General features: G+C 41.5%; 1 protein-coding gene, 1 non-coding gene and 1 pseudogene across 2 annotated transcripts; 2 read left to right on the top strand and 1 right to left on the bottom strand.

Annotated features, from left to right (window-relative positions):
* The first annotated feature begins 49,882 nt into the window (after positions 1-49,882).
* On the top strand, positions 49,883-72,294 carry DAPL1 (death associated protein like 1). Its single transcript, XM_047085382.1, has 4 exons — positions 49,883-49,979; positions 59,960-60,047; positions 63,007-63,067; positions 72,016-72,294. Exons 1-4 carry the CDS (start codon positions 49,922-49,924, stop codon positions 72,130-72,132), a joined length of 324 nt encoding a protein of 107 aa, XP_046941338.1. The 5' UTR covers positions 49,883-49,921; the 3' UTR covers positions 72,133-72,294.
* A 3,067-nt stretch (positions 72,295-75,361) lies between these two features.
* On the top strand, positions 75,362-141,418 carry LOC124514204 (tetraspanin-17-like; annotated as a pseudogene).
* Positions 135,697-135,889, bottom strand: LOC124516884 (U2 spliceosomal RNA). The gene has a single exon (XR_006963262.1). It is a non-coding gene; the product is annotated as a U2 spliceosomal RNA (small nuclear RNA).
* Positions 141,419-144,179: the final 2,761 nt, after the last annotated feature.

Raw genomic sequence — 144,179 nt, 5'->3', positions numbered from 1 at the left:
TGATAATTTGCCTATTCTAGGTAATGGAACCATATAATTTTTGTCCTTTTGTGTCTAGCTTAGCCAAATATTTTTAGTTGTGGCTGGTTTACTTGGGCTATAGACGCCTGGCTTTCTCTTCTGTTTTCCCTGGAGTAGAGATCTGAATGAAGTCAGCAAAATGAACTTCAACCTTGCCCTTGAGCCACTGCCAGCCCTAGCTGTGCTCTCTGGCTGGGTGTGCCTCTGAACCTTGCTGGGGTGTTGAGGAAAGGGGGAGCCACGGCTCCAATCTCTCAAAACAAACAAGGAAGCATCCATTGTTTGGGGGCTTAGAGGAATCAGGCCTTGGCTGGCATTTCCTGGTCTGGTTTGAAAGGGATCCTGAGCAGGCTGTCACTGTGAAATCTGATGGGAGGGGCTACCACTGCTGAGCTCTCTGTGGGGAACCAGAGATCTGACCCTGGAGGTCTGGGCCAGACAAGGCAAGAGGCAGCCCCGAGCGTCTGGACATGTTTGTGGGGTGCTTTACGGGTTTATGTGTATGGGGATAACCTGAGGATTCAAGGGGATGCTCTCTACGCTTCTTCCTTCCCCCATTCTACAGAGAACTGATGGTGTACTACTTCACGGTCATTTTATTGCATGAACAGAGTGGACCCTTTTATAGAAATGGCTATTGCTATATGTGTAGGTTTCGGTTATTTTTATATTATGAAACAGTAATTCTGAAAATGTCACTTCCCAGGGAGAGGGGGATCGCAGCACCGGAGTGAGTCATCGTAATAGTAACAACTAACATTTATATAGCATTTAATGGTTTTAAAGCACTGTTCACAGACATGATCTCATTTCTCATCTCAAGAACATAAGAAGGTAGGGAGAGTTTATAAGTGGGATGCCTCATGTCTTGGTTTTAAGGCAATGATGATCATCTCGGATCTGAAAATGGGTTTCAAACCAAAGATATCTCTTTGGCTGAAAACTGAGACTGAACAGGAGATCCTCTCAGGAATGAGAGCTGGACATAAGAAAAATGCACGTTTGACTAGGAATTTTAGCAGATTTGGGATGTGCAGGACACAGGCTCCTGAAGCTAACATCTAAGCCAAGGTTTTTAGTCAGTAAGTGGCAAATGTGGAGTTAGAGAGCATTAATTTCATTCTTTGCAGGACTTTCAGAGCCTTTGGTTCTGTGCATTGTGAACTCCTAAGGGAGGGCTAGAGTATATAATGTTTCTCACACATATTTGGTAATGGAATGGCTATCACAGTTTGAGACTAATGTTCCTGAAGACAAACCTTAGAAATACAGACTGGGGCACCTGAGTAGCTCAGTCAGTTAAGCGTCCAACTCTTGATGTCGGCTCAGGTCATGATCTCACGGTTTGTGAGATGGAGCCCTGAGTCAGGCTCTGTACTGACAGTGTGGAGCCTGCTTGGGAATCTCTCTCTTCCTCTCTCTCTGCCCCTCCCCTGCTTGTGTGTGCTCTCTCTCTCAAATAGAGAGAGAGAGAGAGAGAGAGAGAGAGAGAGAGAGAGAGAGAAAGAAAAGAAAGAAAAGAAAGAAAGAAAGAAAGAAAGAAAGAAGAAATAGTGACTAAAGAGAGTGGATCCCTGGGCCCTAGGTGAGACTAAGACCAGCAAAAGTAGAAGCAAAATGCTTTCCAGAGGGGTAAAGGAGGCTGAAGGTCTAAGTAAAATGGTTTGAAGCCCAGAGAAGGAGCAAAGAACAGGAGGGAACTTACTCTTGGGGTGAGCGCAGATCAAGACTGGAGGCACAATGTCCTCTAGAACCTCCATGGCAATCTGGTCCATTGGAGGGTGGTCAGTGCAGCACCCACCTATCTATCCCCACCAGGATGACAGCAATGGGATGAGGGAAAGCCCACATCCCTCAAGTTCATGGGGAGTCCCTCACGCTGGTCAAACACGTTCCTATGGGAATTCAAGGGCACTGCACAACACTTACTCCTATGGGACTGCACTCAAAAGGAGCCATCAACACAGGCTTGGAAACCCCTCAGTCATGCTTTCTGGATGACACATTTATTTGCATTGAGTTTAATTTTGATCATGTGTAAATGCAGAGGTAGTTGAGATTTTGCTTCCCCGGTTCTCTTAAGTCAGAGTCCTAGTAACAGCTGCCACTTGAGGTGTTTTCAGGGAGCCAAGTGCTGCAGTGAGCGTTCCATGCCCAAGCTCTTACCTGACTCTCACAAAAATCCTCTGGGAGAGGTTTCGTTACTTTCTTCATTTTACAGATGAGGAAACTACATCTTAGAAATGTTGGGTGACTTGTTGGTCATACAGACAATAGGTGATAGAGCCCAGATGTTAACCCAGGTAATCTAGAGGCTCCACGCTTCACTATAAAGTTTCACTGCCTCCAATTATGTAGAAGATTATTCATTGCCCCACCTTCCTATTTATTCTCCTTGTCTACCTTCCCAGAAGAAACTGTTTTATTCCAGAAGGCCAAGACTATATTCCCCAGCCTCCCTTTTAGCTCCCATCTCATGAGTATGTTAATGCCTCCCATCTCATTAGTATGTTAATGAGATGTAAGCAGAGGTTGTAGGCTGTAGCTTCTGGGGAGGCTACTTAGAAGACTATACTGTTTAAAAAAAAAAAAGAAGAAGAAGACTATACTGTTGCCAGACACACCCTGTTCTGCTTTTTCTCCTTCCTCTTGCCTAAAAACTTGGAGGTGATAGGTGTGGGTTACAGCAGCCGTCCTGGACCATAGGGTTCCAAAGGATGGACATCACTTGTTTTTTTTGTTTTTTTTTTAACTTTTTTAATTTAATTTTTTATTTTTTAAAATTTATATCCAAATTAGTTAGCATATAGTGCAACAGTGATTTCAGGAGTAGATTCCTTAGTTCCCCTTACCCATTTAGCCCATCCCCCCCTCCCACAACCCCTCCTGTAACCCTCAGTTTGTTCTCCATATTTATGAGTCTCTTCTGTTTTGTCCTCCTTCCTGTTTATATATTATTTTTGTTTCCTTTCCCTTATGTTCATCTGTTTTGTCTCTTAAAGTCCTCATATGAGTGAAGTCATATGATTGTTGTCTTTCTCTGCCTAATTTCACTTAGCATAATACCCTCCAGTTCCATCCACGTAGTTGCAAATGGCAAGATTTCATTCTTTTTGATTGCCGAGTATATACCACATTTTCTTTATCCATTCATCCATCAATGGACATTTGGGCTCTTTCCATACTTTGGCTATTGTTGATAGTGCTGCTATAAACATGGGGGTGCATGTGTCCCTTCGAAACAGCACACCTCTATCCTGTGGATAAATGCCTAGTAGTGCAATTGCTGGGTCGTAGGGTAGTTCTATTTTTAGTTTTTTGAGGAACCTCCATACTGTTTTCCAGAGTGGCTGCACCAGCTTGCATTCCCAGAACGTGACTTGTTAAGGATGATAAAGCAGGAAGGCAAAAATTCCTGCCCATCATGGAACCGACACACCCAGTATGGGCTGCATAAATAAATTAGCCTCTATTGTATTGAAACCACTCTTATTTGGGTTTTCTGTTCTTTAAAGATGAAGCTAGTCCTAACAGATACAACAAGAAGTATTTCAAATTGCGTCCTGGTCTTAATTTCTAACTGCCTGCCCCATCAATGAACAATTTCCTCCATTTAAACCATGTTTCCCTTCCACACCTCATTCCCTAGGGAAGTGTGTTTCCTCCCTGTCTGACTCTAGTCTTAAGTCCCAGTGACCTTTCCCATATCCCTGCAGCCTCTCCCTTTCTAAATCTAGCAATTAATACTGTAATCACACATTTAGGCCTTGTATTTTTTTCAGCACCACTGAAAAAATTGTATTAGGAATGTTTTATACTAACAACTGTTTGGGGAGACACATGGTTTGGTGTAAAAAGCACTGACCTGGCAGAAGGATAAGGGGGTGACTCTGCCCTTCACAAGCTGCAAGGCTGTAAGGGAGAACCAGTAGGTGATCTCTTCCTCGACATGAGCTGAGACCCCCTGACTCAGCCAGTAATGACTTTTCCACTTTATGGGAAGCAGATGGGATTTTAATGAACTGTGACGGTTGTCTATTTTCTTTAAGCAACATACACAGAGATCTATGCGCCCCTTCCAGGAGATAGCATGCATAGTCACAAAAAGGAAGGTAACATTTGCAAATTCCTACTTAAACCTTTTCCTTTAGAAATCACGCTTCTGTGTTTTTTATTTCCTCCAAATAAAAAAGGAGACCCAGCCCATGTGTTTTCTAGAAGTAAGAGTCAGGATTGACTAGCACCACAATGCCACTTTTTTTTTCCCCTGAAGGAAACAAAACCAATGGATGATTGGAAGAAAACAAAAAAAGCCAAAAAAAAAAAAAATCATTTCTTGATACAGCAAAAATGAGGATACTCTTAGCAGGGCAGAGGGGGAGGGAATAGAGTTTGGACAGAGCAGTGGAGGTCTCCTTGGATGGCTGGCAACATTCCACCTTTTAGCAAACTCACTTGTGAGTTTTCACCATATAGTAATTTATGAAGCTACACATTTGTTTTATGCAATTTTCTGGTATTCATATCACATTTGAGAAACGGTTAAAAAGGGGCAGGATGGACAGGTTACACCTTCCCACTGGAACTGTTTCCTAGTCATGTTTACCTGCAGATAGCTACAGAATTGTTTCTGCCCCACACCCCGATCACTTTGGAAGCAGTGCCAGCTTTATAAGAATCCTATTTCTGCAGAGAGATGTAATAGTAATAATTGCTCTCACTTCCTAAGCACCTACTTCAACTAGTTACAGTTGAAAGACTATTGTATATGTATATATATTTTCTCTTCTAGTCCTTAGAGCAACCCCATGAGACCAATGCTTTCATTATCCTCTTCCCACAGATGAGGACACTGAGGCACAGAGGTTGAGGAACTTGTAGTTTTAAGTGTTCAGATCAGAATTTGAATGCAGGCAATCTGAATTTTTCCTACCACCCATTTGACTGGGGGCAGCAGGGAGGAGTGAGGAGCAAAACGATTATGGCTACTCTCTGTCTCTGGGTATCTTGCATTTCCATTTGATTAATAAAATGTGGCCTGGCCAAAGAGGAAAGACAGTCCTAATCTGCCAGGCCCTTGAACAGTTGGCTTCAGCCAATTTGGTTGTGCCAACAAGTAGGCACAAGCTCCTGTCCCCTTCTGAGTGTGACGTGCTCTAGTCACCAACCATCCCTTTCCCAAGACCAAGAGGTTTCCTTTCATACAGGAATTTAGATGCTAAAAACTGGCAAAGTTTCAAGCAAACTGGGAGAGTTGGTCACCCTAAAGGGGTCCCTGTATTTGGAGCCTGCAGGGACAGTCTCCCTCAGAACAAAGCTCAGGTGACAATTGGGTCCTTATGATACATCTGTGAGCCACAAACCCCCCATCAGGGAGCACACCAAGAAGCAGTAAATCTGGTCACTCAGAGCCCGGCTATGCAAGGGGCTGCCTCGGATTGAGTCCGCTTTCTAATGCAGGAAGCAGAATTAATTCTGACACCTAGAGAAAAAAAAAATCAATGATAGCAATGAATGAGAACAAAATTTACATTTCTTTATATTGGGCCATAAATCCCCCTGGGACTTCCCATCAGTCTAGACCACGTTTAATTCTGTCAGTCACTGTGAGGCAGCACTGTGGTCGTAGCAGACAAGGATTTGTGCACACTGCTATAATCCCTTGCCGTGGAACAGGGCTCAGGGCATCCACAAATGTCACGAGCGCCTCTGCAGCTGACTCGGAGCTGTTAATAGTGTTCGGCTTGTTGTCAGAGAGGATGTGATTCAGTAGAGGCCACACGACTTACCACCAGCATCCTTTTCCTCTGGTTGTGTAATGAAAGGAAAGGCAGACGTGGAATTGTAGAGTCTCAGAGGTGGAAGGAACACAGAAGAGATGGGCAGCCAGAGGCCTGCAGGCAGGAGATGGTGCTCAGAGGGTAGTGGGGGCAAGTGGGGGAGCGTGGACATTAAAGATGACCACCATGTGACTTAGTTTCATTCATTTTACTTACTATATTCCCTTCAATATTCCTTCAACAAATACTCATCAGGCATTTGCTTAGTATTTATTCCGGGCATTGAGGATTAGTAGTATCATAGACAAAGCTGTATCCTCATGGAGTTACATTCTGGTGGGGAACTAACCTTCTGGAGTAGCCTACATCCTAACGCCTGGGTCTCACAGTCTTGCTGCCTTTATTGGCTGTTCATTATAGACTTTATACCCAGAATGCCAACATATTACCTTTAAGGATCTGTTGACAAGGAACCATTTTTAAAGAATGTGCTCAAGAGGAGTGCTTCCCCCCCCCCCATCTATGCTTCTTTCTCAATGAATATCTCCAAGCCAATCCTAGGACCACCAAAGACAGATGGACAGGTTGTACATTGCACCATGTTCTAGGAGACTGTACACTTAGATGACAGCAGCTCCCTCTGGACTTGCACGACCTTAGGTCATACTTCTGCCCACCACCATCTACCTAATGCAGATATCCTATCACCCCACCCTGCCAAGAAATGAAGCCTTCGAACTCATCCACAAAAGAGAGTTCACCCTTCTTGATTTCTAGTCTTGAAATCTTGACCTGTTTCATAGTTTTTTTCTAAGATGCAAACTGGGGCAGGGGTGGGGGGAGGTCTGGGTGGCTCAGTTGGTTAAGCGTCTGACTGTGGCTCAGGTCATGATCTTGTAGTCCGTGAGTTCAAGCCCCTCATTAGGCTCTGTGTTGACAGCTCAGAACCTAGAGACTGTTTCAGATTCTGTGTCTCTTCCCTTGGCCCCTACCCCGCTCACGCTCTGTTTCTCTGTCTCTCAAAAATCAATAAAGACTTAAAAAATTTTTTTAATGCAAACTGGTCTTCTTACTCTGTTCCAACTCCTTTAAGGCAGGGACTTTCACACTTTAAAGAAATACATTTTACGTTATGACCCAGCCCAACATACACACATGTGTACATATGTACAGTTAAAACCTTCCCCTCAACTACTTACACTGCCTTCTCTTTTCTATTGAGAAAAGTAGAGTGGTTGAGTGTTTAACTATGGGGCCAGACTCACTTCGGTCTCCATTCCTCACTTACTAGCTGTGTGGCCCTATTTGGTTGCTCTGGCTACTATGACAAAGCACCACCAACTGGGTGGCTTAAGACAACAGAAATGTATTCTATCACCGTTCTGAAGGCTACAAGTCCAAAATCAAGTTGCGGCCAGGTTGGTTCATTCCCAGAGCTGTGAGGGAGAATCTGTCCCATGCCTCTGTCCCAGCCTCCGATGACGGCTAGCGGCCCTTGGTGTTCCTGGGCTTGTGGACATAGCACTCTGATCTCTGCCGCCATCCTCACGTGGTGTTCTTCCTGGGTCTCGGTCTTCACATGGCCATCTTCTTATAAGGATACCAGTCGTGTTGAAGTAAGGAACCACCCTGCTCCAGTATGACCTTCATCTTAACTGATGACATCTGCAACTACCCTGTTTCCAAATAAGGATACACTCTGGGATGGTGAGAGTCCGCGCTTCACTGTGTCTGTTTTGGGGGAGACACAATTCCACCTATAACAGACCTTAGGCAAGTGCTTCATCTGCAAAATGGGGATGACAGCAGTACCCACCTGAGGATCATCGAGTCAATAGAGAACACACAAACTCTCAAAACAACACCTTGAATGTCATAATTACCAGTTAAAGAATTTACCAGTGTTATTTTATCTTTATATGCTCATTTTAAACCACTGTATTGATTTTATACCCACATTTTGAAGGTCATTGCTATAAATGTATCTGATCCATTTCTGTCAGAGCACAATTCCAACTCCCCACCCCCCCCAAGCTTCCAAGTCCTTCAGGATCAACCCCTGCTAACCACTCAGCTTCCTCCATCCCAGGCTCCCTTCCCACGGTGAACTTCTTTCAGTTATCTAAGCATATCATCACCGCTTTTGCTCCCAGGGCTTCATGCAAGCTCTCATTCTACTCCTACCCCTAATCATCCAGAAAAATTCTACTTTGTCTCTCAGTTTCCATCAAAGAGCAGCTCCTCTAGGAAGTCTGCCCTGACCACTGATTATGGGTTAGTGCCTCACAGTTCCCCCTGCATAGTACTTACACACTATATTGTTAGTGCCAGTTTACTTGTGTGTAACCTCCCCTAACGAGCTCCCTAGGAATGGCATCTTATTAACTACTATATGCTCAACATCAGCTACAGCGCCAGGAAAACACTCCTGGTGGCCTACCAATAGTCATTTCTTCCTTTTTTTTTTTTTTTTTTTTTTTTTGTTTAACCTAACTGAACCTTAGTTTGTTCTGATATCAACAACCCCACAAGACTAAGTGAACTCTTAGGGATGAATCATGACCGATCTGTCCCAGTGATGGAAACCCATTCACCTTGCCAGGAAATGATTTAGGGATGGGCAAAGTGACCCACTTCTGGTCCATGAGACATGAGGGAAGGTCTGCTGGGATGACTTCTGGGAAACACTCCCAGGAAAATTCCAAGGAGTTGTGTGAAGGAGCCCATTGCTTGTCTGTCTCTAGGTGACTGGTGTGGCAGTTGTCCCGCAGCCATTACAAGAGACACAACAGGACAGATGTGAACCTGCTGAGGATGATAGAACCACACTGTGGGAGGAATCTTTTGGAGTTCTGGGTGGTTTCATTAAGACTTCACATTAGCCATTCTATCTCTGGACTTCTTGAAATGAGATAATACATTTTCCTTATTGTTGACTGCCCCTTAGGTAAGGTGGTCTGTCACTTGTTGCTGAAAACAACCTGGCTGACACAGGTACTCAGTAAATATGTAAATATTCTTAAAGGCATAAATGATTATGAGCTAAACATGTTAAAGAGGGAGAAGAGAGAAGAGAACTAGAAAGTTGACCATCTTCCAAGGGCGGGCAGGAGAGGACTCTCCTACGTACGTTATGTTAATCCTCAGCAAATTTGTACCCATAGTACTTCTATTCATGTTAGAGGCAAGAAACTGAAGCTGAGAAAAAATTTGTGTCCTACCCAAGGTCACAGAGTCAGTAAGTGCTGAAGCTGGGAATTATTTAATCATTGTTTTATGAGGACTTAGTTCAGCATCTTTAAAAAAAATGTTTATTTATTTTGAGAGAGACAGAGTACAAGTGGGGAAGGACAGAAGGGGGGGAGAGAGAGAGAGAGAGAGAGAGACAGAGAGAGAGAGTCCCAAGCAGGCTCCATACTCCACAGAGCCCGACACAGGGCTGAATCTCATGACCTACCATGAGATCATGACCTGAGCTGAAATCAAGAGTTGGACACTCAACCAACTGAGCCACCCAGGTGCCCCCTTAGTTCAGCATCTTAGTGTAGACTTTTCTTTTTGTCTTTTTTTAGGTTGTTTATTTATTTTGAGAAAGAGCAAGCACACACACAGGAGGAGGGACAGAGAGAATGGGAGAGAGAGAATCCCAAGCAGGTTCTGTGCTGTCACCACAGAGCCCAATGCGGGGCTTGATCTCACAAACCATGAGAGCATGGCCTGAGCCAAAACCCAGAGTCCAACGCTTAACCAAGCAAGCTAGCCAGGTGCCCCAAGAGACTTTCATTTATAATACAGGATTTTTTTAATTCCCCCCTTTTTTTTTTTTTCATTTCCACTTACCATTGAATTTTTGCCTGCTAATTTAGAAGTTAAGTATTCTAATTTTGATTTATACTGGTCACTCCTAACTTTTGGCTCAAATTCATGATGTTATTCACCCCTACTAACTTCTCAATCCCATTCCTGTCTCTGTCTTCCCCCCAGCTAGTAGGGTGCTTCACCCCTCCTGTGAGAGACAGGCCCAAGGGGCTTTCCAAGCAACACTCCCATGTCACTTGATCTCCTCAACTCCTCTCCTGCCTCCCAGCAAGTTAGTACTGGAGTTTCTCCAGGGTTGCCACAACCCACTCTAGTTTGCCATTTGGCGGGAAGCCCTGCTGTGGGAAATGAATCCCATATATGTTGAATTCCAAAATGCATTCCGCTCATTATCCCGCGTATCACTAGGCCTGCGTAGACACATGCAGCCTACAAGTATGTTCTCCTAGTGATCTTAGAAACAGCAAAACTCATGCGTTCAGCTATCTGCAGCCCTCTTCTCCTCCCCTTGATGAGAATGAGTGACAGCAACAGAGAATGCATTCTTTCCGCCACCCGCCAGAATGTGTGCTTCTTGCAGCCAGCATTTCACAGATGAATGCCGTAGAAAATGCCTTAGCTGCATCCAGGGAATTTCAAGTGCTTTCCTCCTGTTTCTGAAAGAAAACAAACATACAAACAAACAAACAAAAACTGTCCTTTCCGCAGCAAAGCCGCAGGCATTGGCCGCGGCGAGGGTCTTGTGAGCTGGAAATCATGTGCCCTCTAGTGGTCATTCGTAGGAAGTCCCCGCCAGATGGTCATTTCCCCAGAAAAGCAGCAGGGAGTGTGGGAGACAAAAAGACAGAGGGCCTCGGAACACTTAAATAATAAACTTTAATGGTGGGGAGCCACTTGCTTTAGAATCTTACTTGAAATACCAAATACAGGTCTTGGGTGTTACAATGGACATCCAAGCTGTGCACAGATCCTTGGCAGGTTTTATTGAAGCTGCCCTGACATTGGACTCCTAGCCCTGAGCCCCCCCATGGGCTTGGATGGCTTCCCAAAGCGAGGGTGCTGAGCTGGAAGAAATCCACTCACCAGAATTCCTCCTGGGAAGGGAGAGCTGTTTCCAGTGGGAAATATTTGTGAAGAAGCTGAAACCTGTGTGGACAAAGTGGTTCTGAGGGTTTGCATTTTCTTGCAGCCTGAGGGAAGGAAGGTGAGAAGGACAAATGGAAGAGTGAGAAAGCCCCATGAGGGAAGGCTGCTCACCCCTCAGTGTGTGAGTGCTCCCAGGGCTCCAGCATCAAGCCTTCTGATGGGTCTCTGCTGCCCACTAGTGTGTGAGGGGGTCTTTCCGGGGAATCTCGAAGGGCTGCTGAGCTCTGCACCAGAGACAGTGTAGAAATAAAAGCAGTGAGCACAGGAGGTGGGCAGGGTTGGGGAGGAGGCCAGAGAATCACAAGGAAGTAAGCCCCAGGAATTCACAGGTATCAGGGGAAGGGACTGGACCATAATTATCTAAATTTAACCAGATCTCTGAGCAGGTTACTATCTAGTAAAGTTGGACAGGCATGAATGTGGTCAAAGTAGATGTTTAGGCTTGGGTTTTCAGCGACAAGTATCAGACGTAGCTGCAACTCCAATCCTAATGCCAAAACGTACGTGATAATGACAACGATAAGGCACCTTAATCATGGTCCTTGCCAACTCAGAAATGAAGAATGTGACATTTGGGTTCAGGAACAAAGCCTGTGGTCTTAAAACAATGTGGTGAGCTGCTGAAATTTCTTCAGATTTAGTTGTTGTGCTTTTTTTTAATTTGCCAAGGTGGCTGAGGGATGACAAAGACAAACCTAGATGAGCGACCCGAGATCCAGAGACTTGTCTCTTGGAACATGACAAATGAGTAACAGATCTAGGACTCAAATCTAGGTCTTTAATTGCAAATCCCACATTCTTCTCATAGCCTGTGTTGCCTCTTCCACACAGAAAGCCCCTTTTTTAAAAAATTTTTAATCTTTATTTATTTTTGAGAGAGAGAGAGAGAGAGAGAGAGAGACAGAGCATGAGAAGGGGAGGAGGAGAGAGAGAGGGAGACACAGAATCTGAAGCAGGTTCCAGGCTCCGAGCTGTCAGCACAGAGTCCAACACGGGACTCGAACTCAAGAACCGTGAGATCATGACCTGAGCCAAAGTCAGATGCTTAACCAACTGAACCACTCAGGTGCCCCCAGAAAGCCCATTTATATTGTTTTTGTTTTTGTTTTTGTTTTTTTTTTATGGTGAAATAGCTCCAGGTGAGAAAAACCCATAGTCAAATCATTCTCTCTGACCTAATCTGCTTTCTTTTCGGACTAGAAAAATCAGTGTTCTAACAGCCCTAGAACTGCTAACACATCTGAGAAATATTTAACCCTTTGTCTGAGGATGGGACCCAACTGACCACATAAAACCAAAATAAAGCATATATATCTTTCTTGTGTGCCAGGAAACACATTTTGGATTCTTTTCCACCGAGATTCCTTTCCTCCAAAATAATCCTGGTATGTGGCTTCTTAACATATATCATCTTACACATGGACACCTTGAGAGCAGGGTGAGATCTTCTTTATCTTTACTTTCCGGGGCCTAACACCTTTTGGGCACCTTTGGTAAATAGGAAGTGGGCAAATGCTTGGACATGGGCAGTGGGAGGAAGAAGTATGCTCCTCCAATTTTTCAGTGGGACACAACAAATGAAAAGAAAGGGCTCAGTCAGGCAGGGGCACACATTCCCCCCCGTCACTAGTCTGGAGCACTGCACATCCAAGTCACAGTTTCCCCAGAGTCTTATGTTAATTGTATAATGATTCATTCAAATGCCTCCAAATGCTATTTCCATCCTCTGAACTGACTTGTGCAGGCAGGATAAAGTGAAGACAATTTGGAGTCATTTGCTTTGTTGCCCCAATAAAAGAAAGACTTGGATTTACACAGCCTCTCTTCTCCAAGAGCTCAGCATGCTTGCCCATCTGGTGTCTCATTTGTCTTCGTTTCATCCTTGTGAAAATCAACAAATGGTGTGAAGCTGGTGTTAGGTGGACCAGGGCAGGTGAGAGCGTATGTAGGCTTATTCCTGCTTACCCCAAGGGGGAGCCCATGAGCTCCCCCATTCACGCTTTGTAGCAGGAGCCGCCTGTTCCTACTGAAGTGGCCAGCCCTGTTCTGCAAGCACCAGAGGATCCCCTCCCCCACGCAATCCCAGCCAAGGCTAACAATGGAGAGAGACAAGCGAAGGCAGAATTGCAATATAGTGTGATAAGGGCAATGCTGTGGGGTTGGATCACATGTGGGTGTGGGGAGTCTGGGATGGGCACAAAAGAGAGGGAGTTACTGAAGGGTTTAAAAAGTAAAGCTTCTACGTGAAATAACTAAAAAGACAGTATTAAACCCTTTTTAATTAGTTAAATTAATTAAATCAATTTCCATTCACCAAAATGACTCCACTTATGTGTTTTCTACGCTTGGTTGACAAGCGTACATTTTCCTTAATAATCACAAAATAAATAGAAAAAATATCCCCCTAACATAAAGTAAAGCTTGAAATGACGAGTGTTACTGAGGATGTGGAGAAGTTGGAACCCTCGTGCAGATCTGGTTTGAAAGTAAAATGGTTCAGCTGTTGTGGAAAACAGTCTGGCAGGTCCTCAAAAAGTTAGCATAGAATTACCGTACGACCCAGCAAATCTCCTCTTAGGTCTATCCAAAAGAACCCTGAAAACAAGTACTCAAATCCTTGTACGCACATGTTCATAGCACTGTTAACAATCGCCAGAAGGTGGAGATGGCCCAAATGTTCATCAGTGGAGGAATGGATAAACAAATTGTGGTATGTCCATACAGTGAACTATTACTCAGCCATAAAAAGGACGGAAGTACTGATATCTAGTACAGCTTAGCTGTGCCTGGAAAACGTGATGCTAAGTGGAAAGCTAGACACAAAAGGGCACATATTGTATCATTCCATTTACATGATATGCAGATCCAGAATATTTCCAGAAAGCAGACTGGTGGTTGTCAAGGGCTGGGGAGAGTGTTGAACGGGGAGTGACTGCTTAATGAGCATGAGGTTTTATTTTGGAATGATAGCAATGTTTTGGAACTAGACAGAGATGGTGGCTGCACAACACCATGCATACACTGGTTGCTACAAAGTTGCTTATAGTGGTTCTTTTTGTCTAAATTTCACCTCCATAAATGTTTTCTTAAAGTAAAGCTTGAGCCACACAGGTGACCGGGAATGGGACAGCGGGATCTTGACAGGTGGCCTGCAGGAGGGCATCTGAGGCACACGGAGTGTGGTGTCTAAGAGGAAAGCAGCACAAAACAGACATGATGGGCAGTGTATCTGGAGCTGCTGGAGGGTCCCTGGTGCCGCATGTTGGCTGGAACAGGGGACGTTAGTCGTGAGGGGGGCTCTACCAGGGAGTAGAGAATTAGACAGCAAATAGTTCACAGGTATATTTTGTTAAGCTCCTGTGGTCTGTTACAGTGTCCTGTTATAATTCCAGATACTTAGACAACTGAGCAAGTGAAGTAACAGTGGGGCCAACCAGGGGGCCACACAGATCTAGACAGAGCAGACCCAGCCTCACCTGAGGCCAGGACCAAGATCTCTCTTGGAAGCCATTGGTTTTAGGTCTGCCTCTAACCACCACTTGAACATGATCAACACCCTCGACTTGCACTCCACACCGCTGTCCTCTGTGCTGGGGTCTCCTCACATAGCTGGCTACACTCTAGGGCACAGGATCTTTTTTTTTTTTTTTTAAAGTTTGTTTATTTTTGAGAGAGAGAGAGAGAGAGAGAGACAGAGCACGAGCAGGGGAGGGGCAGAAAGAGAGGGAGACACAGAATCCAAAGCAGGCTCCACGCTTTGAGTCGTCAGCACTAAACCCCACATGGGGCTGGAACTCACAAACTGTGAGATCCTGACCTGAGCTGACGTTGGAGGCTTAACTGACTGAGCCCCCCGGGCTCCTTGAGGGCACAGGATCTTAACCTTTATTATGCCATGCACCCCTCTGTGCTTCTTCATTAATGGAAATTGAGAACATAATCTTCTCATGGCTCTCTAATAATTACACTGTCCCGATAAGCAGAAATGGTGTTCTGAGATATCTGTAACAAGTATAGCGTGACATAAAAATACCCATGATTTCTTCTGCTGAAGGAGTCACTATGCTAACAGTATGGTGGGTTTTGCTTCTATGCGTGATTGAAGGAAATACTAAATTTCAGTTCGAAGCTAATGAAAATAAAGATGTATTTCATACACCCCGGTTTATGAACCCCTGCATTACAACCCAGAAGGGAGAAGGCAGGAGCTAAAATGCTCATTCCTTGAACTGGCTGGTTGTCACTGGTGTCTAACAAAAAGAATTGAAAACTCATGCATGGCAAAGCTGGCTTAGATCTATTCTCAGCTGGATTGGAGAGAGCAGGCAGAGGGAGATGGGATGAGCTGAAGGAGAGCAGTGCCGGGCTTTGGGAGAGGGGGAGATTTTAAAGGGAACAGTCAGCAAGAAAGAGACATCTAGGTGACACTTTGGTTTCCTACCTGCTTAGATAGCTGGGAAGGTGATGGCATCTGCAATTTTCTCTCTGTAGAACTGGTCAAGCAAGTCCTGCTCAATAAGGTTTGTGCTCCACTAAGCGTTTTAGGAATGACATTTTTCTCAAGCAACTTTGTGTGTGTGTATGCATATGCGTGTGTGTTTAGGGATGAGACATACATAGGAAAAAAAAAAAAAACTCCCCAGAAGTTGTTCTTACCAGACACATCATAGAATAAGGAGAACACCCAACGCAGTGCACTGTGCTTCTTATTCAACCATAATGCAAATCCACTCACTATTTTAAAAAACCTCATTCCCTGTAATGACCATGACGGGTACCTGGAGAATGGCCATTAAACGTGTGTGCACCCCTTGCCCCTGTTTTCCCCTCTAGCCCTCCCACACTCTGTGCCAAAATGCCATCTCTCTTCAACTTGGCCCCCAAGGCCCAACATACACTGGCTCCAGTGACCTCCCCCCCAACAGCCTCTTCATGAGTCATTTCTGCCATCGTCACTGGACACCCAGCAGGACTGAGCCACCCACTTCTCATGTGCCAGGCTTCCTAACCTCCAGACCTTTTTCCACTACTCTGGCCCCTTATGGGTCTGTCTCCATCACCAAGTGAGGATGGGGACCGTGTCTTGTTTCCCTAGCACCAGCAGAGAACTACTGCGCATTTGTTGAGTAAATTAACATTTGAATGACAAATTCCTACTTCTCACACACCATAGAATGTAGCTGTTGAGGTCTTCTATCAGTCTGTTCAGGTTTCCATAACAAAATGTCACAGACTCAGTAGCTTCAACAAACAGAAACATTTTCTTTCCGTTCTGGAGGCTAAAAAAATCCAAGATCAAGGTGGCCGCTGGTTGGTTTCTCCGGAGGCCTCTCTTCTTGGCGTGCAGACGCCAGCTCTCACCGTGTCCTCATGTGGCCCTTTCTCTGTGCATGCCTGCCCCGACATCTCTCTCTCTTCTTATAAGGACACCAGTCCTATTGGATTAGGGCCACACCCAAACAGCCTCATTTTACCTTAATCCCCTTTTAAAGCTCTTTTCTCCAAATACAATCACATTCTGAGGGGAGACACCGTTCAGCCCAAACAAGTATGGAACAATTTGTCGAGCACGATAGGTGGTGCCCTGAGGCAGTGTAATGGGTTTGCACCCCCTCTTCTGCCCCTACTTCCTACGCTTCCGTTTAAATATCATAATGCATATAAAGCCCAGAAATTTGAGACTGAACATACATGGGCACAGGCCCTTTTGCTGGGATAGTAGCTTTATCAGCAAACTTCTACCAGGCAGGCCTGGAGTTAAAGGGGCGCTTAGAAAACATTCCACACTTACACCTTCTCAAAATGGAACAAAGGCTCTTATAAAACTTTCAAACTGGGGTGTCGGGGTGGCTCAGTTGGTTAAGTGTCTGACTTCGGCTCAGGTTGTGATCTCACGGTTGTGAGTTCAAGCCCCACATCGGGCTCTCTGCTGTCTGTGCAGAGCCTGCTTTGGATCCTCTGTCCCCCTTTCTCTCTGCCCCTCCCTCCCCTCTCTCTCAAACATTAAAAAAAAAAAAAAAAAAAAAAAAAACAGGTACATCATAGAATAAGGAGAACACCCAACCCAGTGCAGTATGCACTGAATTTCAAAATAACTGAACAACTACTAATCACCAAATTAGAGACACTTTTGTGTTAATATTCACTGGGGACCTCCTCAGAGAGCAATACCCAAAGGATCTTAGAGAATCAACCGGTGTTTGGTCCTTCCAGATCCCCTGAGCATGGGCTTCTGGGCGCTGAGCTGCCTTGCATCCACCTCTAATGTCTTCGACGCTGCTTGTCAGGCAGGTGCTGCTGATGCTACAGGACACAGATTCAACTCTACATGTTGTTTGGATTGAATCGTGTCTCCCCCCCCCCCCCCCCGCCGCCCCAAATTCATATGTTGAAACCCTAATCTCCATGTGACTATATTTGGAGATAGAGCCTTTAAAGATATAATTAAGGTTAAATGTGGTTATAAGGGTGGGGCTCTAATCCAGTAGGACTGGTATCCTCATTAAAAAAAGAGGTATCAGAGCTCTTGCTTTTTCCACATATGCACAGAGGAGAGGCCATGTGAGGACATGGGGAGAAGGCATCAATCTACAAGCCAGGAAAGAAGTCCTCACCAGAAACCAACCATGGTCCCAAGCTCCAGGACTGTAAGAAAATAAATTTTTATTGATTATGTCACCTAGTCTTCTGTGTTTTACGGCAGCCCAAGCAGACTAATGCAAGCTTGTAAGAAATGCAGAATCCTAGGTCCCACCCCAGACCTACTGAATGAGAACCTGCATTTTAAAAAGTTTCATTCAGGGGGCTCCTGGGTGGCTCAGTCAAACATCTGACGTCAGCTCAGGTCATGATCTTGCGGTTCATGAATTCGAGTCGCACGTCAGGCTCTGTGCTTACAGCTCAGAGCCTGGAGCCTGCTTCAGGTTCTGTGTCTCCCTCTCTCTCTGCACCCCCCCCCCCCCACTTGCACTCTGTTTCTCTCTCTCTCTCTCTCTCAAAAACAAAAAAAAAGGTTGATTTCTGCGGTTTCAGATCTTCACATTTCTGTGGTTTCAGATGCACTGTCTTAGAATATCAACTGTCTTAAAACTCTACTCTGCTTTTGATACAATGGGCCATTCATGAACCTCAGCTATATTGAGCGCTAACAGACAAATCAGATGAAACTTTTTTTTTAATTGACCAAAACACGCAACTGGAGTGGACATCTAATGCTTTTGTCTGTCTGGCACTCCTCTTTCTATTGGAGGACTTGTCTATTCCATGTAGTTCCCACAGGGTGAGTCATTCTCGATGCTCCATCAACCACCTACTGTTCACAGGTGTGAACATGTGGCCCAGGCCCGACCAATCATGGTACCTCCTCTGTTTGTCTGCTGTGGTTCATCAAAGCATATAACCAAGCAGGTCCAAGCAGACTTCCTTGAGATCTGATGTGTGGATGCTGAGAGAGAGAGAGCAGGCATCTTTATTTTGGATCGTAAACTGCAAGGACATAGGTATAAAGCTGCTGGCTTCAGCAGGAAAAATATAAAACCAACCTGAAAAGAAAACCAGAGATGAGAGTTGGTGAGAGAGAGCCCTGACAGCACTGCGTGGGCTCCCCAAACCCAGCTGCACCCTTGGCTTCACCAGTGGTGTAAGTCGATTTACGCTTACATAGAGATTGGTTTCTGTCACATGCAACCAATACATTCAGGTATTAGGACACTTCTCACAAACCCTGTTGCAGTCCGGAGGTTAACCAACCTAGTACCCCCATATTCTAGTATTTTGTGCCAGGTATCAAGCTGAGTGCCAGGGATACCAACATGAAGCAGGTGTAGCCCCTGCCTTCAAGTTGCTGACAGGCTGGGAGCTAGGGCAAGTGGAGCATGAGAGAGGTGAGCAAATCGTGCAGTAAGGATGGTAAGTGCCATCACAGAGCCATCAGCAAAGTCTCGTGGGAAGACAGAGGAGGGAAGGAGAAGCTTGAGAGGATGGGGAAAAAGCGAAGGCTTGACAAAGGAGTTAGCATTTGAGTGGAGTCTCGAAGTGAGAATTTCCCAGGAGTTTGGTCTGGGGAATGGTGTCCCCAGCTGAGGAGTTGGCATGTGCAAAAGCAAGCATCTGTGAAATGAACTGGCCGGGTGGGTGCCCTGGGACATGAGCCCACAGAAGGCGTGGCTGAGGGGGATGGTAAGAGGGGAGGCTATGGCTTTGGTGTTGAAAAAGACCTTGTCCAGCTGAGGAGTGGGTTTTAATTCGTAGGCAGCAAAGAGCTAATGTGGAGTTTTGAGCAGAAAAGAGTTATGAGCAGATGTATAATTTAGAAAGATCCCTCTGGAGGTTAAATAGGATCATTCAACTATGAAGCCCTGGATGGCAGAATTATCATGGTACATGGTAGTATTTAATAATATTTTTTGAATTGTGAGACGGTGGTGGTCTCAGTGAAGGCAGTAGCAGGGGGACTAGGAAAAAGGGAGTAATTTGGACAGACATTGAGCTAGAATCTATAGGACTTCTCAAACAATTAGAAAGAATCAAAAATGATTTAGCAGTTTCTCTCTTGGGTGACCAGATGGGTGGAAATAAGAAATAGGTACAGGTTTTCAGGTAGAGATAATAGCCTCAATTTGAACATATTAGATGTGAGTGGCCTGGGAATCCAGGGTGAACTTTCTGGAAGGAAGTTAGCCTAACAGACCAGGAGCTCAAGAAAGAGGTCAGGGCCAAGGACAGAGGGCCCGGAAGTCATTAGAGAGATGCAGTTCAGAAGAAGAGAGTGTTAGTTGAGAGAATTAACCTCTGAAATGCCAGAAATCATTTAAATTAGGACTCTCCAAAGGAATGTGTCCTACTCAAGTTCTTTCATCATTGTCACACATAACAACAAAACCCCCCTCCCCCTCCCAGATTTCTCCACAGTACAGGTAGGGATAAAACAACCTGGACTCTAGCAATCTGGCTCTGTGGGCATGTCTGGACCACTAGTAATCCGTAAGTTTCTGGAGACCCAGACCGGCAGCTGATGTTGGACCATTCATAAGGAGAAATGGCATCAGCATCCACTGAACCAGACAATGTTTGAAGTACTTCTGCCAACTTCAGGAAAACCGTGAAGCCAGGAGATCTTCCAGTCTTTCCATTTTCCTGCCAAACTGGCCATGTGCTCACTCTCCCTCGCCAGGAGTCCCTGCCCACACTTCGATAAGCACCTAACAAGATGCCAGAGTCCTTGTGGTGGGTATTCAAGAGTAGATGGGGCAGGCAATAGTGGCCAGGGAGCCAATAGCCCAGGGCCTGTCATACTAGTGATTCTCAGCTAAATGCTCTGGTTTAGCTGAGGTTTTGAACCTATCAGAAAGCTGATTATTTGTCTTGTTACATTTTTTCTTTAAAAAAAAAAATTGAATTAACATAGACATTCCTGCTGTAAAAAGTGCATCATATAGCAGTATTAGAGTATGACTTTTTGAGTTTTTTTTAAAGTGCATGCACACACACACACGTGTGTGTGTGTGTGTGTGTGTGTGTGTGTGTGTGTTGGGAATATACCCAAAAGGATCACACCCAACACTGGGAAGCTAGGATGGAGGGGGGGGATGGGAATTTTACTTCTTACCTTTCTGTGCAGTTTGCTTACCAACAAACAGAAAACCCTGTTAATTTTCAAATAAAACTTTTTTTTTTTCAAAAATCAGTGAACATTTTAATCAATCATAGAAGGACAACCAAAAGTTTAATAGGTTTCCAAGACCTGTGTAGGAACATGCATCACTGAACATCATGGTTGCAAGCAGGTGCTCTTAACCAAGTCAGTACAAGTTTCTGATGACTGCCTGAACAAGTAGGTGGCCTCCTGCCTCTAAAATCCCTCTCTCCTCCCTTTCATCCCTCCCAGGTCAAGTAAAAACTTGTCCAGAGAATGTGTGTAGGAAAAGGGAGTTACCACAGTGGTAAATAGGGGAGTCACTGGCTACAAAGACACTGTGAAACAAGACCGGGCACTGGATGACAAGTTCAATGGGAGCTTGAACACTCCTTGCCCAGACCAACCCAAGTTTATCAGACTCCATCTAAGTCAACATGAAATTCATATGAGGTCAATGGTCAAGTCTAAAGCTTGCTTGTCCTTGGGTTGAAGGCAGGTGAAAGCATGTTCTGAGCTTCTTTCCGTCAGCAAGAGCTGGATTCTTGACTGGTTGAGGTTCCCCTCCCTGCCAGCCTAGGGAAAGGCCATCAGGAGCATAAATCATGAGATCCTCCTCGGAATAATTAGAAGAAACCATGAAGAATCAGGAATAACTGGCTCAGAAAACATTTCTTAAAGGCAGAGATAAAGAATCCCCATTTGGGGGATTTAATTAAGAAATTAAATAAAATTAAAGATAAAAATCAATTTGGAAAACAATATACCCTCTATTACATTTCTGACACTCTTTTAATATCAGGAAATTGAAAATGCCAACATCAACGATCAGCAGCCCAAACAGGAAAGGTGGTTCCTTAACATCCTGTGATTTGCCAAGAGCTCCTCTGCAGGCATCCACCTGCCCTGGGCAGAGGGTGGGGGTGTTGGGGGGAGGCTGTTAGGGAGGAAATCTGCGGAGCTTCCTCTGTGCCCACCCACTCCCCTTCCCCTTCCCCCTCTAACACCCCCATCAAAGGACAAATCTCACTATTCCCACCCTGGCCACCACTTCTTTTAAACTATCCTATTTTTGCGTGCATGTTTGCTTAAAATCAGCAAACTTCCAGACCAGGTTTAGGTAGCAGAGGGGCTTCATATGTAGTTTGTGTTGCAAACACAACTGCTGCAAACACAGTCTGAGGCAGAGTGGAAAGTAACATCTTCCTAAAGAGAGCTTAGAAATTCTAATCTGGGGCACCTGGATGGCTCAGTCAGTTGAGTGTCTGACTTTGGCTCAGGTCATGATCTCACAATTTGTGGGTTTGGGCTCTGCATTGGGCTCTGAGCTGACACAGCTTAGAGCTTGGAGCCTGCTTTGGATTCTTTGCCTCCCTTTCTCTGCCCCTCCCCTGCTCATGCTCGGTCTCTCTCTCTCTCTCTCTCAAAATTAAATAAACATTAAAAAAAAAAAAAGAAATCCAGTGAATTGAGATGCTTCTTTCTCTGGGAGCAGGGCTGAGTTATACCTGGCCCAAGGCCACCAGTCACAGGTTATTGCTAAGAGGGGGAGACTACCAAAGACAAGACCAACCAATCCACCCCCATGTTATAGTACAGATATCACAACTCAAATCACCTGCACTAAGATGAACTTACAAAATCTTTGTAAGATATAGGTGTCATCAAAATAAGATCACTGCCATTGGGAAGCCAGAAGCTAGCTATACTATACTAATTCATGTCACATTTAAGATGCATTAAAAAGACTGTTATTGGGGCACCTGTGTGGCTCAGTGGGTTAAGCATCTGACTTAGGCTCAGGTTACGATCTCATGGTTCGTGAGTTTGAGCCCTGCATTGGCCTCTGTGCTGACAGCATGGAGCTTGCCTGGGATTCTCTTTCTCTCCCTCTCTCTCTGCCCTTTCCTCCTTGCACACACTCTTTCTCTCTCAAAATAAATAAATAAATAAAAAGACTGTTATTGATAATACAGGGAAAATGGAACCTTAACACATTGCTGGTGGGAATATAAAATGATGCACCCCCTGTGAAAAATGGTAAGATTATCATCTGATCTAGCAATTACACTTCCACTTTCAGTATATATCCCAAAGAAGTGAAGGTAGGAATTGAGACATTTGTACACCCAAGTTCATAGTGGTATGATTCATACTAGCCAAAAGGTGGACAACCTCAGTGGTCCATCAGTGGCTGAATGAGTAAACAAAATGTGGTATATATACACACAATGGGATATTATGCAGCCTTTAGAAATGAAGAGAATTCTGACCCATGCTACGATAAGGATGAACCCTGAAGACAAGCTAAACATGCTAGTCACAAAAGGACAGATATTGTACGATTCCACTTAGGTACCGAAAGTAGTCAAAGCCATATAGGCAGAAAGCGGAATGGTGGTTACCAGGCCTAGAGGGAGGAGGGAATGGGGAGTTCGTGTTTAGTGGCTATATAGGGTTTTTATTTGAAAACATGAACAAGTTCTGGAGATGGATGGTGGTGACACTTGTATAGTTAGAAAGCACTTAATGCCGTTTAATGTATACTTCAAAATGACTTACATGATAAATTTTATGTTATGTATATTTTACCACAATAATTTTTCAAAGGCTGTCATTAGGCCACAGAGAGCAGCATTAAGTCCAACGTATGTTGATCCATGTTCAAGTAGATCCTTTTCTACTTCTGAAAGTTGGTTAATTTTTCTGGCTACGATATCAAAAGTTGTTAGTATCATCAGCCTGATAGTGTCATCTGCCTCACAGTTTTCCATCCTGAGCCTTACACTCTTCTTCTCTCAGCAGCTGGCACCTCCCTAGTCTCCCCCAGCCACAACCAGCACCCATGGTGACCTCTGCTTAACTAGCCCAGGCACAGCCATCTTTGGCTGACCTTGTCCCTCCACATTTTTTTAAAAAAATTTTTTATCTTTATTTATTTTTGAAAGAGTGTGAGCAGAGGAGAAGCAGAGAAAGCGAGGGAAACACAGAATCCAGAGCAGACTCCAGGCTCTGAGCTGTCAGCGCAGAGCCTGATGCAGGGCTGGAACTCAAGAACCATGAGATCATGACCTGTGCCGAAGTTGAATGCTCCAACCAACTGATCCACTCAGGTGCCCTTCCATGTTTTAACCCTACAGGTCAGTCCTGACTTCTAGTTACACCAACACCCACCATTATCATCATCTAAAGCCCCTTCAGCATGCCAATCTGCTCTATACAGAACAAATAAAAAGGCCCACTACCTGTGTCCTGGCAGATAGCATTCTAAGGATGACAATGAACTTAAAGGGGCAGAATTCATTTCCCAAGTTGTGCTTCTAAAAATTCTTAGTGGAAAGAATCTGGCCCATATAGCCTAGGTATGATAATTTCTTCTCATTGTATCTCTCCTCTCTCTCTTCACTCCATTTCCTCCCTTCCTCTAAACACACATACACAACAAAACAGCAAAACAAAACCAAAACACATTCAACTCCTCTCAGGTGGAGTATTTTCATTCCTTTTTCTGAAACATTGGAGTCTGGAATTTCAACTGTTTCCCCAAAAAAGCTCATCAGAAGGTTCTTTTTGAACAAGTACTCACTCTAAATATATTTTGGCACATATAAGAATTTTGATATAGTTATACATATGTATATATCCGTCCTACATTTTAGTTTTTAGAGTCAACCATGTACTTTTACAAGCGTGATCAGATTTGATCTTGCCAAGAATCTTGGGAGGTAGTCAGGCTCATTAAGCTGTCATGTAATAAATGAGAAAATTGACACCCAGAGTGACTGTGTGTGGCCCAAAATTATAAGTCACCCATCAAGAAAACCATGATTTGTTTCAAAATATCTTTATTTCAAGTCTATTTCTTGCTCTACTACACTGCACAGGTCAAAGCAATTAGCCAAATACCATTGGTAACCACCATTTTTGGCTTTCTACCATGGGCGAGATCTGGAGCTGATCTTACAGTGCCAAAACTTAGCCCCTTCCCCAAACAGATGGTTCATTGAGAAAAGAGGAATTTTTTTCAATAGGAAGTGGCTAATGCCAATCACCAAATATACCGTACAGGCAATGAATGCTGCAGACGTGCCCTACAACTCCTGGCACGTGGACAGACAGGATCTACACAATAACCCAAGACCCTCTAGAAAAAGATGAGCTCCTCTGATTGGTCTGAACTCCTTCCAGGCACTGACTGATTGGTCTCAGTCTGTTGCTTTGTCTTGCACGGCTGTACTTAGGCCTTCCCTGCCCTTTTCGGTGGTAGACCCCAGCAATGACTCACCTCCTTTTCCAAATTTTGTCACAAGGTTAGATGTGCTGACAAACCTCGCCTAGAGCCACAGACATCCTTGCTATGGATTCTGCCCACTAGGCCACACGCCCAGCCTGCCATCCATGATTGCTTCTCTTCCCCTGGAGCTATTACTCACTCTGTCCTAGAGTAATAGTGCCCCACTTGTCCCTGTAATTTCAGAGACTAAAAATCCTTGGACAATTCGAAGACTACGTCATCCAATAAGTATTTACTAAGCAGCTAGTAGGTGCAAAACACTTATGGCCTTGAGTTTGAGCAAGCAGTAACCATCGATCACATTAATAATTAAACAGATATTTATGTCTGTGATTTACCCTATATGTAGGTGGAGTAGGTGGCCAGTGGAAACTGCCAAAGGCTCACCCAAGTTATCTTTCTGTCAGACTGCCCAATTTGGAACTCACAGGCAAATCTGGGAAGCCAGACACACCCAACTGCTACCACTAAAGAGACTCTTGTTGACTGAGTATTTCTGGACCCATTAGCAATATTGTGATATCAGCTGAAGGAAGGTCTCAGAGGAACAGCAGAATGGTACATGGGGCAGAGAAAATGGAAACTCTGAAGCGTGAAGCATTGACCAATGAAAGCTGACCTAAGGAGCAAACAATTTTGAGTGACCTTGGGCAACCAAAGGTTTAATAAGGACTATCAGGGGAGAGGGTATCTAAAAGCAAAAGAGAATGGAAGGAGAGGCACAAGACAGGGAGTGGCTTCTTCCATGGTTTGGCCCCGGGCCAGCCCTGAGCACAGCTAATGGAAGCCTGTGGAAAAGGGACACCACCTCCCGGTGCCTCCCAACCTGGCCTCTGCCTGGGAAAGAACAAACAGGGTGCCCACGCTGAAATGCTAGCATGCTCTCCATTTTGTGTGAACTCCCAAAACTAAAGAGGCCTCTTTGGAGGCTTTCAACCTAATACTTCTCTTAGGCCTTTCCTCTGTGAAGAGGACAAGGCTGTCACTTTTGAGATGTCACAGCGCCTTGAAGTCTTCTGAGTAGAATGGGATCCTGCTCTAGTTTTTCAATACATCCAATTCACTGGCAAAATTATCTTGTACATAACATTAAGTCTGTGACCAGCCTTCCTTTGGTGGTCTGCCATATTGTTAATGTGCCAGAAAACAGTGGAGATTAAAACTTAATGGAGCTGAGGGAAATAATCTGTAATGAGCATTAATAAGCACTAAGTGTGAAACCATTAGTGGGATTGTTATTGGGATAAATCGCCGTTTTAAATGGTGTGAGATACGTTGTGGTCCACAGAGTACAGCCCTCTGTTCTTGATACTCTGTCAAACCCAGGAAAGCATTCAGTGTTTCACCTCTCCTGGACCTTTCCCCCCTGTAACTACTGGAAATCAAAACCATAACTATGATGGGAATTTTAAGGGCAAAATTTTATAGCTGTTGCACACTTATAAAATGTAAATATTGTGTGATATTTTGTGACTGTTTAACTTGCAATGATTTTGTCATTTTTATACTTGTAAATATAAGAAACTGGTGGGCTGAGACTCGTTAGCATGTCTCTTGAAATGTACAAACTATGATTTCCCACTTTTTTGGCTATTTTATAATGGGGATGTGTGCTGTGTCAACTGGATTTAGCTAGAACTATGTTCTCCAGAACCCCCTTATGGTTCTGAGAGCTAGAGGTGGCCAAAAGAGGAATTTGTGTGAGGTTTGGAAGGCAGGAGTAAAGCAGTATCCATTATTCTCTGAACGTGACAGACACACACAGTGGTGCAGACAAGCTCCAGCTTATCCTCACTCTCTCCTGCTCTGTGTCCAGCTCTTCCTAACTGCCAACACTATTGACCAACTGCTCCCTAGAGCCCCCAGCAGAAGCTTGACTAGAGACCATGAGAGGCAACAGTTGCACCTAGAAGACGTCTTTCACGGTCCTCTGCTGGCAACTGGATGTATCCGGTTTCCCAGATAGATTCCCCTGCAATTTGCTCACAATGCCAACTCTTAAAGAGGGCAGATTGGTAACTCTTCTCTGATCCTCTAGTCCCTCCTTTCAGGATCTTACTTCCCCAGCCTCTCCCACAATTGTGCAATGAATCCCTTCCTCCGTAATTCTGCTTCCCTGATTGAACCCTGATTGAGTCCCTTTGCCTCACTATGTTGGAAGCAGTCAACCAACCAAAGAGATTTCACAGCAGAGTTAAGAGTTGGCTCCCCGCTTCTCATTCCTGCAGAAAGATGTACAGTGCTAAACTCAGTATCTGTTACTAATTCTCAGCAAAAATAAAGCTGAATCATGTAAGACAATACTCCACGTAAACGTTCTTTCTTGAGCTCTGAAATGAGAGCCTGGCTTTGTAAAAGGGCTAAGAAGTTACTAGTTTTTAATTGTCCTTTTCGATTTCAAAGATAGTTAAATAGGATGGGTGTCAGCTTTCTGCAAATGTTGACGCCCCAATTTTACCTGCTAGTTCACAGAAGTGCACAAAGAAAAAGGAAACTGGAAGCCATGGTTATTATGTTCTGTTTAAATAGTAAGAGTCCCATCTTTAGTTGTGAGCTATGCACACCAACAACATAGTCATCATAAATATCTTTCCACCTTCTGAAAGTATATTACACAAGAGATCTCCCAAACACTGAGACTTCCTTTATTATTCACATATTTCACCCTTTTACATACCCCGAGGGTCTCATCTCTGTCTCTACCAGATGCAGCTTCTCCTGATTATCTCGTGAATTCCTCCATGAACTGCAAGTAATTCTTGTCTGCCTCCTTGCTTTCTCTGCACTTTCTTAGGTGCCCAAGAGACAATCCTAAGCCCCAAATCCCTCGTCTGTTGTAACTTGAGAATATTCTGCCATGTGGTATTAAGTGTGGCAAGAGGACTCACACATCACATCACGTTCATTTCCAGAATGTCACACACACAAAGGAAAATGCCAATTTAAGGAAACCTGGTAAGTCACCAGAGAGGCATCTGCCCATGGTACAGATATGTATGTTGTTCAGTGGACAAGATAAAGAGCTAGAATAAAAATGATACCAGACAACAAGCAACAGGAAATCTGGGAGAACTGGGTTTTATGTAGTCCTGACTCTGCAGTCACTTGGTATGTGGCCGCAGACAAATCACACGCATCTGTTGGGGCAAAAAGTACTAATCACCCCAATATACATTTGCAATTGTATATAACTGGCAACAGGCAAAATGTATCTGAGCACATGATAGCCAAGACTAAAGACTGCATTTCCCAGCCTTGTTTGAAACTACATGTAGCCCTGTGACTAAGTTCTAGCCAATGGGATGGAAGAGGCAAGATTACATGGAAGTTTCCAGAAATTTCCTTGCAACAACAGAGACATGTGCCCTTTGCTTTTTCTCCCTCTCCTCCTCCCACCTTACTTCCTGGGATGTGGAAATGTTACATAGAATCCTCTGTTGGCCCATGATGCCAAGCGTCGCACCCTATTGACTGTGAGGTTGAAAGCTAGATGTAGCCTGGTTGCCAGTGACTGAGGAGCCCCCACACCAGACTTTTATGTGATAGAAAGATAAATGTCTATATTGTTTAAGTGTGCCTGCTTTTCAGATATCTGTTACAGTTAGATCCAATCCTGACAAATATGTGTTACTGCTTTTTCAATTGTATTTAGATGCCATTATAATGAATATGATAAATGTCCAATTGAAAGGTTATTACATTAGCAATATTTTGATAATATGTATTTTTTAATCAGTTGAAATAATGGCTATTGCAGCTTTCCAGGAGATTTTTTATTTTAAAAAATCTTTATCCTTAAAATATTGGGATACTCTGGGAATTGGGCAGAATTTGGACATGAATAGGGGAAAGTAGGAAGTAAGTAAAAAAATAAATCACCAGCTTGCCTTTTTCCACTTTGCATATCCACCTGGCTTATCTACTTGACATAATTGGAGAATGAATATAAAATAAGGTGGAGGAAAATGCCCTTTGGCTTCACCAAAGCTCAGCATTCATATTGCCGAGATTTGTCCCCAGGTCTCCCAAGTTGTGTTCTTTGCTGGGCCTCTTAACCACGTTTCTCGGGGACTCATGGTGTGAGCTATTCGAGTCTTCATTGATGCAGAGATATCCATTTGACCTGTCCCTTTCCTCACCACCCTTTGTGACCCCATGTCTGTACTTGAGCTAGAACCTTGACAGCACTCTCTGCCCACATTCTTCCTAGAACACTGACCCTTTTTGTCTTCCCTTCTGTAGTTCCTCATTTCATCAATTTCAGCGCTCCCACCTGTCCTGGCTCTCTGTTAAGATGCAAAATAAGCACATTTCATCAGGAAGACACCCACTGGTCAGTCATCTCTTTAAGGGTATTAGCTTTGTCTTCATCCCATGTCAACTGAGAGGCAGAATGTAGATCCTTCACTCATTATCACAGGAACCCCATTACTCCAAGCACTGAAGCTTTGTGGCTCACACAGAGAGGTCAAATGAAGCAGCACACTAGATCCTTCTCTTCTCCCAGAGGCCCTCTCTGGTCTTGCCCCCAGGAGCATTGTTACCAGAACCGTTTTCTTTTCACAAGGTCTCCATATGGCTCCTAGCCCCTCTGCTTTCTCCCTGCTTCATTCTCCCTCCCTACTTCCTATGCCTTTTTCTGTGCAGAGCCTTCAGCTTTGAGCCCATTTTTGCACAGCCCATCTCTGCAGACTCAAATTCCCCAAGGTGCTCAACCAAAAGCCTAGCCATTGACAGAAACCCTCTTTGGTTTTTTTTTAATTTGATCTTCTAATGTTTATTTAATCTTGAGGGGGGGGGAGAGAGAGGAAGGAGGAGGGGTAGAGAGAAGGGGAGACACAGAATCCAAAACAGGCTCCAGGCTCTGAGCTGTCAGCACAGCTGATCCAACATAGGACTTGAACCTATGAACTGTGAGATCATGGCCTGAGCCAAAGCTGGAAGCTTAACCGACTGAGCCACCCAGGTTTCCCCAGAAACCCTCTTTGGAAGATAGTTTACCCACTCTGTCTTATTGCCTGGCTCTACCCCTTGGGGCCTCACCCTTCCCTCCAAGTTTATTATATGTATTTCTTCCAAACAAATACAATTCCCTTCTCAAGAAGAAATCTACCAGCAGATAAGAGAGTAAAATGTCTCTGTTTGCTTCTGCACCCCCCCCCCCGCCCCCCGTGAATTTCCCTGTAACCACTAACCTTATCTCAAGTGTGTTTTCAATTACCAGTTAATTTCCTGGTTTGTTACTTTCATGAGTTCATTGAAAAGAATACAGCACTTACCCTTTTGCTTTTCATAAAATTAGTGTTTGTGATGAGCATGATCTAGAACTTTCCTGCATACATACTTTAGGACTGGTAGGCATTGTCCCCCTAGAAAAGTACTTCCTCTTGGATTTTAATATTTGCTGGTAAAGAAATTAAATGGACACTTAGCAGAATGGACATTACTGACTTTATCTTGGGAAATTGAAAATAGAATTAAGTGAGTCTGACCCTTAGCCCTGGGCCTTAAATGACACCTACCGTTTCCAGCCAATCCCATTAGCCTCTATAGTATAAGGAAAAAGACATAATTTCTCAGTAGGACATGTAAGTAGGAAGACCGTTTTTTTTGCCCAGGATAGTGCTAGCATAATTATAAATGGAAGGCTTTTCCATTCTCAAAAATGTCCCATTTTGGACAATAATCTATATGGTAGCCTGGGTGAAGCACTTCCAGTCTGGTGCTAGCACAGCGATGAGCCTGCAGGAGAGATGGCGTCCCCGGAGGGCTGAAGGATATGACCTCTCTGGCCCACATGTCCACATACAAATGCTGGCTTCCCCTCCAGAGTGCCCAAATCAGTTAGGGTGCTCAGCTGCAAGTGACAGAAACTGACCCTGGCTGATTTAAGCAGAAAAGGAATTTATGATAAAGGATTGGGGGTGCTCATCCAAAATTTGCCAGGAAGTCTGGAGAGCCACACTCAGAGGTAAGACAAAATCCCACTGCAGAAGTGGCCCTGGTGATGGAAGTGCCTGCTGTGCCCTTGAGTGCTATGGTGCCACCCCCACCCTGCCCCTAGATGGTGACACTGCAGGCCCCAGGATCCAACCCTGCCACAGCCAGCACTGGCCCTCAGAGGGCTCTCCACGGCCCCTACTTCTTTATGCTGCAGGAAAGCTACAAAGTACAGCTCCAGGGTTACCCCTTCACCAGGTCATTTTCTCATATCTCTGAAATTTTCACTCTACTAGGCTTCTCTGGAGCCTCTTCTACCATCCACATTGGAGCCCCTGGGTCCCTGACTTCACCATCCAGGAACACTCTATTACAACATTTGTACGGGCATACACGTTAATGAACACAAAACGGGCTCTTTTGTGAGGCTCTATGCCATCTCTATAGATTAAGAAGAAAAAGGCAGGTTGCCTGGGTGGCTCAGTCCATTGAACATCTAACTCTTGATTTTGGCTCAGGTTCCTGAGTTTGAGCCCTGCATCTGACTCTGTGCTGACAGTGTGGAGCCTGCTTGGGACTTTCTCTCTCTGCCCGCCCCCCAACCTCCATGCCTCATCCCCCTCCCTCACTCACACAAGCCTCTCATGTCCATGCACCTGTGCATGCACACAGTGTCTCTCTCAAAAATAAACTTTTAGAACAGAAGAGGGGCGCCTGGGTGGCTCAGTCGGTTAAGCATCTGACTTCGGATCAGGCCATGATCTCATGGTTGGTGAGTTCGAGCCCCACTTTGGGCTCTGTGCTGACAGCTCAGAGACTGGAGCCTGCTTCTGATTCTGTGTCTCCCTCTCTCTCTACCCCTCTCCTGCTTGTTCTCTGCCTCTCTCTGTCTCTCAAAAATAAACAAACGTTAAAAAATAAATAAAAGGAAGAAACAGGCAATGTAAAAATCCTGTTTAAAAACATTAGAAGGATGTGTTCAGACTTTATTAAAAAAACAGTACATGCTGGCGTGCCTGGGTAGCTCAGTCAGTTGAGCATCCAACTCTTGATTTCAACTCAGGTCATGATCCCAGGGTCTTGGGATCGAGCCCCAAGATGGGCTCCATGCTGTGAGCATGAGACTGCTTAAGATTCTCTCTCTCTCTCTCTCTCTCTCTCTCTCTCTCTCTCTGTCCCTCTCCCTCTCTCCCTCCCTGCCTCCCTCTCTGCCCTTCCCCTCACTCATGCACTCTCTCTTAAAAACACACACACACAAAACACACATCCATACATGCTGACAAAAAAATCATTAATCTACCCCTAAATATATCCCCACAGTGGGCTCTGATATACCTTGGCTTTTTTATGCCTTATATTGAGTAATTTCTTATAGACATTGTCCAGCTTCTCAGAACAACGCACAACCAGGGATTTACACGTGAGCCGCTGACCTTGCTAAATCAGCAGGTCATTCTCTCAGAGCCCTGTGCCATGTGAGCTCTCTGGCAAAGTCATGGGAAGGGAAACACAGTCTCTGGGCCCATTCAGATTTACCCTACTGGCTTGGCAGAGATGCCCAGGCAGATGAAACTATGGCTAGACTGAGCACAGAGTCAGCATTAAATGGAGAGGCAGATGCTATTTAGGCTGGCCTCCCCAAAGCTGCCATTCCCATCCCCAGTGAGCAACCGAGATACTGTTCATGCTTGCCAACCTCCCGAATTAGAAAGCTGAGCCTGGCCTACTGTTGTCCAATGAATTTAATGGGCAATGACAAGATCTGAAGGTGATTCAAATGTGCTCAGCCCTCAATCATGCTCTCGGGAGAGAAGGTTCTACTGTGGTAGATAAAATTTTCTGTGTGAATTATGAACCACCAGTGAACTATATTTGAAATTTTGCAAATAATAAGCAAGTCCAGATCTCAATTTTCATTCCACAATTGGATGTTGTAAAAAAATAGGGGCCATAATTGTTCCTTCCAGCTTTTTCCATGTCGAGCCTGTGAGAGGCTTATGAAACCAGAATGGAAGGGGAGGCAGGACGCCAGGCAAAGTCGGAGATCTGCCTCTTATTTCATCTGGTACATGGTATAGGTTTGTCGTGCTTCCTGCCTTGGAACCTTGAAATTTTACAGAAAACAAATTTTCATTTGTTATAAAAATGATGACAGTGAGGCTATTTCTTCTAAAAGAAAGGTTAAACCCCATTTGAAAAAGCAAAACAGTCCATATAGTTTATACATGAATACTAGTACAAGATGACTGAATCGGGGGAAAAATCTGTTTAGTACAGCTAATACCCATGAATAAATCAGAAGTTGATGTCGTGAGATTTTAGCTGGCTGACAGCCCCTTTTGGGTGGCTGAAACCTTGGGGGAATATGGCTGTGCATTGTGGCAAGGCAGAAAAGCACGAGGCAGGGTGAGGGACCTGCTTGGACTTTAGTGTGCATTGCCCCTGAGCCCGGTGTCTGGGCTCATCCCATGGCCTGCACTAAAAGCAGAACATGGAGATATCAAGGCAATGGGACTGTAATTGAATGGTGTCCCCCCAAAAGATGTAGAAGTCATCCGAGTACCTGTGAATGTGACCTTATTTGAAGAAAGAGTCTTTACCAAAAATCAAGTCAATGTGAGGTCATGACCATCCTTACAAAAAAGCAAAATTTGGACACAGAGACCAACACAACAGAGTAGCCAATGTAAAGACACAGGGAAAAGATACTCATCTACAAGCCAAGAACGTCTGAGGCCACCAGAAGCTAGGAGGGAAGCCTGGAGCAGATCGTTCTCTCCCACCTTCAGAGAAAGCTTGGCCCTGCTGACATTGACTTATGAGATAGTAAATTTCCGTTTTTAAGCTACTAAGTTTATGGTACTTTGTTATGGCATCACTAGCAAACTTGTACAGGGAAAAAACAGTAGGGTTGTACCAGAATGTAAAGTCTGGGAGCATGACCTGGACCAGGAGGTCAGGATTCCACAGAGGCCACAATTCACCCAAACTTCTCTCTCAGTGCTGTGGAAACCACATAGTTGAAGGAAAAAAAAAAAGTGAAAGAAAACAAAAAAAAGAGCCTAGGGAAGGGTTGAAAGCTCTAAACCTACAGGAGAGGGATGGAGACCAGCTCCGGAGGTAGGCGGAAGTTGCATAGAAGCCTGACCAGAGTCCTGGGGTGGCATCTCTAGGCCTGTGGAGAGAGCTGCCAGCAGGTATCTTGCCAATAGCACAAGAGTAAGACAAGAGTGTGGGGCCTTGGGCCTGCAGAATAAAGGGGACAAGGTCTAAAGGGGAGGTTTTGGTGTTAAGGCAAGCACGTTCAGAGCCAAGAGGCTTGACCCTTTCAAAGAAGGAGAAAGGTGTTCCTCACTCAAATCAAAGTAACTGGGCTGAAGGAAAACGGGAAGAAACAATTCTTCAGAAATAAGATTGGGTTCACAATACGTCCGTTTTACCTTCCTAAAAATTAAGTAAAAAACAAAAAAACCAAACATGTATATTAGTATTCATCACTGGTGGGTCCAGTTTCCTTACTATGTACTGATACCAACAAAACATTTGAGGCTGTTGGAGGATTTTCAACTCTGGCCAGAGAGGGGTACCCCATGTCTGTATGATTACATCACATTAAGAATTTAATTGGCTCCTTTAGGCAAGATTTCTGAATGTTTTCTGTTTCCGACAGATAAGCATCAAGCCATAAATCGCATTTTTGATCCAAGGGAAATACCAAGGCAGTTGTCAGTTCAGAAAAGATAAAGTCTGATGGCCAAGGAGTGAATTTACTGAGTCTCGTGTTACATTTGCAAAACAAGCAGAACTGAACTGAGCCTGCAAGTGAAATGGAAATCAGTGTTTCAGAACAAAAATAGAATAATGCATGAACTGTATCCGCTCTTGATCACATCTGAGTAGAGGCGGAGGCACTGGGTTTTCATTTCTGTTTGTCATTCTTGTCTTACCCACACAAAAATGAACTCGCTAACTGAGGTGTAATCATAGTGTCCCCAATGGATCCATCCTCCTAGACAGTTTCAAATCATCTCATAGAACCACATTCAGTTTAAATATGCTTTCCTTGTAACCCATGAAAGGAATGTTACATTCCTCCACCGCACAAAATATGAACATTATCCACGTCTCCAAATGAGCAAAAGACTGCCCAGATGTTTGTTACTGTGAATCCTCTGGGAAAAAAAGAAAGAGAAAAAAACAATCTTTTTTTCTTATAAAGAAAACTGCCTCTGATTCTTACAAGAAGGGACTATATATATATATATATATATATATATATATATATATACACATATATATATATATATTCACAAAAAAATCTATAAAATCTTTGGAAATACAAATAATGATGGAAATGCTATATTTTCAGCTTCACTTACCATAGTGGCTGACATTTACCTTATATGATAGAAGAAAAATGCTTCCATATGATGCCCAGCAAAGAATCTCCGAAGTGTGTTACCTGGAACTTTAATCTTATTAGCTCCTAAAGATCTTTAAGGGAAGAGGTCAAAGTTGATTTGTTAAATACCACTAGAGCACTGTTCTTTGGGTTAAAAAGAACTTTACAAAATGTGCAGTAACTAAATAGGGTCACTGAATCATCCAGTTGGGGGACATTTTAATTAGTAACTAGACTCAACCATGAATTAGTTTGATCTTGGTAGCAAAAATGATCAAAAGCACTTAATTGAGCATTTTTTAATCTGCTATATTCTATTGTGTGAAGACAGAGGAAGATACGTACCCACATCCCAATTAAAGAAATGATTAGGACAATTCTACCTAACAAGAATTATGGTAACAAAGTAGCAACTGTCTATCTGTTGAGGACCTATTATATCCTCGGTGTGGTGCTCAGGCTTTACATGCACCATTTCCTTTATCCTCATAACTCTTTGAGGCAGATGTTTTTATCTCCATTTTACAGTTAAGAAAACTAAGGTTAGGGAAGTACTTGCCAAATATCTCACTGTCAAGAATTGTGAAGGGTCTGAGATTTTACCCTACTTGTAAATTAATGAACTAGCCTGCCAATTTCATGCATGCTGGCAGAAGACACAAAACTCCTGGGTCAGAGACCAAACGAATTACTTTCCTGGCACAGCAGACATTCTGAGCTTTGTGTACACATCAGTTTCCGAGTTAGAGTGACCTTCATCCCAGTTCACCCAGAACTGTTTCAGTTTCAGGATTAAATGTCCCAGGCAAACCAGAATGGTCGATCACTCTAGTGCCACTTGTCCTCCAAATCCTACAAAGGCAATGGGGAGCAGCCCAGGTGCAATGCTCACATAGTAAGCCTGACTCACAACTGAGAAACCCCAAGCTCAGGAACCCCACCCCCCCAATCATAATTGTTAGTAAGGGGTGCCTGGGTAGCTCAGTCAGTTAAGCACCCAACTCTTGGTTTAGGCTCAAGTCATGATCTCATGATTCGTGGGTTCAAGCCCCACATCAGGCTCCATGATGTCAGCATGAATTTTCCTTTTTCCTTCTCTCTCTGCCCCTCTCCTGTGCATGTTCTCTCTCTCTCTCTTTCTCTCTCTCTCAAAATAAATTAACTTTAAAAATAAAAAATAATAAGATAGTTGTTAGTAAATTTGCCCATTTTTTTTTCCCAAAAGAGATGTTAGTTCTATTATCTTGGGTAACAACAAATGTGCCCAGTACCCTAGAGGGAGAGACTTTATCTTCTATGGCTGTTCACTGTACAAATACCCGTGAAAAGATTATCTGATACAAGCACAGAAAAGTGAGAGACTCCGAGCTATCTCCCAAGCTTTCATAGCTGATAAGTGGTGAGAATAGCATTCAAATCCAGATTCTTCAGATGTCAAAATCCATGTGCTATCCTGCCTCTTACATTATTCTTCTCAGATTTACAAAGTTAAGGTCAAAAGAGGGTGAGCTTTTCTTCTAGCTGAAGCTTTGAATTCTTAATCATATTTAAAAAACATACGGTATTTTCCATCCTGAATGAACTTATGGAATAGAAATTTGGAGGTATTGCAGAAATGATACTGTAATCCAAAATAAAGTACAATGAGTCTGTTAAGCTGATTTCTAAGGGCTCTTCCTTCCCTGAGAGTCTGTGATTCTCCATCCACATTATTACCACCTGCTATCTCCTCTCCTCTTGTGATGAATGCCTTGCACAATGTTATATTCTTCTGCCTCATTTTGAATCCAGGCAGAATTTTAGCAGCAAAGCTGGGATGTGTATTTTGATACCAGTGTAATTTAAAACCAAATTACATTATAAAAAGAAAACTAAGATGATAGTGCAGAAACTTACTTTTTTTTTTTTTTAAGTAATCTCCATGCCCAATGTGAACTCAAGAATTCAAGATCAAGAGTTACATACTCTACCAACTGAGTCAGCCAGGCACCCCTCACATTTTTTCTTTTTTGACAAATTTTCATTAATTGTGCAATGGTAACCAGAGCATCAAATAAGTGTGACTTTTTAGGCAAAGCTTAAAGTATATATTCTCTCTAATATTGAGATCAAATTTCCTTTTTGTTTAACCCAAAGCTTTAGCAGGGGAGGATATTACTGTATACTTTAAAAGGTTATTTTGAATTCCGTTCTACATAGAGCTGGTTTTTCTCTCTATTGCTCTCCAAAGATCAAAGAAAGATGAAAAGAAAAACCAAATAAGCAAACAGAGAACAAAGGAGTTTCTGTATTGCCTAAGTGACAATTTGCTATAAGGACACTGTGGCAAAATAGGTGCACAAAAGGTAAGCAAATATGAAAAAGTTGATCAAAAATAATGCATCCTTCAAAGAGGTAGCTGATGATCAGGAGACCCTTAGGACATGATCGCATCACCCCCCAACCACGTGGATTATGTAGAAACAATTATGGTTCCCATTCTGGGATCTCCAGGCTGCTCAGGGGCTCTAAAGATTAGCACTCATGACCCACAGCTATTTTCAGTGCCACAAAATTATCCCCTCTCCCAGCAGGGGCTTCCCACACCATCCATCCAATGCATGGAGCAGCAGAGATACCACAGCGAATGGTGTAAATTTTGGCAGACTAAAGAGCACTCATCCCACCTAAAAATACTCAAATTCAGTTTAAACAAAACTGCTCAAATAGACTCTGAGCTAATCTGGACAGTCAGAGGGCCAAACCGCAACCTTGCCTCCCCGGCTAGCTCACACACATTTTGCTGAGACTTCAGCAGTAGTGAAGAAATGCCCCCACCAAAGCTTTGGTCTATACATCTAATGAAGAAAAGTAGAAATATGACTTTATTATCAAATGCAGTTTGGCTCAAAAATCTTTCAGAACATGGAGTCTGTGGGATAGAAAATAATGAAAGCGGTGTTTAGAATCGAGCTCTTTTTCTCTCCCAATGAACTGGGATCTGGCATGCTAGGGAGAGCACCAGAGTTCATTTGGATTGTGCAAGAAAGTTTAAGAAAAGTTGATTTTCAGTAGGCTTATTTTTAGAGGAAAAAAACTCTTGAGGACTCCATTTTCTACTCCCCGACACAAAGCATAAAGATGCTGCTGGCTGAGGAAGTACAGGCACACAAGCTTTATTGACATTTCTGCTTGTAATTGAATGGGCTTCGGCAAAGGATATTGCTGCTTTTCTGAAGCATTTCCTGCTGGCTTCAAAACACAGAAGGCTGGCATTTAAGTAGGGCCCAGTTATCTAGACCACTTTGCTCTTGAAATCAGCACCCCTCCCCCTCCTGACTCCCACACTCCACCACCCAACTTTCATCTTATACAAGGTATTCTTTGCATCTTCTTTCTTTCTTCTCTCTCTTCTGCCCAATTTTTGACATTTCCATTCTTTGCCTGCTGCCATAGCTATTTTCTGACCTTTTGCATAGTTCACAGGTTTAAGATTCTTTTCTTGTCATTTCTGTTTTCATGGAATACACACTGGTCACAGAGGAGAAATGTTAAAATTACTGTTTATCACAAGTGATTGGCGTTTTGTCTTCCAAGTGCATCAGGAAGATTCTTAGGTGACCTGGATTAGAAAGGCCCACCCTTTCTGAGGTGGCATTCTGGAAGCTGGAGAAGTCAACTTTCCAGGTGACATTCCTGATACCACACAATTAAGATCAAAACGCCTCTCACCACTGTCTTTCCTAATATTCTCAGCACCAATAACATGCATTTATTTTGTGCCAACCACATGCTATGTGATCTGAGTAACAAGCAGATTCCACTTTCCTAATCCCCATCCCCACAAGCTCATGCAAAGATAAAAAGGCAGATGTTACAAATTATCCTGTGTTAAAATCCACCCAGGGGCCAAAGAGACCCAGAATCTAGAGCCAAGGTTCTTGTCCTGACTTTCTACATCTTAAAAATCTGTGACTTTGGGGCGCCTGGGTGGCGCAGTCGGTTAAGCGTCCGACTTCAGCCAGGTCACGATCTCGCGGTCCATGAGTTCGAGCCCCGCGTCAGGCTCTGGGCTGATGGCTCAGAGCCTGGAACCTGTTTCCGATTCTGTGTCTCCCTCTCTCTCTGCCCCTCCCCCGTTCATGCTCTGTCTCTCTCTGTCCCAAAAATAAATAAACGTTGAAAAAAAAATTAAAAAAAAAAAATCTGTGACTTTCCCCACACCTACACAGACACAGGATTTCAAATGGCATATATTAAAATGCTTTTATTTTTTTACTTTTTTAATTTTTTTAATGTTTAATTTTCAGAAGGAGAAAGAGACATAGTGCGAGTGGGGGAGAGGCAGAGAGAGAGGGAGACACAGAATCTGAAGTAGGCTCCAGGCTCTGAGCTGTCAGCACAGAGCCGATGTGGGGCTCGAACTCATGAACTGCGAGATCATGACTAGAGCCAAAGTCAGGTGCTTAACCGACTGAGCCACCCAGGTGCCCCGAAGGGACTATTTTTTTAAATCTATATTTAGTTGTGGTCTTATATGAAAGAAGGAATTGTTTTATCATTATCTACCTTGAAAAGGTTTTTTATTCAGAAATCAGACTATTGGGTCATATAATCCACAAAATTTATTAATGACCTACTATAAAATGTTAACATGTATATGTGTGTCTTATTTTTTTTAATCTCCAACCAATGTTACTAAAGAGCATATTTTTGTAGGACAACAGGCATTTTCTCACTACTTCTCTTCAACCACAGTTGAAATAAAATTCTACAAGGTCTGTCAGTATCTTCGGATTTCCATTAATTTTTCAATTTCTAAAGTGCGTCGTTCACCACGTACACCCACAGCACAATCTCCAAGAGAGAACAGAGCACATATGCCTCCTTTCCAAGCCCGTCTACTCCCAACCCACACCAGCACACATCTTCAACTTGAAGACAAATTATTGCCCTTTCTTTCCTACCCACAGGGAAGAAGGGGCTCAGAGGAGGGGCATCTGTGGAAATCTTCCAAAGAAGAGACTTTGCATTGCAATGTCATCAGTTTATCATTTCATGTTTCATAACAGGATTATCATAAGTTATGTTTAGAAAAGTCATTCTTTATGGTTAAAGTAGGATTAACTAATAGGATTGAGAGAAACTTAAAACCATTCAGAAAATAAGATTGTTCACGGTTGTATTTCTCTGTATTTGAACAATGGAGAATTATCTCTTACCCAAAATGACCATGAAGTTCAGCTCACCTAAATGTATAAGCACTAGAAACATTGCAGATAGTTGTGGAATAGCGTTAGAGAAAGCATTTCCCATGGAGAAACCACGGAGGCCACTTGTCCTTGAAGAAATATAGTTTTTAATGCAGCACAAAGCAAAGAAACGTGATTCCCTTTCAACAAGTACTTCTTGAGGACCCGTGGGTTGGTCCAAATCCGGGATACCCTGAAACTTCATTCATCAACTGTACAAAGCATTATAGCTGGGGCGATGGGGGTATTAGGAACATCTCACATACTGGCATCAGTCAGAGCAGGGTGGAGCAGAGAGAAGAGGAAAGTGAAAGCTTAGAGACCAGAAGACACTTAGGAACTGAGAGCCAGCATGACCACAGCTGAGACATCAGGCACCGGAAGCGCCTGGAAAGACATTTTTTCAAGCTCTTTGACTTTCACTAACATTTCAGAGGCAGTTGGCAGAAGCATTTTTAAAAGTGAGATGTAATAAGCAAGATGAAGAAATCTTTATTCGAAGTCAAATGAAAAGGACAAGAAGGTAGAAAAATGCCTGAAATAAAAATGCATTTGACACAGTGAGTCAGCATATATGTCCCACACATGACTGACCTTAACAGTAAAAGGAACTTGAACCAAAAGAACCTTTTGTGCTGAGCTTTTTACTGTAGTTAAATATGAAAGCCATCTCCCCATGTCCCATATTCTCTCCTCCTAATATGAAGTTGTGGGTTGAGCACTCCTCTGGCAGTTCATTTTCTACAGTGATAAGTTTTGTTTTCTGTATCTAATAACGTTATTCAAAAGCAGAATGTTGGCTAAACTGCCAGATCAAATTCAACAGAATACTCAGACAACCAGGTTTTATGTTCTCTTGACTTAATTCAACAGGAAGTGCACAATAACACCCCTGAAGTATACTTGCCAAAAAAAAAAAAAAAAAGTCAAACCCGAATCAGATCAAACCTCCAGATCTAAACACCAATTTGCAGGAAACACAAGAGAAGGGAAAACATGTTAAATAGCAATATGGCAAATCTAACAAAATCTAGAATGTGGCAACTTCTACAGGACTACAAACCCAGCTTCTTAAACAATTGCAAGGAAGAAAATAAGGGAAGGGAACCTATAGATTTAAAAGACTTACCAGATGCATCGACCAAGTGCAAAGTGCACATTGGTTTGGATTCTGGTGTGAACAAACCATCTATAACAAAAAATTTGTGAGACAATCAGGCAAATTTGAATGCTTACTAAATATTTGGTGACATTGGTGGTTCAGTCAGTTAAGCATCCAAATTTGGCTCAGGTCATGATGTCACAGTTTACAGGTTCGAGCCCCGTGTCGGGTCACCTGTGCTGACAGCTCCGAGCTCCGAAACTGCTTTGGATTCTGTGTCTCTATTTCTCTCTGCCCCTCCCCTGCTCATGTTCTCTCTCTTTCTCACTCTCTCTCTCTCGCTCTCTCAAAAATAAACATTAAAAAATTTTAATATTTGATGATATTAAAGAATGACAGTTAATTTCACTTAGAAACACAAGAGTATTATTTTAAACAATAGCAATTATTACGGCAAAATGATAGAATGCCAGGGATTTTGCATCTAACTAGTCCAAGAGGGAAGTTTCGTGTGAAGGTAGAGGTAGCAAGAGGAGGGTATAGATGAAGTAAGACTGGCCATGTGTGGGTGATTGCCGAAGCTAGGTACTGAGTGCCCATGGAAGTTGGTTATGCTGTTTCCTCTACTTCGGTGTGTGTTTGAAAATATCAATAATAAAAGGTTTTTATGTAGTGAATATATAACAACATTAAAAATAACAAAATTTGTTCTAGGGGAGATTTTTGACATATACATTGATAATTTATACATATTTTCTCATTTACACAAGAAAATTATCAAAGCGTTGCTTGTTACCCTAACAGCTTACAGAGAGTTTCTAACAAGCAATAATCAAAATGACCCAAACACCCACAAATCAATAGAAGAATCAACATAATTTGAATAAACATTTCACAACAAAAAAAGTACAAATGCGTCTTAAACATGAAAAATTTTACAACTTCACTTCATACTAAGAGAAATGCAAATTAAAAATAAAATTAAATACTATTTTTCTCCTATCAGCTTGACAAAGATCAAAAGTTGACATATTGGCAAGACAATGGTGACAAAGGCATTCATATATTTCTGGTAGGAATTGCTCTCCAATATTTATGGAAGGCAATTTGGCAGTATCAGTCTTACAAATGCACCTACTTTTTATTTTTTTTTAAGTAGCCTCCATGCCTAGCATAGAGCCCAATACCAGGCTTGAACTCATGACCCCGAATTCAAGACCTACACCGAGATCAAGAGTTGGATGCTTAACCTACTGAGCCACCCAGGCACTCCAGCACCCACATTTTGATATGCCAATCTACTTCTAGGAATTTAGCTTACAAATAAACTGTCACACACAGGCAAAGTTGCCTTTGTACAAGGTTATTCACTACAACGTTTTTTGAAATAGTAAAGGGTTACAAACAAATCTTTATAGAAAGGCACTGGTAAAATAAATTCTGATCCATGCATAAAATGGAAGGCTATAAAATCACTAAATAACAGCAAAGCTTTTATTTCTGATTAGGAAACTATCTTTAAGATATATGTTAACTGGGAAGCATTAAGTATATAATAATGTACATAAGGTACCTAATATATATGCTATATTATATATATAAACATATATGTTATATAACATATATAAGCATATGTTATATATAAAACATGTTTTATAATATATATAGCATATATATTATACTATATATAAGTATATATTATATAATATATAAACATATATATTAATAATTTCTTAGTATATAATGTACATAAGTATATACAATACAATAAGTATATATATACAATATAGTATATATATACAAAATATATATGGTATATATATACAGTATATATATACAATACAATACAATAAGTATATATAATAATGTACATAAGTATATAATAATGTACATAAGGTACCTAATATATATGCTATATTATATATATAAACATATATGTTATATAACATATATAAGCATATGTTATATATAAAACATGTTTTATAATATATATAGCATATATATTATACTATATATAAGTATATATTGTATAATATATAAACATATATATTAATAATTTCTTAATGTCTAAAATACCTTAGGAAACTGATTACTTTGTTTGCTCCAGAGCAGAGACCTTGAGGTTGCTGGAGAAGTGATCAGAGGAAGAAGGGCATATAGATTCACTATACCTTTTTGTATCTTTTGAGTTTTGAATTACATGAATGTATTATCTATTTAATCAATTAAAATTTTTTTAATCTTCAGAGATGTTAAATTGACTAATTTGTAAGAGACTTAAGACAGGTGTTGTCGATACACAATAAGTGCTTAAATGGGAAGGTTTTCCCAACAGTAGAATGGGACTTCCAGAAGAAAAGGGGCCATCACATGACTACAGGGCTCAGGATCCACGTAAAGAGATTCCCAGGCGGGACGCCTGGGTGGCTCGGTTGGTTGGGTGTCCGACTTCAGCTCAGGTCATGATCTCATGGTTTGTGAGTTTGAACCCTGCATTGGGCTCTGTGCTGGACAGCTCAGAGCCTGGAGTCTGCTTCAGATTCTGTGTCTCCCTCTCTCTCTGCCCCTCCCCTGCTCACACTCTGTCTCTGTCTCTCTCAAAAATAAACGTTTAAAAAAAAAAAACAAAAGAGATTCCCAGGCTCAGAAATCCACTCCCCTACCTCGTGGGGCGCTGAGAGGAAGACCAATACAGGCAAATATTTCTTCGTGCTTTAAAGATCAAGGGATCATTTTCTCTGTAAAGGTTGCCCCACACCCCTCCTGAAGCACATATAATGGGGAAACAGCAGAGAAAATAATGAAATAAAAGGGAAAAACAAAACACTAAAGTAAACTGATGCAGACTAAAGAAAAAATTACAGTAGGGGCGCCGTGATGGCTCAGTCAGTTAAGCATCTGACTTTGGCTCAGGTCATGAGCTCACAGTTTATGAGTTTGAGCCCCACATGGGGCTCTCTGCTGTCAGCACAGAGCCTGTTTCTGATCCTCTGTCTCCCTCTCTCTGCCCCCCTCACTCTCTCTGTCTCAAAAATAAACATTTTTAATTTAAAAAAATTTTTTTTAATGTTTATTTTTTGAGAGAGAGTGCGAGAGGGGGATGGGCAGAGAGAGAGGGACAGAGGGAGACACAGAATCTGAAGCAGGTTCCAGGCTCTGAGCTGTCAGCTCAGAGCCGGATGCAGGGCTAGAAGTCACGGACTATGAGATCATGACCTGAGCTGAAGTCGGGTGCTCAACCAACTGCGCCACCCAGGGCCCCCCAATAAACATTTGTTTTTAATTACAGCAAAAATATCTGCTATGGATTTCCAGCTCTAGTTTTTCCTCTGACAGAAAAGGCAGGGACGGCCTTGGGCGGGAGGAGAAGGAAACCATCAGCAGAGCGGATACAGCCAAACACTGACCCACAAAAGGCTGGTGGCTGGCAACCTTGCAAGGCCATCTCTTTCCCATGGCCAGTCTGGCTACAGTCAGAGCTCCTTTCTCAATCTTTGGTACCAGAACCTTTCTAACACACAGAAAAGGTGCCCATTCCTGTGACGTGTATGACCTATTGGTAGCATCTACTGCTCAGAATGTGCTGCTGTGGGGCTGTTTTCTTAACAGTGCGGTATTCAGATTCCCAGTGTGTGATATACAGAATCAGTGTGCGGTATACAGATTCCCAGTGTGACTTTCCAGATGCTTAATGGGTCAAGCTCCTGGATGATAATAAACATGGGGCCAACAGTGGGTCAATAGCAGCTTCCAATCATTTCTCTACCATTTTACAATGTGTAACAACTCATTTGACTCTCTTTATCTCTTTTTATGGCCTTTTCCCACCTGTAAAGTGAAGTAAATACATTTTTACTTTGTAGGAGTTGGGCAAGGTAGGGATTTGCAGAAATTAGTGTTTTCACTAATCTTCTCAAGTGCACTTCCACAAACAAGTGACTATTACCATCTTCTAATGAAGACTGTTTGTCTCTTCGCTCTAACACCCACCGATAAGCCTCCAAGGCCCAAGGCAAGGGAAAGTATACTCATCACTGTTTGCCTTATTATCAAGATCAACTAACATCAAAGCTATGCTTACATGCCATCCTGCACACAGAATCAAGACTCGTTGCTGGGGTATTCTCCTATCTGCAAACGTGTCTCCCTGCATGATAACTCAGAGGAAACATCCCCACATACACCTCTGAATTACTAATGGATTTTTTGTTTTGGGTCTGGCAAGTAGAGAGAGAACACGGCACAAGTTTTCTGCTACAGAATGCAAGGACTTAAAAATGTCCCTGAAGGAAAGGAATATCCCAGTGCTTTGGAGAAAGAGGGGCGAGAAGGGCATACTACATTTTAAAAACAGACAAAGGAAGCTGGTGAACCCAGGGCAGGCACCAGAGGCTCAGAAGCATCTTGCAAAAACAGGAGACAGGGCCCCTTGAAGGGGGCTTCCTTATCAACCACCTCCCACCCGAGAGTCATCGCCTTCCTGGTTGGCTTTCTTGCGGTGACAGTCTGACATATATCTCTCATACTTTCAGAACTGGGCATTAGATACTGTATATAACTAATGTTAAGAGGAAAAATCTAAAGATGAAATGCAACTGCTAAACTGTGATTGTATGAAGAAGGTAATAAGGGCTCCCCACATACAAATTAAAAGAAGAAAGTACTACGATGAAAGTGTCATAATTTTAAAATATTATTAACGTCTTTAATGTTATATTGTCCTTTCACTTAAAAGACAAAAAAAAAAAGCTATCTGGCAACTTCACTGTTATGAGAAGCCATTTTACAAGGCTTTCAGCATTACTAAGCACCATTTCAAATACTTTGGTCCTAGCAGGAACTACTCTCCCATTGCAGTTAACCAGACCAGTATCCCTCTTAAAATGAGGTTTACAAGCCTATTTAAAGGGTAATAACACGTTGCCTTCTTTGGATGAGACTTTCATCCTGATGGAGGCTCTAGTACATCCTCAGAGTAAAGAATCCAGGTTATACTCATGTCACAGCCTGCAAAACAGGTCTGGGTTTTGAATGACTTACACAAGATAGAGAGAGAGAGGACCCTACCACCCTAAGTGGGCTGCCCCACGGTGGTGCACCTGCCCCAAGGGAATCAGAATTGGGATTCCAGGCCTCCTGTTCCTGTGGAAGCAGAGATAGTGGCAGAGTGGGGAAGACCATGCTGGCAGAGATGGGGAAGGAAAAACACATTGTCCTCATCTTTGCTTTTCCCCTCTTCTTCTCACGTTTCTATATAGTAAAACAGGTTGGTTGTTTCTTCGTGGTTTATGCCACTCCTTTATTTATTCCCACATACGGTCTTGTTAATAACTGGTAGATATTTCTATTTGGGGGGGGTGGGAAGGAAACAAACACCCTATCCATCTGTGAGGCTCATGTTAAATATGTAGGGTTGGGGGGCGCCTGGGTGGCTCAGTCGGTTGGGCGTCCGACTTCAGTTCAGGTCATGATCTCACGGTCCGTGGGTTCGAGCCCCGCATCGGGCTCTGGGCTGACAGCTCAGAGCCTGGAGCCTGTTTCGGATTCTGTGTCTCCCTCTCTCTCTGACCCTCCCCTGCTCATGCTCTGTCTCTCTCTGTCTCAAAAATAAATAAAACGTTAAAAAAAATTTAAATATGTAGGGTTGGGAAGGATGGAATCTAGAGGGGATGCCCCATGGATTCTAATTACTTACACCCTTCACATTTCCTTGGTTTGCCCTCCTTCACCATCACCTCCCGGACGACATCACTGCTGTTAGCTCAGATCATACTGTTGAAGGCCTTGCTTGTAAATGAGGTGAAAAAGAACCTACTTAATATAACTTCATGGTAAAGTAAGCATTTGCTCAAAAGAAGCCTTCCTTGCCTGGACATGCATTATATTCTATCCAATCAGTTGGGCTGCCCTCAGTACAGCCTCTCCTAAGGGATGGCTGCCCTTTGATGCCCTCCTGGCTTTCTGCACCTTGCAGAAAAGGAGGCCAATCAATGAGTTCTGGACAACAAGCAATCACACATCTAGGTTTTATGCTACAGACCCATGCCATCCAATACAGTAGCCACAAGCCACATGTATCTATTTATAGTAATATTTAAATTTTAATTAAAATTATTTAATTTTAACAAATTTAAATTTTGATTTCTCCATTACACCAGCCACATTTCAAGTGCCCAAATCAAATGTGGCTTGTGGCTACCCTATTGGTCTGAGCAGATACAGAACATTTCCATCATCGCAGAAATTTCTATTGTCAGCTACAGAAGGAATCCTCTTAGCCTTCTTCTCATCTCATCTTCTACATCCCCTATGAGACTGTGAGATTCTCTGAAAGTGGGGGTGGGGTTTTGTCACCTCTAAACCCCAGCTTCTTGTCCAGGGCTCTGAGGGAAGGCACTCACAAAATATTTGCTAGATGGTATGGATGATCCCTCCTTTTTGCTCCCACAGCATGTACCTACTTTGGTTAAAACACTTTAACATACTTTTTCCCTGAAAAAAGGTTTTATTGATTTGTATTGATTTTAAAAGTAATACAGAAAAATAGAAGATAAGAAAAATCAACAGGTAATATTCTTACCTATATACAACCACTCTTAACATTTTGAAATATTTTCATTCATTATTTAACAAATAGATATTTTTGTTGTTTACTGAGGTATAATTTGCATACAGCAAAATTCACTTTTATATGATCTACGTATGATATGTGACAAATGGAATTGCCGCCACAATCTCTTGACTATTTCTAACAGCCTTGAAAGTCCCCTCCTGCCTCTTTGTGGCTAAACCACTCTCCCCACCCCCTCCCCTGGCAATCAAATCTGATTTCTGGTCCTATAGTTTTGACTTTTCAAGAATGTCATATAAATGGAGTTATATAGTAACTGGCTTTTTTAGTCTTCTTTCATTTAGTATAATGCTTTTGAGATTCATCCATGTTATTGCATGTAATTATCTGTTAATTTTTTATTATTGTGGGATAGTTTCCTATCGTATGGATGCACCACAATCTGTGTAACTGTCCTACATTTGATGGATTTGGGGGTTGTTTATAACTTTTGTCCATTATGAATAGGAGCTGTTAAAACATTCAGACGTAGATTTTTGTGCATACATGTGTTTTCATTTCTCTTGGGAAAATTCCTAGGAATTGGATTGTTAGTCACACAGTAAGTGTATGACTAATGTTACAAGATATTTTACAGGAAACTGCCATACAGACTTTCAAAGTGGCTTTTCCAACTGGCGTTCCCACCAGCTGTGTATGAGAGTTTCAGTTGCTCTGCATATTCATCAGGATGCTATATTTTCCTTTTCTTTCTTTTTTCTTTTTTTTTTTTTGTTTGAGCCATTCTTATACATGTGTAATGTATTTCCTTGTGGTGTTCATGTGTATTTCCCTATGATTAATGATGTTGAACATCTTTTATGTGTTTATTTGTTGTCAATATCTCTACTTTGTGAAGTTTTTGTTTTAATCTTTTGCTCACTTTGTTAAATTGGGTTGTTCGTTTTCTTATTACTGAGTTGTTTCTTTATGTATTCTCAATGCCAGCACTTACCAGAAATGTGTTCTACACATATTTTATTTGCCCTTCAGTTTGTGGCTGGTCTTCATTTCCTTAACAATGTTTTCTGAAGAGCAGAGGTTTTGGATTTTGTGTGTTTTTGTTTTTGTTTTTGTTTTTGTTTTGAAGTGTAGAAGCCTCTAATTATACTGAAGAACAAAGAAATATTTCTAAGTAACTGCCATATGCTCAACTTTGATCAGCACTGGAGATACAATAAAGCTTAAATTTGGACTTTTTCTTGTTAACAAAATTGGCATCTATTGGCTCCTAGCCTACTTTTTCACTGTCTTATCATGAATAGTTTCACATCATTAAATATTATTTGAAAACATGACATGTAATGTGTACCTAGTATTCTCATGGCTATATCTTAACTATCCCAGTGTATTTGGGAATGTTTATATTGATGCCAATCAATTCTAAAAAATAAAGAAAAAAACACATGATTGCCATCCTTGTGAAGAAGTCTCTGCACATCCCCAATTATCTTCTTAGTATGAATGTTCACAATGACAAAAGCTGGGGCGAAGGCATAGTGCTTTGTTTTCTAAGTGTCTCTTCAGAAAGACTATGGATGTCTCCAAACAAAAATCTTGACCTCCTTGTCGCACCAGAATGCAACCGAGAGCCTGTCACATTGTAGATGCACTGTATATACTTGATGGATGAATAGTTGGTGAGAAAAAGAATTCCACTGAACTTCATCCTCTCCCCTGCCTCTGGCAAAAGAAAATAGGAGTTCCCTTAGCCGTCTACCTTGCCTTCTGAGATAAAGGGAACAAGAAGAAAGCTTTCTTGTAAGAGAAAACTTGCCAAGGAGATGGAGGTTCCCAGAAAGCGAGGTGACAAGCCCTGTTGCTGCTCGGCAATGCCCTGAAGGGGCCCCGCCCCCAGCCCATATAAAGCCAGGGTGCAGTGGGGCAGCAGCTGGCGCTCAGCCTCCAGAGCACCGGACTGGCATTGACACTGGCACACGCTATGACAAATGAAGTGCAAGTCCTGCTCTCCCCGCTGAAAGGGGGGCATCCTCCTGCAGGTAGGCTACCCACCTGCCCTCCATCCTGCAGATGACCTCACTGGCCTCACTGCCGTCGCTGCTCCTCCTTCCACCAACCTTCGGTGGAGGCACCCCAACAGAGTGGAGGTTCTTAACATCCCCCTGTTGCTTTAACTTCATGCAACCTGCTTTCCCCCTATGTCTTTTTCAGCCTTCTGGGCTTGTGTACAAACCACCTGGGGGTTTGTTAAGCCCCCGCTGAATTAAAAGCTAATGATCTAGGAAGGTATAAGGGACTCAGTACTCGTGACAAGGGACCTTCCCTTTCTGGCTGGAGATTAGCAGTGACACATCCACAGGAAGGTGATTGACTGCCATGGCAACCTTCCTCCCAAGAAGTTTCAACCCTAAGACTCAGTCACCCCAAGATGCCTGTACATCATCTGACTTTGTACCCAGGCAAACCAGTTTCCACAAAGAGGACGGCAACTTTATTTTTCTCTCTTTCTCTTCAGGCTTTGGGATTGGGCAGTGCTATCAATAATGTAGTTTACCTTGTTATCAAGCTAAGGAGCACTTTTTAATAAGGACCCAAGCACTGGAGGGGGCTGACTAGAAAAGGTAGCAATCAACGTGTTTTGCAAAGTAGCCACAGTTTTCTCTCACTCTTTTTTTTTAAACTTATGCTCTCTGAAATATGGAAATTAGTTTTATTGTACTTAGCCATATGTTCATATAGATTGGCTGAGGTATGCAGGACTATTTTTAGCCAGCTTTATGTTCTTTCAAATGCCTTCCTTCTTTTTTCCTTAAGAAAGATCTCAAAATCTTGACCACTTTGTTCTTGCTTTTCTCCATTTACAAAATTTATTTATTTATTGGTGTAATTCTTTGGCACCTCTAAGCCAAGGTTATTTCAGCCATCTTTGCTGCAGAGGATGCTGGCAGGTGTAACCTTCAGAAAGCTTCAAAAACTGACACAGAATTCAATGGCTTTCTGGTGGGTGGCCCACCTGAAAAGAGTCCGAATTTTACTACTAAATCTGAGCTTCAAGTTTTGGACACGGTGCCCTGGTTTCCTGTAGCAGATTCCTGACATTTTATATTTGTAATTGGATTTAGCAGTATTTAACATTATCTGTATTTAAAGTTAATGATGCTAACTAATGGTCAGGAACTATGCATGCACATTATTAGAGGAGAAGCTCATTACAGAAAGACAAAAGAAAAAAGAACACATTCTCTTCCCGCCACTTCCACCCCAATCCTTCATAAAACGGATAAGCTAAAACCTGATTTGCTAAATTACATTTATGCACAAAGAACACAGAGATAAACTTAACCAAATGAAAGTTTGAATGAAACCACCAGGAACTTTCTGTCCCTCCACTAATGATTGCTAATTACTCTGTGTACATAGCACACCATGACTCCATCAAGCATGTCACAATGCCTCTGGCATGACAATTAATTATTATGAACTGTGACACTACAGATAAGAGGTTTGGGATAATTGGAATGGAGATGAAGGCAGACTTTGGCCTCCCCGCTGAGAGCAAGGGAACAAAGAAACCTCATCCTTCAGCTCGTCTTGCTACATATTTGAAGCCTGAATCAGTTTGCTATGGCGCAAAATTGTATTCATGGCACAAAAATAATTCATTGCCAAGACTCCACTAAAACAGCACCTGACTTTTATAAACAATATAGAGATCCCTGAGAGCAGGAATCAGATGTGATTTGGTGGGGAGGGGCTGACATGGCCTTTGGAATCAGGCAGTCCCTAGGCTTAAACTCCGTTCCACATCTCTGACCTCAGTTTCCTCATCTTTAAAGCAGGGGCTAATAGGGGTGCCTGGGTGGCTCAGTCAGTTAAGCGCCTGACTCTTGGTTTCGGCTCAGGTCGTAATCCATGATGTGGAATCAAGCCTCACATCTGGCTCTGCTCTGAGCATGGGGCCTGCTTGGGCTTCTCTCTCTCCCTCTCTCTTTGCCCCTCCCCTGCATACACCCTCACACTCTCTCGCTCGCTCACTCTCAAAATAGATAAACTTTTTTAAAAAGTTGAGATAGTATTTAAAAAAAAAAAAATGAAACGTCTGCGAAGTTAGCCAGCTGTAACTCTTTCCCGCCTACATGTGCAGTCTTAGCTGCTTTTCTTTCACGTATATGAATACAATATTTTGCATCTCTGTCAGCCCTGGTTATATATTGGTGCTGTGAAACAAGTCTACATTAAACATGACGTGGCCTAGCCGCTCGTCAGCATAGCTTTGACTTTTCTGCTCTTCTGATTTGCCTCGCTCTCAATTTTAGAAGAACCCCATTACACGAAGAGCCAAAAATATGTGAGTGGAAAGTAAGATGAGGAAGCCAAGTAACTCGAAAGAACAAGAATTCCTGCATTTTTCTGCATCTCTTTCACTTTGTAATTTGGTTTAAGTCAAATGAATCAGAGCCATCAGAGGGGTCACCATGGAACCCCCAGAGAGAATCAGTTTTCTGGCTCATTAAAGAGAGAAGGAGGTCTGGAGACATGCTCAAGTGTGACTCTCATGCAGAAAATGAGGGGGACGCCATGGCTACATAAGGACGGATATCATTTAAAATAAAACAAATACCAAAGGCTTAATTCTCAACTCCAGTCTGCTCAAGTCACCGTATGGGGGTTAGTCTGTGAGGCTCGAGGAGACGCTGTGTGATACCTGCTACCCCACACATTACGGGGCCAGGGGTTGGGATGACCATAGGACCAGCTGGTCTCCTAGACATGCCCACAGCCCTGCAGATCAACGATGCACCCTCATCCTTGTTTCACAGAGGAGCAGACTGAAAGTTAGCTAGGTTGAGGGACTGGTCCAAAGCCACAGCTAATGGGGAGTGGGGCTGAGCTTTGAAAAGAAAGTGGGCCCCATGGCAAAGCTCTCCTGCTCTAAAGCCCTCTCTCATTACTTCACCACCTTCTCCTGACTCTCCTTTTGGGTCTTGATTGGCGTCTTAAAATGGGCTGAAACATGGGGCCCTTGGGTGGCTCAGTCGATGAAGCGTCTGACTTCAGCTCAGGTCATGGTCTTGTGGTCCGTGAGTTCAAGCCCTGTGTCAGGCTCTGTGCTGACAGCTCAGAGACTGGAGCCTGCTTTGGATTCTGTGTCTTCCCCTCTCTCTGCCTCTCTGCCCTCATGCTCTCTCTGTCTCTGAAAAATGAATAAACATTTAAAAAATCTTGAAAAACATGGCCTGAAACATTGACTGTAAATGCAAAGTGAATGTTTTGCGAACATCTAACCTTTAGTTAAAATCTTCAAATATAAGTGCTAAGTCACAGGCAGAGTATGCACAAACCTTTGTGTTATTCAGCTTTCCCCCATTCATTTTCCACTGATTAGTGAAGGAAAAAAGTTTATTTTGCTGGAGAATGTATCTTTCTTTACCTTGACTACCCTCTACCAAAACCTGTTGTCTGGAAAATCTTAACTGAAAAGTTATTATATAGTATTAATACTACTCAGAGATAGGAGAGCAAAGGTTCATTTTCCCCACATAAATTTAGATTTTTCTGATGAAACTATCCAAAAGGGCATCTTTCTCTTTTACATTTTTTAAATCTCTAGTTCATTTTGCTTATTGAAAGGACCTAAAGTCTTATATATTTGTACTGAAAAACCTATTAAAATGTTTAACCAGTTCATATTTACCTTGCCCAATTGCAGTTGGTCCTTCTACAGAAATTCAAAAGGCAATATAGTCTCAAACATGGAATTGTGTAAATTATTACATCTTTAAGTAAACTAATTTAGATACAGTGGAACTTTGAAGCATTCTCATGAGCAGACCTATCTGGTATATTGAAAATGGGCAAGTACCTAATTGTGTTGGATTGTAAATACTTATTTGCAATGGTTTATCAACAGGCTGGGAGACCAGTGTGATCAGTATTCCCAGCAGAACTTTGAAGATGACCCTCCCACAAACTGGTTCCATCTGGTTCAGTCACCCCAAGTAGTGAGAGCCTTAATCGATATCTTAGTGTATCCATCTACAGTATGGGGATATTAACTTCCATGTCTTTCTACTGTACATGGTTGACCAAGTAAATTACCTGCCTACCAGAACAACTTTGGTACAAGAACTGTGCTCTGGAAATCCAAGGTGTCTGTGGTTTACTTATGCTTCCTAAATGACTGAGAGCATACAGCCATCACAGAGAGAATTCAAAGATTCCTGGATGAAAGTAAGAATCTTCTGGGAGGATTTTTAATTTCCCTTCAAATATCTTTGTTTTATTGTTCTTAAGGACATTCTGAAGAATGCATTCTTAAATTTCTTTTGACATTCTGTTAAGTGCCTTATATTCTTTCAAAGGGAGGAAAGTAATTTATTTTGGAGTTAAGACTTTATAATAAGGATCATCTAGTTCAACTTCCAGCAAATTCTCCAAAATCCTCCTAAGATGTTCATGGCAAGTGGACTTTTTTTCTTTCACACACTGAGAGCCAAGGGACTTACTCTTGTCCTAGGCAACCTACTTCACTTGAATGACACAAACTAGCCAGGCTAGTAGCCAGGCTCTGCCTTTCAGGAATGTTCATCCTTTGGTCTTCATTCTCTCCTCTGGAACAACATGAAATAAATATGAGTAATAACAATTGTCAAGTGCCCACCATGAACCAGGTGCTTGTATCATCTCTATTCTCTAGAGCAACCTGAACAAATGGCATTATTGAAGGATGTAGAAACTGAGTCTTAGAGAGGTTTAAGTATCTTGCTCAAGGTTCCAGAGTTCAAGGTTCTAGAGCTATCTGATCCTACATAAAATTTCCTTACCAAGAAGCCATTCCTCTTCCACATGATAGTCCCTCAGATCTTTGAAGATGGCACCTAAGTTCCCTTGAGTCTATCTTCTTCAGAAGTGATCTTTCCAGACTCCCCAGTTCCCCCTCTGGTCTAGACTTCCCTAGATTGTCCAGCTCCTTGCAGATGAGTGGCACAGAACTCAACATTCCAAATGGCTTCTCATTCTTAACTATTGCTTATTTTAACTGTTAACAAGTTGGCTTCTATAGTTGGTGATAATAGTCAGCCTGGTGGAAAAAAATATGTAGAAACAATAGCATCAGGGAAAACACAAAGAATATTAATAAGAAAATAATTACAGCCCTCCATATTTCAAAAGCACTTGTGACTGGGGCACCTGGGTGGCTCAGTCAGTTAAGTATCTGACTTCGGCTCAGGTCATAATCTCACAGCTCGTGGGTCCGAGCCCCACATCAGGCTCTGTGCTGACAGCTCGGAGCCTGGAACCTGCTTTGGATTCTGTGTCTCCCTCTCTCTCTGCCCCTCTCCTGCTCATGCTCTGTCTCTCTGTCTCTCAAAAATAAATGAATGTGAAATTTTTTTTTTAAAAAAGATACCTCACTTGTCACAAGGAGAATGAAAAATACAATGGGAGAGGTACTGAAGGCCCAAACTCTAGACCTCCTGTTTGACTTCTCTCAGTAGGAGAGACAACAGTGCTGTGTATGCCATCACCCCTCACACAGAGGTGCACGCCTTCTTAGTCTTCCCAGAAAAGCCATCCCTTCATTTATTTCACATTTACATTCCCTGGCTGTTCAGAAGATATTTTCACATCATTTGATTTCTGTTGCTGATTACTCTCTATGCCTTTTTCTCACGTAATGTCTGTCTCTGTGTGTGTGTGTGTGTGTGTGTGTGTGTGTGTGTGTGTGTGTGTGTGAATTTAAAGCAGATCATGTGTAAAAATAGCATTTTTTTCTAGACTGCATCTAATATTACAAAATTCTAACAAGAGGGTTTTATAATCAATGAAAAAACAACTTGGTGATTCAAAATGACCAAGTGGAATTTATTCCATGAATGCAAGAATGGTTTGATAGTAAGATATCCATTAATATATCTTTATATATTAATATCTGTTAATATAATTAATCACATTAAGGACAAAAACCATGGGTCATATCCATGAATGCTAAAAAGATATTTGTAATTTTTAAGCCCAATGAAATAGTAAGGGTATTTCCTTAATATGAAAAAATATATAAATATAATATATACATATATATCTGTGTGTATGTGTGCGTGTGTGTGTGTCCACCTAAGTGGAAAAACATGAAAAGCAATCTCTTAAAAATTAGGATAACAAAGATGTCAACTACCATGACTAACATTGTTTGACAGGAAGTAATATTATAATTCTTTGCAAGTTATATAATTTTTTTACCCGAAAAACCTAAGGGAATACACCAAAAAAAAAAACCTATTATAAATAATAAGAATTCAATAAGATCTAGGTATAAAATCAATGATATAAGAACAACAATCTGTCAGAGTTATCATTGAAGAATCAACCCCATTTATAATAGCAACAGCAACAAGAAAGATAAAATGCTTAGGGGTTAAACTTAACAATAAATGTGTGAGATTTATGTGAACCAGTTCCTTTTTTTTTTTTTTTTAATGTTTTTATTTATTTTTGCGACAGGGAGAGAGCATGAGCAAGGGAGGGTCAGAGAGAGAGGGAGACACAGAAACAGAAGCAGGCTTCAGGCTCTGAGCTGTCAGCACAGAGCCCGATGCAGGGCTCAAACCCACAGACTGTGAGATCATGACCTGAGCCAAAGTCGGATGCTCAACCGACTGAGCCACCCAGGCGCCCCTTATGTGAACCAGTTCCTGAGCGACCCAAAAGAATATATAAACAATGGAAAAGCATACCATGTTCCTAAATAGAGAGCCACTAGGAATATAAAGATACAAACTTTCCCTTAAAAAAATCTATAAATTTAAAGTGAGACCATTAAAAAAAAAAATACCAGCAGGACTGTTAAGGAAAGAATTGACAAACTGATTTTAAGGTTCATATGGAGGGGCGCCTGGGTGGCTCAGTCGGTTGAGCATCCAAACTTGGCTCAGGTCATGATCTCACAGTACGTGGGTTTGGGCTCTGCATTGGGCTCTGCGCTGACAGCTCAGAGCCTGGAGCCTGCTTTGGATCCTGTGTCTCCTTCTCTCTCTGCCCGTCGCCACTCTGCTCTGTCTCTCTCTGTCTCTCTCAAAAATGAATAAATGTTAAAAAAATTGTTTTTAATAAAGTTCATATGGAAAACTAAATCAGAATAGCTAGTAAAATTCTGCAGAGGAAACAGCAAAAAAGTATTAACTCTATCAGACATTAAAATGTAATGCTACCATCACTGTGTGTCAACTATTCTTTAATAAATATATATTGCTACCATCATTAAACTAGAGTTGGAACTGCAGTAAAGAGATTAATAGAACAGAGTAGAAGTCAAATAGAAAAAAATGGACAAAAATTTGAGCAGTTCATGAAAAGGAAATACAAATGGCTTGTAACACGCAGAAGCAAGCTCAACCTTTAATAAAATAGAAGAAATGCAAATTAAAATAAGATATCTTTTTCTTTGACTTCTTCGTTGACAAAACCAAACATTTCCAGCTCCCATTGTTGCCGGAGGTAGGGGAAAGGAGCATTGTCATCAGAGCTCCTGAGATTGTAAACAGGTACAACCTCTGGGAAGGGCAATTTGGCAAGATGTAACAAAATCCCAAATGCACATAGAACAAGATCACTTGTAGGAATTTATCCCACGGGTATACTTGCACTTGCGCAAAATTACGCATATAAAGCAATATTTGTTGCAGCATGATTTGTGACATCAATGAATTAGAAACATCCAAAATGTCCAACATTTGGGAGTTGGTTAAGTAAACACAGAATGTTCATATAATGAAATTTTAAAGTAGATGTTAAAAAGAACAACACATGTCTACATAGATAGGGAATTTTCTCCAAAATTTATCATTGAGTGAAAAATATAAACTAACAAGATGCAGAACAATGTGTATCTTATGCTGCCATTTAAAAAATAGTAATATGATGAATGGATAAAGAAATTGTGGTTTATGTACACAATGGAATACTACGTGGCAATGCAAAAGAATGAAATATGGCCTTTTGTAGCAACGTGGATGGAACTAGAGAGTGTGATGCTAAGTGAAATAAGCCATACAGAGAAAGACAGATACCATATGTTTTCACTCTTATGTGGATCCTGAGAAACTTAACAGAAGACCATGGGGGAGGGGAAGGAGAAAAAAAAAAAGGTTAGAAAGGAGGGAGCCAAAACATAAGAGACTCTTAAAAACTGAGAACAAACTGAGGGCTGATGGGGGGTGGGAGGGAGGGGAGGGTGGGTGATGGGTATTGAGGAGGGCACCTGTTGGGATGAGCACTGGGTGTTGTATGGAAACCAATTTGACAATAAATTTCATATTTAAAAAAAAATAGTAATATGATGGGGTGCCTGAGTGGCTCAGTCGGTTAAGTGTCCAACTTCATCTCGGGTCATGATCTTGTGTTTCGAGCCTTGCATCCGGCTCTGTGATGACAGCTCAGAGCCTGGAGCCTGGAGCCTGCTTCCGATTCTTTGTCTCCGTCTCTCTCTGCCCCTCCCTGGCTCACATTCTGTGTCTCTCTCTCCTTCAAAGATAAATAAACATTAAAAAAACTTTTAATTATTTTTTTTTTAAATTAGTAATACAATGGGGCACCTAGGTGGCTCAGCTGGTTGAGTGACTCTCAGATTCAGCTCAGGTTGTGATCTCAAGGTTTGTGGGTCCAGCCCTACGTCAGGCTCTGTGCTGGCAGCATGGGGCCTATTGGGATTTTCTCTCTCTCTCTCTCTCTCTCTCTCTCTCTCTCTGCCCCTTCCCTGCTCTCTCTCCCTCTCTCTCTCACACACACACAAAATAAATAAACATTAAAAGAAAATAATTAAAAATTAAAAACATTAAAAATCGTGATATGTAGAATATCTGCATAAACACATTGGAAACATGTAACATTAGCAGTACCTAGGGAGATGAACTGGGAGCTGGAAATAATGGTAGGAGGGAGACTGCAGACCTCTTCGTGCTTTTTGAATTGTGTGCCTTATGGGTGTTTTACAAAATCAGCAAAATATGTAATAATTTTTAAAGAACAAGGGTAAAGTCAAATTCACAAGTGCATTGAGAAATAGAATGGGTTTCCCTTATTTTTCACTTTATTGGAACTAGTTTTAGAAATTGCCAATTTGGCGTTTCCATAAAGAGAATTAACAAGTTCAAACAAATCAATGTCCATTTAGCCTTTTCTCATTTGAGTTTGTCAGATTTGAGACGTGCACATTTCCTGGGAACAGAAAGAAGTATTTGCTTTGACTTGCAATCTGAAATGGGTTGTTCCTTTTCAAAAGTTGATTTCATCTGACATTGTTAAACACTTGAATTGCTGTTAGGTCATCTGTAGCCTAATTAACACTAATTGATCTCCTGAATGGCAGGATTATTAATGTAGTTTAATTACTCATTAGAACCTCTGAGCTTGGCCAACATCAGAGGTTTGGGGTCCTGGATGGAAGGTGGGTATCCAGTGGGATCAGAGGCATTTCTCTTGAATTAAATGCCTGTTACCACTGCATGCCCTGACTTTTGGCTCATCTCTCAGACTCTGGCTTTTGAACGCTCTAGTTGGGAAAAAAAAAAAAAAAAAAAATGCAAGCCTTGCACAAACTTTAATCTTGTGGGAAAACAAGAGGGTCACATTGTAATTGTCTGTTGCTATCATAAAGAATGTAATTGGTTTGATAACAAGAAAAAATGTTTTTCAGTGAAACACCTAAGGGAGTATGTTATTATTCTCCTCCCCAAACCAAAAGTGTAAACCTCTCTTGTTTTTTTTAGCCTCAGTTCCTGCTCTCCGCACATCAAAAAGCAGACCTCAGCCCTTCTCCCCTTCCCCACCTTGTTTGCATGACACAATATTTTTTCTTCAATTCAGGGTAATGTTTTATTGTGTTATTTTAGATAAAAGCTTAGATCTTCAGAAAGTAAATTCTAAAATTTTTTTTCAAGTCTAAATTCATACCTTGAATAACAAAGCAAGACTACTCTTTCTATTCTAACCACGCCTCTGTGTTGATGCTTATTTTGTATAGTAAAAGCCGGAGGAATGCGAATTTCCAAAAAACAAGAAATTGGCGTCTTGGACAGACACACCAAAAAAACGGGATTAGAGAAAACAAGGTAGGGATTGCCTGATTTCTTCTCTTTCATCACCTCAAGGAGTTTTGAGTGACTCTGTTTCCAGAAGTCAGAGGCCTCCCTGCATTTTAAGACAAACCAACCCTTCCTAGACCTTTGGTGAACAGGGTTAAAGGCAGCCAGCCCAGGAGGGGTGGTGTTAGGGGATAAAGATGAAAGGCACATTCAGGTGAAAGGTGACTACTACCTTCTAGAAGATTCTGGACCCCCTCACCCTCCTCCTTCTCTCTGCAGCCAGCCCAGCTGCCTTGTCCTTATACTTAAAAAGCACAATCCTGACTTCATCTAAACCTGACTCATGTTCCTTTAGCCTATTTTCACATTAGCCTTTAAAATAGTGTCCCTAGGCTGGCCCTAGTTTCATAATATGCTTTCTGCTGTAGCAAATCTTCTGAATTAAAAATAAATGGGGTGGGTTTCTTTTTTCTTTTCTTTTTTTTTTTTTTTTTTTTTTGGTTTTGTTTTAAATCCATCACTCAATTATTTAGAAAATAATGGCCACTATATTTGGCATGGCCAGAAGGCATATAGATACTGAGGTTAGTTTCTCCCTGCTCATTCCCCTGTAACCTTGACAGAAGGCACAATTCCCAGAGCTAAGCAGAGAGCTGTGGGCTGGTCAGGCGCGCAAATGGCCTAACCACTGTGTACTATGGTTAAAGAAAATGTGTTCCAAAAGAAAGAGACCTGCAAAACTGGCTCCTCCAAGTAGGTAATGAGGGCACTTCAGGGACAATTTCAAGATGGTTTCCATAGATGGCTCAATAAGCGATTCAAAAAGAAATCAATTGGAGGGCATTCAAGATGTATCCTAAAGAATTATAATGGTAGTAGTCCCAGAAAGAGAATGCAGAGGGAAATAGACTGTGTAATTTCTGTGGCTGTTTCATGTAAAATTATCTTTAATTCACTCTCTTTTTTTAAGAGAGAATGAGTGGGGGAGGGGCAGAGGAAGAGAGAGACTCTCAGGCAGGCCCCACACCCAGCGCAGAGCCTGACTTGGGGCTCAGTATCACAACCGTGAGATCGTGACCTGAGCCAAAATCAAGAGTTGAATGCTTGACCTACTGAGCCTCCCAGGTGCCCATCTTTAAATCACTTTTGAAGTTTTCTTCCCAATTTCTGGGAAAGAATTTTTTTGAGGATTTGTGCCACTTTAAAATGAAAGGCTCATTTGCCCCATTACCAGTACGTTTTTGTTTCTTCTGCTATCAGAAAATAACTATCACATAATGAAACCCAATGCTATAAATCCTCAACAGTGGGGGTCACATTTTATTCATCTCCGGACCCAACATCTAGGACAGTTCTTAGAATAGAGAAATCACTTGAAATTGAAAGCTGGCTTTATTCTGTAACTAAAACCTGATTCAGGCATAAGCGCTGTTTATTGTGACCTGGTTAACATGCCTGGGCCAGGGGCTCAGGAACAACTAAAAAGTCATGGCTTAGGGGCACCTGGGTGGCTCAGGTGGTTGAGCAACCAATTCGGATTTCAGCTCAGGTTGTGATCTTACTGTCATGAGATCGAGCCCCGTGTCAGGCTCCACACTGGGCATGGGACCTACTTGAGATTCTCCCTCTCCCTTTCCCTCTGCCCCTCCCCTGCTCACACTGTCTCTATCTCTCTCACAAAAAATAAAATAAAATAAAAGTGTTTGCTTAGATATATCATCCAGTTGGCAGCCAGTGGACAAGTCATTTATTTCTCTACACTTCAGAAAATGGGGACTTAATTGTGTCGTCAGCTGAATGATGTAGGAAGAGTTGACTAGAGAGTAATAAAGTGGAGATTGGAACCCTCTTAAAAAACTCAATTGTTGCCTAAGAGTCATTAAAAGATGAGAATGGGACCACTTCAAAACATAAACTGTAAGAAGTAGCTCACTCTCTCTTGCCCTATTCACCAGCAACAGATGTAGGTATGTGAGGCCTGATATGTGTAGGATTTGGGAGCCATTTTAAAGAAAAATAGTAAAACATTATAGCTATGAATGGCTAGGAACCCTCCTGAGGGAGAAGGAGCCTGTTCAGGGGGAGGCCTGAAGCTGAAGCTTCATTAGCTCCACCCTAAATTCACCTCTGCTGTTGTCATCGCTTTGTGAGTGTATGCATGAGATACTAGGGCCTCATTTTCATGGACAGACATCCCTCCTTACATCTTGGAGAATGGCTTTTGCAAAATGTATCATAGAAAATAAATGTCTGAGCATCATCGATCTATGTCCACTTCCTAATAACTTCTAACCAACACAAAACATCCAGAAAAAAAAAAATGCCAAGTACAGTTTCCATCAAGAAATTGTACTGCAGGCTGAGCCCTAACTGATGCTCTCCTACAAAATAAATTGGCCTGAGAAAAAGAAGCCGGACACAAAGGAGTATTTGCTGTGTGATTCATTGTATAAAGTACAGAAACACTCAGAACTAATCTACAGGGCTACAAGTCAGGGAAACAGTTATCCTCAGGGGCAGCTGGTTTAACTAGTTGTGAATATTCACCAGGCTATATACTTCAATGGAAAGATAAAACAAAAATACACTAGTAAAAGGGCACCTGGGTGGTTCAGTCGGTTAAGCAGCCGACTTCAGCTCAGGCCATGATCTCACAGTCCGTGAGTTCGAGCCCCGTGTCAGGCTCTGTGCTGACAGCTCAGAGCCTGGAGCCTGCTTCGGATTCTGGGTCTCCCTCTCTCTCTGCCCCCGCTCTCAAAAATAAATAAACATTAAAAAAAAACTAAATACACTAGTAAGAATAATTTGACCTACAAAGATTTTTGTAGCACATGGGCACACAGAAGCAGAATTTTTTGCCTTCTAGATATTACCAAGCAAGTGTAAAGACTCAAAGGCCAAGTAGATAGCCCCTTGTATAAATCATTTAGCCTCCTTAGTAAGAAAGTTTTCCTATCCTATATGAAATTTTGTCTCATCTTTACAGCGCCATTGCAAATATTGCCAAACTGCAGGCAATGGATACCCTGAACGACGCACTGGAGAAGGTGAGCCATGGGTGAGGCCCCTCACAGGATGCGCCCAGTCAGTATTTATCCAACACACCAGTCTGTGTGGGTGAACGAGCACTGACCACTGAGCCTTTACCTAGCTCAGAGATCTGATGTCCTAGAGAATCTGCTCTCGGTCCAAGGAACACAAAGAGGTGTTGGTGAGAAAAGTTGTTTCTCCCAAATTCCTAATGTCTATTTAATAAACCTTTTCAAAGATAAGATAGAAAATGCGGCAAGCATCATGATACCAAATTGGCACAGTTTTACTCTGCCATGTTTTTTGTAAAAAAGCAGCTTATGTAATAGAAATTCAGAAGTTTTTGATCTTTCTCCCCTCCATAAGGAAATATTTGATTTCAAGTGAAGGTGGGTGGTGGAGGGTTGCATGGCTAAGGGCTGGAGGAAGATTAGGCACTGGGTTTATCCAGTAAAATTTTTTTATGAAGGTGGTTGGCCATTGCCATTTTTGTTTCTATGTTTTGTATTTCTTCTAAGTACCTCCAGAAACTCAGAAAACTCTTACCAGATCGACAGGGGTTTGGTTTGGATTTACTAGTTTGTTTTTACATTTTGTGGGTGAATGAAGTGAGGGTCCTTATTCTACTTCCAGAGGGCAGATACTTGCATTTAAGCCTGTGAATAACCACTCTTTCTGCTGCTTTCACATTAATTGAAGGGACAGGATTGCATAATTTATAGAAGGAAGACTAGCTATTGCCGTCAAAATCAGGGATCTGGAAAAGACTGGAGCATAAACTGAGCAGCTAGGCCTCTAGGGCCCCCATTTGGTAGTGACTTCTCCACTCCCAAGGTCGATTTGACCTTGACCAAATTACTTACCCTGTGCCTTAGAGAAGTCATTTGTAAAATGGAGGCAAGGAAGAGTATATACTTCACAGGGTTGTTGTGTGAAACAGAGGAGTTTCTACATATGAAGTTCTTAGAACAGTGCCTGGCACCTAGTAATCTGTTTGCACTCTGTTCTGGTTAGTAGCACTGGTTTTATGACAGCGAAATAAAAAGGTGTGTATGAAGTCCATGGGGTGTAATAAGGCAGATGGTACATGGCAAGATCTTTTTTTTTTTCTTTTGTAATCTTTATGCCCAACATGCAGCTCAAACTCACGATCAAGAGTCACAGGCTGTACCAACTGAGCCAACCTGGTGCCCCAGGACAAGGCACCATCTTGATTATAGGCTACAGCTACAAAGCCTTCTAAGGTGGGGGGCTTGGTTCTCCTACAAACTGATTTGAGGTGAGGTCATAAGCAACTCTTTGCTTTCCTAGCTTTAGAAGAAGGACAGGGATGGATGGTGCCCTGCCAGGGCAACACAACCTGCCTACTTCTGCGTCTCACATTCTCCTGCACCTGCCCACTATCCGCCTCTTCCTGAGGGGCCAGAGCATGTCCACACTTGTAAGTGGAACTGGATGGAATGGACACATTCCCCTAGAATATATGTTAACCCCAAATAAAATGTTTAAAGAGAGTGGTCAATAGAGGTTGATTATGCTATGCTAGGTTGATGATGCTATACTATATTAGGTAACAGTGCCAGAGTCTATATTGCTTTTTATAGACATATATGCTTATGTCTATTACATACAAGAGTTCTTTTCCTTTCCGTTAAAAATATTACTTCCTTATTTCACAGATTAAAAGAAAAATCAAGGGGTGCCTGGGTGGCTCAGTCAGTTAAGCATCTGACTCTTGGTTTCGGCTCAGGTCATGATCTCATGGTTTTGTGGGTTTGAGCCTGACATCGGGCTCTGCACTGACAGGGCAGAGCCTGCTTGGGATTCTCTCTCTCCCTCCCTCTCTGCCCCTCCCCGACTTGCAAGGTTTCTGTCTCTCTCAAAATAAATAAATAAAAGGTAAACAAAAAAGAAAACAAAAGAAAAATCAACGGGAGTAATAACAAGTTGTATTCGTAAATCATAAGAAAACATTGAGCTGATGTGGTGTTTTAACAGCAACTATACCTATTTAAAAAAAAAAAACACCTTTAATACTTAGTTCAATGTTTACTGTCATAGGACTGTGGCTAAGACTGCACAGGTTACTGGGTAGAACAGGTCTGACACAAGATATCAAATGGGTCTCCTGCTGCCTCTGTCACTCACTAGCTATGTGTCCTTGGGAGATTTCTTCCCTTTTCTGTGCCTCAGTTTCCCCATCTGTAAATGGGAATGTGGTTCATAGTATGCGCTTCCTTGAGATCCTGTGAGAAGAAAATGAAGTTATATGCAAAGTACAGCAGAGCCAGATGCAATTAGCCCTCATAAGTGTTAGCTTCTATCCCTAAGCAGGTATCCTACAGGACATCACTCAGAATCCCAGGCAAAGGATAAGAGGCCAGCAACAAAATCAAGTCCCAAGATCCCTGTGTATGACTATCTTGAATATGGTAGTTAGAGGGACCCATGTGTTTTCTTACCACGAAGAAAAATCCTCCCTGAATCCATAGTTCAGCCTGAAGCATAATAAGATTTTATAAGAAAGGTCAACTTGGAGTGGAAAGACCAATGCCTTTTAGAAAACTAGATCTGCTGAGATCAGTGGTTGTCAGGAGCTGGGGATGAGAGGAGCAGTTGACCACAAAGGGACAGGAGGGAATTTGGGGGGTTGAGGGTTCTGTCTCTTGATTTTGGTCACAGACTATACATACTTATGGAAAGTCATGGAACTGTACACTAAAAGGGTATATTTTACTGTAGATAAGTTATACCTTAATTTTTTAATGAAAAATGCATAAACCCTATAGCCTCATATAAAAATTAGGATATATAAAAGATGTAGTGATGTAAGTACAGGTATCTGCTGATGGATTTTCACATGCATTATGATTCCCCTCATAATATGTATTGTCATGAAGACCCAACAATACACAATTAGCCAGAAGAAATACACTAGGAGAAATGAGGGTCATATCTTCTGCATTTTAGTAACATTCATTCATGCACTCAACTAGAAGTATGTCTAGTTTCAAGAACCCATGTTAATTCTCATACCAATGCAAGAATTTAAAAGTCTAAGACAGAAAGAGGGCAGTCCTATTCATAGGATCTCATCAACCACTGAAACATGTTAAGAAATTTCTATCCATATGTTATTTATCTCTGGATGACCCACTTTAAAATCAACCTAGGGTTTGAGATTTGGGAGATTGAAAAACAATCCCCCAAAGCTTGGAATTGTATGAATCTAAGTGGCAAGCAGCCTAAAATTTTCCTCTTCCACTATTTCCAACTCCTCCCTGCACACAGACCTCTCTCCCACTACTTTTTACCTTCCCTCCCTACCTCTCCAGTCAGCCCTTCCTGCCTCTTCCAGCCCTACATGATGAGAGAATTCATATTGCCTGGTGACAGGTCATACAACATGATATTCCTGCAGAAAAGGGGTTTTGCTTTTTTTTTGTTTTCTTTTGTTTTTTTTGTTTTTTTATTGTTTTTAATATATGAAATTTATTGTCAAATTGGTTTCCATACAACACCCAGTGATCATCCCAAAATATGCCCTCCTCAATGCCCATCACCTACACTTCCCTCCCTCCCACCCCCCCCCCATCAACCCTCAGTTTGTTCTCAGTTTTCAAGAGTCTCTTATGCTTTGGCTCTCTCCCACTATAACCTCTTTTTTTTTTTTCCTTCCCCTCCCCCATGGGTTTCTGTCAAGTTTTTCAGGATCCACATAAGAGTGAAAACATATGGTATCTGTCTTTCTCTGTATGGCTTATTTCACTTAGCATCACACTCTCCAGTTCCATCCACGTTGCTACAAAAGGCCATATTTCATTCTTTCACATTGCCATGTAGTACTCCATTGTGTATATAAACCACAATTTCTTTATCCATTCATCAGTTGATGGACATTTAGGCTCTTTCCATAATTTGGCTATTGTTGAGAGTGCTGCTATAAACATTGGGGTACAAGTGCCCCTATGCATCAGCACTCCTGTATCCCTTGGGTAAATTCCTAGCAGTGCTACTGCTGGGTCATAGGGTAGGTCGATTTTTAATTTTTTGAGGAACCTCCACACTTTTCCAGAGTGGCTGCACCAGTTTGCATTCCCACCAACAGTGCAAGAGGGTTCCCGTTTCTCCACATCCTCTCCAGCATCTATAGTCTCCTGATTTTAGCCACTCTGACTGGCATGAGGTGGTATCTGAGTGTGGTTTTGACTCGTGAAAAGGGGTTTTGTAACCCCAAAAGCTCTCTAAACTAAAAATCTGGGAGAACTGGTCTCAGACCAAGTTCCATCAACTCCTTAAAGGCTGTTTGAACTTTTAGAAGTCATGTAGCTCCTCTGAGATTTATGGTTGCTCATTTAATCTTTTTTTTTTTTTTAAGGCAAGGAATGAGAGAGAATGATACTGCCAAATATAATTCTTTAGACAGTTATGGAAGTTAAATTTGGCAATAGTTGTGAAGCTTCTCTGGACATGAAAGTATCCAGTTAAAGCATGAGTAACAAGGTTGGGTTATGGTGTGGAGGGGGATGGAATGTTGAAACCTAGTTAAAGTTGGAGCCACTTTTCAAGTTGCCAGATGTGTCACCATTGCCAAAGTTAGTGAGATGTATGTGAAATGGGATCCTGGGGGAGTGGAAACTATCAAAGGCATCTGCAAATCTAAAAAGGTTTCTCCTGTTCTGTAGATTAACATCGCTGTAGGAGTATCCTTGAATTTCATTGACTGGAGCTGAATGTTTTGTTTTAAGCATTTTGCTTAACGGGGTGTGGAAATCAAAGTGCCAACATTCAAGTTGGAAGTTAACACCCTGGAAAGATGAATGGAAGAGCTCCAGTCTGCTAACACTACCTAACTTCAGGCTCTAAAACAAAACGTGCCGCTGATTTTCTTGCATCTAGAATTTCTCTCCTAGCTCTAGTCATGAAGATTTTTATCATACTTCTTTTGTGTTTTCTCTGAAACTAAAACTATAGGTTCTGAGGTCACAACTACCCAAGATGAAGGTAAATTCTCAATGGAGTAGTTTCTATTGATCTGCTTTTCAAGTTCAGTGTGTTGTCCCTTCTATGATGGAGTCACAGCAAGGCAGAATCCTTTTACATATACTGGCCTTAAATTCTTTCTCTTTTGGGGCTACCCTGGATTCTCTTATCCTAATAAATCTGGCAAGAAACACCTTTCTCTTTAGAAACCCTATCTTTTTTAAAAAACTAAGATGAAAATTCCAAAGCTTCCCCAAAGTTCAGATGCCAGCCTGAAAGACAGCTGGTTGTAGGTTGTACTCTGGAAAGATATTCCTACTTATTTCTAGTTCCAGTTTGAAAATAAAATCTTCCGGGGCGCCTGGGTGGCGCAGTCGGTTAAGCGTCCGACTTCAGCCAGGTCACGATCTCGCGGTCCGTGAGTTCGAGCCCCGCGTCAGGCTCTGGGCTGATGGCTCAGAGGCTGGAGCCTGTTTCCGATTCTGTGTCTCCCTCTCTCTCTGCCCCTCCCCCGTTCATGCTCTGTCTCTCTCTGTCCCAAAAATAAATAAACGTTGAAAAAAAAAAAATTAAAAAAAAAAAAAAAAGAAAAGAAAATCTTCCTATTGCCCTTGATACAAAATTTACAGGAAAAAATTAGGGTGTTTGGAACTTGACCATTTTACTTACAGTCTGATCAGTTCTGATGGAAGACTCTTTATAGACTCTCCACTGACAACCCCCAAGTCCTTCTACATTAAGGTGTTCCTGTTCTTGATTGAGGGAGTGGGGTGTAGGAGAGAACTTGATTCTCTTGTTGTATATTCAAGAGTTGCTATACAGTCTTGCTACTCCCCCAAACCTGTACATCTGTAATTTAATAATTATGGGCAACTTCCCTAAGCCTATGGTCTTTGCCAGAATCATTTCCACTTCCTTCTCAATCCTGTCAATTTTTTCCCCCTAAACTTTCCCAGATCAGTTCCCAGATGGCCAATAGGCCCCAGGGACAGTCTCCCATTCATTCTGATCTGCAACAAGCCCCTCCTAAAAAGCAATTGAGCGGAACTTTTAGGATCTATCTCCGTTAAATGCCTTAGTTAAAATGTAACCCCTAACCCTTGTGCATTACTGATGGAAACGTTAAATGTTACAGCCACCATAAAAAAAACAATATGGCAGTTCCTCAAAAAAATTAAACATAGAATTATCACATGATCCAGCAATTCCACTTGTGGGATATACCCCAAATAATTAAAAGCAGGGATTTGAATAGATGTTTGTACACCAGTGTTTATAGCAGCGTTATTCATGATAGTTAAAAGGTGGAAGCAACCCAAATGTCTATTATCCTATGGGCCTATCCAAATGAAAAGATAAACAAATTGTGGTACATACACAGTCAGTGGGATATTATTCAGTCTTAAAAAGGAAAGGGATTCCGACACATATCACAACAGGAGTAACCCTTGAAGACATTATGCTAAATTAAATAAGCCAGACACAAAAGGACAAATATACTGCCTGAGTCCACTTCTCTGCAACACCTGAAGTAGTCAGAATTCATAGAGACGGAAGGTAGAATGGTGGTTGCTGGAGGCTGGCAGTGGGGAGGAGGGAGTGAGGAGTTATTGTCTAAAGGATACAGAGCTTCAGTTTGATGTGATGAAGAAGTTCTGAAGATGAATGGTAGGGATGGTTGCACAACCATGCAAATGTATCTGATGCCACTGAAGTGTACACTTAAAAATGGCTGAAATAGGGACGCCTGGGTGGCTCAGTCAGTTAAGCGGCCGACTTCGGCTCAGGTCATGATCTCGCGGTCCGTGAGTTCGAGCCCCACGTCGGGCTCTGTGCTGACGGCTCAGAGCCTGGAGCCTGTTTCGGATTCTGTGTCTCCCCTTCTCTGACCCTCCCCTGTTCATGTTCTGTCTCTCTCTGTCTCAAAAATAAATAAACGTTAAAAAAAAATATTGAGAAAAAAAAATGGCTGAAATAGTAAATTTTGTTCTGCATAGTTTACCACAATTTTTTAAGTGATGAGAAAAAAAAAATGCAACCTCTAAAGTATGGAGATAAGCCTGAAGATGATCAGGTAACAAGTTAGTGCCACCAGTCCCCTCCTGTCCCACCCCCACAGGGGTCACTCTCATGCCTGCAGAGCAACAGTCAACTCTGGGGCTTCATCTCCTCAGTCTCGACTTGCCATCTTGCCCTGTCTCACCTTGGTTACTTGCCCACATTTCTGTTAGGTAAGAATTAACTTGTTTCCTTTCTCACCCCTTCACCTTCTGTTTGACTTTAAGTACCTTTCCAAATTGTTGTCCTACCTGTAATCTCTTGAATGTGGTTGATCTGTTTTAGTCAACACTAAACACACCCAGTACTTCCAGTAGTTATCTGGAAGAAAACTACTAACGTTGGTGGCCTTTTAAGTTTCCTTTTGGTTCTAATGTTGAAAGAAAAACAAAACAAAACACTCTGCCCTGACCACACTATAAAATGCCTGTCATGTGGCCCAATGATAATTGATCTGACAAAAAAAAAAAGTCACTGGCTCTTTTTTTGGATTCTAAAGCAACATTTATGACCAATATCTCAATTATGTGTCTTCCTTCCTGCTGGAATGCCAGCAGAGACCATCCTTGGGTTTAATTATTATATTACTTCTGTCTGCTCATTGTAAAAGGAAAATTTTAGAAAAATACTGATAGGCAAAGTAAAGCAAATGACTGGGAATTGCCCTATAATTCCTCAAAGATAACCATTGTTAACACATCAGTGTATACTTTTCCAGCCTGTTTAATTTTTTAAGACTAAGAATAAAGGACTTTCTGGAGTCAAGTTTCACAAGAAGGGGAACTCTGTGTGCCCAGAGCTCAGGGATATTTGAGAGGAGATATAAGGCACATATGTTTTCCCTGGCTTAGAAGAGCCCAAACAAACTATAAACAATGTGATGCCTGGGGTCGTGCGCAGTTTATCTCCCCCTTTATTTAACTTGAGTGTCAGGGCAAGGGCATCTAAATTCTACAGTGATAAGTTAAATTCCTCATGAGCTGAGGCATCCCTTCCTTGCTGGCTAAGGCAAGTGTCCTTATTAGGTATTTTTCTATTTTATCCATCAGCTTAGACACCAAGAACTGGAATGGACCCAAAAGGTCACTGGGTCAAAATTCTCTTCCTGAGAAAACTATGTCTGAATTGCTCACCGCATTGGGCATCTTTTCCATCTTAAGCTGTCCTTAGTGTAAATTCCCTAAGGTCTCTTGGTTCCATGTGAAATTCCTCTTATTGTCAAAAGTGTCTGTGTCCCCTGAAAGCCACGTAAGCCCTTTTCCTCATAGATGTCTTCCGTGGGATGACTAATGAGAACTTTTGTTACCTGAAGCTGGTAATCACTCTTCAGCTTTCCATTTACCAGGCTGTAGAGATTGGACCATGTGAAATAGCCAATACTGGACCATTTTTACCTACAAATACAGCCATTTCACACGCTTCAACGTACTAACTGACCCTAACTCTTCTTAACTTCTTTTAGAGGCTCCTTATTTCTGCTCTTTTGACAATGGAGGTGTTCCTCCCCTACAGGACCTTCCCCAGTGTCCCCATAGCCTCCTTGGAAAATAGTGATCCATATATACATACTAGTGCCAGAATCCTTGCTAATCTTGTAGGAACAATGAGATGTGATCAACCCTTTCTACCTGTACAGATGTCACTTCAAAACATACATATAAATGCACATGTATCTTCTATATGTTATCTTGTATATACTATTATTTATAATTTTCAAAATCAGGAGCCAGCTAATGAGAGAAAACCCAGGTGAACATATACACATATGAGCCCAGAGCTGGAGGTGGTTTAGGAAAAGAGATACTAAAGAAGTAACCAAAAACTGTGAGGTTCCCCTGACCAAACCGTATTGTTCTCTGCTACTCATACTTCATGACCAAAAAAGGTCCAATACGCTTATTTTTTCTTTCTTTCTCACCTCTAGCTCAGCCATAAATTTCCAGCAGCAGTGCATATGGCACATCAAAAACCCAGACCTGCTCTGGAGAAGGTCACTCCACTGAAAAGGATCCACATTATTCAGCAGCCTCGGAAATGTTAAGCTGGGACGTAAAACACAGCCGTCTGGCCAACTGCCTCAAACATCCGACAGCTTAGCAAAAGGACCAAAACTTTCCATAGGTCTAGTGCACTTGCTTGGTAAATAAAACGCTTTTGTATCTTCTCTTTTTACTTTAGATAATAAAGCATCCAAAGTTATAAATCCAGTGCCTTCCTGGGCCTCCTTTTGATGCAGGTCAGGAGCCCACTGAAGTTTACACATGTAATTCTGTTGAATGAGTGGAGAATCCAGAATACTTGACTATTCCACTCCACCTCTCAGGATAAGTCTTTCTCTCCTTGATGCTGACCCTGAGCTGTTCCACCCACAGGGAGTTCTTCCTAAAGGACAAATTAGTACAAAGGCTGTATAAAGGCCAAACTCTATGCAAACATGAGGAGTGAGTCTTCTCCATATGTTTATCTTGAGATCCTCAAGTTTTCCTTTGAGGTAAAATGTCATTTCCAGTTCCCCGCATAAATACTTAGTTTGTTTTGAAGGCTTGGTGAGGGAAAATGAAAATTTTAGATTTGTTACAAACATACTCTCCTCTGCAAAGCAATCAAGGGTGGAAGGTAGAATTAGAGTTTCCGTTGGAGATTTGCTCAGGGCTTCCCACAAAGTTCATCTGTAGAACCTAGGGGGTCACAACGCTACAGGGCATTGTGGTTGGGGTATAGATGTTGATTTTAATTGGAGGTAGGAGTAGGAGGGAAAGTATTGCCATAGCTAACCCTGCTCTAGCTCTCCTACCCTCCACAGCTCGCTCTCTCTCTCTCTCTCTCCCCCACCCCATTTACTCACATGTGAATAGCCAAGGCTGTCTTCAGGTGATAGTAGGGACAACCAGGTTCTTTTTTCACAAAGGTTATCTGTCACAGTTCTATTCTGCACCTCTAATTAATAATATTATCTGGGACACCTGGGTGGCTCAGTCAGTTAAGCATCGGACTTTGGCTTAGGTCATGATCTCACCGTACATGAATTCGAGCCCTGAGTTGGGCTCTGTGCTGACAGCTCAGACTCTGTGTCTCCCTCTCTCTCTGTTCCTCCCCCACTTATGTTCTGTCTCTCTTAAAAATAAATGAACATTAAAAAAATTTTTTTTAAATAATAATGCTATCCAACAATCAACACTTGTCTTGACCCAAAAAAGTGGTCAGTACTCGAGTCCATCACATTATAGGTTGATAACCCTTGGGGAGTGACCAGGTGCCATGCCTATCTCTGATTCCTGGAACTCCAAAAGCACTTGGCTGAAACCCAGTGGTCATGCTGATGTATCTCGCCCCCTCCACCGCACCGCCCCCACCCCCACCCCCAGCATTGTTTGGCTCTTTTTCAGGAACAAGAAAATTGTCTGAGACAATATTGAGAATTCAGCCAATGCCAGTATGAATCAATAAGACAGTTAGTCCTAACCACCTCACTTTGGCTTAGCTCAGTTCCTGGTCCTCTGAGACCATTGTCAGAAATTCTCCTTGCTGGAATATTTAAGTGTTATGAGGCGCACTTGTTCCTATAAATGTACAGAAGTTCAAGGTCAGCCATGAATCCCCAGAGGGACAGTAGCAAAGTGTAAAGAGGATAGTAGATACCAGCTGGAACACTAGACTAGGAGATTAGGAGACTAGGATTCTACTTCTGACCCTTACTAGTTCTTAAACCTTAAACAAGCCACTTAACCTTTCTGATCCTTGTCAAATGGGTGTAATAACACCTGACCCCCACCCCACCCCCAGTTTAACTTTACCAGTGGCACACACTGGGAAGAAGACAAAATGGGCACTGAGGTTTGTAATAAGCTATTTCAAGAGTAGTGAGAGCAAGGTGGTACCAGGATGACGGTTCTGGAAGCTTCTAGAACTATAGTAGCAGGAGAACTATAAGAAGTGCTATAAAATGAGCCTCAAATAGGAATTAAAGGAAAAGCTGAAGATTTGGGGTGAGATGGAAGTGAGGAGTAAACAGAGAAGGGTGATACAGGAAATGGGAAGCTAAGATGGCAGGACCACTAGACTTGCCTCTCCTGCAGGTGATAGGAGGGCCAACCACCCAAAGGAAGGAAGAAGAGAAGAAGGGTACTAGTCTCTCCTTCTAGATTGGAAGATGTATTGCAAGAGAAGAGACGCTGCTCAAAGGGAGGTTATGCAGTAAGGACCCCAGCAGTAATTTAGGCCCACAATTGCAGTCACTCAAATCACCGAATTATAGAAAGGGGGAAGTTTGATGTGAACTTCAGATCTGAAAGGAATTGAAATTATCTCAGAGAATGTGTAATAGGAAAAGGGCCAGTCCAATCAGATTGCTTTGTAGCGATATGGCTGTACATGCTGAAAGCCAAAGTGGCTGTTCCCTCCCCCTCCTGAGGAGTAAGCCCTGCATGGATGTGCTGTGGTTCCACTCACTGGAAGCCCCTGTGATATGTTCACAGGCCCAGCAAAAACCATGACAATGGTGGAGGACTGTGTCAGGAGGTACAAGGCTGGGGATTTGCTGGCGAACACTCTTCTTTAGCTCATTTCAGTTCAGTTCAGCACGCTGTCTGAGGCACTGGGACACAAAGATGAGTACAAAGTGGCCCCTGCCTACCACAAAACCTTAGACCAAAGGGGAACAGGCATGCCAACAGATCAACATGCAGAGCGAGTTTAGAAATGGTTTGGTGAGAATGGGGGGGGCATGCTGAGGAGGAGGTCTTACACAGTAAAGAAAAAATGTGTTGGCTAGGGAGATCACTAACCCACATGCAGATCTTGAATAAACAGTCTTTAGTTAAGGTTTTTATTATGGAAATTTTCAAACATACACAAGAGTTGTGTGAATATCATACTGAACCCTCAGGTACTCATCACAAAGCTTCAACAATATGGCCAATCTTGTTGAATCTATAGCACCCAGCCCCCCACTTCTCCTTCTTCCTCTCTCCTTCTGGATTATTTTAGAGCAAATCCCAAGCATAATTTCATCTATAAATACTTCAGCATGCTATCTCCAAAAGATAAACACTCGTGTGTTCTCTCTCTCTCTCCCTCTCTCCCTCTAAACAAAATTTTACAAATATTGTGGAGCAAAAGAGAGTGTTATGTAAACAATCCAAGAATCTTTCACTATGAAAGAAGACTGGTATTGCTGTGTGAGCTACAAGAGCCAGAAACAAGTGCAAACACACACACACACACACACACACACACACACACACACAGCTGAGCCAGTCGTGCCCACAGAAATGACAGCTGTGAAATTTGAGGAGGCAGTGAGAGGCAGAACCTCAGAAAGGGAGGTAGAAAATGAAGGTGGTCTTCAGGTTGAAGAAAAGAAACAGGTAAACATAAAGTTAGCGGGAGAAAACAAAAGGTACAGGAAGAAACCACTGGGGTAAGTTAGTTCTTGTTGAGGAAAAGAATATAGAAAACCCTAACAAATAGCTAGTTCTGAGGTTACTCAGAGGACTAATGGGTGATAGGCTTTCTTTAGATGGAACCCAGGTCCAAGGTGGGTATGGCTGGTTTTGGGGTATGTATTATGTTTTCAAGTGCATGTCGGGATGTCAGCTGGAGTCACCGCCTCCTTCAAATACATCAGATGAGCTCAAACCCCAGCCTACCCCTAGTGGATGTTCAAAGCCCTTCCACAATGTCTGTGAATCTCCAGGAATCACCTCTGATTTCCAACGAATTTGGTGTCCCTGAGTCCCACCACCCTGATCTCATTTTGGCCCTTTTCCATGATTTCCCAAAAGCCTACTCCAGAGGGTAATAGACATATCAAAGATTTAGCAGAGTTTACATCACAGCAACCAGACAACCTGCAGCAGAATATGAGCTATCCCAGATTTTATGTGTATGTCCTTCCACTACCCATTCCCCTCAACCCAGGATTTTGTTCACTGCTCATCGTAGCCCTGGCAGGCCCCTATTCCTCCCACCATCTTGCTGATGGCTTCCCCTCTCTCACCCCCATCCTCATTTTTCTGTTCTTCCCCGCCTCCTAATTTCTGTTCAGTTCCACATCAGCAATTAGTATTTCTCATGTTGTCTTGACCCCTGGAAAACACAACCTCAAGGAGTCACCTTACCCCCCAAATAATCTCCCTGTTTCCAATAAGTCTGACATCAACTATCAGGATGTCAACATTTTCATCCAAAAATGTTCTGAGTGATTAATTAATTAATTAATTAATTATAAAGGGTGAAGTGACAGAGAACCTGAGCCAAGAAAAATAAGCCAAAAGAAAAAGCAGAGAACTTCCAAAGGAAATGTTGAAGGACTGAAAGACAAACACATGAAATTAGGGTGAGCAGAGCTCCAAGTAAAAATACATAATACAGATAGAATTTTGAACCTGCTTTTGCACACAGGATTTCATGAAATCTTCACAAAAATCACAAGGTGATAGCTGTCACTACCTCACTTTGCAGATGACAAACATGACCTTAGAGAAGTTAAGAGATTCCCAGGGTGTAATAGTGTAAGTGGAGGAATTTCTCTGGAAATCTCTTAATCCCAAGTCTAGAGCTATCCTCCATGACCCCATGAGATCACAGGCTGGAGCTGAAGCTTAGAGGTCTCCAAACAGAGAGGATCTGGATATAATTCTGACTTTAAAATAGAACTGAATTTGAAGACAGAGATCTATGTGAAAGGACTGGTTTGGGACTAATCAAATCCTTCAATAGGGGAAAAGCCATTCGAGTTCCGATTTTCAGGGTTTTGTTTAAAAGACATAAGTTATTCTTTCTATTCATGTGGTGGCAGAGATTAAAATTAATTTCTTTTTAAATTTTTTTTTTAATCTTTATTTCTGAGAGAGAGAGACAGAGACAGAGTGCGAGCAGGGGAGGGCCAGAGAGAGAGAGAGGGAGACGTCAAATCCGAAGCAGGTTCCAGGCTCTGAGCTGTCAGCACAGAGCCTGACGCAGGGCTCGAATCCACAAACTGTGAGATTATGATCTGAGCTGAAGTCTGCCGCTTAACTGACTGAGCCACACAGGGGCCCCGAAATTAATTTCTTAAAATATAGGGAATTAGGAAAAGGAGTGAAGAGCCAAAGACATTCTCCCCTTCAAAGATTACAGAATAATGGAACTTTTTTTTCAATGACATAAAGAGAGTTTTCCAAAGGAATATAGGCAAAGGCTTCCAAGAATAAAATAGATATTGCCACAGAAGCATTTAAGAGAGAGCACAGACAGATAAAACCAAGGTGAAGACACCGGGGACGAAACAGTGAAATCAAAGAACGGATGTAACAGAATGGGGTTGTTAAGAGCAGAATCAGGTCACGCAAGAACAAAAACACTCCCTTCAAAAATCGAAGGTCTGTGAAAAGAGAGAGGATTGTTGCAAGATTAAAACGGGCAGGATCCGGTACCAAAAGAGAGCCTGGAGAAAATGGAAGGGTTTAACCAGACATATTAAGTGCAAGGAAAGATTGAGCAATGCACTTGGCCGTGGCTGATGGAAGAAACAAGTGATCCGACAGCAGACATCATGGGTCAAGTGGTTCCAAGTGAGCCAGATATGGAAGCAAGAGAGCCATCCTGGCCCTGGCAGACATGGTGTCTAGTTCCACCAGGCTTTTAAGAACTGAGCAAACCACTGTTTTCGATGGCAGACACTAAAGAGGAGGGTGCAGTGAGCTGAACAGTGAAATAAGGCGCTCACGATATTTTACAAAGGAAAGAAGGTAGACGTTGAGAATAAGATGCCACTATCTTTACAAGCGTAGAGTGGGAGACTCTCGTAGGAAAGTTTCCACAACATAACGAATTCTCAACAAAGTGGAAAATAAAGTCTAGACTGGTATGAAATCACAAAACATGCCAGGGGCTTAGCGGGGATAAACGACAATGGGGAAGAAGTGGGAGAGGAGGGATGGCGCCATGGTCACATAAGAAAGTGGCAAACAATGGTCTTTGCCGTTCCTCCACAGACTGGTCACTTCACCTCCCTTCCGTGTAGCCCTGAAGTGCACCAAAGGAAGGAGCTGAGGTAGGACAAGTCAGTCTGTTTTTTCCAAGCAAGGATGAGGGCCCCATACTGACACACCTGATTTCTTTCAAAAACAGCCTGGAATAGTTTTGTGTGAGATCTCCTGGTTTTTATGTATTAGGTCAATTTTTTGTTATTGTACACTGTGCAAACCAAACCGTTCCAGCCTGTGGGTTGGATTTGGCCCGTGGACCATCATTTCACACAAGCTGCATTTTGCTCCTCAGGTTTGCACAGCAATCCTTAGTTCCTGAGGACCTGAGGGGTATAAGAGCAGAGCCTGCAGTGGGGGTGGAGGGAAAGAAGTTAGCAACAAGGAGAATTCAGCTAGAGGTCAGATGTGAAGGTTGAAAGGGAACAGCTGACTTTTGGCCAGAACCCAGCTTTAGTTTCCTCAGACGGTATCAATCTGGAAGTTACTGAAGGCTTATGCCAAGACTGACAAAACAAAATACAAGGTCATAAAAATGAAAAACCAGGGAAATCTGATAATCTTGACAGGATGGACTGATGCAGAGGCTAGGACCAAGAGGGCTTTTACTTCAAGGTTTGGTGGCTGTACAATAGTAACTATCATTTTCTGAGATTTTACTGTGTGCCAAGGGTGTTCTGTTATATCTAACCTCTAATATTTACAACAACCCATTTTACAGATTCCGAATGTATTGTCCAGAGAGGTTAAGCCCCAAACACCCCCAGACCCTTATTCATGCTTTTCTTTTGACATGGTAATTTTTCTCTAGTCTTTTCTGCCAAGATATCCATTACAATATTATTTATTATAGATACCCAAGAAGTAAAAACATGTCCATACAGAAACATGTATACAAACGTTTATAGCAGCATTATTTGTAATAACAAAAAGTTGAAAACCACCCAAATGTCCATCAACTGATGAATGAGTAAACAAGATATAGTATATCCATACAGTGGGATATTATTTGTCAACATGGATGAATCCCGAAAACATTATAAATGAAAGAGACCAGTCACAAAGGACCGCATATTGTATAATTCCATTTATATGAAATGTCCAGATTAGGCAAACCTGTAGACACAGAAAGTAGACTAGGGGTTGCCTAGGGCTGGGGTAAGTGGAGGGATGCAGATATTTGGTGGTGGCAGCTAAAGACTGTGGGGTTTCTTTTTGGAGTGATGAAAATATTCTAAAATTGATTGTATTTATGGTTGCATACCTCTGAAAATACTAAACCCCATTGAGTTGTACACTTAAGTAGGTGAATTGTATGATATACACATTACCTCAGAAAATGTTACCAAAAAAAAATAATAAGCAACAGAAAACTAGATATTGAAACATCAGTCATGTGTCATGACACACATAAAGGAGGTGATAAATGTTGGCACTGTTTTTATATTCTAGCTCCCTCCCAAGGCCCCATCCTAGCTCACTGTCCCCAGTGTTGGGGTCTGGCTTTACCCCCAGCCTCAGAGTAGACAAGGCACCTGAAAAGCTATTCTTGGGGCTTGGACTGGAGCTAGAAGCAGTAACAGGTGTCAGTATCTCATTTATTTCCACAACAGCCCCGTGAGAAGGTATTATTATCATTTCCCTTGGAGGGAAGAGGAAATATTTAGCTAGATTACATCATTTACTGAAGAGCGAAGCCAGTGTATTACATAAGTAGGCTATAAACCCAGACACCCAGCCAATGTTTAACTGCAATCTTCCAGAGACTGGGTGGGTCCCAAGAGTAGGACACCACATTCTCATACACTGTTAGTGGGACTGTAAATTGTTGCATACTTTCTGGAAGACAGGTTGGTAGGAGGTATCAAAGGTCAAAAATAGAGACATACTTCTTTGATCCAACAACCCCACTTTTAGAAATTTATTCTTGTAAAAACCATAGAACAAGTTAACAGATATATATAAACACAAGGTTTTTCATCAAGGTGCTGTGTACATAGGCCAAAAAAAACTTTTTTAAAGAAAAATCCATATTTCCATCCACAAAGGATTGGTTAAATGATAGCGTAAATACATCCCTCTGCTGCAGTGACCCAGGAATGTCAGGTTTTGTGGATAGGAACTGGGGGGTCCAAAGGTAGTAAGGGAATAGGGGGTAGGAGGAAAGAACCCTCCCCAAAACTAAGTCACAAAACCCAGCATAGCCTGGCATGCGTCCCACTCAGGAAGGTCACCTCCTTACCACTATCCACGTCTTCACAAGGATTGTATTAATGAAAGAATCATTCTTCAGTGTTATTTACCTGAAACATGACGTTTGACATTAATGTTTATGGAATGCTTCTGTAATTAAAAAAAAAACAAAAACAAAAAACAAACAAAAAAAACCACCTAGACCTTGGGTTGCAAAGTACTACCTCTAAGCTGTACGAGACTTGAGGTCTTCAACATAGTCCTGGGGGACAAGGCCAGCCTCCCTTCCTTCTGTAGACCTCTCAGGCTTACCTCCACATCCATATTTCTTCTTTCTCTGACAGGACCAAACTCAGCAACAAAGTCAGAGACAAAAAAAGGCAAGTCCAGAACCTGATCACATTTATCACTGTTGCAGACAGATGCAAACAAATGAGTTTGAAACAGGTGATATTTATATATTTTTAAATTACTTTTAAACAATGTGTAATTGAGAAATCTTCTTCTAATCCCATTACTGAACTGTAATGGGAGCACATAGAACTTTTTTATTTAAGACTTGGGGGAAGCTTCAGGCTTTTAGAAATGAATGGCTTGCTATATACCAAAGAGAGGAGGAAATACAAGGTCTGAGACTGACTGATGGACACTGTCTGAAGTGTTTGATGAGCTCCACCGTGATATACTTAATTTCACTCCTCACCTGTGACAGGAGATTGCCCAATGACCTTTTGGTACAACGTAAAAGTTAAGACGAGTCTTAGGTTTAGGAAACATTTGTTTCCCCAAGGAGACTCTCTGGTTCACATGATATCACTGCCAATTCATGAACCTGATAACTGTACTGTGGTTATATCCGATACAAACACATGCTGAAATACTTAGAGGTAGAGGATCATGAGCATAGATGGTTCAAACACTAAATTAGGAGTTCATGGATAGATAGAGGGCACTCATATGGGATAAAATGCTAATAATAGGTTAACCTGGTAAATGGTGCACAGATCTTCTTTGTGCTGTTTTTATTTTTATAGTTTTTTTTAATTTGATATTATTTCTAAATCAAGTGTTGAAAGTAAAAAAGACTCTAGGCCAGAATCTAAGAATACACTACTGCTTCTCAAATGGTAGCATATCACACTGGGAATATTACTGGCTTACATCTGATATTATTTTATTTGTTTACAATTAGTTTTTACAATTATTTTAAATAGATTATGCATTTATATGATTGAAAAATCTGAACACTTGGAAAAGGTAGACACTGAGAAATGTCACTCCTGCTGCATCACCATCCACTTAGCTACCTCTCACACCTGCGGATAATTACATTTCTAAGTTTCTGATTTATCTTTCCAGTGATTTTTAAAAAAATTTTTTAATGTTTCTTTATTTCTGAGGGGGAGAGAGAGAGACAGAGCTTGAACTGGGAAGGGGCAGAGAGAGAGGGAGACACAGAATCCGAAGCAGGCTCTGGGCTCCGAGTTGTCAGCACAGAGCCCGAGGTGGGGCTTGAACTCAAGAGTTGTGAGAGCATGACCTGAACTGAAGTTGGACGCTTAACTAACTGAGCCACACAAGTGCCCCCTTCCAGTGATTATTTATGCAGATATGAGTATATATTATTCCTCCTTTCCTTACAGAAAATGGGCCGTGCTGTACACACCATTCTGCACTTTGCTTTGGTCACCTAGCAGTATATCATGTAGATCTCCCCATTCTATCACTTTAAGATATGATCTTTATAAAGAAATGGATATAATACCTACTTCCTTTATTTACACAGAATGTATGCCCAACCCTAAAATTTGGCTGTGGGTTAAATTATATGTGCTTTGCATTTATATTTCACAGCTGACTAGAAAAGTCAACTTCTGGGATTGTCAAAGATCAAATTCAAAATACCTAGACATTTTCTTAAATATGCTGACAAGTTTTGAACATCAAGGAACAATAAAATTTTAAATATGTTTCTTGAAAGAACACTGAGAAGATGGGTTGACCACAGAGTTTACTTACATGCGCATTATTCTTTTTTTAAACGCCTCTCTCTGGGAATTTTCAGACAGTGTTTGTTTTGTGTTTTTGTTTTTTGCTCTACATGGCTATAGCCCAGAACTGTCAGAGGAGATTAAGCTTATAAAAGAGAAGTTTCCAAATTTTTTAAATATTATAAGCAAATGGAATATTTTTTTTCTGTCTACAGTACAATTTAGTTCAGTTCAACAGACACTTACTAGGTCTTGTACAAACCACTGAGCTTTAAAAAATGGATAAGACATTGGTCCTGGCTGCAAGATGCATACAGATAATGCCTCTTTCATGTGGAAGCTGCTGTGCTGTAATATGCACTCACAAAATGCTACAGGAGAACAAAGGAAGGACACTTAGCCCTGCCTCATTAGAGAAAATTAGCAAAGTTACAAAGACAAGTAAATGCTGACCAGAAAAAGAAGGATGGGGGCAGTAGGGGTGCAGGTCATGAAGTTTCATGAAAACATGAAACTACCTAGTATAGATGGGGAAATGGCAAACAGCTCAGTGTCAGTGGAGTTCAAGGTGTTCACAGATGTGACTAAGGGGGAGGGGAGGGCCCTGTATGGTCTGCCACAGAGCTGGGACTTGACTCTGGGCAGCTGTTAAAGGAAGGAGCTTGGGCAGGTTTGCCTTTTAGAAGGCTCATCTTGGCTTTGACATGAAGAATGGATTTGAGGAGGGGATCAATCCATGGGCAAAAGGCTATAGGAATGGAGAAGAGGAGACATATTTGAAAAAACACTGCAGGGCTTGATGACTAAGACATGGATGAGAGAAGACCAGGAAGACGCTTGGGTTCTGACTTGTGTGACTCAGGGAGTGGTGGATCCATTAAATGAAACAGGGAAACCTAGGTAGAAGAGGGAGGTGATAACTTCTGTTTGGGTCATGTTGAATTTAAGGATAGCAAGCAGACACAGCTATGACTCTGATGATCAGAGGAAAGTTCTAGTATTAGAGATACAGATTTGGGCATTGTATTTATCCTGAGGCTGCTATAACAAATTACCACAAACTTGGTGGCTTAACACAATACAGATTTATTCTCTTACAGTTCTAAGGTCAGAGGTCTAAAATCCATCTCATTGGGCCAAAAGTCAAGGTATCAGTAGGGCTGGTTCCTTCAGGAGGCTCTGGAGGAGAACTTTCCCTACCTTTTCCTGCTTCTAGAAACCAACTACATTCCTTGGCTCACTGCCCTTTGTTCATCTTCAAAGCCAGCATTGTAAAATAATGCTTGCTTCTTCGATAGTCAAGTCTCCCCCTGCCTCCCTTTTATAAGGACACTAGTAATTACATTGGGTCCACCCAGATAATCCAGGATAATGTCCGCATTTTAAGAGCCTTAACTTATTCACATCTGCAAAATCCCTTTTGACAAATAAGGAAACATTCACAGGCTCCAAAGATTAGGACCTGGAGATAATTAGAGGACATCATTCAGCCTACATGTGTGGTTGGCATTACATTAAGTGCGAGTACATACATATAATCAATGAGGTGGACATGTATGGAAAGAAGAACACTGGATCAAGAACAAAGCAGTGGGAACACCAAAGTTAAGGGAGTGAGAATTGGTAGTTGGAACCCAAAGGAGATGGGGAAAAAGTCTGACCAGGAAGGTGAGTACAGGAAAGAGCTGGTGTCATAGAGGCAGAAACTAGTGAGTAACAGGGAGGAGCGAGTGGCCAGTAGATGAAGTTGGGAAACCATCTGGAGGTCCCTAGGTGTCCTTTCCACAGCAACATCAGTGGAGTACAAGGGGTAGGATACAGATGGCAGTGGACAGCACTAATGCACAATAAGGAAGCATGGACCCCCCTTTCAACAGGTTGACTAAGAAGAAAAGAGATGTGATGGCAACTAGAAAAAAAATGCACACTCAAGAGAATTTATTTTGTTTTATTTTGCTTTGTTTCTAGGAAAGTATGAGTCCGGAGCATACTTGTAAGCTGAAAAGAAAGAGCCCATAGATTGAGAGATGCCAAAGATGTATGTAGGAGAGAGAATACCTGATAGAACAGGGTACCAAAATAGTCTGATGGATGTGAATTCCAAGAGCACAGATACATAAAATTTGAAATAAGACTATCCTTTGATCCAGCTTCTAGAAATTTATCTTACAGAAAGAAGTCTTACCAAAAAAACTTATAAAAATCCTCAATAAGAGGAAAAAATATACAAGATTACAAGATTCTTTAAAAGCAAAGAGATATGTACAAGAGTGCTCAACATGGAAAATTTGAAACAAATGACATGTCTATCAGCAAAGGATTAATTAAATTCTGGAGTTGAGAGTTGCTTTAAACATGGAAAAATTTCCCCATATATGATATGATCCAGACATCATAAATAAAAGTGTTACAGAATTGATACAAAGCAAACAGCTTCTATAGACCCCGTAAACAAATAAAGACTAGAAAAAATATTTCTAGTCTACTTATTATATAAAGAATTCCTTCAAATTCATTTTTTAAAGTGACAACCTAATAGAAAAATGAACAAAAGTTATACTGGCATTTCATAGAAGACAAAAATCAAATAGTTAATAAGTACATATTTTTAATGTTTATTATTTATTTTTCAGAGAGAGAGAGAGAGCGCAAACTTGGAGGTGGAAGGAAGGGAGAGAGAGAAAGAAAGACACAGAATCTGAAGCAGGTTCCAGGGTCCTAGCTGTTAGCTGTCAGCTCAGGTCTTGAGCTCAGGGTCATGAATCTAAGCCCCACTTTGGGCTCCTCACACAGCGTGGAGCCTACTTAAAAAAATAATAATGATAAAATAAAAATAAAATAATATCTTTGAGAGAGAGAATAACAGTGAATTACATTACATAGCAAGTACATGATGTAATATTCTGAAGCCATGAAAAAGAATTAGATCTGGATCTGATAAATTATGTGAAGTAGGGTTATACTATTTAAGTAAACAAACAAACAAATACATACATATATATATATATATGTATGTATGTATATAGCTAAATTCTAGGTATAGCAGGATTTCATATTTGGAAACAAAAGCTATTTCTGTTACTAGACAAAATAAGGACTGGTTAACACATCAACATGGATGAATCTCAGATGCATTAGGCTAAGTAAAAGAAGCCACCGTTAAAAGGCTGCACGCAGTGTAATTCCATTTATATGACCCTCTTGAAAAAGCAAAACGGGGCGCCTGGGTGGCTTAGTCGGTTGAGCGAACGACTTCAGCTCAGGTCACGATCTCGTGGTCCGTGAGTTCGAGCCCCACGTCGGGCTCTGTGCTGACAGCTCAGAGCCTGGAGCCTGTTTCAGATTCTGTGTCTCCCTCTCTCTGACCCTCCCCCGTTCATGCTCTGTCTCTCTCTCTCAAAAATAAATAAACGTTAAGGAAAAAAAAAAGAAAAGAAAAAGAAAAACCGTAGGAACAGAAAATGGATCAGTGGTTGCCAGGACTGGAGGTCAGGAAGGAGGTCACTGTAAGGGACACAAGGGAAGTTTTTTGTGACAAAAATGTTCCATAACTTAGTTGTGGTGTTGGTTCCACAACTACATACATTTATACACTGCACAAGGCAAAGTTTACTCTATGAATTATACTTCAACATATCTGACTTTTTAAAAGTTTCTAAAGATTCCCAATAAACTACCAATACTAATTACTCCTGGAAGAATGGGAGAAGAGGATCATGGGGCAGAAAGAATCTTTCACTTGCTACACTTCTGTATAATTTGGCTTATTTTTAGTAAGAATACACTACTAATTTTTGAAGAAGTTTTAATAAGTATGACATGCTCAAACAATGGAACATTAAAAAGCCACTTAAGGTAATTTTTACATGTAACTAACACATAAAGGCATTCACAATCACTGTTAAGTAGAAAAAAACCCAATTGTATGACAATATGCAATCACAGGGTTGGAAAAATATAATAGAACGACGTGTATACATATATATTTAAGTTTATATGTGGTTGTAACTGTGTGCAAATCAGAAGGATACCTGTCATATATTTAACAGTAATTTAACAGCATTTACTTTTGGAGAATAGTATCATTGTGGATTTGTGGAAGGGACTACTTTTATTTTTAACTTTGGTTGAACAGTTATGAGAGTATGTCATTTCTATAATCATAAAAAACATTATGGTTTTTACTTATTTATTTATTTTTGCCTACTTTTTTTTTAATTAGATTTTTTTTAAGTAGGCTCAACTCCCAACACGGGGCTTGAACTCACAACCCCAAGATTAAGAGTTGCATGCATTAACCAACTGAGTCAGCCAGGCACCCCAACATTATGGTTTTCAAATAGCATAACTGAAGAGGTTGCATTGACCAAAAGGAAGACTATCCATCCTGAGAGTGGAGGCAAGACCAACAGGGATGTAGAGAACTTTGTAGGTTGGAGAGCAGCTAGAAGAGTCAGTAATTCTGGCCTCAATTTTCTCAACAAAATAGGTCATCTGGTGAGAGTGCAGGGGAGTGGGCTTGGGGGAGAATAAGGAGTTTAAGGAAGGTACAAAGTTCTGGAATAACTTAAGAGGTACAACAGGAAGGATTGAGGCTGAATATTGCTACTGAGGGCGGAAGTTACAAATGCCCTCTGGGGCTTGGCCAGGAGGGGAATGTGCAAGGGGCGCTGAACAGGAGCTTCAACAAACTGGGGTGGGCAGCTTTGACCTCTGGGACAGGCCAGATCCTGGTGACTGCCACAGCCCAAGGTCACCATGACTCCAAGAGAAGGCAGAAATACAGCTTTTTAGATTAAATCATCCAACTGAAAATATCGCCAACTAGTTGAATGTTTTAAATGCTGGCCAGGCCAAAACAAGATCTAATAGCCCATGGCTGTGGGGGGGCTATGTGTGCATGGTTTTGTGTTTTTTTCCTAATATTACCCAACGTATTTTTTTTATTCCCCTATTTCTTTACAGTCTAATCCTTTTTAACTCAATAAAGCTTGTTTCAGCGGGAGGTGAGATACAGTTCAGAACAACAACAAAAAAATCACTGCTCAGTTGTGATGTTCAGTACCTACCTTTTAAAGGAACCAGCAGAAACAATAGTTTTGAAATTCAAGCTTTCAGAGCCAAGAGCCAAACCCTTTTGAGAGAGAAAAGGGTTTCCGTATTTTAAAAACTTCCTCTCAGATATCTAGAGCAGGAGTCAGGCTTTTACAGAACTGGTGGGAGAAGGAATTCTACAAGATGTAAGAAGAGCTTGCCCTCCAGGAAAGAATTTGATCACTTGGTTGGCAGGAGCACTCAGAGAGGAGAGGAGAGTGACTCCTAAATCCAGATAGGTCTGAAGGGAGGGAGAGGAGGCCAGGGGTCACTCATGTCCCGCTTCCCTCTTGAACCCCTGGGAAGAAGCCTCTTCCAAGCCACCACTGGGCAGCTGTATTAGAGTAGCAACTTGAGTAGGACAAGTCTAAACAGACAGAGGGACAGAGCTAGCCTCTCCTTTGACAAGCTTCCCTAAGAGGCTTGGATGGTACCAGAATTTCCCTTTGGCCTCAGAGAAGATGGAGAAATGAGAAGAGAGGTCTGGCCTGCAAGCCGCAGAGTCACTACGGCGAGGGCAGAACCGACCCTGTAGCTAAGGGCTTTGGAGTGAGCAGTCCACGTCACGGCAGGCCCCTGGGAGGTCCGCACGGCCAGTGGGAGCTGAGGTGGGCCGTGACCCCGTCTTATTTGCAGCAGGCAATGAGAGTGAGCATCGCAGGAGATTCTGAGGCGTGCTAAAATGAGAGCACAATGAACTAGTGAACTGGCTGGGCAGTGGAGGACTAGTGTGCAAAGGGGATAAGAATACTCATAAAATGATTCCAGTTACCCAATTAGTGGACTAAATCATACTTGAAGTACTGGCAATGCGGGGACACCCAGAAATCAAAAAAAGTTTTTTCTAAGAATATTCTTCCCTCACTTCCTCCCTACCCCTTCTCCAAAATAAACAAGCCAACGAACACTAATGTAGTCACCACGAGAAACAAATCAGAAATTGGAGTTCCTTTTTGAATTACATCTAGGACAAGGGCACCATCACTTTTTCATTGCCTTGGGCACTAATGTGGCCCTGATTTTGAGGTGAGTACCTGAGAGATCTTATCTGTATGAGCGAGGCGCGAGAGATACTCACAATGGAAGAACGAAGAGGGGTCAGGGTTAGAGAGGTCTCCCTAGGGTCAAGAGCTGGTGGGTGTCATCAGAGCCCCTGTGGGCAGCCTTGGGCTGTGGCCATGGAGGTGGATAGCTAAGTGGGGGACAGGTTGAGGGGTAGAGAAGGGGACAGGTTGAGGGGTAGAGAAGGGGACAGGTTGCTGACAAGGTCACCAGGATAAGGAGGTTGTAGGATGGAGGAATGAGGTGCCAGTCTTCAGTGAAAGCCGGAGAACCTCCCAACTGTGAACAGATGCCCGATGCCCTCATTTCCATAACTGGACCTTCATCTAATATGGCCCATAGGCGTGTTATATTGAATAATAGGTTTACATGGAATACTAACATAATTACACATTGATTCATAGCATCGATTATTTTTCTCAGGTTTGTCAGACTTTAGCAAAATTAGGATCCATATGTGCAACATTAGCTCTATTGTACTGCTTACTTTTTTTTTTAATTAAACACACATATAAAAGTCTCCTTCTTCTGGAATTTTCGATTGACAAAAGGAAACACAATATCATATGAAAATTTTGTTTTTAGGCAGTTAAAGGTGGACCTGAGCTACTAAGGCCACCTCTTCTGTGCATTTTCATTTGACATTCACAGTGAGATTGCAGAGGCAATTTTTAATTTCCCTTTTTTTTTTTTTAAGTCTCCAGAGAAAATTACTATCCAGGAATGATGGTTTTTTTTTTTACTTGTTTTCATTTTCCCTGTGCCAGACTAAGCATTCCTGAGAGAAAACAGACCTTCTCAGGGAATCCATACTCAGCACATGATCTCCAATTCTGAGTGAATAAACATTTTTCCTACCGAAATGAGTAGAACACAGGCTAGAAGGGAATCTAGGTTGACTCCTCGTTGATCTTTAGTTTTACAGCACATTAGGCTGGTCTCTTCTCCTTAATGATTTAAGTATCTGATGCTAAGCTTTCTTATCAAATAAACTCAAAGCCTGGCTTTATTCGATCTTCAAGTTTGTAGCTAAATATTTAAGTAGGGTCTGAAGAAAGAGGAAAAAGTCAAGTTGGTTGTTGCAAAGGGTGATCTAATTCCTGCCATTTTAAACGCTCTGCTCTGCCAAGTAAAGGAGGTTCTTTTTGTTTTGCAGCAATGCTCACCTAACTTTCTCCAATGTGTATTTCACCTTGCTACTTGAGGCTTCTGTAAGACCTGAGGCAGCACTAGATCCAGTCTAGGAATCAGTAGGGTTAGGGAGGTCCTTGTGAAAATCAAAGTAAGCAGTGTGATGTCCTTGATGCCATGGACTACGTTTTCAACTATCCATGCAGAGAGAAGGAGAAATTTTAGTGAGGAAAACGCAGATAATATGGAAATCCTTTGTATTTACTTTGGACCCTTGTCCCAGTGCACACACATTTCTGTCAAGTGGCCATGCGCCATGATTGCAAATGTACACAAGGTATGGTGGGAGATACTGACTGAGTTGCTTTTGTGTCTCCTTGGAATCTTAAAAATGGTAGGGAAGGCTATGTCATGGGATGGAGACTCTTGAGGAAAAACTCTGAGATCTACTGGTCTCCTGAGTCAGAAGGTTTCTATTATACGTTATGCCAGCTGCATGATTTTCCGACTGCTGCTGTAACAGATTGCCACCAATTCAGTTGCTTTAAAAAACAAACAAAAAGACCCCACATTCGACTATCTTATAGTCCTGGAAATCAGATGTCCCAAACGGCTTTCATGGGCCAAAATCAAGGTGTTGGCAGGGCTTTGTTCCTTTCTGAAGGCTCTAGAGGAGAATCCATTTCTTTGCCTCTTCCAGTTTCTAGAGCCACCACACTCCTCCATCTTCTCCTTCTGTTGTCACATCTCCTTTCTCTGACTTGGATCCACTTGCCTCCCTCTTACAAGAAGCCTGTGAATACACTGTCCCCAAGCAAAACTCCAGGTTCATCTTCGCATCTCAAGATCTAGAATTGTATCAGCAATGTCCTCTTTGCCTTGTAAGGTGACACATTCATAGGTCTCGGGGATTAGGACGTTGTTCAGCCTACCACACCAGGGCGGGCCCCGTTGCCTCAAACCTGGCACTGATCCCAGTCTTCAGTTACCACAGCAGGCTTCATCTGGGCCAGGGCTCTGCAACACCCACAGTCAGTGATCCTTCTGCTGGATCCCTCACCTACTCCATGACCTACTTCTGCTGTAATACATCCAAGCCCCCAGGAGGATTCTTGGATCACTGCACAGAGCCCACAAAATCATTTCAACCCAGATGAAATGGATATGGTGAATAAGCATGAATGATGAATTATGATATAATCAAAATACACTTTTATCTTTGTCTTCCACTGTCTTTTAAAATTTTGCTCAGGAAAGAGATGCTCCTGTCCTTGCCTCTATGAGTATGTCTCAATGCGGACACTGTTAGCATTTCAAGCAGAGCAATTTTCAGGATTTTTAGCATCCCAGGCTCTAACCTTCTAAATGCCAATAGCACTTTCTTCGCTAATTATTGTGATAATCAAAACATGCTCCCACATACTTCCTTTCTTTTTTAGTCTATTTATTTATTTTGAGAAAGAAAGCGAAAGAATGAGCTGGGGAAGGGCAGAGAGAGAGAAAGGGACAGGATCTGAAGCAGACTCTGCACTATTAGCACAGAGCTCCATGCGGGGCTCAAACTTATGAACCATGAGATCATGACCTGAGCCAAAGTCAGATGCTTAACTGACTGAACCACCCAGGCCCCCCACTCCCATGGACTACCTAAGGATCTTCAGGACGTGGAACTGCCCCAAACTCAGGCAGACCCCTGGCTTATCAATTCACTCTCAGGTCCCAGGAACTAATTTTTTATGGCCCCTTTAGGGCACATACTCAGTCTCTATTCGGTAATTACGATGCCTGATTAATGCAAAAAACCAAAACTCTGATAGACTTATTTTTTTAATGTTCATTTATTTTTGAGAGAGGGAGAGAGACAGAGCGTGAGCAGGGGAGAGGCAGAGAGCAAGGGAGACAGAGAATCCGAAGCAGGCTCCAGGCTCTGAGCTGTCAGCGCAGAGCCCGATGCAGGGCTTGAACTCACAAACCATGAGATCGTGACCGGAGCCGAAGTCGGACACTTAACCGACTGAGCCACCCAGGCTCCCCAAAACTCTGATAGACTTAAGGCTGCTGCCAGGGAAAATCTACAATAGGGGAGGGGATTTTGGTCAACTTCTCCCTCACCCCATTCAGGGCCCCAGTTTATTAATGTGACTGGGGAAGTTTCCAAGTTTCTTGTCAAAGGCTTAATCACAACTGACTTTTCCTCTTGGGGAACTTTTGTGGGTTTTTCAAAGTTTGCCATCCAGGAATCATTTGTACAACTCTCAGGAAGTATGGAATTCATTCCATTCTCAAGGCCACACCCCCTCAGTGCCTGCACTGGTGGAGCCCCTAGGGCTCGCCTCTCTCTGGGTAAAGTGTCAGGGGTCCAGCAAACTACTTCATTTTGCTTACGGTGACAAGGCCTCCCTTTGGAGTGTCAAATCTATGGTATCTTAGTATCCAGTTGAAATTTCCATTGTAACATTTTATTGTGATCAAGAAATAAGAGGATAATTTCAAAACAAATAATTCAAAAAAAATTTTTTTAAGCAGGCTTCACACTCAGCCCAGAGCCCAGGGTGGGCCTTGAACTCATGACCCTGAAATCAAGACCTGAGCTGAAATCAAGAGTCAGAAGCTTGTGACGCCTAGGTGCTCAGTTGGTTAAGCATACGACTTTAGCTTAGGTCATGATCTTGTTGTCAGTGGGTTCGAGCCCCACATCAGGCTCCATGCTGACAGCTCAGAGCCTGGAGCCTGCTTCAGATTCTGTGTCTCCCTCTCTCTCTGCCCATTCATGCTCTGTCTTTCCAGCTCTCAAAAAATGAATAAACGTTAAAAAAAAACTTTTTTTTTAAGAGTCAGAAGCTTAACCAGATGAGCCACCCAGGTGCCCCTCAAACAAACAATTTAGAGCCAATCCCTCAACACCTGAGAGCCTCTTGGTCTCTGAGATTCTACAACATTGTAGACTACATACAATTCATTTTCATAATCCAATACGTTTTCCAGCTGAATTTGGAAAATAGTCCTCTAAATGTCCTTTAGTCTAGAGGAATGTTTAGGCATTTCCCCCCTCCTATTAAAATGCTCTTCTTCTCTTTTCTACTAATTCTTAAAGCTCTTAACCCTGATACTTTATATTCCAGCACCTTCAAAGTGGAGGTTTGGGGACCGACAGATAACTTCTCATGCATGTTCTGTTTTGACATTAAGGAATATCTGGAAGACAAAGGAGTGACTGACTCAAATATGATGAAAACACAATGACCTGTTTCACAATAACTACCACATGGAGAACCTCACAACCTACGAAGTGTCTACATGTACATGTTCTCCTTTGATCCTTACGAGGCAAATCCTACTTTATAGATGAAGTAAATGAAGCCCAGACACAAAAGGAAGTAGAACTAACATTTAATAAGTGTTATTATATGCTGGGTGGCTTTTTATATATTTGTCACCTCATTTAATGTCCATAATGAATATATAAGATAGGCATTATTATCATCCCAGGACACTGAGGCTCAGAAAGATGAAGTAATTTACCCAAAATTACACAGCCAGTAAGGACAACTTTTTGCTGTACCGTACATTTAAAAAAAAAATTTAATGTTTATTCATTTTTGAGAGAGAGAGAGAGAGATAGAGTGTGAGCAGGAGAAGGGCAGAGAGGGAGGGAGACACAGATCTGAAGCGGGCTCCAGGCTCTAAGCTGCCAGCACAGAGCCTGATGTGGGGCCTGAACTCACCAATGGTGAGATTATGACCTGAGACGAAGTCTGATGTTTAACCAACTGAGCCAGCCAGGCACCCCTGCTGTCCTGTACATTTAGTCTCCTCTGTTGAACTAGAACTTGTTCAGTTACCCATAAAATGTTTTGACATTCACCCCATACTGGCAAAAAGGGTTGAGGGTGTTTTTGTCTGGTCTGTTTTATTGGATTTTAATGCCAGTGGAAAGTCAGATGACCAAAAATAGTAGCCTTTTACAGTTCCCAATTTGGGCATTTAATAGTGAATGAAAAGGAACGTGAATTTGAGGAAATAGCAGTACAAGGCATTGCACATCTTTGTAAAACGATTATTTTGAGACCAATCAAGCCAAGATAAACACTGAATCATTTCAAGTGAGAGCAACACCATCTTGCTCATTAGGAGCCCAGAACACAAAACTCAGGAAGCTGGTGATGGAAGGTTAAACTCTGGAGCACTCCTGTAAACATTTCCAGGACCTCCTTTACCCTTTGTCAGCTGCACATTAAACAGCGCCACGTGGGGGGCAGGGCAGGGGGGTGGGTGGGGGGCTTTATTGCAGACCTCCCACTGAGGGCAGGACCTCCACCTTTGAGTTTACTCTTCACCTATTATTTTAGGAAAGCCCCGTTTGCTCCCTTTGTTGCAGTGTTCTGTACTGCCCAGAGTACTCAGGCTTCCCCAAGCACTTTGTCCCCTGAAGATTATAGAAGATCATCACTCTTCTACCTAGTGTAGCACTCACGGTGCATGGTATTCCTCGTTGCCATTATGCACATTCAAGTATTCCTATGATCATGACCTTATAAATCATTGAGTTGTGGCAAAGAACTGTGTAATACAAGTTCGGATAATGATGTTTTACTGGACACAGGAGATTCTTAAGATAAAAATGTACATAAATATTTAGCGGTGGCAATGTGGCTATCCATACCATACCACCCAAATTGAGAAAGACTGGCCAGCAAGGTTCAGAGGGCCCTATCTGAGAGGTGGTTATTGTGTGTAAATAATACATGTGAATAATGAGGGAGAATTAAGAAAAGGATAAGGTAAGCCTCAAATCTGAGTGACTCCCCAGAAAGAAACCTCTCTTCTCTAAACTCTATAACCTCACTTCAAAGCAATTTTATGGTGCCAATGATTCTATAGCTGGTCAGTAGGGTCACGATGAATTTCTTGTCTTTAGAGCAACTGGTGATGGCATAAAGCACTCTGGCATCATCCTCAGAGGCTGTTTACCATCTAAGTGGTTAAAGCACCATTGTAAGTTTACAGAAGTAGGTCTGCCCTGTCCAGGGTTGCAGTTCATGGCTGCCTCAATGAGGCTCTTTCAGGTTGTCAGGAAAAAAGGCTCAGATGCACAGCCTTCAATGATGGGGCTTATGATTAACACAGAAGGGTAAAAACCGAAAGGCTAGTATATGGCTAAAACCTCAGGCTCTGGAAATGGGCTGAATGATTCAGATACTGCCTCTCCCATCCCTATACTGTGTAGACACTACCTAACCTCATTCAGTCTTCATGTTTTTATCTGTAAAATGGGAAGATTAATATCTAACTTACAAAAATTTTGAGATCAAGTGCGGTAATGCTGATAAAGCACTTAATACAGTGCCTGCTACCCAAAACAATGTTAGTTCTTTCATCAAAAAACACCCATAAGAAAAAATTTTAACGTTTTTTTTTTTTTTTAAAGTAGGCTCCATGACCAACGTGGGGCTTGAACTCACGATCCTGAGATCCAGAGTCATGTGCTCTACTGACTGAGCCAGCCAGGCACCCCAAAACAGCCATAAGAAAATTAATAGGTAAGCCACAGACTGACAAAAAAAAATATGTACAGAATATTTATCTCAAAAAGTGTCCATATCCAGAATATAGAAAGGACTACAAGTCAACAAGGAATAGATGAACAACCCAATTTTCTTTTAATGGGCAAAAATGTTGGGCAGATACTTCAAAAAAGGTGTGCTAATGGATACTAGCACATGAAACTGTGCTCAACATCACTGATGCTCAGAGAAATGCATGTTAAAACTATAATAAGGGACACCTGGGTGGCTCAGTTGGTTAAATGTCTGACTCTTGATTTTGGCACAGGTCACAATCTTATGGATTGTGGGATCGAGCCCCGTGTTGGGGTCCTTGCCGACAGCATGCAGCCTGTTTGGGATTCTCTCCCTCTCTCTCTGCTTTTCCCCTGCTTGCACTTCTCTCTCTCTGTCTCTCTCTCTCTCTCTCAAAATAAATAAACTTAAAAAAAAAAAGGATTGACTGGAAAGGAGCACAAGAGAACTTTCTGGATTCATGTTTTGCTTGGTGGTGACATGGGTATATACAATTTCCAAGATTCATAGAACTGAACACTTAAGATCTGTGCATATGATTGTGTTCAATTGTATATCAGCAAAAATATATATAAGAATGTTACTATTATTGTATGATTATTACAACAATCACCCCATCAGCCACACCACAAGCCTCATGGAGAACAGGGACATGATTTGCAGCTCTCCAGGATACACCAGCAGCTCTGTGGCTCCAGCATTTTGTGGTCACATCAGAACATAGCAGCTGGTGTTCCCTAGGCACTCTGCACTCTCGTGACTCAGATTCCCCCTCAGCATCCAATCATTTCTACTGCTGCTCTCTCTTTACTTCTCTTGGTTTTTACTGTTATTTTTTCCCTTCTTCCCTCTCTCACGCCCAAAGAGAAAAAGATTGGGTGAGTTACCGTTCTATCTGGGGATCTTTATTCATCTAATTTTTCATATTCAGCTACCTCAAAAACCTCTCTTCTCTTTACTTATGACATATAGAGGTGCCTTTGTCAGAACTCTATTTCTGGGTCAGTCTGTATGGCCAGGTTGACAGGGTCTGATGACACACTTCACGGGACCTTGGATGCAAGGGGCTGCGGGTGTTCGGGGACTTGGAGGTCCCTGAGCCAGACATTGTAATGACCATGTTCTACCACAGGGAAGCAGTCCCTCTGGGAATCCCCAGTTGATAAGTCTCAAGCTCTAGTTTTGGAGCACAGATCACTGCAGCAGGAAGGATCCACATGCATGTGTCTTACACGCATAAGACGGTTCTAAGACTGGGTCATCTTACTGATAAGGTCACAATGTCACCTCAGCTATATAGTTAAATATATGCTTAATGTCAACTGTTAACTCCAGAAAAACAGATTGATAAACATCACCTTGTAGGGCAGAATAGTTTCAGTTTTCAAGGACCTGGGCTAAGTGATTTTTTAGGGAGATCTTGCAAGGTGAGGAAATGACTGGAATTAAGCAGAGTTTATGACACAATGGCTTTGCATACATGGGTTCAGTGAGGCAAGGGTCTTGAGGAACATTTTTGATGCACAAGTTGTTATTCTTGATTGGGAAGCTGTTTAGTGGTTTCAACTCTTATTTTCCAGGGGTAGGAATTTCTCGAGCAAGCAACTAACTTATTTTTCCTTTATCCCAGCTTTGGTTAATACAAGAACAGAGAATTCTCTTTTTCAGTTCTCGTTAATTTGCTTGTAAATTGTTAAGGCAATTTCTCATGTATTGTACTAATCTCCTGCCTTCAAATCCATCAATCACAAAACAAGTTTGCAACTGTTGGGAGACCTTGGGCAACCAGAGCACGTTGTGACAGGGTGGCTATTGTTTCTTTAATCCCGATGAGACACTAGGATGCTTTCGATATTGTATCCGTTGTTTTCATTTTACTAAATTTATGAGCCAGGGCACTCCTGAATTTCCTCATTTATAAAATAGAGGTAACAAACATGTCTACTTCACAGAATTGTTGTGAAGATTAAACGTGTTACCGAAGTGTAAAGAGCCTGGAAATGATTATTATTACTGTTTCCTCTTTTCTCCAGCCTGGATTCTGCAGCAATCTGTCATGCCTTGAACATATACATCCTGGCAAGTCCTTCTGTGTCCCAAGTCTTCTGCCCGCTCGCTGCTCACCCTCAGCAACCAGGAACACATGTATGGCCACAGCTATTTAAGATACTGCAAACTTCCATGCAGGTGTACAAGTCCCTCGAGCATCTCCCACCACCACCATTACCACCACCAACTATTCTGGGACACTCCCATTTCTCTGTCAGGTAACCAAAAGGTAAACACGTTTACTGGGTTTCCAGGAAGGGACTCTGAGACCCTGCTCAGCAAAGCTGTTCCTCTACTCCCTGCCTCTGCTCTTGGTTCTAGCCCCCTGAAGACCCTTTTTGCTCCTCTGTCTCCCAGTGTTAACCTGTCCGGATAATAATCTGCAGCTTTAAAAAAAAAAAAAAGTTTCTACAAGCCTCCCCCAGGCTATATTCAGGTATACAATTATAAGAATTTCAGTAGGCTAATCACTTGAGTTTGATTCCATTTAAGAATCATTTACTGAACTTGGCATTACACTGAGCTGGGGGCTACCAAGCAGGAAAGTCTTCTCAAATCCTCAGCTAAAAGTGTCCTCAGCCAGTAAGGTTGCGGGACCCCAACGGCTCAGGGTCCAGTAGGTCGTCTCATCCTCTGGAGGTCAGCCAACTCTCTGGCCACAGGCCCCTGCCTGTTCCTGCAGAAATAGGCAGCAACCTTGGGGTTCACACTAATGTGATCTCCTGGTATCCAGCCGCTGCCAAAATAAAGCCTTTCTCTTCCCACTAGCTGTCTTCCCGGCTTTGTACCCGGATGCCCGGTTTCTCCTGCTTTTCTTGGAACCCAGGGCAGTTTGTTTCCCCAGAAGGGATAAGAGACATTACTCCTTTACCCAATTACTGCTACAGGTATGCACTGGCTGTGAAGCCCTAAGCGTCATCTCATGCACCCAGACCCTCCCTTACGGGGGAGTGGGGGTGGGGGGTATTCACCACGGCCCTCCCTTTTGCTGAGCCTTCCCCACTGTTTTGACTGTCAGCGGCAGAAGTTCCATGGACTTCCGGGAGGAAGCACAGGGTGAGAGGAGGCACGGTCTGTGTGTGAGGGAGCAGATAGCTGCAGTGGGGTGGAGGCTGAACGGCTCTCCACTGCCCAGCCTGGCTGGTCCTGGCAGGCTCACTGACACAGCACAGGCCCCGGTATTACGAGAGTCACTTGCCTGGCCTCCCCACCTCTTCCACCGAAGCCGGTGTCCTCCTCTTCCACAAGGCATCCTGCCACATTTTGCTCAACAGCCTTTGTAGACTTTGTGGGTCACAGGATAAAATGCCAACTCCTTAGCTTGGCCCAGGCCACCTCCCATGCTCTGCTAGTCACAGAGCGCTCCAGTCACATGACCCTTCATTCATTCCTAAGGTGATTAGAGCTGCAGTCACACTCTCTATTCTTTCCCGCCAGAATTCCTAGGACCTTCCCTCATACCCTTCCCACCTGCCAAACTCCTGTCCACCCTTCAAGACCCACTCCAATACCCATTCCTCTGGAAAGCTTTCCCAAAACCTCTGTGGGAAGATAGTAGTTCCCTTGTCAGGATCCCCTTAGCTTTGGATTCGTACATCTAACACCATATGTTCCAGGTTTATTACAATTCATCTATGTGCATATCTCTTTCTCCCACTGGGCTGTAAGATCCTCAAGTACATAATCTCTCTCCTTTAATATATTTAGTGAATAAGTTAATGAAAAATCTAATACATGCTACTTACAGTTTCTTCTTAAGCTTTAATGTGCTTCCAATATTATGGATATTCTTGTGCTCTCCCCTTTCCCTCTTGATTTACATTTCCTGGGACTTAGGGATTATAGGAAAAGGAACATTATAATGACTGTGCAGTGGGGCAACCATGTCTCTGGAATATTCTACCTGTTCTTTTCCGTTGCCCTTTTTTCCTCCTTTAAGAGCCCTCTCCTCCTCCAGATGCCCCTAGAGAGAACAAAGCCAAATACCACAATTAGTGTGCAAGCATGAGTGAGTCATTCAACATTCTAGACTGCATCTGAGAAATGAGAGGTTTGAACCAGTTGATGTCTAAGGCTATTTGTTGTTCTAGCAATCTATAAGTCATAAAGAAAGTAACTGGAATTTTAGGCATTCCCAAATAATAGTAAAATTATTTCTGTGCAGAGGGCCTTTTCAGTGTTCCAGTGTGTCTGTGAATAAGGGCAATCCTAGTGACAGCTTCTTCCTTTCCTGTCTCATCCCCTCCCACCACTACTGACTCAGAGCTACCTCCCGGGTCGCCAGCAGGGCACCTTGGGAAACTTCATTTTGGGCTTATTTACTTTGATGTAACAGCATTTTCAACTGCTACAACTTGAATAGTCCAAACCCTTCCTATCAACAATTTCTTGTGTTTTCCCATCTCCTGAAACTTCCAAAAGCCATGACTCACACCATGGACCATTTGTAGAGCCTCTCAGAGGAGGAGAGGCCTGGTCCTCTGCATTTTGAGAAGCTCTCTGTCAGGGACTCTTTAGCCGGTGCGGGTAGCACATCACACAACTCTAGGGGGCACCATTCATACTGAGATCACCATACAATTGTACACACATTAGGAAAATTTGCTGGCAAGTGGCAGCAGATTGTCTGAGGAAAAGCTTTCTTTTCTTACGCAAGGGAACTTTGAGGGTTGGCTGCTGTCGTACCCTCCCCTTTTTCTTAAAAAGGAAGCTATGCCAAAATAAGTTTATGCAAATTGTGGCGGGTCATCAATGTAACCAATCAATATTGTTTTAATTGCAATAAAATATACATAACATAAAATTTAACATCTTCACCATTTTTAAGTATGTAACTCGATAGTGTCAAACACATTCACAATGCTGTACAACCAGTCTCCAGAACTCTCTTCATCTTGCAAAACTGAAATTTGATACCCATCAAGCAAAAACCCCCATGTCTCCCTCCCCCAGCCTCTGGCAACCACCCTCCTACTTCCTGTCTCTATGAATTTGACTACTCTAGGTACCTCATATAACTGGAATCATATAACATTGGTCTTTCTGTGACTTATGTTACTTAGTGTCCTCAAGATTCATCCATGTTGCAGCATGTGACAGAACTTCCTTCCTTGTGAAGGCTGAATGATATGCCATTGTATGTGTAGACCGCAATTTGTTTATCTGTTCATCTGATAAACAGATGAAGACACCGGTTGCTTCCACATTTTGGTTATTGTGTGTAATGCTGGTATGAACATGAGTGTATGAATTAATGTTTTTAACACACACAAAAAGTTGCATGATGAAGAATTCCTTTGGGTCTTTTAGGGGATTACTTGTGTAAGCTGTTTCCTATTGTGATTATGAGGTCAGGGTCCTACTGCTCCCGTGCCCAACTACTATAGGCTCCTTTTATATAATCCCTCTAGCAGGCCTCTGTTGCATAACTGGCAACCAAAATACATCATTTTTAACACCCTCCTTTAAAAAACAAATTAATTTCAGATATAATTACGAAATGAAAAAAAGTAATAATGATAGCCAGAAAAGAAATGCAGACAATATTAATTTTATTTTACTGAACTTATTTATTGGATTTATGGCACATATTGAGAACCGAAACTGTCTAGTCACACAACGTACTGCCTGCAGTAGTATGACTTTCCTTTTCCAGAAAATTCTTGATGAGGAAGATAGAGTTGAACTTCCTGAAAAATCTGTTAATCCAAACAGTAGTCTATCAATTTGCCCATAGTGGGGTGTCTTAGTTCACGCTGCTACAACAGAACACTATACACTGCGTGGTTTAAACAACAGACATTTATTTCTCGGTTCTGGAGGCTGGGGAATTCAAGATAAAGGTGCCAACAGATTAGTTGCTTGGTGAGGGCCCTCTTCCTTGTTTGTAGACAGCTGTCCCCCCTCCCCAACCCCCACCCCATGATGGGCTCACAGGACCTTTCCCTCAGTACATGTGCTTGGATACAGAACTCTAGTGTCTCTTCCTCATTTTATTTTCTTTTTAATGTTTATTTATTTTAGAGAGAGAGAGATAGACTGAGTGCAGAATACAAGTGGGGGAGGGGCAGAGAGAGACAGGGAAACACAGAATCTGCAGCAGGCTCCAGGCTCTGAGCTGTCAGCACAGAGCCAGTCGCGGGGCTTGAACTTGTGAACTGCAAAGATCATGACCTGAGCCGAAGTCAGATGCTCAATTGACTGAGCCACCCAGGCATCCCAGGAGCTGTCTTCCTCTTCTTATAAAGACACTAATCCCATTTTGGGGGCCTTACTCTCATGACCTCACTTAAACCTAATTACCTCCCAAAGCCCCACCTCCAAATACCATTACATTGAGGATTAGGAGTTTAACATGAATTTGGAGGAAACACAAACTATCAGTCCAAAACTTTGGGTAAATATCTCCTTCTCAAAGCAATAATTAGTTCAACTGTACTTAACAAATGATTGCTTACTGTTTGGAGACTCACTTCAAAATCCTAACTTTACTATATTAACCACTACTAAACAGTTATATCATAAACCTGTCCAATCCCAATCAGGCCTGACATTGAAAGACCCACATTAAACCAGATCCCAGCAACTTGTAAATAATTCCACCTCTAACGTACCTCTTCAGAGACACTACTAAGACTTCATCAAATTAGTTACCTCCAGAGGGCATCAGCAGTCATCAGTATAATCATCAGTAAAAACATTTTAATAAAAAAACAACCAAAATAAATGTTACAGGACACAAATGAGAGCGTGTAATGATTTAAAAGTACATTACTTTCAGGATGCTGGGTGGCTCAGTTGGTTGAGCATCCAACTCTTAATTTTGGCTCAGGTCATGATCGCAGGGTCATGGGATAGAGTCCTGTACTGGACTCCCAGCTGGGCATGGAGCCAGCTTACGATTCCCCCTCTCCCTCTGTCCTTCCTCTGCTCCATGCATGCGCACACTCTTTCTCTTGCTAAAATAAAAAAATAAAAATACATCACTTTTTTAAATAAAAATACATTACTTTTCTTAATTTTTAAAATTAAAAAATGTAATTTTTTTAAAGGGGGAAAACCTTACACCTACCTCTGGTCTGCTACAGTAATGAGTAGCATCACGGTTTCTATTTTCAAGCTTTCACCTCTTCAGATTTGCCAATGATTGTCCAAATCAAACTTCACATGTTTAATGGAGAGCATAGCTCTCTCCACTCATGTTAAACAAAGGACATTTTGAATTATTTTAATTTTTTAAATGTTTCAAATGAAGCAATAAACAGTTAAGAAAAAATCTTAACCATAAAATGAGATTGGCAGATTCATAATAATCCCATTTAATAAATCCCAGAGACTGTTATATTGTCAAGTTGCTTCAGGATGAGTTGTAGCAATTTTTAAACATCTCTGCAGGAAAAAAAAAATCCCCTAAAATATCTTCACCAAAAAATTTATCAGAAATTTCTACTGTATTTGACTAAAACTTCCCAAATTTTCATTTTGCAAAAGTCAGAGAAAGTAGTTGAACGATAGTAAACATTGATTGTATTTGATCCTTTATTTATTTATTTATTTATTTATTTATTTATTTATTTGAGAGAGAGCATGCTCTCATGCACATGTGAGCATGGGGATGCATAGAGGAGAGAGAGAGAGAGAGAGAAAGAGAGAGAGAGAGAGAGAGAGAGAGAGAGAGAGAATGTCACGCAGGCTCCACACCCAGCAAAACAGAGCCCAACTCAGGGCTCGATCCCACAACCATGAGATCATGCCCTGAGCTGAAATCAAGAGTCAGACACTCAACCGACTGAGCCACCCAGGCACCCCTGATCGTTTACTTTAGAATGAGGGTCTAGGTCTTGGTGAAAATGATTGAAACATTCAAACATGTCCATTTGATTTCTTCTGGCAATGTAAGACAAGACATCCTTGTCATTCTTCTGCGAAATGTCTGTTTCCTTATGCTTTGTTTTTGCGGAGTTGGTGTTCTCTACAGTTTCTCTGCTCCAGTCTTCAATGAACAATTTAAAGCTTACCTTTTCACTGTACATTGTGGTAGGTTGATTCTGATGGTTTGCAAATATGTTTTCATGGGCGCATGTGGACAGGATTAAAAATTGCTCTAGTTCTGTTTCTTGTCTTTATAATCACTGAGTTTTAATTGATTATTTCAGATCTATAGTTTAGACACAGGAATAAGTATTGAACTGTGCCCAAATTGAGGGCTAAATGATTCCAACTGATCATGAACTTACTCCTGAAACAAATGGTTGGAGCTGAGTCTGCGTGTGTCATAGGCCAAATGATAACTAGAAGTTCTCCAAATGAACTTCATGATGTAGAACACAATGTTTATGAAAGAATAAGTAAAAAAAGTGTTAATTGGAAATTTATGCATGTATGTATGTATGTATGTATGTATTTATAAAAACTAAATAGAAACCAAAATAGTTGTTTAGAATTTAGACCAGAAAAAAAAAATTCAGGGAGAATTATATATCATTGTCATTTTTTAGAATTGCAGGCTGGTGGTGATAATAAAAAGCAGGCCACTTTTAGTTGGTTTTATTGTTGTTTTTTAATTCCCTTTAGAACAGTGCACTCCATACTGCCTGCATGAGGATTGTTCCCACTGCCCTCCCGTCTCCAGGCCTCTACCTCCTGAAGTCAGCCAGGGATGCAGAATGGGGGACAAGAGAGACCTAAGTAAGACAGCTATGCATCCTCTAGCAGGACTTCTTCCTTGTAAACAGAAAACCAATTTTCTTTAGGTTTCTTCCTCTCAGGAAAGGGGTCTCTGTGCTCAATTCAGGAGAATATACTGATTAATCTAAGATTTTGTGTCAATTCAATTCCCTTTGCCTGTGATTGGTTTAGGTATGGGTATTTGTGGAAGTTCCAGCCAAAGAGCCTTCAAGGAAAGTCTGTTGTGAGGACTTGCAAATCCATCAATGCACCCCAGCATTGTCTAGAGCTAACACTTATAAATAAATCACACACATGCACACTTATCTATATATCTATGTATCTATCTATATCCATATCTATATCTAGGTATATGTGTGTGTATGTGTATATGTGTATGTACATGTACATTGAAAACAAGATAATATATATGTCATCTTGTTTTCAGTCTAGATGTGTATTATTGAGATGAATAAAAATCCATTCACATCAGAGGGATACCAAATTCATAGCAGCTCTTTGACTTTATATATTTTTCTCAGCCAAAAGATACTAAAAGTACAAATACTATCAATATAGGTTCATAACTTTATGTTTAAAAGGAGTCTTTTTAATGAACAACCTTCTATTTCTTTGTCACCAAATAGGCGTATCCCCAGAATTTTCTACTAACCACTAGAGGGTAGTGTAAACCAGCAAAAGGTCCAGCCATCTAGTCCGCGAAAGCATAGTCCTAAGAGCAAATAACAACAACCACTTCATCAGAATGGCCAACTTAGGCAAAGCAATTCAGATCCCATTTTTCTTTAACTCAAAATGAAAATACCTTTACTAACTCTCATGACTAATATGTATATTTCAACTGGTTAGACAACCTTAGACATTAAATGTTCAGAGTCTAGAGTCAGAATGACAGGTTTACATCTCACATCTGCCCTTAACAGCAGTGCAACATTGGGAAAGTTTTTCTACCTGTATCTGCAAAATGATAGTAATAACAGCAAATGCATGTTCCATAAGTGCTAGCTCTTATTAAAGCTTAAAGCACTTGGGCTGTACAGCTACACTGCCTGGATTCAAATATTGGCTCATATTATGGACATATTACTTTTCTTCACTTTGGTGTTCTCATCTGTAAAATGGGGCTAATAATACCAACCCGATGATGACTGCTTAAAGATTAAATGTACGTCAGCACCTAACACAGTGCCTGGCACATAGTAAAATGTAATACATACCGTTAGTATTACTTTTAATGTTCTTTTTATAATTACTAACAATATTATTATTAGACTTGCAATGAAGAACTTGGCCCTGGTATTTGTACCATGTATTGTTTACCTTAAGGCATATTTGGAAATAGCAACACAAAGAGCATTTTCTGATTTTTCCCAAACCTAGATAGACCCCTGTCCACAGGCTGCTCACCACTATCCTGAAGCTTTGTCTCTACCAGAAATCCAAATCGGAAAGTCATGCAATTAAGTGGAGAATTTGATCTATGTCAACAGATAGTGTGTGTGGAATTTGTGCCCTTTTAAATCTTGCTTTCTTTTCAGAAGAAATTCTTTTATGCGGCTCATTCAAAAACTTTTGAGTCTCTGCTATATGGTTGTGCACAAGGTGTCATCCCTTGTTTATTTCTGGATAGCCTTTTACAGATCAAAGTGAGTGTCTGCTTTCCCCACAAGCTGGTGTCAGTCCAGCCTTCCTTGTCATTGAGCAAGGATGGCAGCATTGGCAGTCAGGCTTACCTCCCCCTATCTCCATGGAGAAGCTTGTCTTTTTAAAAAGAAAATCAGACTTCAAAATGATATAAAAACATCATCAGTCATTTTGAGTGTCTTATTATATCTGCCAGAAGATACAATAATTTGATGGTGTTGGACTGTTGCTTAGTATTATAGTCTCTTTTAGTAATAAGAAAATTTATTTTTAATGATGGCAACAAAAACGAATTGATTTTATGACCAAACCAATAGTATTGGGGGGTTTAGAGTTTGCCAAAATGAAACAAGACGCCCAAATTGCTTATAAAGCCCACAGCTGCCAGCCAGTCTGGTCAATTCCTGGCAACAGATGGACTCCCCCATCAGTTTTGCTCCAACTCACCTCTGAACTTCCTATGCCATTGGACAGCATTGTGGCTCCTACCCCATTATGGCCAGGGCTCCAGTGGTGATATCATGGAAAGATGGAGAAAATGGCTGGATTGGACGGCTGCAAACCCTGGATTGCTTCCAGAAGACAACTCCCCCATGTGAGCCAATGAGTCTGTTTTTACCAAGAGTTCAAAAGTCTTATCCCAAAAGTCCAGAGCTTCTGTAGTTGGACAACTGGTGTTCCAGTGTGATCGTGTCTGCCCTTTTGATGTAAAAACTGAAGCACTTTGTAAAACCTGAAAACAGTTTAAGACATTAAAAAAGACACACACCCCCCTCCAAAAAAAGGAATTTTCATGCACTGTAGAAACCATTCAGAGGCAAAACATCACATCCTAGTGAATATAATAGGGTCTTGCTTCCCCCTCTTATTTGAACACAACTCTCATTGACTTAAAAGTGACATTTCAAACTGGCTGCAAGAATGATTTGTCCTCTAAACAAAGCAGGCTGCATTTGTTCTGGTAGAATGGCTTCTCTTCTTTGTCTCCGGATAATTTGATACAGCATTCATTCATTCAAGTGTGACTCTCATTTGAAAAATTTCTCAATGAGACCATTTAAAAAATATTTTTTAATCTGGAGCTTTCATGACTTACTCTAAGGCTTCGTTCAGCCTTGTCCTTGTTAGCTTAGTAGAAATGGCAAAAATTGATCTTTTGAAATAAAATTGTTCCCAGTACATTTTAACCTGAAAGCAATCATTTTCCCCTAAAACTTTGAACTATGCATGTGCCATTTGTGTCTACAGTTTTAAGACTAGGGATTTTCTAATTGCTTCAAGGATTTTTTTTTCCCCCAGCCTTAAGACTTGGAAGGGAAGGGAAGTTACTTGAATCCAGTGTCTTCCATATGCCTGGGGCTATTTCAAGAGGAATAACAAATCTTCGAGTGTTTAAAAACAGTGCTGTGGAAATTAGAGCTACAGGTAATATTATTTTCTCTTCTGGGAAATGCACCCCATCAGGGGCCAGTCTCCATGCTTCCCACCTTCTCTAGTCTCAGGCATTTCCTGGCCTCTTAGGTCAGGATTCCCATAAATTTCAGGGCCTGCCATTTTCTCAGGGCAGAGGTGAGACCAGGGAGGAAGAGGCTCCACAATCACATCTTCATAAACTCAAACAAAGCAGACTTACAGGGTTTACATTTTAAGCCTATGAATCTGCTTCGTGATGGTTCCCATGTCTCTTGAAATAAACAGTGTGGAAAGAAAAATACAGTCTTTATTTGCAGCATTTTCTTCTGAAAATAACTTGTGCAGGAGAGAGGTGAACCAGTGGCATATGCCTGAGCAAGGCTTTCTGACTTCACTTTCACAATTGCCTCTTCCTAATAAACAACCAGCTCACAGTTACCTCAATAGCTGTGTGTACATAAGGAAGCCAAAATTAAAAGATCTCTTTAATACTAAAGGTAAGATTTGTGTTAAATTTAGGGCTAACCAGAAGGCAGTCTGGTTAGTGGTTTTGTTTTGTCTTCAGCTTCTTATTTTAGCATATGAGTAGGATTTAAAAGAATAATCAGCTTTTAAAGTCAGTATGGCCCTTTAAGACATAAATAACTGAGAACATCAATGAGATTGTTAAATATCAAAGAGGTTACTACTACATCTTAAATTTCCCCTTGAGTGAGAAGTGAATGATCAAATTCAGAAACACTTCATTTGATAAAGCTAAATGCTATCCTTCTTGCTAATCTCCTCCTGAGATTTTACTCTTCACTTGAGCAAATTAACTGAGGGTGAACAATGATCAAAAGAAAAACTTATGAAGAGCAAACTCCATAAATCACTAGTGAGACTGAAATACACATCAGAAAAAAAAAATCTTTCTTTACCCAGATAAAGATCAGAAGCAAAAGACACAGATATAAGCATGAGATGTAAAATAAATAGAACACAGACACAGGAAGGTTTGGAGCAGGGTTAAGAATGTCACTATCACAGAAGAACTTTGTGGGGCCGGGCACTTCCTCTTCCTATACCTTTCCTGGCAAGTAGAATCATGAGGAACTTCCAATTTATAGTCTCCCTATGCCCACTGCATTCCCACACACACATCATATATGCACACACCAATTTTCTTTTTTTTTTTTAAGTTTATTTATTTATTTTGAGACAGAGAGAAAGAGAGAGAGAGAGCAGGGGAGGGGCAGAGAAAGAGGAAAAGGGAGAAACCCAAGCAGGCTCCATGCTTTCAGCACTAAGCCCAACTCAGGGCTCTGTCCCATCAACCCAACATCATGACCTGAGCAGAAATCCAGAGTCGGATGCTTAACTGAATGAGCCACCAGGCACCCTACACCAGTTTTATTTTTTATGAATAGGGTTCACACAAGAACCTTGAGCGGAGTTGAAATGAACAGTGGAAACTTACATACTCATTAAGATAGCCATACTTTAAGAACAGAAATCTGAAAATTATTTTTGGAATATAGCCTTACAGATAGAACTGTGAGCATACCAAAGAACCTATGTACAACATTACTCATTGTATGCAGTGTTATTTGTAAAGAAATAATTGGAAACAAACATCCATCAATTGAGGACTGGTTAAATAAGCCTTACCCCATAATAGAATCATATGTCATTGTAAAGCACTCTGAGTAAGCTTTCCGGAATATACTGATGCTGGACGGTATACATAGTATGCTACTTATGGTGTAAGGATGGAGAGGAGGTAAGAATATATATTTGTAGTCACATAAAGAAACTCCGGAAGGAAATATAAATTAATGAGAATGTTTTCTAGCTAAGGCTGCATAAAGGCAAAAAGATGGCACTTCCTAATGAATGACTTTTTTTTTTTTTAACATTTTTTGACTTCTCAACTATGTGAATGTATTATCTATTCAGGACTTTTTATTTAAAATAATAATAATACAACTCAATAACAAAATAACCCATTTTTTTAAATGGGTAACAAATTCAAACACTTCACCAAAGAAAAGATGGGTAGCAACTAAGCACATGAAAGATGCTCAACATCATTAGTCATTAAGGAAATGCAAATTAAAACCAGAATGTCTCAAATTAAAAAACCTGAAAATACCAAGTGCTGAGGAGGATGAGGAGTCACTGGAATTCATGCATTGCTGATGGGAATGGAAAAGGATACAGCCACTTTGGAAAACAGAATATCAATTTCTTATAACATTTAACATGCATTTACTATACTACCCAGAAATCCTACTGCTACAGATCGAACCAAGAGAAATGGATATATGTCTCTCCATCCAAAAACCTAAAAAAACCTGAACACAAATATTTATAGTAGCTTTAATTATAGTCACCCAAAATAGGAAACATCCCAAACATCTACCAACTGATGGATAACCAGTTATATTGCTGGAATACCAGTTAGCAATAAAAAGGAAAGAACTGACGTGTGCAACTAATGAATGAATTTCAAATGCTCTCCACTAAGTGAAAGAAACCAGATTCAAAAGGCTACATGTGGTATGATTCCATTTCTGTAACAGTGTGGAAAAGGTAATACCATAGAGACAAAAAACAGATCAGTGGCCAGGGGCTGTAGGCTGAGAAAGGTTTGCCTACAAAGGGGCTCAAGGGAACTTTTGGAGGCAATGGAATTGTTCTATATCATGCATGTGGTGTGCATTTGTTAAAATTCATAAAACTGAAAACCTTAAAGGGGTGAATTTTCCTGTATGCAAATTATACCTCAACAAACCTGACTTTAAAAATTATTAATAGTGAATAGGAGGGAGACATGGTCCAACTTGTGCTTGGCAAAGGTCACTTTGGTTGCTAGTTGGTAAAAACACTGGAGTGTGCAAGAGATTTAAAATTGCAGCTGTTACAGTGGTTCTGTTGGACAACTCCCCTGGGACCTGAGGGCCAGGTGGTGAAACTGGACAAAGGCAGGCCCCTTAAAGGTATATTTCAAGGAGTGAAAGTTGGGAAGACCTACTAATGGACTGGATGTGGGTTAGGAGAGACCTAGAGTTATCAAAGGGGACTCCAAACATTCTTTTATTTCCCATGTGTCTTAGTCCATTCAGGCTGCTATAACAAAAATACCACTGACCGGATGGCTTAAGCAACAAATATTTATTTCTCACACTTCTGGAGGCTGGGAAGTTCAAAATCAAGGTGCTGGAAGATTTGATGTCTGGTGAGGACTTGCTTCCTTGTTCATATATAGCCATCTTCTCACTGTGTCTTAACATGGTAGAAAGGGCAAGGGAGCTCCCTGGAGTCTCTTTTCTAAGGGCACTAATCCCATTCATGAGGGCTCCACTCTCATGACCTAATAATCTCCCAAAGGCCCCACTTCCAAATACGATCACATTAGGGGGTAGGTTTCAACATATGAATTAGAGGACATACAAACATTCAATCTGTAGCACCGTGCCATATGAGGTAGGCATAGAGAAAAGATTATCAAACAGTTCTATTCCTAATGCCACCTCCGGTAGAGTCTCTAAATGTATGCTAAGGACTGGAATCATAATACAAAAACTAGAGACCATGAGACTGAGAATCCTTTAGCTGTTTGTCCTAGAAATTAAAGAGGAAAGAACCAAATCCAGGTTTTCTCAGGTAAGAAGGACTACTGGGGAGGGGTGTGCACCTGGCTGGTTTAATCGGAAGAACGTTCAACTCTTGGTCTCAGGGTCATGAGTTTGAGCCCCACTCAAACTCATGGGTATAGAGATTACTTACAAAAAAGAAACTTTAAAAAAAAGGTGGGGTGGGGGGCTACTGTGAAAAAAAATGCTCCCACTCCAGAAGGGCAATTTTGTCATTTCTATTTTCTGGTCAACATAAAATGGCCTGACAAGAAAAGAAGAGAAAAAAATTGGGGGTTGAAATGTATTTTGTTTATTACTTAATAATATATCATTAAATTTACTTTTTTTTTCATATGTTAAGTTCATTTCATGTGCTTGCACGTGTATTTACCTTGGCTGATTATGAACTGACAAGTGATTGCTCATTTGCCTAGCATGGACATTCCTCACCACGCCATTAACATGCTGACCCCAATTTGGACCTAACAATCTAGAGCAAGGCAGTTGCTTTGGTCACCTCAGTTCAGAGTCATTTGGTCAAAATAGCTAAATCATATCTTAGAATGTCATGTGAAGTTCAACAGAAAATCCTCTTAGGTTTGTGCTAGTGAAACCCCTTTGTGATAAAGGTTAAGACCATAAAGAAAAGCAATGATAGAGCCCAAACCTACTATGTACAACCTCTTGTTTTATTTTACATGTATATACATACATATACATACTTTATTTTACATATATATCTACATACATATACATACTTATATACAGATATATTCTGATTATGAAAATGACACACAAATCCTATAAAACATTTTAGAAAACCCTCCCAAGTTCACATACCAGATAATCACTATAGCTTTTTGTTACATATTTATTCCTCTAGATTCTTTTCTCCCCAACCACATTTATGTTAGGAGTATTACTTATACAAAGATAATTTAAAGAAATTCAAGCCAAGGTTTTACCATTGGGTATTAATACTTCTACCCTGATTAGAAGGAGGAAATTATATGAGAGGATATACCTAAATAACTCTAAAGGATATGTCTAAATAATTCATTAACTTTTAAAGTACTAATCTAGGGTTTTTTCCTTTGAGGGTTATTAAGAGAACATGATAGAAAATTCATATAAAAGAGTAAAAGAAAACTACAGACTTATCTGATTCTACATAAAGATTCTTAGCAACAGTATCTCAAAAAGAGTTAACACATTTAATTTATGATAGTGACAGGGTTCAGAACACACTACCCGCAAATATGGCGCCTTGGCATATTGCATATTCTAAGCCGAAGGAATTTGGGAAATGGCAGGTTCAGGAAGGACTCTCTGGTCTTTTCTGCCCTGAAGCACATCATAAGACCCTCCTATGAGAAGTGCTCTTCCTATACCCAGAGAAAAGGAGCATTCCTTTTATCAAAGATGGAGGGACTCTGACAGGAATTCAAACAGGTATTGCTAAGTTTCCCCCAGTTTACTACTATCAACGTGTGCATTTTGTCCTCCATGTTGTTCCATGACTTTCCACTCTTCTTCAAACCCAGGATAAAACCACTAAGATTTAGCCGTTTCTTGGGATCTTCACTTCTTTATGAAGGCTCTTGCATTACATAGAATTTAGATTAAATAAATTTGTACGTTTTGCACTGCTAATCTGTCTTTTGTTATAGCATCCCAATCAAGAACCTAGAAGAGTTGAAGAAAAAAGATTTCTTTTCCTACCCTGCAATGGAAAATTTTTACTCTGGAAGAAATGTTTTCTACATAATACAGTCAAGTGTATGTCCTAATGTATTTAGCCATTTGAATTAGGAAAATAGTGATTAATAACTATTAGGTAATTAACATCAAGATCTCTTATTTGTCAACACTCAAACTATTCCAGAAAGCTTAAGAAAACTTTTAAACAAATATGTTTTGTATCCCCTTATATGCAAATTTCCAGAAGATTCCTGGAGGAAAAAAAATGTAAAGAAAGCAACATTTTTTGAGATTTGTCTGTTAGAAAACATCTTTTTTGCTATCTTCATATTTAATAGTTTAGCTGAGCAGAGAATTGGATTGGAGAGATATTCTCTCAGAATTTTTAAGGCATTGCTTTATTAGCTTTTAGCTTCTGGTGTTGAGAGTTCAATGCTGTGGTATTTCCTCATGACTTTTCTTTTTCTTTTTGGAAGCTTTTAGATTCTTTTTCTCCCTGCTGGGGATTTTACAGTGTCGTTTTCATTTCTCGTTCTTTTTTTTAAGAAAAAAATTTTAAAGTTTATTATTTTGAGAGAGAGAGGGAGAGCATGCACACATGAATGGGGGAGGGGTAGAGACAGATGGAGAGAGAGAATCCCAAGCAGGCTTCACACCGCCAGGGCAGAGCCCAACTCGGGACTTGATCCCACAAACTGTGTGAGCTCATGACCTGAGCTGAAATCAAGAGTCAGAACCTCAGCTGGTTGAGCCACCCAAGTGCCCCCATTTCTCATTCTTAATGGGACCCTCCACATCCTTTATTCTGGGACATGTTCCTATATCTATCTATGATGGTTCATTTTATGTGTCAGCTTGACGGAGCCACAAGGTGCCCAGATATTTGGTTAAACATTATTCTAGGTGTGTCTGTGTATTTCTAGATGATATTAATATTTAAATCAGTAGACTGCATAAAGCAAATTGCCCTCAGCAATGCAGATAGACCTCATTCAATTCACTGAAGCTCCAAGAACAGAACAAAATGTTGAATTAGAGAGAATTCACTTTCTCTGCCTGACAGCCTACCACCCAGGGTGTTGTTCTCCTGCCCTTGGACTCAGACTCAAACTGGAGTTATACCATTGGCTCTCCTGGATTTCTTGCAGATTTTGGCACTAATTGGCCTCCACATTCAAGTAAGCAAATATATTACACTTATATGTATATATACTATTGGTTCTGTTTTTCTGGAAAACCCAGACTAGTTCAGTATCTGGTGATTTCTACCTCTCTCTTTTGTCCTCTTTTTGAAATTCCTATTAGTCAGATATTGAACCTCTTGAATTGCCCTACTTTCCTTTCCTTTCCTTTGCTTTCCTTTCTTTTGCTTTCCTTTCCTTTGCTTTCCTTTCCTTTCCTTTCCTTTCCTTTCCTAACTTTTTTGATCTACTCTTGAACAATTCCTCAACTTTATCTTTCAACCATTCTATTGAATTTTTCACTTAACCTATTTTTAATTTCTAAAGCTCTTCCTTGTTCTTTCATTATTGCATTGTCTTAGCATACTATTTTTATCCCACGAATGCAATATCATCACTTATCTTTCAGAGAATATTAATAGTTTGTTTGAAGTTTACGTAGAGGCCACTTTTAGGCAACAGGCTTGAGCAATGGAAACCTAAGCAAGGCAAAAGGGCTCACAGCAACCACCACGTTGAATGCAAACAGGCTCATTAAGTGACCCACCTCAAAATAACCATAGGCCCTAACTGACCAATAGACTACTTACAGCCAGGCATAATTCCTAAGATTACCAAAGAAAGGGAAAATTCCACATAGTCCCTGAACCCTCTCACTCTGCCCTCTAACTATAGCCCCTCACCACCGCCCCCAACACAGTGTCCTTTGCTGTCCCGACTGCCCCCTTGCAGTATATTCAATAAACTTCTATCTCCTTTGTTCTGCCTCGGGTGAATTCTTTCATGGCCTGTGCTGCCAGCCTCCACCCAATCTGGATGCCCCACGGTTTTCTTCTGCCCTTTGCACTGCCTTGGACTCTCCTGAGTTTTATTCTGTCGTTTTACTACTTTTTTTTCTTTGTAAGAAGTTTTCCTCGAAAGTCTTCCAGTTCATATTAAAACTGAAGTGCTAAAAACCAGATTGGAAGCTTTCAGTACACAAATAGGGCTTGTAAAATGGTGAGTTCCACTGCAGGGTAATCAAGTGGAGCTTGGGTGTTTTACTGGACAACCCTAAAAGTCAATAGATCTTTTTCTTGGATCTTCTCCAAAGAGTAATTATCCAGTCTGCTGAGTGAAGGCTATAAGCTTCCCTGCCATTCTTGTGGGGACTAAGGAGGGGACAAAGCCTGGGTGTCACCATGTGGCATGCAGTGGTTCACCAGATTCCACTGTTTTCTGTCTAGTGCTTCATCCCCACCTTCAGCTGTGCCTGTCATCATCCCTGAGTCCAGAGTCTCTTGGTGTAATCTCTCCAATACCAAACCTCCCATTTCCTTCTTGGGTTGAGGGTATAATCACTGGACTTCAGGGGATGTGGTAGAAGTTCAAGGGGCCTAATTACTCCTTATGCAAACTCTCAACTAATTTTCCTGTGTTTATCTCACATCTTGCCCTTCCTTGGAAGGTCTCTAACTTCTGAGTCTTTCAGATGTTCCCCGCCCATGAATCAGTTGCTTTCCACTGGCAACCACCTCTGCAGAAACGTATGCTTCCATTTTCACTGCTCTAATAATTCAGTTGCTACCTATCCTTCACATGTAAGCTTCCAAAATTTTATTGTCTCTAATCCTCTATAGCGGTCTCTGTTCTACTTCCCCTGTATTGTCTCTTTACATCTTTACTGCCATTTTGGTGAGGTCTTAGGAGAAAGCAGAAATGAACACAAAACACATGTTTGTAATGTTTATTTATTTTTGAGAGAGAGAGAGAGAGTACAAGCAGGAGAGGGGCAGAGAGAGAGGGAGACACAGAATCTGAAGCAGGCTCCAGGCTCTGAGCTGTCCGCACAGAGCCTGATGCAGGGCCTAAACTCAGGAATGGCGAGATCAGACCTGAGCTGAAGTTGGACACTTAACCAACTGAGCTACCCAGGCGCCCCACAAAACACATGTTTTAAAAGATACATCAAGAGTCCTTTGCCTTGTGCAAGTAGAGAGAACGAAACATGAAAACACCTTCCTCCGTTCTGCCCAGGCATTATCTGTTGTCTGGCACGCACAGCCTCCCCAGTCTACTCTTCACAATCACACATACACAAAGCACTTGATTTTATATTTTTTATTCTGGTCTTGGTTTTGTCACTTAACAAAATGTCTTGGAACTACTTCCATATTAGTACTTACAGGCCTACCTCATTCTTTGTGGTTTTTTGTTTGTTTGTTTTTAGTTAATTTTCTTGATTTTGAGAGAGAGAGAAAGCACAAGCAGGGGAGGCGCAGAGACAGAGAGAAACAGAATCCCAAGCAGGCTTTGCACTGTCAGTGCAGAGCCTGATGCAGGGCTTGAACTCACAAATGTGAGATTCTGACCTGAGCCAAAATCAAAAATCTGTTGCTGAACCAACTGGGCTACCCAGGCATCCTGTGGGTCTATCTCATTCTTTTTAATGACTACATAGTATTCAACAGTATGAATCTATCATGATTTATTTAACATTTTACCACTCTTTAAATGTTATACATGCACACAGACATACATATATACATGTACACATTTATATCTTCTTAAAAGATAAAGTAACTAAAATTGCATAAATATCAAATAATAATACTTATGCAAGAGAAGGATCAAAAGAAGGACAATATTACATGCATGGAAATCTTCACTGTTGACTTATGTCCAATAGCCAATGAATAGAACCATCTCCAAAGCCTCCAAAATCAGAGATACTAGGATCCTCCTTCAGTTGAAGACACACCATAAATCAAGCTACAGCAGCCTTGAAACTATGTCAACCCATAGACTTAGATTTATGTCAATAAAAACTATGATTGAATTTACAAGTTATATTTTTACAAAATATATAATGCATTCACCACTCATCGGATGTTATGTCAATCAGAATCCTGACAGGAAATGGATGGAACTTTCAAATGGGGAACAGAGAATTTAAGGAAGGGACCATTTTCAGTGTCGTATCAGGGTTAAAGGAAACCAGAACAAGATGGTGAAGCACTTTGGGGCTACTGCAGAGACAGTCATTGCCACTCCTGCACCTGAGCCCCGCAACTGTGGCTTTGCAGAGGGACCCAGCCAACCTTCAGCAGCCAGAGAAGGAGGAGCTAGGGGGAAACATCTGACCTTACTCTTCATCCTGCATTTTTGCTAAATCTGGCAACCCTAGGTGGGGAAGAGTAGAGGGTCAATCTAGAGGGGCTAAGAGAGAATACGCCTCTTACCTGAAGGAGCAGTGTTCTACTGTGCTCATTAGTAGCCATGTCTGTGGACCTCGGGGCAAAGCCAGTCACCAAGAACCACAGACAATGTGTATATCCAATCACGGTAATGAATTCATTAAGTCAGCTCTGAAAGTTTACCACATCTTGGCTTATAACTCCAATTATATAGAAAAGAGACTACATATAAAAGGAGTCAATAAAAATGAAAAAGCAAACTATTCATTAAAAGAGTCAATAAAAATGAAATAGCAAAAACGTCCCCTTTTTGCCCCCTCTCATTAATGTTTGGTTTCTTTATTATTCCAGCCCACGGGCCTGCAAATAAGATATGCCATCGGTAGCTGAATGGAATGTTTCTGTCCAGGTTAGGAGAAAAATGCTATCATGACTAGAGGCTCAACAGACCAGAGAATGCAAAAGGGATTACTTGAGCAGAGTGGGAACCATCCTTACGTTTATAATAAATATTAACCCATGACAGAAACAACATATGGATGGGGCCAGTAAAAAGACAGAGTTCCTCACAAATCAATATGGTTGAATAGTATTCTGGTAATTCTTAAGCAGCAATCTTCTTTATGAATAAAATTTATTTTAAGTTATATGCAGATAGAAAAAAATTAGAAATGGATTGTCTGCAGTTTTTCTTATCTTAAAACAATAAATATGATTAGATGGAGGGGGAAAGAGCCCCAAGGAAGCATTGAGATTTTATAGGTTTGGAAACTACTTTTCCTTTTAAAAAGTCTTTTTTTAACTTAAAGACAAGTTTGATTTATTCCATTTCCATAGTTCATCTATTTACTACCAAAATAGACATTTTTTTTATAAGTTTAACATGTTATGCTTTTCCCCCCTTTTTTAAAGTAAGCTACACACCCCACATGGAGTCCAAGGCGGGGCTTAAACTCATGACCCTGGGATCAAGAGTGGGATGCTTAACCGACTGAGCCACACAGGCACCCCACCCACATGTTATACTTTTTATTATAAAATTTGTTTTTTAGAAAAGTACTGAAGAGGAAAAGTTATTGTAAGTTTCTCCCATTTGGCTCAACAGCTATAAGAGTTTGAACTAATTTTTAGTGATGGGTAACTACATATCTGGATGCCTGGGAAGTCCAAGATTCTGGTTTCCAAATAATGACCCACATAGCATAGTGACCTACCTGGGATAGATCACTTTTTAACACACTCTGTCTATGTGACAAAATTATTTTCAATAATAATCACAAAATGAAAAGAAGAATAGCAAAAAAACTGAAAAATTTTTATTATAGTATTTATTTCCAAAAGTAATCAAGTCAGTAAAAAACAAAGTAAATATTATGGTACAAAAAAGGATTGGATTAATTCTGTTTAATTTCATTATAGTAGGTCATTGAAATTTTTTATTTTATTTTTTATATGTATATTTTTTTATTTTTTTTAATTTTACATCCAAATTAGTTAGCATATAGTGCAACAATGGTTTCAGGTGTAGATTCCTTAATGCCCCTTACCCATTTAGCCCATCCCCCCTCCCACCACCCCTCCAGTAACCCTCAATTTGTTCTCCATATTTAAGAGTCTCTTATGTTTTCTCCCCCTCCCTGTTTTTATATTATTTTTGCTTCCCTTCCCTTATGTTTATCTGTTTTGTCTCTCAAAGTCCTCATATGAGTGAAGTCATGTGATATTTGTCTTTCTCTGACTGACTAATTTCACTTAGCATAATACCCTCTAGTTCCATCCACATAGTTGCAAATGGCAAGATTTCATTCTTTTTGATTGCTGAGTAATACTCCATTGTATATATATACCACACCTTCTTTATCCATTCATCCATCGATGGACATTTGGGCTTTTTCCATACTTTGGCTATTGTTGATAGGACTGCTATAAACATCGGGGTGCATGTGTCCCTTCGAAACAGCACACCTGTATCCCTTGGATAAATACCTAGTAGTGCAATTGCTGGGTCATACGGTAGTTCTATTTTAATTTTTTGAGGAACCTCCATACTGTTTTCCAGAGTGGCTGCACCAGCTTGCATTCCCACCAACAATGCAAAAGAGATCCTCTTTTTCCGCATCCTCGCCAACATCTGTTGTTGCCTGAGTTGTTAATGTTAGCCATTCTGACAGGTGTGAGGTGGTATCTCATTGTGGTTTTGATTTGTATTTCCCTGATGATGAGTGATGTTGAACATTTTTTCATGTGTCAGTTGGCCATCTGGATGTCTTCTTTGGACAAGTGTCTATTCATGTCTTTTGTCCATTTCTTCACTGGATTATTTGTTTTTTGAGTGTTGAGTTGGATAAGTTCTTTATAGATTTTGGATACTAACCCTTTATCTAATATGTCATTTGCAAATATCTTTTCCCATTCGGCTGCCTTTTAGTTTTGCTGGTTGTTTCCTTCGCTGTGCAGAAGATTTTTATTTTGATGAGGTCCCAGTCATTCATTTTTGCTTTTGTTTCCCTTGCCTCCAGAGACGTGTTGAGTAAGAAGTTGCTGTAACCAAGATCCAAGAGGTTTTTGCCTGCTTTTTCCTCGAGGATTTTGATGGCTTCCTGTCTTACATTTAGGTCTTTCATCATTTTGAGTTTATTTTTGTGTATGGTGTAAGAAAGTGGTCCAGGTTCATTCTTCTGCATTATGTTGTCCATTTTTCTCAGCACCACTTGCTGAAGAGACTGTCTTTATTCCATTGGATATTCTTTCCTGCTTTGTCAAAGATTAGTTGGCCAGACGTTTGTGGGTCCATTTCTGGGTTCTCTATTCTGTTCCATTGATCTGAGTGTCTGTACTTGTGCCATAAGAAAAAATTTTTTTAATATTTATTTATTTTGGGGAGACAGAGAGACAGAGTGCAATCTGGAGAGGGGCAGAAAGAGGGGGGAGACACAGAATCTGAAGCACGTTCCAGGCTCTGAATTGTCAGCACAGAGCCCAACTCGGGGCTCCAACCCATGGACCATGACGCTTAATCAAAGTCAGATGCTTAACCGACTGAGCCACCCAGGCACCCCTATAGTAGGTCTTTTTTAAAAGGATGGGGGACATATAAAGAAATCCTTCCAAAATTTGTGACTATAAGGGGGTCACACAAGGGTTTTTGCAGTGATGGAACAATTGTGTGTCTTGATTATGGTGGTGGTTACACAAATCCTCACCTGTGATAAAACTGTATAGAACTGTATACTCACCCACAAATGAGTGCATGTAAAACTGATGAATGTGGAATGAGGGCTGTGGGTTTTACCAAGGTCAATGTCCTGGTTTTGATATTGCACTATAGTTAGGTTAAGATTCCAGCATTGGGATAACCAGGTGAAGGTATCAGGATCTCTTTGTACTATTTTTCACAACTTTCTGTGAAACTATAAGTATTTCAAAAATGTTTAAATTCTTTGAAAGCTTACATACTGTGTGATTTCATGTTTTTGATATTATCAAAAAGACAAAAGTATGGCAGCAGAGAACAGACAGTAGCTGCCAGCAGTAGGGAAAGGATATGACTACAAAGGAGGGTGACTGCAGGGAGATTTGGGGGGGGGGTGATAGAACAGTCCTGAATCCTGATTGTAGTTGTGATTACAGCAATCTACACGTGTGTTAAAATTCATAGAACTATATGCCAACAAAATGTCAATTCTACTATATGTTAATTTTTTTTAATTTGGTCATTATCTTACATATTTTTTGAAAACCGTTGAGAGCTTTGGAATCAGTCACTTTCACTTCAATATTGGAAAACTGATTTCACTTATATGAGGAATCCAGAAAACAAAACTAGCAAACAATACAGAAACAGATTCATAGATACAGGAAGCAAACTGTTGCTTATCAGAGGTGGGAGAGGTTGAGGGAGAAGGGGATTAAGAGGTACAAACTTCCTGGGGCATCTGGGAGGTTCAGTCCTTTAAGCATCATATTCCTGATTTCAGCTCACGTCATGATCTCATGGTTCATGGGATCAAGCCCCAAGTCAGGCTCTAAGCTGACAGTGCAGAGCATGCTTAGGATTCTCTCTTTCTCTCTCTCTCTCTCTCTCTTTCCCTCCTCTCCCCCCACCAAAAATAAAGAAACATTAAAACAAAAAAAGAGGGGGGCGCCTGGGTGGCGCAGTTGGTTAAGCGTCCAACTTCAGCCAGGTCACGATCTTGCGGTCCGTGAGTTCGAGCCCCGCATCAGGCTCTGGGCTGATGGCTCAGAGCCTGGAGCCTGTTTCCGGTTCTGTGTCTCCCTCTCTCTCTGCCCCTCCCCCACTCGTGCTCTGTCTCTCTCTGTCCCAAAAATAAATAAACGTTGAAAAAAAAAATTAAAAAAAAAATAAAAAAATAAAAAAATAAAAAAAAAACAAAAAAAGAGGTACAAACTTCCAGTTATAAAATAAGTCACCAGTATATAATGTACAGCATAGGGAGTATAGTCAATAATATTGTAATAACTTTGTATTGTGACAGATGGTATCTTATCAAGGGGATCATTTCATAAAGCATAAAAATATCAAATCACTATGATGTACACCTGACACTAATAAGATACCATAGGTCAATTATACTTGAATAAATAAGTAAATATTGGGATATTGGACAAGTTGGTCTCAGTTATCTTATCTGTAAAATATTAATATTAATATCTACCTAATGTGGGGCGCCTGGGTGGCGCAGTCGGTTAAGCGTCCGACTTCAGCCAGGTCACGATCTCGCGGTCCGTGAGTTCGAGCCCCGCGTCGGGCTCTGGGCTGATGGCTCAGAGCCTGGAGCCTGTTTCCGATTCTGTGTCTCCCTCTCTCTCTGCCCCTCCCCTGTTCATGCTCTGTCTCTCTCTGTCCCGAAAATAAATAAACGTTGAAAAAAAAAAAAAATTTAAAAAAAAAAAAAAATCTACCTAATGATAATGTATATAAAGTTCTTAGTATATTGCTTAACACTGGGAAAGCACTGAGTGAATAGCATTACTTATTTTTTTTTAATTTTTTTTTTTAACGTTTATTTATTTTTGAGACAGGGAGAGACAGAACATGAATGGGGGAGGGTCAGAGAGAGAGGGAGATACAGAATCCGAAACAGGCTCCAGGCTCTGAGCTGTCAGCACAGCACCCAACGCAGGGCTCAAACTCATGGACCACGAGATCATGACCTGAGCCGAAGTCGGACGCTTAACCGACTGAGCCACCCAGGCGCCCCTTATTTATTTTTTTTATTTTGGGAATTCATTCTGTAAGGAAATTTAGAATAAGCGAAAGAAATTACTGGATGTTTCTAATGAAAAATTGATTTCCTAGAGCCCACCCTTTGCTTTATCTGATTCAAGCTTTTCACTGAGCTATTTTATAACTCAATTTGTATATAGGTGATAGCAATGCAAAATAATTACCTAGTGTCATGCAGATAAAGTCCATGGTGGAATTGTGGTGTGGTGGTTTAATTTGACTTCCCCCCACACCCTTAAAATCCCCACCTAAGTGAAAAATGCCAGTTTTGTGTCCCTTTGTGAATTCATTTCAACATTTCTTTACTCCATATAAAATAGTGATTCTTAAAAAAAAAAGAAAAAATGGTGTTCTTTTGACTTTTCCTTTGAACCCAGTTATAATGCATTTCCAGTTTCTTCACTAAATAATGAATTAGGTAAATTTTTAACATGGGTTCATTTTATATCTGCTCTTTTTGAGAGACGTGATTTTACTGTTTTTAGAAATCTGTCCTTTAGCAATTTAAAAAAAAAATGTTTATTTATGAGAGATAGAGACACCATGAGTGGGGGAGGGGCAGAGAGAGAGGGAGACACAGAATCCAAAGGAGGATCCAGGCTCTGAGCTGTCAGCACAGAGCCCAATGCAGGGCTCGAACTCACAAACCATGAGATCTTGACCTGAGCCGAAGTCGGACACTTACCGACTGAGCCACCCAAGTGCCCCTTCTTTAACAATTTTAAGGCCAGAAAATACTGAAAGGCAATGTGAAAGTGTAATAAAATCACTCTGTGCAGCATCTTATATGCTAAGTCATTTTGGCTATTCTTAATTATCTGGAATTTTAGTATCCTATAAATAAATAGTCTAGATAACCAAATAAAGTTTTTTGTTACCTTTACTAATAATGCTTTCAACAGAGAAGGTCCTTAATAAATATTTGCTAAGTGAATCAATTAAATTGGTATTTCATCTGAGATCACTCAGATGGAAAGAGCCTTTAGCTTTTGTATTCACAGGCTGAGGCAAAAATCCACAAACTCTTCATTATTTATTTATGGTCATTCTGAATTTTATCTGATAATATCGTTAATCTAAACTATGGCGGGGTGGGGGGGTGCGGCCTGTGTAGCTCAGTCGGTTAAGGCGTTGACCCTTGATTTCAGCTCAGGTCATGATTTCACAGTTCCGAAGATCAAGCCCAAAGTCAGTCCCTGCTTGGGATTCTCTCCTTGCTCCTCCCCACTCACACTTGCTCATGCTCTCTGTCTGGCAAAATAAAATAAACATTAAAACAAGTAAACTGTGGAGATATTAGAAGATTACTATACACTTTTGCCCCTCACAAAAACTTTTCCCCACCACTACCCCACAGGCAATCATCGTTTGCACTGTTTTTTTTTTTTTTTTTTCAGTTAGAGTTTAAAAAGGAAAACTTTCCTTTTTATCGTCACCATCAGAAAACCACTGAAGTCCCTGGTAGAGGTGAGGAGAGTCTGTAGGCACTAACCTAACAGCAGGAATAATCTGAATGTCTAAGGTGAAACTGAATGCTTAGAAGGAATTCAAATAAAATTTCAAAAAAAAAAAAAAAAGGAGGAATGAAAAAATAGTTCTAATTGGATAAAAGAGATTTTTCAAAAAAAAAGCAGACGGGGTGGCGGTTTCTAAGAAAGCATTTACCTGACAATCCGCCATGGGGGTGGCTGCAGAGCCCCAGTTGATTTTTGTGTACTCCTTGGTGAAGACAGAATGATTATGCCTTGGCACAGTTTTAAAACAGGAAGAATGAAGGTTTTAAATCACTGTTTTATTGAAGGAAAACCGTAGTCTGCACCAGAGGATTCAAAAAACCCAGGAAGTGAAGTGTAGCCAACTGCTGCCTGGGGGTTTGGTGGGGGGCGGGGAGTGGGCCAGGTCTGTACCTGGATCCAGACCAAGTCTGTTTCAAGTTTATTTGATTGAGAATTTCACTTTGAAAAGAGTACTTCACGGGACCTTTGGGAGCTGTCAAAGGCTGCCCCGGGGCAGAAGATTAACTACTCTGTGGACCAGCAGGGAGAAGCCTAGTAAATCAGAGGCCCCTTGTTTGTGGGTCTGTGGGCTTACAGGTGGCAATGTAACAGGCTGTGCCTCTCTGCGGGTGCCTGCGGGACTTCCCAGTTTATGGGTCAGAACTAACCGTGTGGATGGAAAGGAGCATTTGAATCCATTCTCCAAACTGCAGATTGAAAAGTGGGCTTGAATGAGGCTGCAAAAGAAAAGTTTCCTTGAATTATCTATCTTCTGGAAGGATCCCCAGGAAGTGGGTAGCAGTGGTGGCTCCTGGGGAGGGGAATAGCCCTTTTGTGTCTTATTGAGGGGGGCGGTCAAGTGTGGCAGTTAAAAAGCATGACACTAGAAGCTTCGGTCTGTCCCTTGGTTGTTGTGTGAGTTTTCAACCTGAAGTGGTCTCAGCTGTAAAATGGGGATTATCATGAAGATTAAACAAGTTAATTATATGGGAAGTGGAACAATGAACATAGTGCTATACAACTATTGGCTTTATCATTACATGTATTTCATATATTACTGAAAAAAATTAATTTTATGTTTTTATAAAGCATTAGAAACATTTTTATAAAGCAAATAATTGTCTCACAATCTCTGATTTCTGGGATTTCCTTTTTATGAATAACATTTTCTTACAGCTACACACAACTATAATGCTCCTTCCTCCCTCTGTCCCCCTTCTCCCTTCTTTTCATTTCTTTCTCATGATTCTGCTCTGCCAGTGCAAGACTCCCTTTAGTTCTGTAGTGGTGTGGAAGGGTGAAAGGTCATTTTTATCAGTCAGCCCCCATAGCTTGGTTCTCCAGATATCACCTGACTACTCCCCAGAGAGCTTTCAATAGTAAAGGAAATGAAATAATATTTACTATCCCACTCAGGCAACTCCTGCATTATAGGTACCCCCAAAAGGCAGGAGGGTGCTGTTGTCCTCCATTTTATTATGCAGTTGGTAAAGGCAAGGGAATGGCTTCTCAAATTTATGCCCAAGAGCATGGATGTTAAACTAGAACTACTACCCTCCTTTCTTCATTAAAAAAAAATTTCAAATATACAAAAAGGTAGAGAGAATTGCATAATGAACCCCCATATATCTAGCACCTAGATTTAACGATGTTAACTTTGCTATATTTGCTCCTTTTTTCCCTTGTTTTAAAGAAAATTATACAGCATGACTCTTTTCCCTTCTTTCCTGCTTTTTAAAAAACAGCTTTATTGGGGCACCTGGGTCACTCAGTTAAATGTCTGCCTCTTGATCTTGGCTCAGATCATGATCTCATCATGGTTCATGGGATCAAGACCTGCATCAGTCTCTTAGCTGACAGCACAGAGCCTGCTTGGGATTCTGTTTCTCCCTCTCTCCCCCCACCTCCCCCCACTCTCTCTGTCTCTCTCAAAATAAATAAACTCAAAATAAAAATAAAAAGCAGCTTTATTGAGGTATACTTCACATAGCATATAATCACTCATTTAAAGAGCACAATTTAATGTTTTTTAGTATATTTACAGATGGATATGTCCAACCATTACTAGAATCAATTTTAAAATATTTTTATTGCCCCAAAAAGAAACTTTAAGTCCTCTAGCTGTCAACCCCACTTCCCTCCACATCCCCAGCCCCAGTCAACTACTAATCTACTTTCTGTCTCTATTATACATTTACATATTACATAGAGACATTTCATATAAGTGGAATCATAATTTATGGTCTTTGTGACTGGCTGCTTTCATTTAGCATAATATTTTCAAGGTTTACTCATGTTGTGGAATGAATCAATACTTTATGGCTGAATAATATTCCATTGTTTAGATATACTATATTTTATTTATTTATTCATCAGTGGATTTTTTTTTCTATTTTGGAACTACTGTGAATAAGGCTGCTATGAACATTGGTCTACAAGTAAAATGACATTTTACCCCTCATTTTTTAATATTCATCTCAAAGAGATAAGGACATTTCCCCCCATAACCACAATAGCATCCAAATTACCAATCATCAAATAACTCAATTAAAATACAAATTTCTCCAACTTCCTCAAAATGGCTTAGGTTTATTTGCTTAAATCAGTATCCAGTCACTACAAAACTTCAATATATTAACATTTCATTGTTATATTTCTTGAATATCTTTTTTTTTAAGTTTATTTATTTATTTTGAGAGAGAGGGTATGCATGGGACAGGGGCAGAGAGAGAGGGAGAGAAAGAGAATCCCAAGCAAGCTCTGCACCATCAGAGCAGAGCCTGATGCAGGGCTCAAACTCACAAACCGTGAGATCATGACCACAGCTGAAATCAAGAGTCCGATGCTCAACTGACTGAACCACCCAGTGGTCCTTTGATTATCTTTTAGTAGAAGAGTTCCATATCTCCCGCCTTTTTTTCCTGACTGTTGGCTTGATAAACAGCCACATCTTCCTTTAAATCACCGTTTGGCAACCTATAAGAAAACAGCAGACGGGGCTTACAACAGCCTCAATTCTAGTTATCTTCATCCATTGTTTTTGTTTATTTATTTATGTTTTAATTTATTTTGAGGAAGACATAGAGAGTGTGAACAGGGGTGGGGCAGAGAGAGGGCAAAAATCTCAAGCAGGCTCTGCTGTCAGCGCGGAATTCGACTCAGGGCTTGAAGTCATGAACTGTGAGATCATGACCTAGGCCAAAGTCCAGAGTCAGAAGCTTAACCAACTGAGTCACCCAGGCACCCCCTCATTCATTGTTTTTGTAATGCATTTGAATCTCTGTCCACAAAGTAAGTGTAACTTTCTTTTTCTATATAGAACTTCCTTTGCGCCCTGCCCTATTCTACTAAATGGTGGAAACTTAATCATGATGGGATGGGCTTTCATCTTTTTCCAGGGTGGTGTCCAAGTTCCAGGGAATTTACAGAGTGTGGACCCCATGTGAAGGGGTCTCTGGACTGCCATCTCTCCGTGGCATCCCCTGAGACATCCATACGGCCCTCTGTCCACTCAGCTCATGCAGATCAGTGTTAGATCAGGTCCCCCTCAGCCTGGAACAAGATGTTCTCAGGTCATCTGGCTCTTTGGGCCTTGTCAATGATATTCTTGAGCACATAAAAAATATTCTATGGCTCCAGGGGCACCTGGGTGGCTCAGTTGGTTAAGCATCCAACTCTTGATATTGACTCAGGTCATGATCTCGCAGTCATGGGATTGAGCTCCGCACTGATCGTGGAGCCTGCTTGGGATTTTCTCTCTCCCTCTCTCTCTCTGCACCACCCCCCCCAAATAAATAAATAAACTTTAAAAATATGTATTCTATGGCTCCAATTTTCAGTTGGGATATTGGACATTCCATAGAGTTATTTTACGTTTGATTATCCAGACCTGTGCTGTGTAATGTGGCCTCCAACTACAGGTGGCTACTGAACACATGACTGAAATATAGCTAATCTAAATTAGGATGTGCTATGACTGTAAAATACATACTAGATTTCAAAGACTTTGTACAAAGAATACAAAATATCTCATTAATGATTTCTATATTGATTACATGTCAAAATAATATTTTAATATATTAGGTTAAATAGAATATTTTAATAAAACTAATTTCACCAGTTTCTCTTTACTTCCTTTAATGTGGCTACTTACTAAAATATTGAAAACTATAAGTGGCTCAAATTATATTTCTGTTGGGGGCGCCTGGGTGGCGCAGTCGGTTAAGCGTCCGACTTCAGCCAGGTCATGATCTCGCGGTCCGTGAGTTCGAGCCCCGCGTCGGGCTCTGGGCTGATGGCTCGGAGCCTGGAGCCTGTTTCTGATTCTGTGTCTCCCTCTCTCTCTGCCCCTCCCCCGTTCATGCTCTGTCTCTCTCTGTCCCAAAAATAAATAAACGTTGAAAAAAAAAATTATATTTCTGTTGGACAGTGTGCTGGTCTAGACTTTCCACATGGCCATTCCTTCCATATTCTTCTAATGCCACACTGAAGCAGGTGTTTTATTAACTGGTGTTTTATTAACTCTGCAAGCTCTATTCTGGAATTGGGATTTGGCAAGGGGGGGATTCAGCAGACCCCTTGCTCTGGAGGGAACAAACACCAGTATCTCACTTGCTTCCTTTTCTCAACTTTCCTTTCTCTTCCCAATTAGACCATGTTCAGTCAGGGAGTCAGTAAATCAGCTCTTCAGCTGGCCTTCCAAATCTGCTGTTTATACCCTACCTGAGCTTTTGAAAGGCAAAAGCCAAGTCATTTGACTTCAGTTCTATTGTGTTATTCTTACCCCAAGGCAGTCTGTGCATAGAACACCCTAGCTGCTCCCAGAATGGGGGAGCTATTACAAAGAAGCAGGAAATACTGAGAATGAAAACTGCATCAGTTACTATACCAAACATCACCCATTATCTGTCATTCCAGAAATGTGCAATGATTCTGTGTCAAATGCTGTGCTAAGATCTGGGAATATTAGGATGAATGAGATGAGACCCAGGTCCTACTATCAGAGACAGCAGGTCTAATGGATGATTTAAGAATGTGAATCCAGGGGAGCTTGGGTGGCTCTGTTCTTTGAATGACTGACTCTTGATTTTGGCTCAGGTCATGATCCTAGGTTGTGGGATAGAGTCCCAGGTCAGACTCCATGTTGAGCGCGGGGCCTGCTTGGGATTCCCTATCTCTCTCTCACTCTCTCCCCAACCCCCCCCCCCCGCCCCTCCTCTGCTCACTCATGTGCATACACACGCTCTCTCAAATAAAAAAAATATATATACATAAATTAAGTAAGTAAAATTATTATTTTTTTTTTAATTTTTTTTTTCAACGTTTATTTATTTTTGGGACAGAGAGAGACAAAGCATGAATGGGGGAGGGGCAGAGAGAGAGGGAGACACAGAATCGGAAACAGGCTCCAGGCTCTGAGCCATCAGCCCAGAGCCCGACGCGGGGCTCGAACTCACGGACCGCGAGATCGTGACCTGGCTGAAGTCGGACACTTAACCGACTGCGCCACCCAGGCGCCCCTAAAATTATTTTTTAAAAAAGAATGTGAATTCATAGGTGCAGTGGAATGTTAAGAGGCGCTGCAGCTGAAATATGTTTAGGATATGGTTGGGCACAAGGAAAGGGCTAGACTAGCCACTTGTGCTGTAGGGTGGGCACAGAGCAACCAGGAAATACAAGTCAAAGCACTATGGAAACTAAACTCTTTCTTATGGACTGTTTTAGTGTCTCAGGAAAGTCTCTTTCTGGGCCTTAGTTTCCTTTACTGAGAATAATGTGGATGATTTTGAGCTGTCCTCTGTACTGCAAAGCACTGTTGTAAAGGGGAAATGTTCAACAAATATACCAAACTATTAACATGGTTTGGCTTTGGTGGTGGGATTATGGGTGACTATTATTCTATTCTTAATATTCTGAATTACCCAATTTTATATAATGAACAAGTATTGCTTTTATAATCAGTAAAAAAAAAAAAAAAGGAACAATTTTATTTTAAATTTTGCCTTTGCTGCCAAACTTCTTGAACTAGTGGTCTATACTGGCTCCCTCTACTTCCTCCCCAACCACTGAATCCAACCATTGTAATCTGGCTTCCACCCCCTCATCCAAAGGTCTCCAATGACCTCCTACTTGCTAAGACCAATGACCTCTTTTCAACCCTTGTCCAACTGGACTTCTCCACAGCATTAACATAGCCCCTTAAACTTTCTGAAAAGCATTCTTTAAGTCATAGTGGTAATGTACCTATACCACAAAAAATAAAAACAAAAACAAAACCCAGCATCTGCAATGCCACCACAATAATCCAACAACGGCCATTTTGGTATATTTTCTGGTAGTCTTTTCACTTAAGCATATTTTTTATATCACTATGGCATAAATGTAAAACCAATTTTGAATTTACCACCTCCTTGAAACTCTCCTTATTTCCCCAAAACAATTCTTTCCTGGGTTTTGAATAATTCACCCATCTCTCAAGCTTGTACATGAATGCACTAACGTGTATAAAATCTCCTAAAATGTTCATTAAAATTCAGATCCCTGGGCTCCATTCTATCTGGTCACTTATATCCTATTTAATTAGGATTGATTTGGCCTCAAGAGCCTATGTTTTCTGCTTTCTGTAGCATGTGGCCCAAAGACCTTACTGAAAAACACTGTAGCAGACACATACACCTTCACAGCAATCAGCTAACCAAGTAACCAAAACCCAAAAACAACTTTGGAAACCCAAACCAGTGTTTCCTAATCATCAGATTCTCTAGGGCTAGAATTTGAGTATCTGTTGATTTTTTAAGCCCTCCTTGTGATTCTGATGAACCACTGCCTTAACTACAACCATGCTATTCTGTTTGCATTTCTCTGAACACTTCCAAGGCTCAGAGCCTTTGTTCATGCTATTCCCTTGGCCTGGATTCAGTTCCTTCTTACATTCATCCTTGAGCCGAGCTCGAAGGTGGTCTCCTCTATAAAACTGCCAGAGGCTTCTCTTCCATCTCCTCTATCTTCCTTTTCCACTCACAAATTAAAGTTAGTTATATAATGTCTATGACTTTAGGCTGGGCAATGAGCTACCTGGATATATTTGTTACCCATTTCTGGTAACAAATTACTCCAAGACTTAATGGCTTGAGAGAAAAATAAAATTTTATGATCTCACAGATCTCACAGCACCTGCCATTCAGGAATTGAGAAGCAGCTTAGCTGGGTAGTTCAGGCTCAAGTCTTTCACAAAGTTGTGGTCAAGGTATATACCACAGATGTAGTCATCTGAAGGCTTCCCTAGGGCTGGAAAATCTACTTCCCAGATGGCACACTCAAGTGACTACCAAGTTGGAACTAGATGTTGGAAGAAGGCCTCAGCTCCTCTCCACAGGGATCTCCTCATGGGGCAGCATGCACATCCTCACAACATGATAGCTGGCTTCCTTCAGAGTAGGTCATCCAAGAGAGAGCAAGATAAGGGCTTGCAATATCTTTTATGACTTAGCCTTGAAGGTCATACAGCATCACTTCTGCAGGATTCTATTGGTCACACAGGCTAGCCATGATATAGTATAGAAGCTTATGCAAGGATGTAAATACCAGGAGGTAAAAATCATGTGGGGTCATCTTTGAGGCAGGCTACCACAGTCATTACCTATTCTTTGTTTCTATCACCCTTTTCTTTCTGTGGGAAATGCATTTCATGTTGTACAACTGGGGTTGAACATTCATCATCTGAGGGGAAATCAGGTAACCTAAGCATGACCAATTTGAATATTCTAGTCCCCTGGCCAGAGAGTGGTTAATCAACGGGGCATGTGATCAACTTCAGCCAATCAGAATCTTCCTTGATTTTTGATAGATGGATTCTGAGAGAGAGAAAGTCTCTATTCCTCTGCTATTTTGAGCTCTGAGAATGATTTCAGCTGGAGCTTCTTACAGCCATTGGTTCAGGTCATGTTGGAAAATTTATCTTCAGTAAGGGAAAATGAGGCCAGAACACAAAGAGAGACAAAGATGAGCAGAGATGAAAAGATGAAAGGGAGTCCTGATGAAATAATTTGAGCTCCATTGATCCATCCATGCCTGAAATTTATGCTCAGACTTCACAGTTAATGTCAATAAATTTCATTTTTTGTTTAAGTTACTTTAAGTTGCTTACAAGCAACTTACTACAAGCAAAACAACTCCCAACAAATCAGCAGCATCCATATCTTTTTTCTCTTGAATTTCTAGTGTTGGGTTCAATTCTTGGTCTCAGTTCAAATTTGATGAATAAATAAATTAGTTATCATATTTTTACATAAAATCTATCTGATTATGTGAATATTGGTGATTCTTTAAAAAAGAATTTGCAACTTGCCAAGGGGTAGGTATAAGAACCCTAAAAATCCTAGACCCTTGAAGTGTTTGTGGATCTGGCGGCCCCCAGAGCCATTATGTTAGTCTGCTGAGCTCACAGTTAGTTTACTATAGTCCTGTGATGTGGTTGAGTGAGTGGTTTGCCAGGATCCTGAGTAAACACAGAGCTAGGCTGAAAACAGAGGATAATAGGAGATACACACCATATTCCCTCCATGACAGGGAAATGGAAAAAGGCCCCAAGTAGACCTCCAAACACTCACTTCTATAAGATGTGGGTAAATTTATGTTTCAGGAATTAAAGAAAGTAAATGGTAAAGGGTATCCATAGATTGCTGGCAGTGGGCTGGTGGTTTCTATGCCCTCAAAAAACCGTGACCAAAGAGGAACTTTGCAAAAACAAGATGCAAGGTCAGTTTTATAGCTGCGGATAGAGAGTTTACCAAATAACTGTGTGAGTGATTGGATTATCCAGCTCTTGCCCTGCCTTAGGGATTGAAAGGAATAGAGAAAAATATGGCTTCATGAAGGAAGGTTTTGCTGTGACTGAGATCAGTAATCTCACATGTGTGAACAGTTGTTCTAGTATGGGATGATAGAGAGAGATATAAAAGGAAGGAAGTCAAATGTGGAAGAGAGAGAAACAGCTTGTCTGCTGCCTGCCTTTTTCTTCAAAGTCTCCTAATACTCGGCAGCTTTGTTGCGTCTAGGAGAACTGTTATACACATCATCAACTAAGTGACAGGTCTTTATTTTTAATTCATCGCAGAAGCCCTGCTGCCCAAATGATGCCTGACAGAAAAATCTCTTGTTGGTAAGGGCCTTTTCTCAAGCCAAGGAAAACCTCAGAATTCCTTAGTTTTCCCCCTGGGCTCTAACAGCAAGTCCAGTTTTCTTTAACCCTGTAGACTCCTGTGGCTCCTGCTTACATGGAGACGGTTATTTTTCAGAAAGGAAATTCTGGTTTCTAGAACACTGAGAGCCTGGATTTTGGAGTTAGACTCTCTGGGTTCAAATCACTGCTTGTCCACTTACTCGCTCTGTATGATCGAGGACAGGTCACACTTTGTGCCCCTGTTTTCTGGTTGGTACAATGGAGTTAAGAATATGATTATAGTATTTCTTCATCGAGTTGGGGCAAGTATTAAATGAATATATGTATATGTTTATGTATAGGGAGAGTTTAGAACACATATAATTTATATAGTAAGTCCTATATCATTTGTTTACATTATTATTGTTATGCAGACAAAATACATTTTTCTCTATGAATCTTCCTTAAATCTTTGCAATTGTAAGTACATTTTCTTTTTTCTATTTGGCTTTCTATCTTTTTTTCATTAAATACATCTCATGGTAACTATTTGTGGACCAAATGTTCACTGGCTAAGTCTGTTTTGGTAGTACACAATTGTCAGTGTCTAGGTGGGGCCTCTTCTAATTTGTCCCCGTAGAGCCTGGGCCTTCTCACCCTCCACAGGGCCACTGGGTAGTGAAATTGATGAAAGTCAGTGTTTCACCAAGTTCCATGTGCAAATACTGATTAGCAAACAAGCAAAAGAGTCCTTATATGTGCCCTGAGCTCAAGGCTCCTGATTAGAACCTTGCATGAAAATATGCACTTGAACCTGATATCATGTTGTCCTAAATCAGGATCCAGCCACACTTCTTACTGACTCAGGTGACAGAATCCTGCATTAAGTGACAGGCACAGAACTAAACAAACACCCAAACCTAGAGCACCATTCTGGACTCATCCAAAACTTATGCCCCATTTCTTTAAAGGTGAGATTCTTGGGGCTCCTGGGTGGCTCAGTTGGTTGAGCTACCGACTTCAGCTCAGGTCATGATCTTACAGTTTGTGAGTTTGAGTCCCGCGTCAGGCTATGTGCTGACAGCTCAGAGCCTCGAGCCTGCTTCTGATTCTGTGTCTCCCTCTCTCTCTGCCCCTCCCCCACTCATGCTCTGTCTCTCTCTGTCTTAGAAATAAATAAACACTAAAAAAAAAATTTTTTTTAAATACAGGTGAGATTCTTGTTCAGTACACGTACCTCAAAAAATCATGTGTTTCACTAATAAAAATTATTTCTAGCATCTCTTATGTTAAAGAATAAATCCTCTAGTGTAAATTCAGAAATGAATAGTTCAAGGAGCTGTAGTAGCCACAGATTCCAAGTCCAAGTTCTGATTAGAGCCCTTTGGTGCTCACAAACCACCCCCTAGAGTTTGTATTCCCCATTAGAGCACTTTAAAATGTTCATTAACAACTCCTAGGGTGAATATTAAAACTAATTTTTAAAGTACTCACATATATCTTGCTGCCTAAACTGAAGTATTTAAATTATGATAATAATCACTAAATGCCTGTGAAACCTTCAGACCAAAACTTGATTTTTTTTTTTTAGGTGACAGGCTACCTATTAATTCTGAATTTTTGAAGACAATTCATAGATTCCTCATTAAAGATGAATAATTAAAATAACACTAGCTGATGAAATACTCTTTGCAAGAAATATTCACAGCTTTTGATTTTATAATCACTGAAAAATGTGTTTTCAGACACGTGGGTGGGTTGGAAGCAATTCTACATGTGATTCAGGCACTTCAGAGGTGACACTAGAGTTCTTTAGTACCAGGATTATCAGTGGGAAGTGACCCTCAAAGAAATAGATATTTGATGAAGCAAGTGGAATTCTGGAACTTGAATATCAATGTATTGACACAGAAGATCTTTTAAACTTTTACTGTCTACAGAACAACTTTGGTTTATGGTAAAAAGCCATGCAGCCAAAACGGTGGAACAGAGCTCAATGCCATGTTTATTTAGGACACACTTCACTCCCTTGCTTTTGAAATTGAACTAAAAGTAGGTCACAGTAGGCAAAATATTAAAAGAAAATATAGATATTTATTTTTAGTGTCCTTGATGGTACATAAGTTTGGCTCTAGTTAATTGCACAGAGGGCAGCAGGGGGGCACAGCTTTTCTGCAGGATAAGAGAGAGAAGGCAGAAGGGAGGAAAGATTAAGAAGGGCAATTGCCAAAGACAAGATTTGTCTAGTTTGAAACAGATGGCATAGGGGCCCTGGCTGGCTCAGTCAGTAAAGCATGCAACTCTTGATATCAGGGTTGTGAGTTCAAGCCCCATGTTGGGTATAGAGCTTACTTTAAAAAAAAAAAAAAAAAAAAAGGAAAATCTTAAAAAAAAAAAATCTGAAGTGAATGGTGTATCACTAAAAATCTGAACCAAAGTTTTTTGGTTTTGCTTTTTGTTATTGCATTGTTAGGAGTTAATGAAGGAACCTAATTATTGAGCCATAACAATTCATTGTGGTGGAAGCATGAAGCTGTTTACCTGTTTCCAGCTTCCTCTGGTGGAATCCCTGAGCAGTGGGTTCCCTTCATATCTGAATGACGTCCCCATCCAATTGTAAAACTTCCCAGTCCCATTGCTAATGCTCAGTCCTACTCATTTCTCAACTTTAGTCTCAAGAACAAAACAACACAAAGCTTCAATGTCAATCTAGTGGGAATGGGGGTGGGACATGTGTCTGCCTTCATATACCCATCTTCTTTCCCAGAGAGGACAACCCTAGTTTTAGGGGATGGAATGAGAGGTGGGATCTCTTTACTTGACTCCTTTGGGAGTCAACCCATCAAGGTTGCTGCTGCCTCTCTAAATGTCCACAGATTTTCTTCCCCACTACAGCTGCCCATCTTTGCCCTCCAGGGGATCACATGTGCTGCCACATAGTCTCTTGACATGGGGTCTGGCTCAGGCTCAGCTTATTTTTCTTTCTTTCAGCTCAGGCCTCTCCCTACCCAAGTGGTCTGCTTGTACAATATTCTCTCGGACGTGATACTGGCAAGGTGGCTCAAGCGCAGTTACTTTGTCTACTCCACTTACAGGAAATTCTATCCTTGCAGGACAAATGGTGGAAATGCAGTCTGGAGCCTCGTGAAGAGTGAATTAGAGCACTTTGTAGGAGACAAGGGGAACAACAGAAAATCATCTGTCATTAACTCAAAGGAATGCATCATTCCTAGAAGTAATGCAGTTCTAGGCTGAGGCAGGGAGTGGATAGATCAAGCGCCCAACCCATCTCCTAATTGTAAGCAGTAATGTAATGCCCAGTATACAGGCAGAGAAAACATCGGATGCTTTTAATTGGTGAGAAGAGATACTGCTTTTGATTTTAGCTAATAGGCACAGAAGAGATAATGGTTCTACTTAAACCACACCTTTCCCTTTCACACTTGAGGCGGAAGCTACCACCTCCAGAGCTCCCCACATCTCTCCAGTGCTCTGAATCTTGCCCTGATATTGCTCTGAATTGTTAAAATGCTCCTGAAGAAAAATCTTTCTTGTCAGAAATGATTAGTTTTGATGTGTTCTTCCTGAGACCTGATTCAAATACCTCGTTTGTGTACTAACTCACTAACTGAATTGCTCAGCTCCATCCTCCCAGCTCCCATATTTTCTGTACCTCTCTGGGAGTCAAGGGACAACTCTGGGACTCAAGTCGATAGACTATTTTTGTTAACTTATTACTATGGGAAAATTCCAAATTGTAGTAATCAAATTTCTACAATGGTTTCATAAATTGAGATGCTAATGAGATTTATCTGTTTTATTTGACTGAAACATTTCTTGCATGAGTCAGATTACACTAAGCTATGCTGTGGTAGCAGACAGCTCCAAAATCACAATGGTTTGCTACAACTCAGATTTATTTCTTCCTCACGTGAATTTCCACTGTAAGTCAGCTTCACATACTCTTCACTCCAGGCCCTGGGCTGAAGAAATAGTCCCTATTTGGGAAACACCCACTGCCTGGCAGATGGAAATGAGAAATGGTTAAAACACAATGACTTTTACTTATTTATTCAACGTTTATTTATTTTTGAAGACAGCGAGTGAGTAGCGGTGGGGCAGAGAGAGGAGGATAGAAGATCCAAAGCGGACTCTACACTGACAGCAGAGAGCCTGATGCAGAACTCTAACTAATGAACCGTGAGATCATGACATGAGCCAAAGTCAGACACTCAACCGACTGAGTCACCCAGGTCCCCTGTCTGACTTGTAATCAGGTCATGATCTCACAGTTGGTGAGTTTGAGCCCTGCGTTGGGTTCTATGCTGACAGCTCAGAGCCTGGAGCCTGTTTCTGATTCTTTGTCTCCCCCTCTCTCTCTCTGCCCCTGCCCAGCTTGTGCTTGCTTGCTCTCTCACTCTCTCTCTCAAATATAAATAAATAACCTTAAAAATTTTTTTTGCTCAGAAGTAGCAAATATCACATCTGCTCACATTTCATTGGTCCAAGAAAATCAAATGGCCAAAGCTGATGTCAGTGTGGAAAAGGGAAGCATAATTCTGCCAAAAAAGAGGGCCACATATATTGGGAATAATGCAATCTATCATACCTTCTAAATCCCTTTTAATGTTATATTCTCCTCACTGCCCTCCACCCTGCAATTTACTAGTTGAAGGAATTGAGTCATTTATGCTGTAGAATTTTCTGGATTCTGGATTCTGCTAATCTCATCCTTGTGGGGCACTTGTTTAACACATTCCTTGGTCCTTCTATTTCTTATAAACCTGTAGTTAGATACACAGGCATATTCAGATTCAGGTTCAACTTTTTGGCAAGGATACTTCCTAGGTGGTCATGTGTGTCATTATTATCTCTTGCTGTGTAACAATCATCCCAGAATGTGGTGGCTTAAAACATTATTATCTCATGGCTTCTGTGGATCAGGAATTCAGACAGGGAGCAGGGGATGGCTTGTTTGCCTAATGATTTCTGGGGTCTAGCTGAAAAACCCAAAGACGGGACTGAAATCACCGAAGGCTTGACTGAGTCCAAAGATTCCTTGTTCAAGCTGGTGCAATCACTTGGTTGGCAAGTTGCTGTTAGTAAATGGGTTCTTTTCTATGTGGGCTTGTCCATAGGGCTGCTTGAGCATCCTGACAACATGGTGGCTGACTTCCCCCAGTGTGACTGATCCAGAAGACCAGTGTTGAAGCAGCAATGTCTTTTATTAACTAGCTTGTGAATTCACACACTGACACTTTAATTGGTCAAAAAAATCAGCCTTTATTCAGTGTAGGAAGTCTATACAAAGGCATAAATACCAAGAGAGAAGGTAAATTAGGGGCACTTTGGATGCTGGATACTATATGCATCGAATGGCTTTTGATGTTAAGACAAGTAGGAACAATCTCTAGTATACTGTGTAGGACAATGGTTTCCTAGCATTTGAGATGTCATGGTCCAGTAGAATTTCAAGGGAAAAATCAGGCCAAAATGGAACTACTAGATCTTTATTTTGCCATGTAAAGTCACTCAAAAAGAGTAACCTGTTAATTCTACCACCATTATTTTTTTCATTTTCTTGAAAGCCTTTTTTTTATATAGAAATACATTATCTCAGAGTACAAATTATCATTTTTGATGTGGAGCAAGGAGAACCGCTTCCCAAATGTACATTGAGAATCCACTTGGAAAACATTCTGTACTCAAGTTGAGGATTCCATACTCTGTCATCCAAAATTTCCACTCCCAGCTGTACACCCTAATGAAAGGCATGCATGCACACACCAGGAATCATGGACAAGAGTGTTCATAACAGTATGTTAATCATAGCCCTGCATTGGAAACAAACCAAATGCCATCAACAGTAATATAGACAAATTGATATGCTTCCATTTACATTAAGTCCCCAAACAAGCAATACTAAAGTGTAGTGCTTTAGGGCACATACTTAGATGAAAAAAGTGGAGAAAAAAAAAAACAAGCAATAGTGTGATTGTGATAAAGATCAAGTTATGGTTACCTTTGTGGGAAGGGATTGTTTTCTGATTTTGAAGAGACATGGGTGGAGACTGCTGAGGTGCTGGCAATGTTTAATTTATTGACTTTAGTGATGGCTACACAGGTATTGCCTTGATAATTCATTAGGCTGCACATTTTATGTTTTTCTGTGTGCTATATTTTACTATAAAAAGGGCATTTTAAAAAGGAAAAAAATAGTCTTTTTAATTAAAAATTGTAGCTTTAGGAGAAACTTCTTTTTAAAAAGACCATCTATTCTTGGAGTGCCTGGCTGGCTCAGTCAGTTAAGCATCCAACTTCGGCTCAGGTCATGATCTCACAGTTCATGGGTTCGAGCCCCTTGTCAGGCTTTGTGCTGACAGCTCAGAGCCTGTGCCTGTTTCAGATTCTGTCTCTCTTTCTCTCTCTGTCTCTCTCTCTCTCTTTCTGCTCCTCCTCTGCTCATGCTCTGTCTCCCTCTCTCAAAAATAAATAAACATTAAAAAAAAATTTTAAAGACCATCTGTTCTTTCCCAGCTCCATCATCCCTCTCCCACCCCTTTCTCCACACGGGATGTCAGCAGGATCTCTGCTAGTTCCAGCGCTGGCAGCTTCACACTAGAGACTCTCATACATCCCTGACTCAGCGGAGCGGGAGTGGATGTGGTTATGCACACACACGCACACACGCAGGAGCTTCCCTCCCTATGCTTCAAGAAGAGGAAGTACCTTTGCTCTTTTGTACCAGGTTGGCAAGAAGAAGGAATAGCCTTTCCTCAAGAACTCTGCAGTTCCCCAAAGGCATGCCCTAAAAGCTCCCCACTTCTTTCTCCAGGGCCTTCTGGGCAAGAACGAGGGCAGACTTGCTGGCTCTTCTGACAGGCATTGTCAGCAAGCCCCTGCAGGCAGCCCTCGCATCGGAAAGTGCTGGACTAAGACCTGTGTAGTGCTTAATGTTGTAGTTCTCAGCAGTGGACCTGAAGAGCCCATTTTGGTACTGGGCACTTTATAGCATCCTGTTACACTCATACACGGTTGATGGAACATCTATTACGTGCCAGGCATTCTGCTAGTTGTTTACATTGTGCAATGCCTTATAATTTACAGTATTTGATTTCATTTTCATAACAATCCCATGAAATAGATGAGTGCTATCCAATCATTTCCACTCTCAAAGAGGCCATTGAGGCTCCTAAGGTTTCAGTATCTTATCTGAAATCACTATAAAGGGCTAGCCATACCTCTGAATGCTTGCTGTACCCAAAGCCCACTTGGCAGAAAAGAAACCCTGTGTGCTTCCTCAGGCAAAGTCTGTTTGATGTTATCTCCTGACCCACCCCCTACTCCCGGTCCACCGCTGATTTTGCCAGAAGAAGAGTGGCCTGAGAAAAGACCTGCCCAAACAGGAATGATGGTGATTAGATAGATTATTAGATTATGTCAGAAACATTTTGTGAAAAATACAAGGAAGCCGTTGTTATGATAGAAAAAGCTAAAAGACCCCAGAGATGAGAAAGTTGTGCATAGGTACCCTTAGGCAGTAGAAATCATCAATAAACAGGGAGTATGAGTACAAGTAACGTTGACTGTGAACAGAAAATGAATTATCTATTTGATACCAACAGAAAGCGAGTTACTTGAATGGTACTGGCAGGAACATTGAAACAAAGATTTCAGTGGACTAAGTTCCCATAATGATGGGGAGCAACACTCTTGTTGCCAGGTGGACTTCCCCGGCCTCTGTTGTTCAGTTCCCTCTCGTTTTTGTTGTTGGTTGGTTTGTTTGTTTGTTGAAAGATTGAGCAGATGTGGGCAGGTCAGATCTGAACTTTGTACTTCTGGTGCCTGGAAGCCACTGCCACCCCGCTGGGCCCCCGGTGGCTCTGATCCAGGGCCACCTGTGGAGGGCCGGGCAGCGGGCTGCCTCCCGAGCCTGACAAGCACCAGCACCCCCGGGGCCCCGAGATGGGCTGCTACAGGTAGCTCTTCCTGTTTGGCTTCAACATTGTCTTCCGGGTGCTGGAATCCTGGTTCTGGGCAACAGCCTCTGGGCCTGGGGTGAGAAGTGGGTTCTCTCCAAAAGCTCGGTGCTGACAGATCTGGGAGGCCTGCACTCCGTGTGGCTGTTTGTAGTGATTAGAGGCGTCATGGCAGTGGGCTGTGCCCGCTGCATCCGGGCACTGCGGGAGAACACCTTCCTGCTCAACTTTTTCTGCGTTCCTAGTCCCCATCTTCTTCCTGGAGCTGAAAACAGGGATCCTAGCCTTCGTTTTCAAGGACTGGATTCAAGACCAGCTCGATTTCCTCGTAAACAAAAACAGCAAGGCCTATCAGGACAACACTGATCTCCAGAGCCTCATTTACTTTGCTCAGGAATATTGGTCTTGCTGTGGAGCCTGAGGGCCTAATGACTGGAACCTCAATATCTATTTCAACTGCACCGACTTGAACCCCAGCCAGGAGCGCTGCGAGGTGCCCTTCTCCTGCTGCATCAGGGACTCTGCGGAAGATGTCCTCAATGTACAGTGTGACTAGGATGTACTGCTCAGACTGGAGCTGGAGCAGCAGAGCTCCGTCCATACCAAAGGCTGCATCGGCCAATTTGAGAAGTGGCCACAGAACAACCTGATCGTCATGGCTGGGCTCTTTGTGAGCATCGCCCTCCTCCAGATCTTTGGTCTGGCCCAGAGCCTTGTGAGTGACATCAGGCAGTGGAGGCCAACTGGTGAGGCTGCCACAGTGGCCATGGCCACTTGCCTGGCCTCCCCAGGGATACCCCCGCTTTCCCTGACACTGTGCCCATGATGGGCATGGCCACAGGCGTTTCTGCTTGGACCTGAGTTCCATAGGGAGCTTGAGTGTGGGTATGCTGGGCATACGTGGAGAAAGCTGTGTGCCTCTGCCTGTGCTGCCTGTCCTGGAGCTGTGTGCACAGAGGGTGGGTATGTTTATGTGAATGTGCACAGGGAGCCACCATCTCAGCTATTATTGTGTGGTGGGCTCTCCCGGGGACCAGGAATGGCACAGCTCAGAGGGTGTGGACTAGTGGTGTGGGAAGGGTCTGCGGTGTCCAGCCAGGCTGGGGCACACCTCTCTGTGCATGGCTATGCGGGGTAGGCCTGGCGCCTGCTGTCGCTTGGAACACACCCTCATGCAGCTTCAGAGCTGTCTTCTCTACTAGTGTGACTTTGACCCTGCCAGGAACCCACTTCAGCCTCACGTCTCAGATTCTAAAATAGATCCAAGAGGGGCGCCTGGGTAGCTCAGTCAGTCAAGCATCAGACTCTGGCTCAGGCCATGGTCTTCTGGTTCATGAGCTCCAGCCCGCATCGGGCTCTGTGCTGACAGTGCAGAGCCTGCCTGGGATTCTCTCTGTCTGCCCCTCCCCTATTTGCACACTTCCACGTGCGTGCTTTCTCTCTCTCAAAATAAATAAACTTAAAAAAAATAAATAAAACAGATCCAAGAATTTCCTCTCCCTTCCTTGTCTCTCAGTGATGGCTACAAACTACTACTCAAATAAAACCTTGAAAACCAAAAACAAACAAGCAAGGTTTGAGCAGATGACCTAGCTGTGAAGACAATGATCAAGGAAGCCTGAGTCTACTATATATTTAGCAACTAATATATCTTATCAGATGACAAGAGGAAAGCCTTTCTTCCAAAGTACTGATGGAAAGTAACACAGATGATGAGAAAGTTAGAGAATCAATCTAGGAAGTCTATCTTCTGATTAACAGGAAAGAGAGATTAAAAAAAAGAGAGATAACGTATGGCGTATCTGCACATAGGCCAAGAACACCAAGGAAAAAGAGAAGAGTCTAAAAGCTTTAAGGAAGAAAAAACAGGGATGCCTAGGGGGGCTGAGTCAGTTAAGCATCCGACTTTGGCTCAGGTCATGATATCATGGTTCATGGGTTCAAGCCCTGCCTCAGGCTCTGAGCGGACAGCTTGGAGCCTGGAAACTGTTTCCGATTCTCTCTCTCTCTCTCTCTCTGCCCCTCCCGCACTCACACTTTCTCTCTGTCTCTCAAAAAATGATGTTAAAAAAATTTTTTTTTAAAGAAAGAGAAACCAGGTGACACACAAAGGAACAGGTAGGAGATGACACTAAACCTCTTAACAGCAACACTGGATGCCAGAAGACTATATATATATATATATACACAAAATATATCAGTTAACTTCCAGCTAAACTGTCAATCAAACTTGAAGGAGGAATAAAAGTATCTTTAGTATCTTTAATCATAGAAGGTCTTGAAAGATTCACCTTCCAGGTGCCCTGTCTCAGGAAACCACTAACAGCTGGGCTCCAGCAAAATCAGTGTGTAGACCAAGAAAAAAGATAGCATGGAAGAAAACAGAAGTCACAAAGGGAATCCCCCCGCATGGGGGACACCTAGAGAGCAATTACTCTACCTTGAAGCAGGATGATGGCAGACTTGGAGAGGGTGGTCTCCAGAAAAATGATGATTAATACAGTTGAGAGTTTGGCAGAATTTGTAGCTTTATAAATTCTCATTGATCTATTCCTTTGTATTTCATTATCTTAATTACTATACCTTCATGTTATGCTTTGATATCTAGTAACATAAGAACATCCTCATTATTTTTCCTTTTCAAAATTTTCTCATTTGGGTAAGCTAGACATTTTTTTTTTATGTTTATTTATTTTTGAGAGAGAGAGTTGAGTGGGGGAGGAGCAGAGAGACAGAGACACAGAACCCGAAGCAGGCTCCAGGCTCTGAGCTGTCAGCACAGAGCTGGATGTAGGGCTCAAACCCATGAATGGTGAGATCAACCTGAGCTGAAGTCGGAAGCTTAACTGACTGAGCCATGCAGGTGCTCCTGGAGAGGCTAAACATTTAAATTGTAAAACAAAATACACTTTTGGGGTGATTGGGTGGCCCATTTGGTTAAGCATCTGACTCTGGATTTTGTCTCAGATCACTTCACACTTCTGAGATCGAGTCCCACAGCTTGGAGCCTGCTTGGGATTCTCTCTTTCTCCCTCTCTCTCTCTTTCTGCCCCTCTCTCTCTCCCTCTGCTCTCTCTTGTGCGTGCTCTCTCTCTCTCAAAAATAAATAAACATTAAAACAAACAAAATACACTTTTGAGTCCATGAAAACTATTATTGAGGTTTTTATTTTCAATTTTTCATGGCAGTATAATAGGATTAATGTTTAGCTGGTAGGTACTGCTGGGTTCTTCTCGTTGTTTTTGATTAGCAACCATTTTGATTACTTGACATCCATGACATACCAACTTTAAATATTTTAAAGTCTCTGTGGCAGAGAACTGTAGCTGGTCATATAGTTTCTCAACTTTACTATATTTCCCAGTATGTTCTGCAGGTGTCTTAAATGAAATGCAAGCAGAAGCAATGAATGCCACTCCTAGGCCTGGCCAATGAAAGTTTCCAGGCTTATCCCTTCATGCTCTCTCCTCCCTCCTCATTGCTTAGAATGGTGATGGCAACAACCAGAGTCACCTTAGGATATTATACAAATGGCAGAGACCCTATAATCCTGAATCCCTGAAGAACTATGTAGATAAGGGCTATGTGGGCAAACACTTCCCATCCCTCTAGTCCCACCACTATTGACAGGGAAATCTGCTTTGAACTGTGACAGAACAGAAAGAAACTTACTGTCCTTTTTTTTAAAAAAAATTTTTTTAATGTTTGTTTATTTTT

The sequence above is a fragment of the Lynx rufus genome, unplaced genomic scaffold (assembly GCF_022079265.1).
Source record: "Lynx rufus isolate CCGP_SWC_20201006 ecotype Redwood Valley unplaced genomic scaffold, mLynRuf1.p SCAF_2, whole genome shotgun sequence".
In the NCBI taxonomy this organism is placed as follows: Eukaryota; Metazoa; Chordata; class Mammalia; order Carnivora; family Felidae; genus Lynx; species Lynx rufus.
Note: the sequence above shows the minus strand (reverse complement) of the source record. Positions and strands in the feature narration are given on the sequence as shown.

Coding starts and splice junctions, on each gene's coding strand:
- DAPL1 (XM_047085382.1), top strand. CDS start 49,922: ATGACAAATGAAGTGCAAGTCCTGCTCTCCCCGCTGAAAGGGGGGCAT. Junction 49,980..59,959: donor AGGGGGGCATCCTCCTGCAG/GTAGGCTACCCA, acceptor TATTTTGTATAG/TAAAAGCCGGAGGAATGCGA. Junction 60,048..63,006: donor ACGGGATTAGAGAAAACAAG/GTAGGGATTGCC, acceptor TCATCTTTACAG/CGCCATTGCAAATATTGCCA.